At 36.4% G+C, this 142,478-nt stretch overlaps 11 protein-coding genes, 7 non-coding genes and 1 pseudogene across 20 annotated transcripts in view; 6 read left to right on the forward strand and 13 right to left on the reverse strand.

Annotated features, from left to right (window-relative positions):
* Positions 1-500: 500 nt before the first annotated feature.
* Positions 501-3,782, reverse strand: LOC111811879 (calcineurin B-like protein 1). The gene is made up of 9 exons (XM_023698919.2): positions 3,581-3,782; positions 3,021-3,165; positions 1,901-1,983; positions 1,685-1,744; positions 1,482-1,590; positions 1,334-1,386; positions 1,090-1,170; positions 834-946; positions 501-757 (listed from the first exon to the last, which is right to left on the reverse strand). Exons 2-9 carry the CDS (start codon positions 3,097-3,099, stop codon positions 694-696), a joined length of 642 nt encoding a protein of 213 aa, XP_023554687.1. The 5' UTR covers positions 3,100-3,165; positions 3,581-3,782; the 3' UTR covers positions 501-693.
* Positions 3,783-12,494: 8,712 nt separating this feature from the next.
* On the reverse strand, positions 12,495-41,352 carry LOC147789240 (uncharacterized; annotated as a pseudogene).
* An 8,150-nt stretch (positions 41,353-49,502) lies between these two features.
* Positions 49,503-52,306, reverse strand: LOC111776374 (ankyrin repeat-containing protein BDA1-like). Its single transcript, XM_087117816.1, has 4 exons — positions 52,276-52,306; positions 52,016-52,130; positions 50,751-51,230; positions 49,503-50,305 (listed from the first exon to the last, which is right to left on the reverse strand). Exons 2-4 carry the CDS (start codon positions 52,112-52,114, stop codon positions 49,616-49,618), a joined length of 1,269 nt encoding a protein of 422 aa, XP_086973942.1. The 5' UTR covers positions 52,115-52,130; positions 52,276-52,306; the 3' UTR covers positions 49,503-49,615.
* Positions 52,307-66,977: 14,671 nt separating this feature from the next.
* Positions 66,978-70,166, reverse strand: LOC111811165 (ankyrin repeat-containing protein BDA1-like). Its single transcript, XM_087117817.1, has 4 exons — positions 70,041-70,166; positions 69,785-69,899; positions 68,412-68,888; positions 66,978-68,007 (listed from the first exon to the last, which is right to left on the reverse strand). Exons 2-4 carry the CDS (start codon positions 69,881-69,883, stop codon positions 67,327-67,329), a joined length of 1,257 nt encoding a protein of 418 aa, XP_086973943.1. The 5' UTR covers positions 69,884-69,899; positions 70,041-70,166; the 3' UTR covers positions 66,978-67,326.
* Positions 70,167-82,679: 12,513 nt separating this feature from the next.
* Positions 82,680-84,652, forward strand: LOC111811524 (expansin-like B1). The gene is made up of 4 exons (XM_023698416.2): positions 82,680-82,897; positions 83,228-83,334; positions 83,425-83,739; positions 84,323-84,652. The coding sequence occupies exons 1-4, from the start codon at positions 82,762-82,764 to the stop codon at positions 84,521-84,523; spliced, it is 759 nt and encodes a 252-aa protein (XP_023554184.2). The 5' UTR covers positions 82,680-82,761; the 3' UTR covers positions 84,524-84,652.
* Positions 84,653-84,903: 251 nt separating this feature from the next.
* Positions 84,904-90,771, reverse strand: LOC111811515 (GATA transcription factor 26). Its single transcript, XM_023698406.2, has 8 exons — positions 90,301-90,771; positions 88,484-88,855; positions 87,936-88,305; positions 87,769-87,841; positions 87,564-87,667; positions 86,410-86,596; positions 86,212-86,314; positions 84,904-85,449 (listed from the first exon to the last, which is right to left on the reverse strand). The coding sequence occupies exons 1-8, from the start codon at positions 90,338-90,340 to the stop codon at positions 85,148-85,150; spliced, it is 1,551 nt and encodes a 516-aa protein (XP_023554174.2). The 5' UTR covers positions 90,341-90,771; the 3' UTR covers positions 84,904-85,147.
* Positions 90,772-100,904: 10,133 nt separating this feature from the next.
* Positions 100,905-103,838, reverse strand: LOC111811532 (uncharacterized). 3 transcript variants are annotated; one of them, XM_087117838.1, is made up of 4 exons: positions 103,368-103,838; positions 103,185-103,295; positions 102,370-102,565; positions 100,905-101,125 (listed from the first exon to the last, which is right to left on the reverse strand). In XM_087117838.1, the coding sequence occupies exons 1-3, from the start codon at positions 103,389-103,391 to the stop codon at positions 102,371-102,373; spliced, it is 330 nt and encodes a 109-aa protein (XP_086973964.1). In that variant the 5' UTR covers positions 103,392-103,838; the 3' UTR covers positions 100,905-101,125; position 102,370. The 3 variants fall into 3 exon arrangements, with proteins under 3 accessions (XP_086973964.1, XP_023554192.2, XP_023554191.2); XM_023698424.2 differs by having other exon boundaries at positions 102,421-102,565; positions 103,368-103,812; XM_023698423.2 differs by lacking the exon at positions 100,905-101,125 and having other exon boundaries at positions 102,161-102,565; positions 103,368-103,835.
* Positions 103,839-105,420: 1,582 nt separating this feature from the next.
* Positions 105,421-107,606, reverse strand: LOC111811525 (bax inhibitor 1). Its single transcript, XM_023698417.2, has 6 exons — positions 107,422-107,606; positions 106,683-106,826; positions 106,462-106,553; positions 106,008-106,194; positions 105,728-105,883; positions 105,421-105,644 (listed from the first exon to the last, which is right to left on the reverse strand). The coding sequence occupies exons 1-6, from the start codon at positions 107,536-107,538 to the stop codon at positions 105,588-105,590; spliced, it is 753 nt and encodes a 250-aa protein (XP_023554185.2). The 5' UTR covers positions 107,539-107,606; the 3' UTR covers positions 105,421-105,587.
* Positions 107,607-109,800: 2,194 nt separating this feature from the next.
* On the reverse strand, positions 109,801-111,682 carry LOC111811526 (bax inhibitor 1). Its single transcript, XM_023698418.2, has 6 exons — positions 111,503-111,682; positions 110,956-111,099; positions 110,739-110,830; positions 110,373-110,559; positions 110,124-110,279; positions 109,801-110,020 (listed from the first exon to the last, which is right to left on the reverse strand). The coding sequence occupies exons 1-6, from the start codon at positions 111,617-111,619 to the stop codon at positions 109,967-109,969; spliced, it is 750 nt and encodes a 249-aa protein (XP_023554186.1). The 5' UTR covers positions 111,620-111,682; the 3' UTR covers positions 109,801-109,966.
* Positions 111,683-121,158: 9,476 nt separating this feature from the next.
* LOC111811523 (uncharacterized) lies at positions 121,159-124,202 on the reverse strand. Its single transcript, XM_023698415.2, has 7 exons — positions 123,987-124,202; positions 122,996-123,084; positions 122,825-122,900; positions 122,701-122,750; positions 122,358-122,612; positions 122,021-122,059; positions 121,159-121,792 (listed from the first exon to the last, which is right to left on the reverse strand). The coding sequence occupies exons 1-7, from the start codon at positions 124,153-124,155 to the stop codon at positions 121,610-121,612; spliced, it is 861 nt and encodes a 286-aa protein (XP_023554183.2). The 5' UTR covers positions 124,156-124,202; the 3' UTR covers positions 121,159-121,609.
* Positions 124,203-125,139: 937 nt separating this feature from the next.
* Positions 125,140-128,355, forward strand: LOC111811529 (GTP-binding protein YPTM2). Its single transcript, XM_023698421.2, has 8 exons — positions 125,140-125,307; positions 125,836-125,908; positions 126,472-126,519; positions 126,612-126,659; positions 126,942-127,013; positions 127,112-127,267; positions 127,370-127,473; positions 127,976-128,355. Exons 1-8 carry the CDS (start codon positions 125,294-125,296, stop codon positions 128,067-128,069), a joined length of 609 nt encoding a protein of 202 aa, XP_023554189.1. The 5' UTR covers positions 125,140-125,293; the 3' UTR covers positions 128,070-128,355.
* Positions 128,356-129,263: 908 nt separating this feature from the next.
* TRNAE-CUC (transfer RNA glutamic acid (anticodon CUC)) lies at positions 129,264-129,336 on the reverse strand. The gene has a single exon. It is a non-coding gene; the product is annotated as a tRNA-Glu (tRNA).
* Positions 129,337-129,424: 88 nt separating this feature from the next.
* On the reverse strand, positions 129,425-129,497 carry TRNAE-CUC (transfer RNA glutamic acid (anticodon CUC)). The gene has a single exon. It is a non-coding gene; the product is annotated as a tRNA-Glu (tRNA).
* A 1,568-nt stretch (positions 129,498-131,065) lies between these two features.
* On the forward strand, positions 131,066-131,138 carry TRNAE-CUC (transfer RNA glutamic acid (anticodon CUC)). Its single transcript has one exon. It is a non-coding gene; the product is annotated as a tRNA-Glu (tRNA).
* A 90-nt stretch (positions 131,139-131,228) lies between these two features.
* On the forward strand, positions 131,229-131,301 carry TRNAE-CUC (transfer RNA glutamic acid (anticodon CUC)). The gene has a single exon. It is a non-coding gene; the product is annotated as a tRNA-Glu (tRNA).
* Positions 131,302-136,344: 5,043 nt separating this feature from the next.
* Positions 136,345-136,417, forward strand: TRNAE-CUC (transfer RNA glutamic acid (anticodon CUC)). The gene has a single exon. It is a non-coding gene; the product is annotated as a tRNA-Glu (tRNA).
* Positions 136,418-136,505: 88 nt separating this feature from the next.
* TRNAE-CUC (transfer RNA glutamic acid (anticodon CUC)) lies at positions 136,506-136,578 on the forward strand. Its single transcript has one exon. It is a non-coding gene; the product is annotated as a tRNA-Glu (tRNA).
* A 2,449-nt stretch (positions 136,579-139,027) lies between these two features.
* On the reverse strand, positions 139,028-139,100 carry TRNAE-CUC (transfer RNA glutamic acid (anticodon CUC)). Its single transcript has one exon. It is a non-coding gene; the product is annotated as a tRNA-Glu (tRNA).
* A 708-nt stretch (positions 139,101-139,808) lies between these two features.
* The window catches only part of LOC111811520 (RGG repeats nuclear RNA binding protein A), a 2,706-nt gene continuing 36 nt past the window's right edge, over positions 139,809-142,478 (reverse strand). The window contains exons 1-7 of the mRNA XM_023698411.2: positions 142,093-142,478; positions 141,046-141,340; positions 140,879-140,944; positions 140,663-140,798; positions 140,426-140,578; positions 140,288-140,344; positions 139,809-140,200 (exon numbers count right to left, since the gene is read on the reverse strand). The exon at positions 142,093-142,478 is cut by the window's right edge and continues 36 nt beyond it. Of these exons, the coding sequence (XP_023554179.2) occupies positions 139,997-140,200; positions 140,288-140,344; positions 140,426-140,578; positions 140,663-140,798; positions 140,879-140,944; positions 141,046-141,340; positions 142,093-142,267 (1,086 nt within the window). The 5' untranslated portion in view covers positions 142,268-142,478 and the 3' untranslated portion in view covers positions 139,809-139,996. The remainder of the gene's footprint in view (positions 140,201-140,287; positions 140,345-140,425; positions 140,579-140,662; positions 140,799-140,878; positions 140,945-141,045; positions 141,341-142,092) is intronic.

The following is a 142,478-nucleotide window of genomic DNA, read 5'->3' on the forward strand; positions in this document are numbered from 1 at the left end:
GAATTGGGAGCCTAATTTCTCACTCGACTCGGTACATGATCTCTTCACCTCAAGGGGCATGCCATCTCATATATCGATAGCTTGTTTCTCTTCTTATTCCAAATTCGAGAGGAAAATAGGAAACATAGGTCAATATTCTCTGGTTTAACTTAAACACGGTGCATGTACAATAAGCACCATACTAATGTGCAACTCTTTCTCTTTTATAGGTCGCATCACTTTGGTTGCGTGTTCCGAGGCACCTCATCCTATATCACCTTTTATTTGTCAACTTATTCTAGATCGCCTTTTGTTGGTCTCCCCATCCCAAATCAACTCATTCTAACTAGATCACTTCTCGTTGGTTATCTCATTCCCTTAACTTCTCCAACTATACTTGTTCGAAGCAATATATATATATATTATACTCGATAGCTGTTTCAACATTTTTAGAGAACTTTCAAAATTTTCGGAAGTTTAAAAATATTAATAATTTTGGCAAAAATAAAAAAATAAAAAAATAAAAAGAAAAAATGCATATTTTTTAAAATGAAATAATATCTGCAAAATTAGAAGACACGAAAGATGCTTTACAAGTAGCCGAGCCCCCACACTAATTTTTTTTTTGATGCTCGGACAAGGACTTCTCCCAAAGCCTATGGATACAACATTCCAAAAAAATGTCTAAAATTCTTCTGTTTCTATGTACTTTCTTCAAGCAGCAGCCTCATCAACCTCCGAATAGAACACAAAACTTGGGAACGCTGTCGTTATATCCCTGCATTTTCAACAACAAAACCCGTCTCAATTCCTTCGTTCAACACCGGAAACCGTGCACTCGTACGTATCCTTACCTCAAATAAGGAAGTGTCATGATCCTTAATAACGACGGGTTCTTCAAAACAAAAGAATGCCACTCCGACAAGTCGATCTTCCCATCTTGGTTCGTATCAGCTTCCAGAAATGTCTGCCAAGGTATAAACAAGTTTTTCATGATTCTGCTGATTCGTTAGTACTTGAAACCGTGGAGGATTATATCGACATGTCACGTTACGAGATTGATAGTCTAATAATATCGTCTAGTTTTGAAGAGTGGAGGTGGCAACACACCTTATCGAGTATCGCCTCGATCGTTTCATCAGCCAATTTCATTTCAGATTCACCCAGAAGTGCTAACAACATTAGCTTAACCTGTCATTATCGCTTTACACAATGAAACATCCAAGTATATAAACAGGATCGACCACGAACAATCGAATCAGAGATTTAAGACCCGGAGAAAATCTAAATCAATTCATCCGAGTAACTCGCTGTGACACGGTCAAAGAACAAGGGAGTGAAGTTATCTCCATACCTCTTGTCGCTCGATGAAGCCCGTATTATCTAAATCATACAGCTTAAATGAAACTGCGAAAGATTTACGACATATTTAGTTCTAAGGCGCAAGAACTACTGATAAATTCTGGAATATTCAAGTTTTTTACCATATTTTCTGTACTTACAAACTATCTTGTCTTCCAAAGGCGCGCTTGGATGGAATATATGGAGTGCTCGAACAAAGTCGCCGAAATCAAGAACTCCTTTATGCTTCACATCGAATAGATCAAAGATCTACAAGCACAACAGCAGTTCATTCTTATTATTATTATTCGAACGATCACTCGTTTGAATAGCTAAATAAACTAGTTTGCAACGTAAACATTACCCGGCTCGCGAAGAGGTTTTCTTTCTTCCTGTTCTTGAAAAGAGCCAATACAAATTCTTCCTGCAGATAGAAATTTGGATTTTCATAACTCGAGTTCAGCTTATATCACAATTAGCCATAATGTAAGAAGAAGATAAATGTCTCTAACGATATATCATCGTCGTGTGCAGAAAAACATACGAGGTTATCCAGATATGAGGGATCGTGTTAGAATACCTTGTTTATTATCCCCTCATCTACTACTGAACTGCCGATGCTTTTGAAAAGCTCAAATAAAGCTTCAACTTCGCTGACACTAACTGAAAGATGCATGAAAAGGAGAGAAATATGAACGAAATAGTATCATATTCGAATCAAGGTCATGCAACGTAGAAATAACTCTTAGATAAGCCACTCGACCGTCGATGGTAATATATGCAACAGCTCAAAGTATAGTAAAAAGTTGATTCAGTCCTGGCTCTTGGTACTAATGGATATGATACATTTCGACAAAACTTTATTTCTTCGGTGTTGAATCCGAACAACCAATTCTGAGTAAACTGAGCTTGAACCATGATCATACAGGATCATGGTCGAGAATTTCCAACCCATCGTCATGAAAAGGGGATCAAAAAGTTTTTTATAATGGTCCAAGCCCACCGCTAGCAGATATTGTCCTCTTTGGGCTCTCTTAAAACGCGTCTGCTACGAAGAGATTTCCACACGCTTATAAAGAATGCTTCGTTTTCCTCCCCAACCGATGTGGGATCTCACAATCCACCCCCTTCGAGGTCCAGCGCGTTGGCACTCATTCCTTCTCCAATCGATGTGTGACTCCCAATCCACCGTCCTTCAAGGCCCAACATCCTTGATAGCACACCGCCTCATGTCCACCCCCCTTCGGGGCTCAGCCTTCGCTGGCACATCACCCGGTGTCTGACTCTAATACCATTTGTAACAGTCCGCCGCTAGTAAATATTGTTCGATTCGGTCCGTTACGTACCGCCGTTACCCTCACGGTTTTAAAATGCGTCTATTAGGAAGAGGTTTCACACGCCTATAAAGAACGCTTCATTCTCATCCCCAACCGATGTGGGATCTCACCTTTTAACAAGGAGAACAAAATTTTATATTATACCTTTGAATCCTTTAAATTTAGGGAAGTAAAACCTTAGGTTGCTTGCTTTCTTATACATTTTTTTGAATCTAAAGAGAACTAATGGCCAATTGGTCCCTTTGCTCAGCCCCTACTCACAACATCCTAAGAAGATAATCTTATCAAATGTAAAATTTCTGAACAATTATGAAGAACAAACATTGCAGATAATGCAGCAGTTGAATGAAACAGAGAGCTTACAGGTCGTTTGTGCAGCAAGGAAAACAGGATCCTCGTAGCCAGGGAACTGCCTTCTTCCTTTAGACGGAACGCAGCCCATTTACTGACCACGAATGAAACACAAGCACTACCAACAGCTGCCTCCTCTCTTCCACTAAATTTCTTGCTAAAGAAACTCCAAATTCAAAAACAACCATCAAAACATGCTCGGATTATCGACAAAGCATTCAAATCAATACTGGCGTTCATAAATTAGGGAAAAACATATTGACTTCGCCTTTTGTTGACCCTAGAAATTAAAAAATCCGTGTTCAAACACGAAACATCTAAATTTAATCGAAATCAACAAATTCTTTCCCTGTTTTCCTCAAATTCCAGAAAGAATCAGAAGAACACAATCGAACAAACGCAGAAATCCTAAAAACGTAACCAAGACCTATATCGCAAAATCCACAGAAATCGCTTCCCCCAAACAATAAACGGCAATAACCATCAAGCAGTTGTAATAATCAAATCAGCAGCTCAAAAACGCTAAAAAAATCGAAAGAAAAACAAGGAGAAATGGAAAAAGAAAGACTCACCAAGAATGTCCGCGGCGGAGGAAAAAGAGGAATCCAAGTAAGAGAAGAAGACGCGGCGAGATTGTTAAGAGGAGAGATTTGGGGGAGGAGATATGCAATGGGAATCGGAGAGCGCGATTTTCGAGACTCTTAACGAGTTGATTTTATAAGCAGCGGCGGAAGGAAAGCCAACTTGGATGTTCAAATGTGATGTGGCAGTTGGGATTTGTTAACGCGAAATGAAAACGGCAGAACCCTGATTTGGTATTTATTGTTTTTTTTTTTTTTCTTCTTTTTAAAATAAAATTATATTATTTTTATCCTCAGACAACAGTTCATTTCCAAATATGAAAAATAACTGCCCGTGTAATGCACGCGCTTTGGGGGTGAATTAATAATATTTAAATGGTTCAAATATAATTAAAATAATTTTTAGTTTTTATTAATATTCTTTTTATAATTTAAAAAAATATATTTACTTATTTAACCATTTTCCATAAATAAAAAAGTTTTGGTCCTGCAAACTTCAATTATACTAATAATTATCAGACCAATAAAACTAATAATAATAAATGATTTAAATAATTCTTGAAATGACTAAAAATTGAAGAAAGCTCCCGAGGGAGATAATATAAAGATGCAAATAACCACTGAATCAAAGAGAACATACAAGACTGCACGAAACTTGGCCAAATCAAACCCAAATTGCCCTCGGTTATACTAAATCAAGCTAAACTAGCTTCAATTGAGTGGAAAAGTTGTTGAATCGTTGAACTGCCTAAGGATCGAAAATCATTGAGTCTTTACATTAATCCAAAGCATTGGAGTTGAAGACATTGAACAACCCACGATAGCGAACTAAGATAAAATAGGATTACAATGACATGCAAAAACGATGAACAATACACCACCTTAAAAAATGAAACATCTCAAGCACGATAGAATCGAGCAATAGCATTGGGTGGTATGGTATGAAAGAATTGAATGTGAGCTGGATTTCATGAATGAAATTGTTTATAAATTAAAATTTAAAGATTAAATTTTATTTTCTCAAAATTTTTACTTAACATTATTATTATTATTATTATTATTATTATTATTATTGGTTAATTAAAAATAAATACTATTTTAAGTATTTTTTAAAAAATCAAACAAAAAAAAATAAAGCAGTTCCGTATAGCACGTGCAACTTCAATTTCTAGAAGCGCGTGGAAGAGTTTGAAAGAGAGAGAAAAGAATTTATTGTTTATAGTCAAAGTAAGGATGGGACATCAATCATTCAATTTTGTCGTTACACGTGGCACATGCTATTGGCACAACTATATAATTCTCTAGCTGGCCCCGCCTCGATCTTTTTTGTAAAATCACCTTCCACGTGTCAGACACAAACTCCTTGTCGACGATTTTTTGCCCGCTTCTGAATCTTAGGTGTGAGCTGACGTGTCCAAAGGCTTCGATGTGGGACTTCAACGGGTCATGCCAAATTCCAGCTTGTCAAATAATAAAATATAAAATAATAATAATAATAATAAATGATACTACTAAAAAACTAATGTTATCTTCTATATATATATATATTAAACATATGAAACACATTAAAACGACGTCGTTTTGGGTGTTGTAAGTTGCATGGAAATAACATCCGAAGTAAGTGCCAAAAGAAATAATGAATATTTTATTTTTTCCTTATAATAATTATTTCCATTTTTAAAAAGAATTTATAAATAGTAAATACTTGAAATTGATTTTCACATTTTAGATGACTGATCAAATATCTCAAAACAAAAACATGATTGAGATATTTCAATTCATATTAAATAATATTAGTTATTTAAGTTAAAAACTTATTATTTTTTTTTAGAGTTAAGAAAGTAATAAATTTGACCAACAAAAAACGTCAAAGTTATATCTGAAATGATACGTAGTCAATATAAAAAATTAATATATTTGACACGTTATAATTATCAATAATTTTAATATTCTTGACACTAGACATATGTTAAGGAAAGTACGACATGATGCTTGTCCTTGCTAAATAAGAAATTATCTAAAATTTAAAGATACATTAAATAAAATGATTTATTTAAGGTTATTTTTAGAATTCAAACATTTATGTCTTTATAAATTTTTTATTAAATAAAGTGTAGCGAGCATCGGACGGCGATGAAAGCGGGGAGGAAACGAGAATATTGAATCATACGGTGTGGGATTGGCCGACAGGGGTAGGTCGTTGCACCCACCACACCGACACATTTGACGGTTATGTTTACGTTTGAACGTCAAAACCAACGGTTTCTGTCAGCTCATTTGACCAAATAAAGCTGTCAAAACCGTTGGGCCACGTGGCCTCATCTCCATGCCCACGTGTCCAAAGCCACCATCTGGACATTGCTTTCTTTGTCTTTTTCTACAACTACCTACCACATTATCCTTATTTTGATTCCAAAAAGTCATCATTTTGTCGCACCGACCACATATGACACACTAATTCAAAACCGTGTCTAATTGATTTTATTAATTTCGTAAATAAATACAAAGATTTTTAAACTTTTTGGATTGGTTGTGTTAGTGACTTGAGCAACTTGAATAGATTTCATGACTCGACTCAACTTTCTATTTTTACATTGAGTTAGATTGGACTGTCGAGATTTATTCACAATAAATGTTACATTAATAATTAAAACCTCATAAAACTCAATGTTACGCATCACTAACATCTGTTACAAACGTTAAGTATTCTTAATTTTCGTAATTATCTTACAAATGAAGTAGAGTTAGGTTAGGTTATAACCTTATTTTTGGTTGGTCTGATAAAAAAATTGTCAACCCAGCCTAAACCGAAAAAGATATATAAATTGGATTGAATAATCAGGTTTTCAAGTCATGTCACTGTTGGATGATGAAAGTCCCACATCGGTTAATTTAGGGAATGATCTGGATTGAATAATCAGGTTTTCAAGTCATGTCACTGTTGAATGATGAAAGTCCCACATCGGTCCCAACATGACTCTCCACAATGGTATGATATTGTCCACTTTGAGCATAAGCTTTCATGGCTTTGCTTTGGGCTTCCCAAAAAGGTCTCGTACTAATGAAGTTAGTATTCCTCACTTATAAACCCATGATCATTCCCTAAATTAGCCATGTGGGACTTTCATCATCCAACACCTCCTCTCGAACAAAGTGCGCCTCCCCTTAATCGAGGCTCGACTCCTTTGGAGTCTTAGTCATTTTTTACTACCTTCGAGGAGGCTTAACTCCTTTTCGTTTGGAGTTCTTTGTTCGATATTTGAGGATTTACTAATCTATTGGCACGACTAAGTTTAGAGCATGACTCTGATACCATGTTAGACGAACACGACTCTCCACAATGGTATGATATTGTCCACTTTGGGAATAAGCTCTCATGTCTTTGCTTTGAGACCTTTTGGGGAAGCTCAAAGCAAAGCCATGAGAGCTTATGCTCAAAGTGGACAATATCATACCATTGTGGAAAATCGTGTTCGTCTAAGAGTCACCACCCCTAATGCTATCCAATTGTCATGAGAATACATAATTGTTAATAAAATAATTAAATTAATTAAAAAAATAATGCCTCTCAGAGAAAAAAAGTATGAAAATCAAATATACTTATCCGAATTTCATATAAATAAAATATTTTCAACCATTTTATTATCGGATTTAATTTTAGATACTTATTAAAATAAAATTAACTAATTAAATTTTAATTAAGGTATTTGAGTTTTTTTTTTTTTTTTGGTAATAAATCTTAATAATTATAAAAAAAAAAAAAAAACAAAATATTGGAGTCAATTATATTAAATAAACAAATATATTATAAAATTATATAATTAAAAAATATTAAAAGAGTTGTGAGAAAAAGATAAAAGTCCACCCATTATTTTGGTAATATATTTCAACATGCATTTTCCAAATAGCATGCATTACACGTGTACTATATAATTTTATTAATCAATTTATATATTTTATTAGTTACAATAGAAAATTAATATTTTTGTTATATTTATTTTCAATTTTAATTTTAATATTTATAAATAAAGTCATATTTGACCTAAGTTATTTAATAAAATTATTTTAATTTCATATTTATAAATAGAAAATGATAAGATAAAAAGTAAATTTTAGTTTTCAGAGTAATTTCGCAATTTAATGAATTTATGATAGAGTACCTAGGTTGAAAATAATAAAAATTAACTTTATGATTTATTGAATCTTACAATAATTACTTATAATTACAACCCTAATTTATTTAATTTGAAATTTCAACTTTTTAATGAAATTAGGTTTTAAAGGTACCTTTTTAACAACTTTGAATATTGGGCTGAGTTTAACAAAAGCCCATAGCGTCTTACGTGTTGGGCTCTTCAATGAGCCCAATACTACTAACGATGGTCTCTTAGCCTAACGACGTCGTATAATATCACCCCTTCCTCGTCAATCTAGTCAACTAAGAATTTCATTCTCAAACGATCATCAGCATCTTCACTGCACCATACCAATTAAGGCTTTTTCACCATCTCAATTTTCCAACCTCAACACATTTTGTCAACGTGTTTGTTGGAATCTTTGCACCCTTTATCTTCTCCAAAAGCATATCATCTTCTTCCACTAACTTGCGAATGAAATGATATTGCCTTCAGATGTGTTTTGTCTTTGAATGATAGACTGGGTTCTTCACCAATTGTACGACACTCTAACTATCTGTATAAAGAGCCTTCTTGTGCTACTTCTTGCCTAATTCTTCTAGATAGTCTGTCATCCATATCATCTTATAGCCTTAGTAGATGAAAGAGCAACACAATTGTGAAGCTTGGACATCCAACTCACTACTGTTCCATCTATATGTAGATATATCCATATGTGCCCTTGTTAAAGTCTACATCTCCACTCAGATCAGCATAAAAAAAAAAAAAACCTTGCAGAACTAGTTTGCCATTACCATAACAAAGTGAAGTACTGGATATATCTCTTAGATATCTCAAAAGTCACTTTACAACTTCTCAATGTTTTTTCCCTGAGTTTGTCATGTACTTGCTAACAACTTCCACTACATGTGTTATATCAGGTCTAGTGCAGCCATAACATACATCAAACTCCCAACTGTAGAAGTGTACGAAACTGATGCCATGTGCTCACGTTTCTCAATTGTCTTGGGAGATTGCCCTTTTGACCATTTAATATGATTTGCCAAAGGGTTAGTCCTGAGTTTAACATCATTCATCCTAGATTTGGACAATACCTTCTCAATGTATTGCTCTTGGGATAGATTTAATGCCAGCAGATCTATCTCGAGAAATCCTCATCCCAAGAATATTCTTCACTGTACCTGAATCTTTTATCTCAAATAGTGAAGACATGCTTGACTTCAAGTGATTTATCTCCCTCATACTTGATCCAACAATCAGTATATCACCCACTTACAGGAGTAAAAACACATAAGAATTAGTGTATTTCTTGAGATAACAACACTGATCCTTTTCACGCTTGTGGGAACCACTCTTGCACATGAAGAAGTCAAACTTCTAGTATTATTGTCTCAATGCTTGTTTCAGTCCATACAAGCTCTTATTAAGCTTACATACCATGTGTTCCTTGCCTGGAGATGCAAACCATTCTGGTTGTTGCATATAGATCTCCTCATCTACATCTCCATTTAAAAAATGTTGTTCTTACATCCATTTGCTCAAGGTGCAAATTCTCCACTGCAACAAGACTCAGCAAAATTCGAATAGTAGTTAATTTCACAACAGGAGAAAAGATTTCAGCATAATCAATGTCTTTTCTTTGTGAATATCCTTTAACTACTAACCAAGTCTTGAACCTCCTTTTGCCATCTGGTTCAGCCTTGGTTCTGAACACCCATTTGTTAAACATAACTCTCTTTCCCGTAGGTAACTCAGTCAACACCCACGTATTATTCTTTTCAAGTGAGCTCATCTCATCATCCATGACTTGCTCCTACTCTGGTTCTCCTTCGTTAGTCATTAACATATAATGTAATGAAAGTGAATAGCTATATGGTGCTCTGATAGTTTTGGATGATCACCTCAACACCTGCTCGATGTAACTTGCTCCATGTTTGGTTCTTCAGCAACAGTCTCAATAGATTCTTGAGTTTCTGTTGTAACATCACTAGGTGAGTCTTCATGCAACTCAAGCTCAACTCCCACTTGCTTCGTAGTCTCGAAATTTATCTTCTCTTTGTCCTTGTACATGAAATTTTCATCAAAGGTCACGTCACAATGTCTTAGGATTTTCCTATTCTTATCATCCCAAAACCTGTACTCGAACATGCCAGAGCCATTGCCTATGAAGTAGCACTTCATAGCCTTAACATCAAGCTTATCTCTTTTTTCTGGATCAACGTGAACATACACAATACAACCAAAGTTCTTAAGTGAGAGTACTTGAGTTCTTTTTCTGTCCATACTTCTTCTAACAATTTGAACTCCAAGGGTACTAACGACCCTCTATTGATCAAATAGGATGCTTTGTTTACAGCGTCAACCCAGAATGCCTTTGGTAGTCCAAAATGAATCCTCATGCTTCTTGCTCGCTCATTCAATGTTCTGTTCATCCTTTCTGTAACACCATTTTTTCTTGCCTTATCGGGAATTTTCCTCATTAATCTAATTCCCTTAGCTGCACAAAATGTTTTAAACTTTGATTTGTCGTAGTATCCTTTGTCAGACCTCAGACATTTGATCTTCAAGCCAGTCTGATTTTCAACTTCAACTTTTCACCTCTTGAAGGTGGCAAACACATTTGACTTGTGTTTTAGGAAATAAACTCATTCCTTCCTGCTGAAATCATCGATGAAGGTGACATATAACTCTGATCCATCAAGTGATGAAATTGGAGATGGTCCCTCAACATCTGTATGGACCATTTTGAACTATGTTTTTTTCAGTTCTCTGGCAGCCTTTGTGAAGTTGACTCATTTTTGTTTGCCCATAACATAGTTCTTACAAAGACCCATATCAAAAGATTTTAGGCCTTCTAAAACCCCTTTCGCAGTTAACATCTTCATTCTTTTAACGCTCATATGTCCAAATCTATTGTACCATAAACTTGAATTGGAAATACTCTCAACAAAAACAACCATGTTTATACACTCTGCAATAGTGTATAAGGTTCCATATTTTGTGTCACGTGCAACAACCATGACACCTTTACAATCTTCCACGAACTCTTTCCAAACTCTATTGCATAGCCTGTGCTATCCAACTGACCAATAGAGATCAGATTCTTCTTGAGACTTGAAATATATCTGACATCTTGTAATGTTCACTGATCTCTTGCTGGAGTTTGTATGGAGACATCTTCTTTCCCTTCAACCTCCAATGTTTTGTTGTTGGCAAGATGCACCTTCTCGAAATTTCATGATTTGAAATTTTGAAACAATTCTTTACTTGGAAACGAATGAAACGATGACCTTGAATCCAAAATCCAAGATTCAGTCAGTCTATCCACACTAAGGATTAAAGCATCCTCAATATCTTCTGCTGAAAATATTATCATCTCCAGATTTGTGATTTTGCTATTCTTCAGTTTTGTACAATTTGTCTGAAACTAGCCTTTTTCTCTACAGCTCCATGTTACATTTGGTTTGTTTGGAGATTTTCTCTGATTCTTTGATTTTGAGCGCCCAGGTTTGTTTGGGCTTTTTGATTTACTTCTTCCCCTTCGATCAACACTGAGAGCATTACCTGATGAATCTCCAATTTTCCGTTTGTGAATACTTTCGCAAAGAACTACGTCTCGAATTTCATCAAACTTCAGTTTATCAGATCCCCGGGAACTGCTGATTGCTGCAACAAGAGTATTCCACGACTCAGGTAAAGATGACATCAAAATCAATACTTTTAATTTTCTCCTCAAAATTAATTTTCACTGAACTCAATTAACTTATAATCATATAGGATTCATTTATATGATCAACAACAAATCCAGACATTTGTAGATTATATAATCTCTGCATAAAATACACATTGTTCATAGTCTTTTGTACATATTCTGACGTTGTGTTCTCCTTAATGATGTTGAATGTCACATTTTTGGATAACATCAACCAGATCAACCCTAAGGCTTGTCGATCCTTGAGCTTCCACTACTCCGTGGTCATTGTATCTGGCGTCACCCCAACAGGGATTCGTGAAGATCTTTTTGTTACAAGTAATCTTCAATCAGCATCTTTCAGAAACCAAAATCAGATCCATGAAACTTCTCATTTGCAATCTTTGAACTTTCCATCTTCATAGATCGTGGTGAATTTCGCCTAGCTCTGATACTAGTTGTTAGGATTGCACAGCAACGCACACACTCGATCTAGATAAACACAAAGGACATGAGAGAGAAAATTCAATGAGAAATATTGACTAGAGATTTATATTGATGACTTTAAGTATGTACAGTAAGAATACAAAAAAGGTAGAAAGTACATTTTCAAAGTATTGCCTAAGAGATATATATATATGGTTCGGTTTACTATATATAACTTTACCATATATAACCAAACTCTTTACCGTATATAACTTTAGTACATGACTATTTACTTTATGTGTCATTTACCCTATATAAGTTTAGTATTTATAATCGACTAAGCTATAAATAAGCAGTCAAATACTTTTATATTACTCCATGTCCAAAAGAACCAGCACAAGCTCCATACGAGAAGAATACTTCAAATTGTGATTTGATGAGGTATGTATCCAAAGGATTGAAGAAAAGCAATCACACTGCATAATATATATACACAACCAATTGAAGCATACACCCAATTTAAATGCTTAAGTACGAAATCAAACAAGACCCTCAACATATTTTTCTTATCCGATCTCTCCAACATGAGGAAAATCCATATCCACTAGAATTCAAAAACAATATCATGAAACTTTTTTAACATAATTAATCTCTAACCACTGCGGCCAAAGTGCAAGCTTATGTCGGTCAATTCTTTCTCCATGCCGATGCTGAAGGGACCACCAAGTTTGTTAAGTTTCTTCGGCTTAAAATCTCCTTTCACCTTCTGTCTAACCCAGGGAATTTTGGGCAAAACAAGCAAAAAAATGACTACAATTGTGATAACTACATAAGTGTATGGTCTCCAAATAATCGCCAACAATGTATAGCAAATCACCAAAGGGAGAACCAAATGGAGAGCAAGCCAATCCCAGAAGGAAGATGAACACAAATCTCTATCATTGAAGTAATGAATGCCCAAGTATTTAACTGTACGAAGCATTCGTATGGGATCCACTTGTAGTGTTGAATGAAGAAATCCCTGTCTATCTCGGGTGGACTTAGAGCAGCTTGGTAAGTTGCAGTGGCAATGAGCACAGAAACTACTAATATGCCATTCCGATCCTTTTTAGACATGTAAAGGATCTCATGATGGTCCGTAATCACTAATCCCTTCCCAAACAATAATATTGAACACAACAAGTTTGCAACATCTTTGAGAATGTGGGAACCGTGGAGCATCTCTTTTACCTCTTTCTCTTCCACAATGCCATGTTCTTTCATTATGTCTAGTGCTGTCTTGCCTTCCAAATTCTTTGCTTTCATATCCACTTTGTTTATGAGAAGCTTCACCATCTGCACCAAAGACAAGCTTTTCTTTATATGTTCAAACACAAAATGTTAAAAGTTAAATGTGTGGAAAGAATTTATGTTTTAGATAGGTACCTTATTTGCCCTTTTATTATAGGTAAACTATATTCTTTGGCTCTTTCCATTTTCTTTCCATTTTCTTTATAATTTACATGATAATTATAAACAGAGAATTATCTCCACCATCTTGTTAGATAAAAGTTATGGTTTTTTCTTATTTAGTATATTCACACGTTTCAAACTTATTTTGAAACTTATTTAGTTATAGCCAATTTGGTGCAAGATTTGTGCCACTACTTCTAATTTTAATTTTAGGATAGGATAGTTATTTAAATATGTAAACCGGATGAAAATAATAAGGTCTTCAACACATACTTTCTCTCCCTGTTATTTTTCTCTTATTTTTTTTTTCTTCCAACAAATTTCCTTCGGCCGTTTTTTACTTCATCAACGATTTCCTCTCGATTGTCAAAAGTCAACATGTGGTATCAGAGTCTGGTTTAATCCATCGGTGGTATATCATTGCAGAAGAGCCGACTTTATCCAAAGTCAAGTTGATTAGCTCAACTGGTTTGAACATCGACCGCGGAAATACACACATCGTGGGGTCCATCCCAGGCAGGCTCACTCACTCCTCCATGCCGCCGTCGAGTCCGGCATCTCCATCACCGCCGCTAGGAGGGCAGCGCTGCGAAGACAGACATTGAAATGTCGTCGAGCGAGTGATAAGGGAGACGACTGCTTCTATGTAGTACCCGATGCTGACGAGGTCCAACTACAACGAGTGGGCCTTGTTGATGCGTGTTTGTTGAGCCGGGAGGAAGGAGAAACGATTGAATACCGGAAGGATCGGCTGGCGTTCGCTGCCATATTACTACGCTTTGTGCCTCTAGAGATGTTGGCGTCTCTCTCCACCAAGCACACCGCGCAATCGGCCTGTCTCTTCACCAAGCGCACCGCGCAATCTGCCCGTCTCTTCACCTAGCGCACCACGCAATCGGCTTGGGAGGGAATCAGATCCCGTCGGGTTGTGATGTGCAGCGAGTGTGGGAATCAAACATTGAGCAACTGCAGAAGGAGCTCTCAGAGATCCGCTTTAAGGACGCGGCGAATCCGTCGATGACTTTTCAATGCGGATCACGGGGATTACCAACAGCATCACCACTCTCGGTGGCATCAGCGAGACAGAAATCGTGAAGAAGATGCTGCAGGTCGCCCCTGATCACCTCGAGCAAGTCGTGATTTCAATTGAGACATTACTTGAAGTGAACGATCTAACGGTGGAAGAGATGACTGGAAGACTGCGTAACGTCGAGCAGCGGAAGAAGAATGCCGCTTCAGCTGTCGATAATGAGGGTTGTCTACTCCTCACTGAGGAGGAATGACTTGCATGTCTAAAGCTCCGCGACAACACCAGCGAGAGCAACGGGTTCTTCAGCTGCAAAGGCGGTAAGAAGCCATGGAAATCTGGCGCATGCGCGGGAAAGAAGGGGATCAAAAGAAGGAGTCGAACGATGGCGGGCCAATCTAGTGCTCGAACTGCGGGAAGAAGAGTCACCTGAGCAAGAATTGCTGGAGCAAGCTCAGGAACAAAGAGAAGGCCCACGTGGCTCGATCCGAGGAGGAAGGGCCGACTATTTTCATGGTGAGCGCATCGGTCTTATCCGACGTCCCCAATTTCGATTCCAAATCCACGGAGGTAATCGACGATGGCGTAACTGCTCCTCCGGTGAGTGTCGAACCCGAGGAAGAGCTCCAGCTGGGCGTAACAAAGGTGGCATCGGCTGGGAAGCCAATTCAACTGAAGAAGGAGCGAGCGTTCGTTTAGATCGGCGAGAGGGGCGAGTAGCATGAGCACCGGCGATTGGTCCTCGACACAGGGGCAACAAACCATATGACTGGGGCTAGATCCGTGTCTCCAAGCTCGACTCGGAGATTTGCGGGATGATAAAATTTGGCAACGTCTCCATCGTCGAGATCGAAGGGCGTGACACCATCTTGTTCGTTGGCAAGGGAGGCGAGTACCGCAAGCTGACAGGCGTCTACGTCATCCAGAGGCTCAAGGCTAATCTTGTGAGCTTGGGTCTACTCGATAAGGCTGGCTGCTTCATTTTCATCAAGCGTGGGCTACTCAAAATTTGCGATGATCGACGATGGCTGCTTGCGCAAGTTTGGCGCACGACAAACTGTCTTTACATCTTGGAGTTGGAGATAGAGTAACCGGTGAGCTTCTTGGCCAGGATCGAAGAAGTAGCTTGGAGGTGGCACGCAAGGTATGGACACATGTTCATCGGCTACGAACCCGGGAGCAAGGCGTACAGGCTCTATGATCCTGCGAAGGGGTGAGCTCACGTGTCTCACAATGTCATCTTTGACGAAAGCACCTTCTGGCAGTGGAACAACGTGATTGAGGCAGACCAAAGTCTAAATCAATTCATGATGGAGTACCTCGTCACCGAGCCGGGAGAAGGAGGAGTGCAACATCAAGAACTGTTACTAGCAGCTGCGCCCCCTAAACAGTGGAGTTTGCAACACCACGAACTGTGGATTCGACGCTGGATGCCGATCATGATGAGGATCAGGTGGCCAGGTACTGGAGGATGGAAGACCTAATGGAAGAAGGTGAACCACCTGGACTGGCGGCGCACGCACTCGAACAAGAGGTGGCCGAACTGCATGCCATCAGCGCAGATGAACCGAACACCTTTGTCGAAGTAGAAAGGAACCCGTGCTGGCTGAAGGCAATGCAGGAGGGGATGATACCCATCGCTGAGAACAAGACTAGAGTCTAGAGGACATGTCGTTGGGACACCGAGCCATAGGGCTCAAATGGGTCTTCAAACTGAAGCGTAACGAAGAGGGAGAAGTTGTGAAACACAAGGCTCGTCTGGTGGCAAAGTGCTACGTCCAGAAGCAAGGAGTGGACTTCAAGAAGGTATTCGCACCGGTGGTAAGGCTGGAATCTGTCCGCCTATTGCTGGCAATTGCGACACATCATTCCTGGAAGGTCCACCACATGGACGTGAAATCCGCGTTCCTCAAGGAGAGTCGAAGGAGACCGTCTATGTCTGACAACCATCGGGCTTCCTGGACAACGAGAACCCTAACAAGGTATTGCGCCTGCACAAGGCACTCTATGGGCTTCGGCAAGCACCACGAGCCTAGAACGCGAAGCTCGACAGTACCTTGCTGTCGCTGAAGTTCAAGCGCTGTGCCTCTGAGCATGGCATGTACACGCACGACCACGGCGAGCAGCGACTGATCGTGAGAGTGTACGTCGACGACCTCATAATCACTAGAGGCGATATGGAAGTCCTTAGAAGATTCAAGAGGAAGATATCAAAGAACTTTAAGATTAGCAATCTCGGCGTGCTCAACTACTATCTCGGCATCGAAGTGCAACAGAGTACTGCCGACATCACCATCTGTCAAGGTGCGTATGCAAAGAAGCTGTTGGACACAGTTGGGCTAGCGGACAGTAACCCTACAAGGACACCAATGGAAGCCCGACTTCAACTAAGGAAAGTTGGCACTACAATGGCAGTTGACTCCACCAATTACCGCAACATTGTCGGGAGCCTGCGCTATCTGGTAAACACACGCCTTGACCTTGCTTATTTCGTTGGATACGTGAATAGGTTAGGGAGGAGCATTTTGTGGCTGTCAAGCGCATCCTGCGCTATGTGGCCGGAACCAGAGGCTGGGGTGTGAGATACTGCATAGTGAGAGGAAAGGAGAAGCTTGAGCTGGTCGGCTACAGTGATAGTAACATGGCCGGTGACGTTAATGATTGGAAGAGCACTAGCGGGATGATTTACTTCCTCTCAGGCGACGCGATCTGGTGGCAATCAACTAAGCAAAAGGTAGTTGCTTTATCTTCTTGCGAAGTAGAGTACATTGCCGCTTTGACGACAGCAACACAGGGGGTCTGGCTTATGCGACTGATGGAAGAAATCATCGAAAAAGAAGGCGATCCACCAATGCTTTACGTGAACAACAAAGCTACAATCTCTTTGATAAAAAATCCGATTTTGCACAACCTTAGCAAGCACATAGAAATCATATTCCACTACATCCGAAAATGTGCAGACCGGGGGCTCATTAAAATTGATTTCATCCGAACAGAGGAACAGCTTGGAGACATTTTCACCAAGTCCCTGGTGCGGGTAAAATTTGAAGAACTACGCTCAACGATCGAAGTTCAAATCATAAGGTAGATATACCACAACTTTTAGGAGGAGATTGTTAGATAAAAGCTATGGTTTTTCCTTATTTAGTATATTCGCACGTTTCCTTAAACTTAGTTGTTTTTCTGGTTTTTGGATATCTGAATCAATGCTTCACGTATAATGAAAGAGCGTATTTTTTGCTGGCCATTTGGACCAACTTTGGGCGTAAGATTTGTGCCACTACGCTAATTTTAGGATAGGATGATTATTTAAATATGTCAACTAAATGAAAATAACATCCATCAGCGCATACTTTCTCTCTCTGTTATTTTTCTGTTATTTTTTTTTCTTCCAACAAATTTCCTTCGGCCGTTTTTTACTTTGTCGACGATTTCTTCTCGATTATCAGAAGTCAACACATTTATGTGTGGGGTTTTAACAAATATTCTCATGGTATCAAAATCTTTTTGATTTAGCAACCCCAATTTTTTTTTTCAATGGCTTAGGAATCCTCTACTCATCTTCTCCTCTACCACTACTGCTGGCTTTAACGCCGCAGGGGCAGTCGCCATGGTTGCTGCAGGCAGAGCCAATTGATACTCTTCGGCTCCACCCTTTTGACATCCAAAACATCAATCACAAGTTAACCCTGTACATACAACCTCACCTTCTCCAACACAATCGGTTTCCTTTTAGCCAACATAGTCTCTTTCATTTTCTTACCAATAAGCCGTTCATCCTTCATAGAAACCTTAACCTCAGGATCCACATCAACGTTCTCATCAGAAATATATGGAATCTCGACAAGCCCATCGACCTTCCTCAGATATTTACCTTCAAAATTCAGGCCTCGCACTACCCTCTTCGCCAACCAAGTTTCCACCGGCCTCCTTGCCAAAATCGGCTCCTTCTCCCACTATGGCGACTCTTCCAGCTTCAACACCATCTTTGTCCCTTGCTCTGGGGGCGTGACTCTCTCTCCGTCCATTGAAACTGTTGGGTTTTATGTCCTAAAACTCATAGTTTGTAAACAAAAACATATTCTGTTTTCAATAAAGTTATTATTGATGTTTATTCAGTAAAGATTGTTATCGAATAAAGTGAATTTTACGATTATTAATCTAAATCCAATAAACTATGAACACTCTGACTATAGTATGATTACTTGAACTATATGTAGAGACATAAGAGTGGATCAAGTTCAAGTATATAGTCAAAATGATCTATAGTACATGGATAAAGCTGAGTACCTTATCTTGGGGACACTATGGATGTGGCCCACTTTTGTATATGATATAAACAATGTGATCACTAAATTGTGCATGCAGAGGCATGTGAGTGGGGGCGTCCTATGCAATGAGTATTGCATAAGATCGGACCATGAAGAAAATCACTAACTTTATAATGTTGTTTATTGTTGAAACTGATTTTTTTTCATTCGATGACCTAGGTAACTCGATCTTAATCTTGAGCTAACCATGAACTCCTATTTATTCAGAATTATCCTTAGATTTGCATGGGTGAAAGTGGCTCGAGTTCACCGACTCAATAGGCCTCCCATTTTAGGGGTAAGACTGGGTGAATGGCTGGGGACATGGGGTGCAAGATAGAATTCACTCCTACTCACTTTCAGGAATAGAAGAGAGGTAGTTCCCTTGAGTACTTACTCCAGGTCTTGAACAAGGAGCCCCACCCTCTCATTGGCCTGAGAAGGATTCGGTTTACTGGTTGGACCACAAACCAATTGTTCATTAGAGGATCAGTGGGACATAAGGAACAAGAAGTAACTTCAGGGGTAAAACGGTAAATTGACCCAGCTCTAGTTACGAACAACTTGTGAAGGATCGACTTACTAATCATGGTTATATCAAATGGACAGAAATATATCTATAGTGAGGGGAGTGCAATTACTAGGCTCTAGTGGAGTGTCCTAGTAGTTAACGAATGTTGGTTAACAAGGTTAATGAGTTTAGCCGGTTAATCTCGGATCGTTGGAGCCCATGATCTATAGGTACATTAGGTCCCCCTGCTAGCTCATATCGGACTAAACCATAGAATAGTGTGACAAGTGAGTTCGAAGTGTTCGAATTCAAATTAGGGAATATGCGCTAAATATATACGATATATTTAACCATATTTTTGTTTTCTTTATGAATTAAACAAAAAGAGAGAATCGGAGATATTTAAATAAGATTTAAATATTTTAATCAAATATGTGACGGAATTGATTGGGATTGACATTTGAATTAATGTTAAATATTAATTAATAGTTTAATTAATCCTTTAATGTTACTTTAATTTGAAATTAATTATTCAAATTAATTGTTGAATTAAATTGGAGAAAGTCGAAATGTTGACTTCACTCAATGGAAAAATCTATGTTTGATTTAGTAGAATTTTGAGTGTCAAAATTTGGTTAACTTAAACTTGCATGCTTTACTGTAATCCACCCATTTGAGTGGAATTTTGAGCGTCAAAATTTGGTGATCTCAAACTTGCATGAAAATGCAAATATGACTCTATAAATAGATTGATCAAGGTACATGAAACTTCTTGCTTGGAAAAATCTTGAGAAAAACCCTCACAAACTCTCTATTCATATATACTAAATCCCTTCCAAGTTTAGTTACTCACCGGATTCTACAATCCCGTTCTAAGGTCGGAGAATAGTAGAGAAGACACTAGTGGTAGTTCAAAATCGGTTTGTGAGGAAAAATGAATTTGAATTACAAAAGGTTAGTACTCAAACTTCTTGAGTTTTAATACTTATGAATATGCTAGTTAATTTACTATAATTGATGTCTAAGAGTGCCTAAGATCCAAATTGCTTACGCATGTGTTATAACAATACCATCACAAACTTCACCTCCTGCAATGGCGCTGGCTACTTCTCCACTGGCTCCGCCTACTGCTCCGTCGTTGGCCCCCACTCCTGGCAATGGTGGTGCTATGAATAGAATCGTTGTCTCTAGATCTATCATTGTGGTTCTTCACCCACTCCTTGATGGCCTCTTTATTAGTCAGTTAAAATATGCTCGAGATATTCTTACTCGTGCTCATTTTCTTGATAGCAAATCAGTCCACAAGGTGCAGACCCCACTCCGTCTCCGTCCCTCTCTTTCTTTCTTCGTGAAAAATACACCTTAGAGTTTGCATTCTCTTGTTCTAACTGCCACCATGTCCACCTTTTCTTCTTCACAGCCACCATTGAACCCTCTCTCTCTCTGTCTCTTGCCCTTTTTTTTAGAATAGAGCGATCACCCTAATTCTAAAGCCTCTACCTTGCGTCTCTATATTCCACAACCCATAGTTGTTTCTCAACATCTGACAGCTGATGGTTCTCCTTTCTCTAATCCTACTCTCTATCGATCTCCTATTCGCGTCTTCTTTATTGACTTTCTAACCCATCGGTTTCTATTTTTCCAATTTCTTCCTTCTTCGTTATCTGTTTCCATACTCTCTCGTTTAATTCTCGTCCTATTTTTAATTGCAATTTCTATATCTTCCAATGTTAGATGTGCAAGAATTGTGATGGGGACTTTCCATTCTCTCCTATCCTATTTTTAATTGCAATTTCTATATTGGAAGTTGGATTCTCAAGAATTTTGATGGGGATTTTCCGTTTTTTTTTTTTTTTTTGGGGACTTGACGAAGGTCCTTCCAATAGTACTCTCTTTCTATTCTCTCGTTCTTCCTCTTGTTCCCCTTCCTACATTCGGAACCAAGACAGTATTGCCACTGTCGGACGATTCCTCTGCAGTTTTCAATAGCTAAGAAAATACTATGTCGCCCGATCAGACTCCTCCTCCAAACCAGGTTGCTGATATCTTCACAAAAAGTGTTTATCCACCTCTCTTTGAATTTTTCAGATACAAGCTTTACATTCGTTCAAATCCGACGCTCAGCTTGCGCGGGTTGTTAAGAATACTTTGCCTTCCATTATGGTTTATCATGGGTACCATATTTTACCTTTTATTAAATATTTTCTTCAATTACTGTTTACCATAGTATCATATTTGATCTTTTATTTATTATATGCAAATATCTTAAATCTGTTTATTGCTCTTTTTATTTATTGTTGATTCCATTACTTTTGTAATTTATTTGATGATTATAATTAGAGAATTTCCAGGGCTGTTTAAATGTTATGGTTTTAGCAAATATTCTCGTTAAAAAGAACGCTGACCTCAATTTGATTTCCACCTCAATTTGATTTCCAAGGGCCGCAAGATGCATGGCATTGTTTCCTTCGTCATTACACCAATCAAGTATTGAGGCCATGCAAGTTTGTTGGATCCATTCTAGCAAGATTTTAACCGATTCAATATCTTCACTTTTAACAGCAATATGTAGAGCAGACTCATTACGATTGGTCAATTCTTTAATTGATTTTGGGCATGAAGTTAGAAACTTTGCCAATATATCAACCATGCCTCCCGAAGCTGCAATGTGCAATGGAGTTAAGCCCTCTCTCCCTTGTATGCTTACGAGTTCTCGATCGATATCGACGAGCCGCAGCACGGTTTTCGTTTGGTTATTTTGCAATGCCAAGTGGATAGGGGTATAGCCCTCTGGGTTAAGCTTCTTGGCTAAAGATGGTTTCAACCTCATGATCTCCAAGGAAAAAGGGACATGCCCGGCTGATGCTGAGATGTGTAATGGGGTATCCACAAACGGTACCTTTCAAAGAATAGACACAAATCAATCCCAAACCGTAAGAGTGATGCTAAACATATGAACAATAAAAATCTTTAGCTGTTTTGAGTTCATGAATAAGTGGATGAATAAGTGGGGATGATAATTTGACCTTTTAATTTAGAATAGAATGTCTTGAATTTTAAAATGGTGCATAGTATGTTTAATATATTAGTATAATAGTGTACACAAAATAGTTTTCTATCATTTTTTTTAAAAAACATCAATTTTTTATGATCATCCATCTTTGAAAAAAAAACTCATAATTTAAAATGGGTTGAGCACCGTATATTCTTAAGTGATTTTCTATATGTTTATTTTTTAAGAATGGAGGGTGAGGCCTAGCTTACTAAGCACTAGTTTGTTTTGACTACTTTGAGAAACGAAGGTTTGTATGTAAATTTAAAGAAATGCAGCTTTTGCATGGAAAACGTTAACTTTTTTTGATTCGTAGTTTCATCTAATGATGGTGTTGAGGTTGATGAGGAGAAAGGGAAGGCTATAAAAGATTGGCCTACAACTAAAAGTTTAAGTGAGGTAAGAAGTTTTTCTTGTCTTGCAAGTTTTTACCGTAGGTTCATTAAGCATTTTAGTACAATTGCTTTATCCTTGAATGAACTTGTTAAGGAAAATGTATCTTTTGTAAGGGAAAAAGATCAAGAACTTGTTTTTTACGCTTTGAAACAAAAATTGAGTTATGCTCCCTTGCTTGCATTACTAATTTTGAGTCAACTTTTGAAATTGAATGTGATGCTAGTGGAGTAGGGATAGGTGCTGTATTAATACAAAATTAAAGATCTTTAATGTTTTTTAGTGAGAAGTTGACTGGTGCATCTTTGAGGTAACCAACTTATGATAAAGAGATTTATGCTTTGGTCCGTGCATTGCAAACCTGACAACATTATCTTTCGCCTAAGGAGTTCGTTATTCATACGGATCATGAAAGTTTAAAGCATTTGGGAGATCAATAAACTTAGTAGACGATATGACAAGTGGTTGGAATTTAATGAAACATTCTCTTAGTCATAAAATATAAACAAGGTATGGAGAACATTGTTGCAAATGCTTTATCACGAAGGTATGTCCTCCTCAATACCTTGAATGCTAAGTTGTTGGGTTTTGAACACATAAAGGACTTTTATCAACATGACATGTTCTTTGCTCCTTTTGTTGAATCTTGTGAAGAAGGACTCGTTGTGGATAATTACTCGTTGGTAGATGGATTGTTGTTTCCAAAAGACAAACTTTGCATACCATCTTGTTCCATAAGTGAGTTACTTGTGAGGGAAGCTCATGGAGGTGGTTTAATGGCACACCATGGAGTTTCTAAACTTATGATATGCTTTCTAAAATTTTTTTTGGCTTAACATGAGACATGATGTTAATAAAGTTTGTGCTTGTTGCATAGCATTTAAATAAGCTAAGTCTAGGCTTCAACCTCATGCTTTATATTCCCCATTACATGTTTCTAATGGTCCTTGGATTGATATATCAATGGATTTTGTTTTAGGTTTACCTAGGACTAGGAAAGGTTGTGATAGCATCTTTGTTGTGGTTGATCGATTTAGTAAAATAGCTCATTTTACTCCTTGTCACAAAACAAATGATGCAAAACATATTGCCAACTTGTTCTTTAGGGAAGTTATACAATTGCATGGTCTTCCTAAAAGCATCGTTAGTGATCGTGATGTTAAATTTTTAAGCCATTTTTGACGTGTTTTATGGAGTAAGTTGGGAACTAAGCAAGTATATTCAACTACTTGTCATCCTCAAACGGATGAACAAACTGAGGTTGTTAATAGAACCATAACTGCAGGGACAAACTGAGGTTGTTAATAGAACCATGACAACTATGCTTAAGGCTATTATTGAAAAGAATCTTAAGACTTGAGAGGATTGTTTGCCATTTATCAAATTTGCATATAATAGGATTTTTCATAGCACTATTAAATGCACACCTTGTGAAATTGTTTATGACTTTAATCCTTTAACTCCCATTGATTGGTTACCTATGCCGCCAAAAGAGTTTGTTAATTTTGATGCAAATGCCAAGGTTGAGGGTGGTCATAAATTGCACAAGCACGTAAAAGAACAATTGAGAAGTAAAATTCCAACGATGCCTCCACGACACAAGATTTTCATCTTCAAGCCATGAGATTGGGTTTGGGTGCATCTTTTAAAAAGAAAAATTTCTTACTCAAAGAAAATCTAAGCTTTTACCGAGGAGATGGACCTTTCAAAGTTCTTGAGCATATCAACGACAATGTTTATAAAATTGATTTACCTGGTAAGTATGGTGTTAGTGTAACTTTTAATGTTGTTGATTTGAGTCCTTTTGATGTAGATGATGACTGAGATTTGAGGACGAATCCTTCTCAAGAGGCGGAGAATGATATAACCACGACCAAAGAATTTTCTTACTTCAAGGTCTAGTTACAAGGACGAGAGCGAAGAGGTTACAACAAGTTTTAGTCACTTATATTCAAGCTATGAGATTGTCAAAGGAAAATTTAAAAGATGTTGGAGATTTTCCCTATATGTTGTGCAAAGTTGAGATTCAAGATAGAAACACATTCACTTTAATTTGCATTTAATGAACTCATAGTTAAATTTATGGAACTAGTTCAAGGATGGTTAATAAGCACATTTCATTTATTACATTATTTAATTATAATTTAAATATTTGTTTGTCATTTATGTTAATTTTTAATATAGTAGTTAAGGTTATATGGTAAGCCACCTCGGTTACCATATTCCATCATTAACTAGCCATTATAACAGGAGGTTATGTGTCACGTAAGTTAAGGTGGTCAAAGGATATTAAAACTTTCTTTTTTTATTGTAGACCTCACATTTTGGGATTGAAAAGAATAGAGTTTCTATTTTATATTTGTTGAGAGCTAAGCTTTCACTTTGCAAATTCTTGTGTTTAGAGCTTGCATGCTAGAGTTATTCAAGTGGTATTGATCAAACCTCTTGTAGAGTGATTCGAATCACGAGTTTAGAAACGAGTTTTCATTACTCTTAATCTTGATCATCAAGGTAATCATTTCCAAAACTTTCCCTTGAGTTGATTCCATATAAAAAAGGCTAGACTTGAATGCACCTAGAGATTAGATTAACTCGATGGAGCTAGTCCTAAACTTCTTGGAAATGCGCGATGAGATTTAGCCCCTAAAAATCTAATAAATTTCGTTGACAAGGAGGACTAAGAAAGCTTAACAAGCCTAGTAACAATGTAATGGCTCCAACAAAGTTTGCCTTCTATTTCTTCTTATATGCTTTTAGCGCTAGTAGCGCCCCTACCAAGCGGTAGGAATATAGGTACTATCAAGTCATGCTTGGTCCGGTGAAAATGACCACGAGTCTCCTGAAGAGAACTTCTATGTCATAAACCCATCCTAAGAGGGAGTGTGGGACCACGCAGATAACCTAGTAATTGACCGACACATAGGGGTTGCTCTCCCAAATTCAAAGTGACTCTATGGCCCCGTGGAAGGGTTAATAGCTAACCTTCCATGGATGATATTCAGACCAACTAGATGTCATACTATCCTATTAGATTTTGGGAGGTACCACCAACCACAACCCAGAATATCAATCATTCACTACTTTTGCTATGCAATCTGACTAAGTCCAAGAATAGAAAAATAGTTCACCCCATAGATGAGATTTTTAGCCCAGTAGATTCATAGTGCCAGAAATGGGTGAAACTCCTCTAAACCAAGAGTGGATATGAGAGCTGCTTGAAAAAATGAGAATAACTTATTAGAATTAAATGCGATGAGAGCTTATACGTAGGCTAGTTATTGAGTAATTTTATACTCTCTCCTTTCTATATTTTTTTTTTCAAGTGAGTGATACTGCTGATCGAGGTGTCATTATGCTTGGAAACTGCGTTGTTACAAATTGTTGTTAATCCTAGGCATTTGTTGATGCTCATTTGGATACAATGTTCTCCATTTGGAAATAACTTGAACAACATTTATTTTGTAGTATTTTCATTTGGGATTTTGGCTGACATTCATTCACACAAAATTTTACTATATTTTTACTACTATTGTTTTCATTTGTTTACTTTTGCATTGTCTTTTTAGTCACTACTCGTGATTCAAAACTTCAAACTCGTGATTCAAAACTTCAAAAATCGAGTTATGATGAATAGAGATATAGCAACATTACGTTACAAATAGAATCAAATAGATATTCAAGAGTGACTAGGTATTCAAACAATAGCACACTGTTTCATAAAGCTGTACGATTTTTTCAATCTAAATAAAGTAGATTTTACATGAAAAAGATTTGATGAAAAAGATTTGATTAGGCTCGAGAAGAGTGGACTTGCAACATTGCTCAGCAAAAGAACCCGACTTCTGAAACTCTTAGTCTAGTGGGAGATCTAACTTATGGGCTTGGAAAGAATAGGGAAGGGAATAAAACAAAGAGGAGACACATTGTAGGAACATGGTTCATTCACTCAACTACTTATGAACGCACAGTTTTGGCTAACTAGTCACTTTCGTGAATCACGAGCGAAAAATCGTTTCTTTTAATATCAAATTTTTGCACTCATTGCAGATGACTAGGTCATACTCATAATACGAACCAACCCGCCACTAAGAAGGACCTATATTCCAACAACCTAGAAAGGAAGTAGAAGCCACTGACCAAAGCTGTTCATTAAAAGCTCCTTTTAAGTATAAGCATGATCTAATAACAAACAAAAGCGAGGACAACAAAATACTACAAAAGGAACATACATCAATGCATCCCCTTAACAACTCTAGAAGAACCTCCACGGTAGGTAGCAATTTTCTAGTAATGACTATTTGGCCTATCCTCATTGAAAATCGAGTCAAAGGCAAAGTGTAGCACCAAGTTAAGATAAATTGAGTATTTATCACACAATCATAGTGTTTCACGGATCGAAAAAGTGTCAAAGAGCTTTAAAATAAATTCAAATGAGATGTAAAATAGAAATCAAATATTTCCTATCTTAATCTACTTTGTCCTCTATTCGATGCTAAGGTTTTTCTTCCTTGGTCGGTTGGAATCTTGTGAATAAGGTCTCCTTCAAATCTAATGATAGGTTTGAGCGTGGTTATCCCTAAACCGAATGTTATTTCCTCTATTTTTACTTGTGTTTCCTCCGTGATCAAATGATATGAGAGGGTGAGGATGACTATACTTTTTGGAGTGAACTCCAAGTGAATATGAAGTGCTTGGACATAGGTTCTACCTTAGAATGAAAGATAATTCAAAATTAGCTTTGTCCATGAGTAAGAAACAATAGGTAATACAACTACAACTGCGAATCTCATAGAGAGTTTAATTTTGGCTCAGAATGAATGCTGGCAACATGCTTAACACATACAAGTCAGATAGGAAGTGGTGTTTCCAATAACGAATGAGTGACTAACGCATAAGAACCTGCCTTTGATAGGAAAAAAGTAACTCGAAATAACGGCTGATACCATGTGCATTGAGGAGCAAAAGGAGGAATCTTCTTGATGAGGGGATCATATCTGTTTAGCTAGTTGGTGAAGCAATATCTTTCCATGGTGATGATTAGTAGTTGGTCCAAGAGTATGGTCAACCACTCTCTAACTATGACATTGCCTAAACTCCTATAAGAGGTAGAAGTGAAAATTTTGTAGCAACGGGCGAAAGCTTGACAAAGTAAGCTGTGTGGAGGTAGAAAACCTACAAGTCGTAAACTTATTTTCTCAGAGAAGAGGCAATGATGGTATCTCGAGAATAAGCAATGACTAAGAGTGTGCTAGTAGCTACAATAATATAGAGGATACAAATATTATCTAGAATGATTGTGCGTAAAGTTCCTATAGGTGGCTTTTTAAGTTTGTCGTCAAACTCTAATACTCAACCCTCGACAAACGGTGGAACTACTAAGCTGGAATATGGTACGGGCAGATGATATTTTTGGTGGGCAGTGAAATATGTAGTGATCTAAAAGACTATCAATGGTAAAAGTACTCTGTTGGGCAATGACACGAAGAGACGAATGATATGAGAATGAATTAGATTAGATACCTTACTAGTTCTAGCCGAAAACACTGAATACTAGCCACTGTGTGTATCAAACCAAACTGTACAATGTTATAGCTAACGTGTTAAGTATCCTGATTGGGGAGTATTCTAGCAAGATTGATACTCAATAGAATTTACCCAAGGCCACACAAATAGTAGAGCATGTGATTTGATTTGACGCAAAGTGAAGAACTTTACTAGGGCTTGACGTGTACCAACTTCTCTTGAAAGAGATGAGTGCCTTCAGGAACACAGGTGGTGCATGGTTGTTGTCAGCTAGTGTCGTAAGGTGTTGGGTTAAGTCTTGTAATGAACACAACCCTCATGTTTAGTTGTCAACCGTTGAGGTTGAAACATTGAGCAGACTAGCGAAGGAGTAGACTGAGTTTCTTCACAGATTCTCTCCGTTCACGATAACTTATTTGAGACCTTACTTCTACGACTACTCCCTCGAATAGGAAGGGGCATTTTTTTTTCTTCTCATTAGCTCCCGTAACACTTAAACAAAAAGAATTTTCATAAAGGTATCTTATCTATCTAAGAGACAGATAGAGAATTAATCTTGTTACCCTTACCGAATCAATTCGAGCCGGCACACAATGTCCTCCTAATACGCAAGTGAGGGACCCCTATGATGACTAGGGGGCCTAAAAATTACTTTATACACGGGGAGTAAAGCCAAAGACTCCAAGAGAGAATTCCCATGTCAAGGGTTGCGAGGCTTGTTTGAAATTCCAGGTCTCATCTTCATTGATATTATTAAGTTATAAAATTAAACCATTAACCATTGAGATGATAACTAGTGTATTATCCACTTATTTATGCTTGAATAGACAGTCATTTTAGTTCGTTTAAAATAATATATGGTCAAATCATTTAATACTATGAATTCTTTCATTTGAAATGCAAAAACAAATGTGTTCATACCTGATCTATGCATTCTAAAATGTAGGCATCTTCCTGAAGTATCGAATACAAGGAGTCGATATCTCCACAAGATGCAACTTCCTTCGACCTTTGGTTCATTCTTTTTTCAGAAAACTGCAGCATGCACAAAACACGAAATTTGTATCAAACTTAGAGATAGTTGGGCGATATCTAATGTCCCATTTAATAACCTTCAATGATACCTTTTTAATAGTGTTTCAAAATTCACTCTAAGTTTCTATAAATAATAATAAAAAGAGACTAGTTTTTAAAAATTTGTTTTTGTTCGTAGAAAACTCGAACCTCTACAAATCATGTTAACAAAAATATTTAATTTTACTTCAGCTTAAACGAGCTTAAAAATAATCTCTTTGGAACTAAACATATATTTTTCTCAACCAAAACTAAAATAAATTGAAAATCCTAAAACTAAAAACCAAAATAGCCCATGTGTTCGTGGTTGAGTTGGAGAATTTTTTTACAACCACCTCAATATTTTGATCATAAATTTTTCAATCAAAACAATTCTTATTAAACAATAAATCAACTCAATTCCACTATAAATTTTTTGAAATGGGTCTATTGTAAAATATCTATTTATCTATTTTCAAACATTTAATTGAAATTTGCAACTCAATTTTAATATATATTTTGAAAAATTACCCTTCAAATAGTTAAAAATTACCCTCTATTAATTTGTATTTATTTGAACTCAATCTAATCCATTCTGACCCTACCGATTGAGATGGGTTTATCGAATTTTTTGAACACCTCTAATTTTTGGACTCCATAGAAAGGGTTCGAGAATAATATTAAATTTAGAGATGGAAAAAGCATTATCAACTTGAGTACTAACTTAACAAATTAAAATACTGTCGTTCATCCCACCAACCAACAACAAAACAAAGTATATCGAATCCAAGACTAATATTAGACTTACCGATGAGATTGATGAAGAGACGAATGGACTGCCTGGTCGAAAACTTGAAAAACAAATTTCGAGGAATATTCTCGTTGATGTTCTTGGGAGCTAAGGAATCGAAGATTATATATAACGACATGGACGGTGGAAGACATTGATGAACTTGATTATTAAAATGAGCTGATGTTCAATTTCTTGAAACACCCGAGCTCGACACGTGTGAAGCTTTCAATTTCTTTTTAAAAAAATTCCAATGTACTAGAGAATACATACATGCAACAACTCAAAAAAAAAAAAAAAAAAAAAAAAAAGAAAAGAAAAAAAAGAAACCTACTTCCCCACTAATTCTCTACTCTCTTTTAAATAAGAAATAAAAATAAATTATCTATGAATGGCAACTCATTTCAATGGCAACTCATACCATGAACAATTTAGCTGTTCTAGGAAATAACTCTAGGATTTCTAGCCATTGAGAATCTATTAAATTTGGTTAGAAGTAACTAATAAAGAGAATATAATGAAAACACCAAAAGAGAATAGATAGATCGAAAACACATAAATAGAAGAGAATGAAAATATAGACCGGAGTAACATAGATAGAGAAAGAAATGGTTGGTATTTGAGTGAATATAATATTATAACAAACATATATTCTCAACTATATTATGAAATCATAGTATCTAATAAATGGTATGTCAATAGACATTGTACCGTTAGACGTATTAATATCTCAAGAAATTTAAGTCTCAATTGAAAGATTAAGAATTTGTTGAATACTTAATAAAATTTAGGAATTATAATTACAGAAGGAATTAGGTGAACGCCTTTAATAGGGTGAAGCGCCTCGGCATAAGTGAGAATGAATTTGAGGAAAAAACGCAAGCTAATGGAGTTAGATAGAACTTTGGCTAAGGTCATCCAAGTAAGTGGTCTTACTATCGACATGGTTAGAAGTTTGTGTTCTGTATGATGACATGTGCCTTGTGGCTCTGCATGTGCCATATGCTTGATATGTGTGAGATGTTTATGGAATGATATGTCTATGATATGATATAACTATGTTATGATATGTTGATGATATGATACATGTTACGATATGATATGTTTGACATATGATGCATGCTATGATATGATTTATGATATGATAGGTGCATGACCTGATATGGTATGTTGAAGGATATGTTATATGCATGATAAGATATAACACAATGTATGACATGAATGATGCAAAGTAAAATTGTTTTGACACACTACACAACACAAAAATATGTTGTAATGGCTTACTATGTCGTAAAATGATATAATACGAAAGAAAAGGAAAGGGGTTGTCTTACATGATTTTATTAAATGTGAAAATATTGGACCTCATGCTTTATTGTATGTCACATGCATCAAGATATTTTTCTCCTTATGATGAGTACGGACGCGTACGTTATGAAAAGAAAAACGATCGTCATGTTTAACACGATACTACAATGGTCACTACTCTTATCGGGTGTCTGACAATAGCACCAGAGAATGCTAGCTTGACCAGGAAAGGGGCCTAGGAGATGTGCGAATCGACTGGTGGATCCATATTCGCACATACGGGTCGTGTGTAAAATAGTAAATACACATCTATTGATCCGGTTTGGATAGAAACCACCTAAGAGAATACGGTTTTAAATGATAGATATCATTCATGATTGTATGTGTTTGCATCTAACATCAATAGTGAGGTCACTTACCGAGTATTTCTTAAAATAGTCAAGCCACATGCTACTTTTAACAACTCTAAAGGTCATGTCACATGCATAGTATAGTTGTATTTAATTTCGTAGACTATTGTTGATGGTGTTAATATAACACATGCGGAAGCAATTTGAATCTTAGGCACTTTTAGAACATCAATTATTGTAAATAACTAGCATGTTCATAAGTATTAAAACTTGATGAGTTTAAATACTAACCTTTTGTAGTTCAAACTCCTTTTGCTTCACGAACCGATTTCGAACCACCACTAGTGTCTTCTCCACTATCCTCCGGCCTTAGAACGGGATTGTGGAATCCGGTGAGTGACTAAACTTGGGAGGGATTTTGTATATGTGAAAGAGAGTGTTTGTCTCAAGGGTTTTCATCAAGATGAAGAATCCCTTCCAAGTATCATGATCACTCTATTTAAAGAGTCAAGTTTGCATGCTCATGCAAACTTGAGATCACCAAATTTTGACACTTAAAATTCCACTCAAATGTTTGGGATTATGTGGCAAGCATGCATGTTTGAGTTAACCAAATTTTGACACTCAAAATTCCACTCAAACTTGTAGGGTTTATTTGGCAAACATGCAAGTTTGGTTAAACCAAATTTTGACACCTCAAAATTCCACTAACATGGATTTTTCCATTAGATGAGAGTCAACCTTTTGACTTTCTTCATTTTAATTCAACAATTAATTTGAATAATGAATTTCAAATTAAAGTAACATTAAATGATTAATTAAACTATTTAATTAATATTTAATATTAATTCAAATGTCAATCCCAATCAATTCCGACACATAATTGATTAAGATATTTAAATCTTATTTAAATATCTCAGATTCTCTCTTTTCGTTTAATTCGTAAATAAAACAAAATTGCGGTTAAATATATCGTATATATGTAACGCATATTCCCTAATTTGAATTCGAACACTTCGAACTCACTCGTCACACTGTTCTATGGTTTAGTCCGATATGAGCTAGCAGAGGGACCTAATGAACCTATAGATCATGGGCTCCAACGATCCAAGATTAACCGATTAAACTCATTAACCTGGTTAACCAACATTCGATAACTACTAAGACATTCCACTATAGCCTAGTAGTTGCACTCCCCTCACTATAGATATATTTCTGTCCATCTGATATAACCATGATTAGTAAGTCGATCCTTCACAGGTTGTTCGTAACTAGAGCTGGGTCAATTTACCGTTTTACCCCTAAAGTTACTTCTTGTTCCTTATGTCTCACTGATCCTCTAATGAACAATTGGTTTGTGGTCCAACCAGTAAACCGAATCCCTCTCAGGCCAATGAGAGGGTGGGGCCCCTTGTTCAAGACCTGGAGTCAGTGCTTAAGGGAACTACCTTTCTTCTATCCCTAAAAGTGGGTAGGAGTGAATTCCGTCTTGCACCCCACGTCCCCAGCCATTCACCCAGTCTTACCCCTGAAATGGGAGGCCTGTTGAGTCGGCGAACTAGAGCCACTCTCACCCATGCAAATCTAAGGATAATTCCGAATAAACAGGAGTTCATGGTTAGCTCAGGATTAAAACCGAGTTACCTAGGTTATCGAATGAAAAGAAAATCAGTCTCAACAGTAAACGACTTTATAAAGTGAGAGTGGTTTTCTTCATGGTCCGATCTTATGCAATACTCATTGCATAGGACGCCCCCACTCACATGTCTCCACATGCACAATTTAGTGATCACATTGTTTATATCATATACAAAAGTGGGCCGCATCCATAGTGTCCCCAGAATAAGGTACTCAGCCTTATCCTTATACTATAGATCATTTTGACTATATACTTGAACTTGATCCACTCTTATGTCTCTACATATAGTTCAAGTAATCATACTATAGCCAGAGTGTTCTTAGTTTATTGGATTTAGATTAATGATCGTAAAGTTCACTTTATTCAATAACAATTTATTACTGAGTAAACATCAATAATAACTTTATTGAAAATAGAATATATCTTTGTTTACAAACTATGAGTTTTAGGACATAAAACCCAACAATTGTAAGGACCGGGCTGACTCGATGACTCTAAAAAGACGGGTAAATTTTTCAACAAAATAAAATAACCAAAACTTAAAACATATCAAACATTATATCAAAATAAAGTTTATACAAAATATTTTAAAACACAACACAACAGTTAAAACACAAGTTAAGGGACGACACAAAAGGGTTGAAGGATGACGGTTGAGGTTTGTCTATGGCACCTGCTCCAGAGTCCGCTCCCGACCTTGACCAGCTCCTTATTTCCTAAAAAAAATGGAGAATAAGGAATGAGTACAAGACTCAGTAAGCAGCCTACTTGTAGGCTCTTAATCGTGTCCTTGATATGCTAGGGTACCACACTTTTTGTTTTCTTGTTCTTGTTCTTGTTGTAAGTTCTTGTTATGTTTCTTAATTCGTTCTCCAAGACACTCCCCTTAAGATTTACGGTACTAGACATAGGCTTCATACGTTCCAAGCGACACAGTCTTAATACCTACGCTCAAGGCTTCATATGTTTCAAGCAGCGTAGTTTAAGTCATAAACATGATGTACCGTGGGAGGTCTTAGGAGGTTCTTAATTCATGGCTAGGATAACTTACTCTCTTCTTGCTCCATCGTGGCCATAGGTTCTCCCCATGATAGACCATAAAGGTCACGTGATCGATACATGCATGAACATGGCATAGACCATAAAGGTCACATGATCGATGCATGCATGAACATGGCATAGACCATAAAGGTCACATAATCCAACATAGACCATATAGGTCGCGTGATCGGTGCATACATGAACATGGCATCCTGCAAATCATAACATGGCGCAGGGCATCTCATCTAGGTGAGGGGAATGAGGCCAAACATGACATCCTGCAAAGCAAACACGGTGCAGGGCATCCCACCTAGAAGAGAAAAAAGGCCTCCTTAGAAAGCACCGCGTGGTGGGAGTTATGGGCCACAATTGGACATGCTTAGAGTATTACCTAGCATTCTTTAATTTCGAGTCTTGAGGACTTTGGTCACTTACGTTTGAGTGGTACCTAGCATTCTTCTTGTCTTGGTAGTTGTATAGCTTGTTCTTGATTCTTAATCTTATAAGTTTCTAAGATTCTTATTTTTTTGAGGCGTGAGTTGTTATGTACATTCGTGATCAATGAACCCATCGAAATAACTAGCATGAGTTATTCTAGAAGGTCATAAGTTCATAATGAGCTCCTTAATGGGTTCTAGAAGGGTCTTGAATCTTGACATGTTTCCTTTAGGCGTTTCATAAGTTCCATCTTGGCTTATGTTCCAAACTTGCTCCAACCAACTTGAAATCTTGAGCTTATCCTCGTGTCATATAAAATAGACCTTATAGGACATGGTTGGTGATTTGGAGCATATTTAGACCTTGAGCTAGGATATGACTTCTTGTTTCGTTTTCAGGAACTAACCCTTAGAGGTTGTCATGTCATATATCGTGTTTTAGTCCTGAAAACACTTCCAAAGTAACCCTTTAGTTTTCTCCCCATGAATGCATACGTGACATTATCATAATCGTGGCATCTTGCTGGCATATCGTGCTGCAGGACATCTCATTTAGGTGAGGAAAATAATAAGTCCATCATGACAACCTGCTCGTGGTACATACAGCAGGGCATCTCACCTAAAGAGGAATACGGATCTCGTGGTACACTTCGTGATGGGAGATAATGGTTACTCTGGGCATAAATCCTAGCAACTTGTTAAGCATACCATCTACATTAACCTAGGTGTTTCCTTGAATTCTTAGGGATCCTAGGTTTATGCATAACACCTTGGGTCAAGCTTGGAACTTAAAGGTTCTTCTTAGAAATAGTCCAACTTAACCTTGTGCACTTAGAATCTTATTAGCAACCAAGGGTACCTATGGGGAATCTCTTATTTCATGGGTACCTCGTTAGTCATCCTAGGAGGTAAAGTCATGTGGATCGTGATGTACATTTTTTTTCATATCTTAGTTTCGCTATCTAACGTTTCCCAATGACTCCCAAACTTCATTACCTTATACAACATCATGAGATAAGGATTCATACAAGATTTCATAATGTTGGGAGGTCATTTAGGGCTTAACCCGTAAGTAGTCTTCCTTAGGGGCATTATGGTCATTTTAACCCTAATTCTTGGTTTTGCTAAATAACGAGTTCCAGTGGCTTTCAAACTTCACCACCTCATCAATCATCATACAATAAGATCTACTATAGAGTTTCATAGCATTTGGAGGTCCTCTAGGTCATGAACCGTAGGTAGATATCCTTAAGGGCATTATGATCATTTTCCCCCATTTCTTGGTTTACCTACTTAACCTTATCCATTGACCACTAAATTTCACACATAACCTAAACATGCTATAATATGCTCATCATTAAAGTTTCATAGGCATCAGGGCTCATTTAGTGGGTTATTTTAATATTCCTTAAATCCCGAGCAATTTGGTCTGTTCAGGGCCTTAACTTACGGTTCTTTGAGTTTTTTTGTTCTTTCATAGATCCTTGTGTAATACTTGGTTTAGGGTTCATATGAAAATCCAAGCGATTCCTACAAGTATTTTTTAAGAAAAGTCCAAGGTGGTTACTTACCTCATTGTCGACGTTTGGGACGTTCGTCCTTGAGCTTCCGGTACCCGAATTACTTCACATTTCCTTCCATAGACTCCTTATTGTGTCTAGTTTCTGGAACCATAAGTTTTGTCATGAGAACCGGTATGGAAGGGGGTTAAAATTGAGAAACACCGAGGGAAGGTCAGATTTTGGGCTGACTTGGCCAGTTCAACTGAACCGGCCACGTCATCGTCTTCCTCCTCTGGACAGGAAGAAGACGCGCGCATCCTTTGCACCGTCGTCTGAAAGTGGCCTTCCACAGCCTCGATATCTTCGTCTTTCCCCTCAATTTCTTCATTAAACTTAATGATGGTGTTACAAGGAAGAGCTTGGGATTGATTTCATACCTTTTCGTGGATCACAACCTAAGATATTGTGCTCCAAAGTTTGTCCAAAATCATTTCCCATGCCGGAGCTAAAACAGGGGATTTCTTATCGGGTAGCCGATTCTAGGAGTTTTCAAGGCCCGATTTCTTCATGGAACCTCTTCCATATCCTTTTCTCATGCTATAGGAATTGGTTTGGAGGAACGTCTTTGAGTGTGGGTCCTTAATTTCGAGAAATCATTCTCGGTATGCAACTCACCCGAAATGTCGGATTTGTTATCACTTGGGTATCTTGTTATACGACGTTTCAGCTCTCGATTCCTTCATAGAAATTGTGGGTAATCTTGTTTAGAAACTATAAGTTTGAGGAGGAATAGTGGATAATTTCTCTTGAATTTGGAAGAAACCCGAGAGTAGGAGACCCACCATCCAAACGCTCATAACTCTCAAATGGGTGCTCGGCCTTGCTCGAGTCTTGTTCCATATTGTTGCCCCTACTTTAGACTTTATAGGAGGAGCTTAAACCGACATTGAAAGATCCAGATTCGTCGTGATTCGGAGATTAAACGTTCTGGATAATTCGTCGGAAAATCTGCTCCGATCAGGGCTTTACCGACTTTAGCTTTGAATACCAGCCGTTGGATGTGATGATCTGTCCGTTGTCTAGATCTTATTCGAATTTGGGGAAGATCCAATGGCTGAGATTTGAGTTTTGAAAGATATTTCTCAGATGGTCACTATAGATGCTCTAATTCTGATCAGAGGGGCATTTTCGTAATTATCCATTCTTCTAGGGGTATTATGGTAATTTGCCACTTTCCGAATATTTTAATATTATTTTTCTGAAAAATCCATAATTTTTCTAAAAATCCTTTATCTCATGTTGGTCATATTTCCCTTCTTGAGTATCTTGAAATTCCTTCTAGATAAGGAACTAAAAATTTGGAAAGATCCTTCATAATTGGAAAAATGACCTTTTTGCCCTTTTCACTTACTTTTACTTTTCAATCCTTTTTCCATAGGTCTTAAACTCCTTAACATTACTTGTTAGGGTTAAGAATGACTTGCTTGAGGTCATCATCCTTGCTTAATCTTTAATTCCTCCCCTTTTGATCACTTGGGTCTTACATGGACGACTTATTCTTGTTGGATCTAATTTCTTTCATTTTTGGGGTGTTACAACTATAGGTTAGTATATAATAATTTTGTTTCATTTTTACTTAGGTCCATTTTAATTTTTCTGTTGTTTTGTTTTAAAGTATTTTTATTAAACATGTAAGTTTATGAGAATGTATTATGATTATGTTTCTAATGATTATTTCCGCATAAAAATGATTATGTTGTAACAATAAAAATTTAGGAGGGTCAAAAGTACGATTGTCGTAGAATTTCTAAGAATTAAGAAAAATATAAAAGAATTACTCAAAAAGCTTTAATAAATTCAATCTAGACCTTTGGATTATCTAAAACCGTTATGGATTCTAGTTTAGGCTATCTTTAGATCTATAAGTTTCTTAATGATTTAGATTCTCAAATTAGACAAAAATATTTTAGGAAGAAATTTCACACAACTCCTACGAAGAAATTCGAAAGCAAAACTCAATGAAGCCGGAGTTTTGATCGATCCTCAAGAATGGTGAGTTATTATTTAGCCTATTGATGGAGTTTATTTCTTTCCATAGTCATCCAAACTATATGAGGTTAATTTTATTACAAACTTTAGTGAAAGAACTGAGTTGGATTTAGTTACTATAGGAAAATCACAAAAACTAAAATGAATTCTTGAAATATGAAATTAATCGAAAAATCGTAAAATTAACCAGACATGTGTTAGGTTGATGCTAATTGGAGAAAAACGTGCCTCTATTGGATTGTTCTTTTCGTCTAAATTTCATATTGGCTTTAACTTAACTTGAATTTGAATCTACTAGAGAAATTTCAAAAAATTTAGAGTTCCTAGTAAGCTAAAAAGCCAATTTAGGAAGACACGTATTATTCAAGTAATCTTTCAAACTCCCCTCAAGCAATACTTATAGGGAATACTAGGACAATCAAGCATCCTATCATATCCTACCTTAGGTGGATAAAATAAAGATGAATAGGGCATCAAAGAGCATTTTAGTTGAGAATACCATATATATTGTAGAAAATTACATAAATGCCCCTAGAATGGCGTGTGCTTGATAGTATAATATTTACCATTGCACTAGAAAGGAGGAGGATGTATTGTGATATGCGTTTTAGGTGATTGATGAACGAAATCTCCTTGTTGATCGTGCAAAAATGCATAAGAATGTATGTTAGCTCCAGGTGATTGATTGTGTTCTCCTTGTTGAGTGTAGTTGCCTGCATTGAGCTAATATTCGGACACTAAAGTTAGGTCGCCAAATAATGACCTAGGTTAGGATGCCTCTAGTAGACTAAGGTACTACCTTAGGATCGTGAAGGGTGGTTAGGGGTCAGACCCTAATGCTCCTAGACTATAAAAGCTCCAAGGAGCTAGAACGGAGAGTCTGTGGAGTTGAGAGTCCGTGCTTTAAGCTGCCTAGATTGTCAACAACACCCATGCCAAGAGGTAGGTTATATGAGTTGTATTGTTGAACTAGGCTTAAGTGCCATCACCTTGTTGAAATGGCCAAGGGTCTCCTGAACAAGGCTTTTGTGTTGTAAACATATCTGGAGAGAGGGCGCGGATCACATAGGTGGACGTAGTAGCTGGTTAGCACACGAAGTTACTCCCCGAAACTTAGAATGTAACACCCCGGTCCAAATAATGATTAATTTCCTATTTTTTTCCTTTTTAAGTTCAAACTTTCCAAATTTTACTTAAGAGATGTTGAATTTCAAGATAAGGTAGATGAGTAAAAGGCTTAAAAAATCTTAGAAACTCAATAAAAAAATAAAATAAAATTGTGAAAGTTGTTAAAGTCAACTCAAGTGGTAAAATGTCATTTTAACCTCTTGCTTAGTTAGGGGTCTTAGTTGAACCCTAATCAAAATGTTAATGAAGAGGGAAAAGAAGGAAAAGAGAAAAGAGAAGAAAAAGAAAGGTTAGGGGGTGGAAGAGAGGTAGAGATAGAATTTGAAATCTGCTCCAAACAATAGCTTAGAATCAGAATCTCACCAAAACTCCATCACAAAAAATGCGTATGCGTAGTAGCATTGGAAGAATCGATCTGAGCATTTGAGTTACTCAAATTCGTAAAAGATCATGGAAGAACAAGAATAAAGGGTATAAGTCTTTTCAATTTTTATTCTTGGTTTCATACAAATTTGTAATGGAAGCCAAAGTTACTTCGGATCCCAGAACTCTGACAAATCCCAAGAAATAGTAAGAACGTAGTATTTGACTAATTTTGATCACAAAGTACGTATATTTCTCTTTGTAGTTGATTAAAAGCTACATGAAAATTCTCATAGTATAATTGGATTAAAACTCCACCATTGTAGTTAAAAATCTAAGTTGTTTTGCTGTTAGGTGCTAAGAGAATAGTATCACTTGCTGAAGACACACGTCAAGCCTTCTAGATCAATCTAATTTGATCCATCTCCGCCCACCCACCTCCATAGATTTGACACTCAGTCTAACCTATGACTCGCAACCCAATTGATTGTACTAAGAAATTCTCTCCTCAAGTTATTCTTTGTTTTTGGTACATTTCATCGTGGTCAAACCAACAATATTGAATCTAAATTTTAAATGTTGGTCTAAATTTTGAACCTAAAACGTTATAAAATCACAAACAAGTTGATCAACTAAACTCAAATACTAGTCTAGCACATTAATAACCTCATTGACATATTTTCAAGTTAAAATTTTCCATCTTTAATGTTGAATGGTAACAATCTGTCAAATTTAATTGAATTTGGGAAAGTGATTTGAAGTTATTTTCTTAGTAAGTGTAAGTCTCTCTCTTCATTTAGAGTGTAATGTATTTTTGGGGAATTACAATGGGTAGCAAAATAAATAAGAGGAATGGCAGATATGGCAAAAAATTTCAATTTTCTTTTTAGGTTCATTTATTGCATATGAAACTGATTCAAATGGACATTTTAAATATTGTTTCATGGCTATGAGTTCATTGATCCCAATATTCTGTTGATGTGCCTTTTTGGAATTTGTTATATTAACCCAATCATGCTCTCATTAACCCTCATTGATCTAGGCCCTTTTCCAATATCCTACGATATTAAAAGGCCCATTACGGTTCTCGTAGCTATTTTCGAGGTATTCTTAATCCCGAGACTCTATTAGGCATAGTCCCCTCTAACTTATATCCTTGTTTCGTTTGTTGAGTATTATTGAGAGTAGTCAAAAGAAGTAGTCCCATGTTCGTTAATTAAGAAAAAAATCATGGGTTTAAGAATACTATCTCAATTGGTATGACGTGTTTTGAGAAAACCAAAAGTAATGCCATGAGAGCTTAAGTTCACCGTGGACATTATCATACCATTTTGGAGGCTCGTGATTCCTAGCATACTATTAGAGTTATGCCCTTAATTTAGTAATGTCAATAGAATCATCAAGTGTTGAACAAAGAAGTTCTGAGTTTCGAAGATGTAGTTAAAGGTGACTCACAAAAGGTGTACTTTGTTCGAGGACTCCGTAAAAAGAGTCGAGTCTTGATTAAGAGTGAGGGTGAGGCCTCTCAGTTATTCGAACCCCTTGGACATACTATCGTTGTCCCCACTGTCTCAATTACCATGGTTTACCACATTGGCCTACGTTAGGGACTAGCGGATGTGATATTCTTACCATGATGGAAGCTGGGAGGACCTATTTTTTCAAACACGGGTCCTTGGTGTGCCTTTAAACTAGGACTCACAGGTGGGGCCCTACCTCTTCTGACACCTCATGAAGCACTACATAGAGTCTAGGTTACTAGGTATTCCAACCAGTCTCAATCTAATGAGGTTCATAAGCATAATCAACCTAAGCATGAAATTCAATTATGGAGCTAAAACATGCTTATAGTCAAGGTGAGATGTTACTTGAACAGGCGGGATGTGTTGAAATAAAACTCGCTCTTATACCAATTTGTTAGAATAACACTCACTAATCTGTAAATTAATTTTACACTTTTAACAATCGAACGTTCCGACACCGCTTTGCTAAAGTACTACTCGCATACTTGTGAAGGAGATGTCGAGAGGGAAGAGACTAGGAGACAAGAGAATTCTGAAAAACTTTTTTTTTTTCCTATTACACTGGATTTAGAGGAGACCATAAGAATGTGACCATAAACCCATAAACCCACTATGACCATAAACCCACTATGACCATAAACCCATAAATATTATAGGTTTTCTAAAGGCTAAATATGACCATAAGAATGTCACTCTTTTCTAACCCATAAACCCACTATTCTCTAAATAAATGTTGGCCTTTCATTTTTCTTTTGGCCTTTTCCTTTTTCAAAACGAAACTGGAATGAAAGTAATAAACTTAACTAAAAATAAAAACTACCCTTCATCATTTAAATTTATTCCAACAAAACTCCGCCATAAACTTAAATGATATTTTCAACAATTCCACCTGAGTCGTTTTTGTTTTCTCGAGCTCAGTCATGGTTTCTTCAATTTCCTCTCATTGTCCTTGAGCGGCAAACTAAGCTTGTCCTTTTCTGACGAGACTTCATTTGGGGCTTCACGAGAACAACCCGTTTGAGACACCAACTCCTCATTTCTCCTGTTCTCAGCCATGCTTGACTCAGACGTCATGGCTTCGTTCAGTTTACTCAAGTCCACAACGACATTTTCCACTTCCATTTTTGCTTCCTCCATTTCGGCTTTATCACGAGTGATTATCTCAATCGTGTGTCGTAGGTACACTGCCTCCTGTTGGACCCGATTTAGGTTCACGTCGAGTGAGTCTCTCTATTAAGTTAGCATCTCTATATCTTTCTCCTCCCTCACTAGCTCGTCGAGCATCAATCTCCATCAACAGTCCATTCTCTTTCTCCACACCTTCTTCAATTTTCTTCACAAGTTCAAAGATTACCTTCTCATTCTCTTCCTTCTCCTGTTTGACATAGAAAGAACTCTCACTCAGCTCAGCTACTTTCTTCTCTAATCTTTTAACCTTCAATTCTAGTTCTTTCTTTTCTTCTCCCATTTTCTCTTCCATTCTCATCCTCTTCCTTCTTTCTTCCTCAAATTGCCTTTCCCGCCATTGGAGCTCTTTCTCTTCGAGCTCGAGCTCTCTATTATCTGGTTGTTCACCCTTCTTCGATTTTCTTATCTCTACTATCAAGATTTCGCCAAATCCGCTGCGTATCACCTCATTTCCAACAGTTTCTACCACCTCACGACTATCGCCATCATCTTTCGCGCCGCCATGTTCTTTTGTGTTCAGCTCTTCATTTTGGCCCATCAAGAGAATGCCTCCGTTTGTTGCGTCATCCAAGGCTAGGTTGATCATTTCTTCTACCTTTTTCTCGGCTCGACAATATCTTGCAAAATGACCCATTTTGCCACGATTGTAACATTTGTCGGAGTTACAATTTTTTGCATAGTGACCATACTTTTGACATTTATAACACTGGATGTTGGAATTATATCATTGACCGCGTCCTTGAGTGCGTCCTCTTCCACGCAAATTTTCTTGGCTCAATTGTCTCTTCTCCTTATAATGTTCTTCATTACTGCTGCCTTGACCACCTCAACCATTCCCGTGACTTCCTCGACTTCTACCTTGAATATTTTGAGTGTAGAGTACCTTTTCATCTTTTATTGATGCCTTTGTCTAAAGCGCTTGATCGAGTGTCTCCTCCTTCTTCTTCTTACGTTGCTTATATGCCTCGAGAGAACCGGCGAGCTCATCGACCGTGAACGTCGCTAGGTCCTTTGACTCTTTTATCGCACATACAACATTCTCGAAGTTGTTGGTTAACAACCTCAAGATCTTCTCCACAACCCGCGTCTCAGGTAACATTTCTCCGTTTCGATTTAGTTGGTTTTCCACAGTCTGTACGCGCGTAATGTAGTCAGATACATTTTTTGACTCCTTCATCTTCATGCTCTCCAACTCGCCACGCAGAGTTTGGAGAGACACTTGCTTGACTCGGTCGGTTTCTTTGAACACCTTTTCTAAAGTGTCCCACGCTTCTTTTGAAGTAGTTGCCCTTGCAATCGTATATATTTAGCGTATATTCCCTAATTTGAATTCGAACACTTCGAACTCACTTGTCACACTGTTCTAAGGTTTAGTCCGATATGAGCTAGTAGGGGGATCTAATGGACCTACAGATCATGGGCTCCAATGATCCGAATCCCTCTCGAACCAATGAGAGGGTGGGGCCCCTTGTTCAAGATCTAGAGTCAGTACTTAAGGGAACAACCTCTCTACTATCCCTAAAAGTGGGTAGGAGTGAATTCTATCTTCCACCCTATGTCCCCAGCTATTCACCTAGTCTTACCCCAGAAATGGGAGGCTTATTGAATCGGCTCACTCGGGTCACTCTCACCCATGCAAATCTAAGGATAATTTCGAATAAACAGGAGTTCATAGTTAGCTCAGGATTAAGATCGAGTTACCTCAGTCATCTGATGAAAAAATCAGTCTCAACAGTAAACGACATTACAAAGTGAGAGTGGTTTTCTTCATAGTCCGATCTTATACAATACTCATTGCATAGGACGTCCCCACTCACATGTCTCCACATGTACAATTTAGTGATCACATTGTTTATATCATATACAAAAGTGGGCCGCATCCCTGTACTATAGATCATTTTGACTATATACTTGAACTTGATCCACTCTTATGTCTCTACAAATAGTTCAAGTAATCATACTATAGCTAGAGTGTTCTTAGCTTATTGGATTTAGATTAATGATCGTAAAATTTACTTTATTCAATAATAATCTTTACTGAATAAACATCAATAATAAATTTATTGAAAACCAAATATGTTTTTGTTTACAAACTATGAGTTTTAGGACATGATGACAATTTGGGCCATGATGGTCACGTTTGGGACCTACCTCAGGCAAGAAATATCGATGCTAGTTTTTACCATGGTTTTTTTGGTGAGCTTGAGCCGAGTTTGAAGAATGGGCGAAGTTAGGTCCACATAGGGATAACCCACAATAATTTTGCAAATTATGTTTTTTTGTACTTATGTTGCAAGTCTTGAAGACCAAGAGAAGGTCTGATAGTGTGGTAACCCATAAGTGCGCAAGTTTCCGTATTTGTTCTGAAAACATGAACAAGAAAGCTGGTCAAGCGAGCAACTAATCTAGTATTCAGGTCACCTTCAGGATGATGCCAAAATTAAGTGGAGGAGAATATCACAATTCAGGATACAAATGCACCTCTAAAAAATTCATCCAGGACGAAGACTAGGTTTAGTGGGGGAGAGTGCCACAACCTCATTGAGAGAAATTAGGTTGTAATTGTTGGCTTTTTGGCACTTGATCTCACCTTAATTAATTTCAATCAATTAATTGATGTTTTGATTAGGTTGTAATTGTTGGCTTTTTGGCACTTGATCTCACCTTAATTAATTTCAATCAATTAATTGATGTTTTGATGATAACAAACCTACTTTTTAATTATTAATTATTTTTAGTATTTTGAACTGTCCACAGTATAAGGTCGGGAATAACGATTTCAACGACTTTTCAATTACTCAAATCAGAGCTAAAACGAAGAAATTACAGTCGAGACAACATACCCGACGTGATGATGTGGCAGCAAAATCAAAATGATGGACAAATCAAAATATATCAAAGTATGACATTTATAATTTTGGGAAGTAACAAATGGTGGAGTTTTATTATTATTATATTTTTAAATAAAGTTATTTTTACAAATTATAAATTTGAATCTAACCGTTACTCACATCGATTTTTATTATTACTATATTATATTATTATATTATTATATTTTAAAATTTTGGTAGTTACTTACATAGTTTTTATTATTATTATATTATTATATTTATAATAAATTTTAAATTTCATTTGACCGTTACTCACATAACTTTTTATTATTATTATATTATATTACTATTATATTAAAATTTTGAAATAAATGAATTTAGAAAATTTTCTTATTTATTTACTTTTAATCTCCACCTTCCATTATTCTTAACACAATCCAATTGTCAATATTCAATCCTACATTCTGCCACTTTTCTCTTCTATATAAACTCATCTTCCCCACATTTTAAAATACACAACTTACATACATTCTCCAATCCTCATTTGTTCAAAGTCTCCATTGTTTGTTGCTTTCTCCAAGCTTACAAGTTTATTTCTTTTCATCTTATTCTTAAGAGGGATTATTATTGTATTGTGAGAAAATAGTTGTGAGTATCCCAAATTGTAAATCTACTCTTTGAGAGAGTTGTGGTGTGTTATTATTAAACTCAAATACTTGTAACGGTTTGATCCTGCGCCGTGGAAAGGATTGAGTTTGCTCTTGAACTCGTAAAAAGAGCGGTGTAGCGGTTTGGCTCAGATCTGTGAAAAGAGTCGAGAAAGTTCTTTATTCAAATTCCCAAGAGGCGCTTGGGGAGTGGAGTAGGTCGAGTTTGACCGAACCACTATAAAACTACGGTGTCATTTTCTCTAACTCTTTCCTATTTAATTTCAAAATTATTATTGTAATTTATTGCATGTTCTACTTGATTATTGTTTTGACTTGAATTATTTTTTTATAGTAATTATCATCTTCTACTTATTTGTAAAAAGTTTCATCATTAGAAAAATTAATCACATTTAAACACTTTTATCGTTAAAACCCTTTCACCCCCCTCTAGGGTTGCCATACCGATCCAACAGTAATCCCCACATGCAAGACAGACATGAGACAACCCCCAAGTGGCTCCCATCTCACCATGTTTGGGCCAAGGTTAAGAAATGCCATGATGCGACTGAGGAGAAAGATATATCATCCAACACACCAAAAGTGTACATTGAAGCTAAGTCTAGACATGCATAAGATTCGAGAGAACGAGGTGACAGAATGTCAAAGACAAGCTTAGAGAGGGTCGGGTAAGGCCCTAGACCATAACCTCAGAAGTTGAGGTTTCAATATCAGTTTTGGCATGCAGCTCGGGAATTAAGTCTGTCTATATGAAAGACAATATCTCCCAAATTTTAGTATCAATCATTTACCCGATGAACTATGTACGAGATCGTATGTCAGCTCGTCAAAATGACGTCTACTCGAGTAAGATTGGAAAGAACTCAAAATGAACTATAGGGGGAGGAATGGTGTTTGCTCTCCACCACGCCTAGACCCTGTTAGATAAAACCTGAGTTGCAGCTCGGGAATTAAGTCTGTCTATATGAAAGACAATATCTCCCAAATTTTAGTATCAATCATTTACCCGATGAACTATGTACGAGATCGTATGTCAGCTCGTCAAAATGACGTCTACTCGAGTAAGATTGGAAAGAACTCAAAATGAACTATAGGGGGAGGAATGGTGTTTGCTCTCCACCACGCCTAGACCCTGTTAGATAAAACCTGAGTTGCAGCTCGGGAATTAAGTCTGTCTATATGAAAGACAATATCTCCCAAATTTTAGTATCAATCATTTACCCGATGAACTATGTACGAGATCATATGTCAGCTCGTCAAAATGACGTCTACTCAAGTAAGATTGGAAAGAACTCAAAATGAATTATAGGGGGAGGAATGGTGTTTGCTCTCCACCACGCCTAGACCCTGTTAGATAAAACCTGAGTTTTTCCTTATTTAGATTCACACAATTTCATTACAAACACGTCGAATGGATTACCAAAGTTTTAGACGGCTAGTTGGCCACTCTACAGCCATTTTTAGGATAAATTATATTTAAACAGTTAAATCTGTTCAGAAGATTTAACCAATTTTAAGCCTAGTCAAAATTTTAGCAATTCTCTCTCTTTGTTATTTTACGCGTTTTATTTTCTTCCAACAACTTCCCGTCAAAGATTTCCTCTCACGGAAAAGAAAAGGATTTCCCTGACCGATTATAGAAATACAACAAGTGGTATCAGAGCCAAGTTGAAACCATCGGTGGTATATCATTGCAAAGAAGCCAACCTATCAACAATCAAGTTGAATGACTCAAGTGGTTAGAGCGTCGACCTAATAATACATAAGTCTCAGGTTTGAATAGAAGAAAATGCAAAGCATGAAAATAAATGGTTCACGAGATGAGCGTGGGTGAGCGGTGATGTTGCAATCCTAAAGCTCCTCCAATAGTAGTACTCTTTATGACACTCGAACCAAAGGGTTTCGCCTCAAAATTTCTTATGTGGTACTAGTCAACCCAAAATAGTCAATATGGACCTTAGTCATGGCACAAGCACAAAGGAAAAGTAAGACAGTAGCTCACAAACTCATCATACAAATATTCTAGGACGCATATAATCTATCCAAAGCATTCAAATGGGCATACATGAGTTTTTAAACCCTTCTAGGGACAACCAACACATATATCAATATTATCATGCTCATTCATCATAAAAATAATCATACGTATCATGGCAACCTTCAAAAGATAAATAAATAAATTATAGCCATAATCGTCATGGCCGAAGTACTAAATCATATGATTGGACTAAACCATTTCATTATTCAAGTTCCTAGACTTAGCTATCGAGCTTCATGCTCATTTAGGTCATATTATATACTGAATATCCATATTCCCAAATCCTAGTCAACTCTTATATGTATTTTTTTTTTGCAAAACATCCAAATGATTACTTATATGTTTTAGTGTGTTCGGGGTGGCTCGGGCCCCTGGCTTTCCTAGCTTTCAATTCCTTAAAATTTTTGTAGATGTCCTAAAATGAGTCACAATACATTTGAAGTCTAAGATACTTGACTCATACTCGTTCGAACTTTTCGCATGTTGTAGGAATGGTGAGTAGGTACATGAAAAAACCTTGAATGATGCATCATCTAGTGGTTAAGCATATTCTCTCCTATGTGAAGTGAACCACAAACTATAGACTAAAGTATCAAAAAGGGCGAGATCCAGAAGAACTGCCGGTTTTACCGATAGTGATTTAGCTGGAGACATTAACGATAGAAAGGCACCACATGAATGACGTTTTATCCCAACAAAAAAAAAATTTCTCTTGACAATCTTAGGAGCAGCGAATTACAATTTAGCAACTACTAACAATTCTCCTAAATTTGCTTCATAAGTTAGTAATTTCTTTTCCTAAATCAAACTTATTGGCTCCCAATATCCCCTAGCTTGACTTCGAGATTCTTCACTTCCATCAACTCCCACACCTCTGCACACTTCACCTTTAATAGGGTTTTGGTGAGAACATTTGCACGTTGCTCTCTAGTGCATATGAACTCCATAACAACATATCTCTTCTCAAAACACTCACGGATGAAGTGGGAACAAGTGTAATTGTGTTTGTTGTGTCCATGAAATACCGAGTTCTTCATCAATGCAATCACAATTGTTATCGACGTTGATAGTTACCAGTTTTAGTTCCCTTCCAATCACGTTGCTCAACAAATTTCTCAGCCTGCACGATGCTGCAATTGCTACCAGAAACTCGGACTCACAAGAAGATAGTGTCATATGGAGCAAGTTTAGTGATTTTTTTAGGAGAATTGTTTATGGTTCTTAAATTGAAGGAAAAGTTTAAGAAATTTGTTAGCACTCTCTCCAATATAAATACTCCTAAGATGTATGATTACTCACAAAAAAAAAAAAAAAAAAAAAAAAAAAAAAAAAAACAAAAAGAATTGAAAAATACAGTGCTTAAGGTTGTTCGGTCCCAAGAAACTCTCTTCTCACGTTATTCTTTCTGCTTCAGTTATTTGTTTCGATATATTTTGATCGAGAGACACATCCAACAAGGTTAACTATGAAATCGAACAAGACCCACAAGATATTTTTCATATTCAATCCCTCCAATATGAGGAAAATGTATATCCAAATGCAAGCATAGCGTTGCATAAAATAATGAACCAACATCTTAAATTAATCGAATTAAGCTTTAACCAGTGCGACCAAAGTGTAGGCTTATTTCTGTCAATTCTTTCTCCATGCTGATGCTACGCATGAAAAGACCACCAAATTTCCTAAGCTTCTTTGGCTTAAAATCTCCTTTCACCTTCCGTCTAACCAAGGGAATTTTGGACAAAATAAGCACAAAAATGATTGCAATTGTGATAATTGAAGACAAGTATGAGCACCAAACAATCGCCAACAATGCATAGCAAATGACCAAAGGGATAACCAAATGGAGAGCGTAGTCAATCCCAGAAGGAAGATGAAGGCAAATCTCTATAGCTGAAGCAACAAATGCCAAAGTATTGAAGTGAACGAAGAATTGGTATGTGATCCACTTGTACTGTCGAATGAAGAAATCCCCTTCTTTGTTGGGTGGAGTCAGAGCAGCTTGGTAAGTTGCAGTGGCAATGAGCACAGAAACTACTAGTATTGCATTCCGATCCTCTTTAGATATGTAATGAATCTCACGATGGTCCGTAATTACCAATCTCTTTAGAATCAATGATATCGTACGAAAAAAGGTTGCAACATCTTTCAGAATGTGGGAACCATGGAGCATCTCTTTTACCTCTTTGTCTTCCACAAGACCATGTTCTTTCATTATGTCTAGTGCTGTCTTGCCTTCCAAATTCTCTACTTTGATATCAACTTTGTTTATGAGAAGCTTCACCATCTGCACCAAACACAAGCTTTTCTTCACATCATCAAACATTTGTTAGATATTAACTTTTATAGAAGATACTGTCTGCTTTTCATAGAAGATATGGTTTGTTTTGGCTCGTTATATATGGTCGGCTTCACAATTTTAAAATGCATCTAATAAAGAGATTTTAACATTCTAATAAGGAATGTTTAGCTTCCCTCTCTAATCGATATGGGATCCCACGTAAACTTAGACTTATTAAATCATAATATATATATATATATAATTTTATATTGAAGTTGAGTTTATAAAAAAAATAAAAAACTAAAAATTAAATGGTTATTAAACGATTTCTTTTGAGTTTTGATTATTCCCAACCAGTTAGATGATCATTCCGTGAGATTATTGCAAACATAAAAGTCCTAATATATTAACCAATTAAGTTACGTTCTATTTGAAAATTTCCGATACTGACCTCAACTTGATTTCGGAGCGCCGCAAGATGCATGGCATTGTTTCCTTCGTCATCACACCAATTAAGTATTGAGTTCATGCAAGTTTGTTGGATCCATTGTAGCAAGATTTTGACAGATTCAATATCTTCACTTTTAACAGCAATATGTAGAGCAGACTCATTACGATTGGTCAATTGTTTAATAGATTTTGGGCATGAAGTTAGAAACTTGGCCAATATATCATCCATGCCTCCCGAGGCGGCTGCAATGTGCAATGGAGTTAAGCCCTCTCTCCCTTGTATGCTTACGAGATCTCGATGGATATCGATGAGCCGCAACACGGTTTTTGTTTGGTTATTTTGCAATGCCAAGTGGATAGGGCTATAGCCCTCTGGGTTAAGTTTCTTGGCTAAGGATGGTTTCAACCTCATGATCTCCAAGGAAAAAGGGACATGTCCTGCTGATGCTGAGATGTGTAATGGGGTATCCACAAAAGGTACCTTTCAAAAAGAAGACACAAATCAATCCCAAACCTTAATAGTGATGCTAAACATATGAACAATAAAAATCTTTAGCTGTTTTGAGTTCATGGATAAGTGGGATAACAATTTGACCTATAATGTCTTTTAACCATTTGAGTTTTTGTTACTATTTAATATAATAGTGTACACAAAATAGCTTTTAGAAAACTGTTTCATTTTTAAAAAAAAAAAATTAATTTTTTATGATCATGCATCTTTAAATATTTTATTGAGTTTCTTCCCAAGTTCTTCATGTATACTTCATATAAAGGTTTGATAACTTGTTTTACGACTACTCGACTCAAGTATCTTAGTCTATCTCTCGATATTGAAAAGGGCATTTTCTTGCTCATTAGGTCTCCTAACATCTAAACAAAATGGTCTTTCATAAAGGTAGCTTATCTGCCTAAGAGATAGATGAAAAATTAATCGTGATACCCTCACAGGATCAGTTCGGGCAGGCAAACAATGCCCTCCTAATACCCGAGTGAGAGACCCCTATGACAATTGAGGGACCTAAACGTTGCTTTATACACTGGGAGTAAAGCCAAAGACCCCAAGAGAGAATCCTCATGTCAACGGTTGCCCTCTTTAGAGGCTTGTTTGAAATTCCAGGTCACGTCTTCATGGGTATTATAAGGTTGAAAAATTAAAGTATTGACCATTCAGACGATAATTTTTATTTCGTTTAAAATAATATATGGTCCAACCATTCCATGCCATGAATTCTTTTATTTCAAATGCAAGAATAAATATGTTGATACCTGATCTATGCGTTCTAAAATGTAGGCATCTTCCTGAAGTATCGAATACAAGGAGTCGATATCTCCCGAAGATGCAACTTCGTTCAACCTTTGGTTCATTTTTCTTTTGAGAAAACTGCAGCATGAACAAAATAGCGTGATTAAGGATCAATATTGTGGTAGTTCTTTAAGTATGAGCACAATTCAATGATTATATATTATATATAAATATATATGTTGCGCTGAAATGGACCAAAACTGAGACTAAAATTAAGACTTACGAACGAGATGGATAAAGAGCTGTGTGGAGACTGCCCAATAGAAAGCTTGAAGAACAAATTGGAAGAATATAGAAAAGTAGGCCTGAAAATTAATTTGAGTTCATTTCCTGGAGTCTTCTCAGTGATTTTCTTAGCAGCTAAGACAGTCAAGCTTCTGCAGCTCCATTAATGACATGAACGAGGACGTTGACTGACTTGTCAGCTAAGGATAAGGTTATTGGTTGAATGGTTGAGGAGCGTAATTACGAGTCCATTTCTGCGCATGTTCTTGTTAATTTCTCTCTCATTATTCATTACCCAAAACTTGAAAAGTATACCATACCTAGGATCAAAATAACTAGGCAATATATCCATTTCAATCCATAGATCTTCACTAAGTTTAATTTTGCATCAAACTTGATTTTCGTTCAAAATAGTGAATTTTAAGCAATGTTGTTTAAATCAGGAGACCGAGAGCTATTTCTACACTCATTAGGGGCAGAAATCATGAGCCAATTACCTGTGTAGTCCGAAGTCCACTCTCAGGACTATTTTACATATTTTTTGTCTTAGCCTTTGTCCTGTTCCTACACTCAATAGAAACATTCACTCTAAGTCATCTACCTGTGTAATTTTAAACCCTTTCCAAGGCCGGGCATCGCGGCTTCAACTTTGACCCATTTTACATTCAATAGCAGTCCTTGTCTTAAGCTAACTACCCATATAGTCCCAAGTCCCTCCTGCAGACTGGTTTATTGAGTTGCACGTTATCCTTGATCCGACCCTACACTCATTAGTAACTCAAGTAACCTCAAGGTTCTAATGATACCATTCACATTGCTAGTAAGCGTGTTAAACTTTCTTAATCATTCATAGATGTCGTGGAGGTTTACTGGGCTCTTAGGGGCATCTAGATGGTTTAGTCCTCATCTCGCGTTTCTAAAACACTCGAAGTTAGCTACTCAAGGCTAATCCAATTTCTGGGTGCACTTAGGTCTAGACCTCTGATGCCGCTCACAATCCTAGGGTGCTCAATCTACTGAAAACGTACTGACCTAGGTCAATGTGAAAATTACTCTAAATCTAGTGCCCTAATCTTAACTTGATTCACTCATGTATGCTTTGTTATGGAGATATTCCTATCGATCGTTTAAAGCAGGGAAAACATAATCTAAATATTCATGCAAACTCAATGGGGAGATAACATCCCTCAATCACTTTGGAGAAGAGATCACAACATCCCATCCTCTTTTCCAACGTAATCTAAGATTGGTCAATTCTTTAATTGATTTTGGGCATGAAGTTAGAAATTTTGCCAATATATCATCCATGCCTCCCGAAGCTGCAATGTGCAATGGAGTTAAGCCCTCTCTCCCTTGTATGCTTTCGAGATCTCGATCGATATCGACGAGCCGCAGCACGGTTTTCGTTTGGTTATTTTGCAATGCCAAGTGGATAGGGGTATTGCCCTCTGGGTTAAGATTCTTGGCTAAGGATGGTTTCAACCTCATGATCTCCAAGGAAAAAGGGACATGTCCGGCTGATGGTGAGATGTGTAATGGGGTATCCACAAAGGGTACCTTTCAAAAAGTAGACACAAATCAATCCCAAACCCTAAGAGTGATGCTAAACATATGAACAATAAAAAACTTTAGCTGTTTCATGTATAAGTGGGGATGACAATTTGAGCTTTTAATTTAGAATATAATATTGTCTTTTCATTAAAAAATGGTGCATAGTATGTTTAATATATTAGTATAATAGTGTACACAAAATAGCTTTTAGAAATCTGCTTCTTTTTTTAATAAAATCAATCTTTGAGAAAAACTCATAATTTCTATATGTTTTTTTTTTTTTTTTTTTTTTTTTGTTACGAATGGGGTGTTGGCCTAGCTTACTGAGCACTAGTTTGAGCCTGACAATCCCAAAGGTAAGAATAGTAAAAGAAAGATGAGGGATGAGGCACACAAGCAAAAACTAGTATAACAAGGAAATATTGATATGAAACTAGTGTAACATCAGATTCTTGACGAAAATTAATTTCGTGAACTTTTCTTTAAATTTCTATGTTTCCAGATTTTGTTGAGGACTTTGAAAAAGAATTTGAAGATAATATAAAGGAGAAAAATGCTTAATTTTTTTTTTTTTTTAGGAATATAAGAAAAATATAAAAGAAAATAGTGAAAATTTTGAATAAAATGGTCAAAGTCAAAGTCAACTTCAAAAAGGGGAAAAATGGTAATTTGATCCCTCTTTCCTAATAGGGATGGGGGATCTGTAAGAATCCTAAATATATCATCAAGGAGGAAGGAAAAAAAGAAAGAAAAAAAAAAGAACGAGAAAGAAAAAAAAAAGAACGAGAAAGAAAAAAAAAAGGAGAAGAGTTCTTCATAATAAATGCTCAAAGACTATGGGAGAATCAATCTCGACACTCAAATCACTTAATTTTATCGATAATCAAGAAAGAACGGTGGTATAAATTTCAAGATTTCAGTCTCAATTTGTTTCAAATTCAAGAAATTCGAAAAGAGTTAGATTATGAAATTTTAATATGTTATCCTAGGGAAGGTTTCACACAAATTAACTTCAAGTCAATTTAGATCGATAGTTGGAGTTACAACGATCGTCAAGAAACTATAATTTATGTATTTTACACTGTTTTTGAACCATTTATTTTTCTATCTAGCTAACGGATTAAGATGGAAATAATTTTCTTTTAAAAAAAATGGATTAAAACTCTACAATTTTGAACAAGGAACCAAGTTGAATCGAGTTATGTAGAAAAATATACGAAATCCAAATAAATTAGAAAGAAATTGAAAATTGATCGAAGAATCTAGAAAACGCTCAAATGGTAGGTGAAATGTAGGTCAAATGATGGTGGAGGACATGTGTGAAGCTATGGTGGAAGACACACATTGGCTAGCGAAGAGGAAGTATGTCTGGCTTAGACTGCGCCACAGATTGAGACTTTTGACGGTGCCACGAACCAATCGATTTGACCTGAACTGACAACACTTGACCCAAACTGCCTGCCCATTGCTTCGACCCAATTCGATTGCATTAATATGAAGGCTCCACGAGTCGCACCGTGAGTGGGACTGTTCCTCCAAATACGAATATGTACTTGCGTGCAGGCGACCTCTTGCATGTATGAAAGTGTAGGGCGGTTTGAGTTTAGTTCGACTATTTTTTGCTCCGATTTAAAAACTTGCCTTATTATGATTCGAGTTAGGATCTTTCAAAAAATTTGGGGCTCCTAGTAATCGAAAAATCAAGCTTGGGAAGTCACGCTTCATCCATGTAATTAGCAATTTGTAGTAGCTATGTGAATTTTCTTAAGCAATACTTGTACGAATTGCTAGGACGTGCTAGAATGCGAGCTATTTTAGAATAGGTGGTTATAATATACTTGTTTAGGACCTTAGAAGGGAAGTTTTGGATGAAAATGCAATGTATGTCATAAAAAATTACCAAAGCGTCTCTAGGATGGGAATTTAAGATGCATGCCAACTTTTATTGCTTTCCACCGTACTAGAATGAAGGGTGTGATATTGTGATCTGTGCTTCGGGTGATTGATGGATGTTATCTCCTCATTGAGCTGATGCTTGATATAGTTTGCTTATCTCTAGGTGATTGATTGGGTGTTCTCCCTATAGAGCTTATTATTTGTACAAAGATAAGACTAAGGTGTTAGAGTTAAGTTGGCAAGACGATGACTTAGGTCAAGATAGTTATAGTAGATTGAGCACCTTAGGATCGTGAGCATCGATCAAAAGGTCTAGACCCTAGTGTTAAAAAAAAAAAAAAAAAAGACTAGAGGAGTCAAAATAGATTATCTTGGAGTCGAAAGTTTGCATTGAACCATCTAGCTGCTCTAGGAACCCAGTAGATGTCCTCGACACCCAAGGATGACCAATGTGAGTCTATAATATATTTTTTGTGCTTTATGTGATCAATAGAAATATCTCCTTGATAAAGCATGCATGAGTGAATCAAGTTAACATTATGGCGCTAGAGCTAGGGCGGTTTACATATTGACCTAGGTTAGTATGTCTCAATAGAATAAGCATTTTAAGATTGTGAGTGGCAATCGGAGGGCTAGACTTAGTGCACCTAGAGATTGGATTAACCCCATGGAGCTAGTCCTAAACATCTTTGAAATCTAAGATGAGATTTAGCCTTTAAGAACCTAGTAAATCTCCACAACAAGGATGACTAAGAACGCTTAACACGCCTAGTAGCAATGTAACGGTTTCACCAGAGTTTGTACCTTCTATTTCCTCTTATATGCCTTTAGCGTTGGAGTGCCCTTGCCAAGCGGTAGGATGCGATAAGAGCTTGCAAGTAGGCTGCTTACTAAGTAATTTTATACTCACCTCTTCCCACATTTTTTTTTCAAGTGTTGCTAGTCGAGGTGGCATTATGCTTGAAAAGTATGTTGTCACAAATTAGTGTCATCCAGATGTTAGAAGAATTTGATTATGTCAAATACGGTTAAATAAAAATTGTTTCTTTTGGGATAGGTAGAGTATTTTTAGCTATTTAGTTTAACTAATTTGTCATATTTTTGTTAGTTTCTATTATGTTGTTATTTGTAAGGCTATAAAAGAAGTGTAGTACTCAATAATATCGTCACCCGAAGCTCCAATTGTTTATGTTTATGGCTGAGTAATTCTTCTTTCAAAACCTTACAATTAGTATCAAAGCCACCACTAGACTTTTAAGAATAACATTTTTTTAGCGATCAAATACAAAGAGTATAAGTGAAGACAAAACTTTAACGAAAATCCCTCACTTCGATGGTCACTATGATCATTGGAGTGAGCTGATGGAAAATTTGCTCAAAGCAAAGGGTCTATGGAGTTGGGTAGACATTGGTTTCTCAGAACCAGTGGAAGAAATAATGCTGACTGAGGCACAAAAGGGGCCACCTGGATGATGCTAGTCTCAAAGATCACCAAGTAAAGCATTACATCTTCCAGGCAATTGATCATACTGTCTTTGAACAAATCTTGGATTATTGCACAACCAAGATTGTCTCGGACTCAATGCAGCGAAAGTTTGGTGGAAACCAAGAAGGGAAAAAATCTCTTCTTAATGCATTAAGGAGAGAATTTGAGATCCTAGAGATGAAGAGGATGAAAGTATCATAGAACATTTTGTAAGAGTGATGATAATCTCCAACAAGATGAGAAGTATGGAGAAGATATACGAGACAAGAAAATTGTAGAAAAAATTATGCGTACCCTGCTTGGAAAATTTACTTTTGTTGCAGTATCCATTGAGAAATCTAAATATACTGATAACATGTTCATTGATGAATTACAAAGTTCATTAGTGGTCCATGAACAAAAATTTCGAAGATCCAACATTAATGAAGAGGAGCAAGTTCTAAAAGTCGAAGGTCGAATGAAAATAAGTAATAGAGGAAGAGGAACTTACAGGAGCAAAGACGCGAAAGAGAAGATCAACTTTCAACAAAGCAACTGTTGAATGTTATAGGTGTCATGACTTAAGTCATTTTCAATATGAATGTCCAAAAATGAATAAGGAATTGAATTATGCCTTACAGGAAGAAGAGGATGAAATGAGGTTAATGCCTCATATGGAAAGACATGAAGCAAAAAGGAGTGATGCTTAGTTCTTAGGTTCTGGTTGCTCAAATCATGTGTGCAAATGAAGGTATGTTTTCAAGCTTAGACAAGACCTTTTCTCACACTGTAAAGCTTGGAAATAATACAAGTATGAAAGTTACTGGAATGGGTGTAGTGAAATTAATTTTGCATGGGGTTCATTACACTGTTAGTAATGTGTATTGGGTACCTAAACTAAAAAATAATCTCTTGAGCATTGAACAACTACAAGAAGAAAGAGTAGCAGTGTTGTTCAAAGATGGTGTATGTAGCATTTATCATCCACATATAAAAAAAATAGCAGAGTCAATTATGAGTGCAAATCGGTTGTTCATTTTGCTTGCTGAACCATCTACCACAGCAAATGAAGGAAGATGCCTCCAAGTTTCAAATACGGATCAGTCCACTTTGGCACCATCATATGGTCATCTCAACTACAAAGACTTGTGCACCTTAAAACAAACAAACAAACAAAAAAAAAAAAAAAAAAAAAAAAAAAAAAAAAAAAAAGTGAGAAGTCTGCCTCAAATTGTAGCTCCAAACAACACGTGTGAGGCATGTATGAAAGGCAAGTAACATTGGACTCCATTTTCAAAAATGGGTAAATGGAGATCAATGGAAAAATTGAGGCTTGTTCACGTAGATCTATGTGGTCCAATTTCACCAAATTCAAGTAACGAGAAAAAGTATTTGTTGTGCTTTATAGATGATTTTTCAAGGAAGACATGAAGTTATTTTCTTGTAAAAAAATCATAAACATTTTATCATTTCAATTGTTTCAAAATAATGGTAGAAAAGAAAATTGGAATGCCTATAAAATGTTCAAGGACAGATAGAGGAAGATAATTAACTCTGCAGAATTCAATGATTTTTGCAAACATGGAGTAAAGAGACAATTGACCATAACCTATACCCCACAACAAAATGGAGTGGCCGAACACAAAAATTACATCGTGATGAACTTGGTAAGAGCTATGCTAATAGAGAAGAAAGTGCCTAAAAATTTCTGGCCTGAAGTAGTCAGGTGGACGATTCCCATTTTGAATCGATCACCCACTCTTGCAGTAAAGACATGACACCAGAGGAGGCTTGCAGAGGAAAGAAACCATCACTAGATTATTTCAAAGTTTTTAGATGTGTGGGATATGTTCATCTTCCAGATGTCAAGAGAAGCAAACTTGAAGATAAAAGTGTAATATGTGTTTTATTTTGAGTCAGCAGCGTATTTAAAGGTTATAGAATGTTTGATCCACCAACAAATAAAATCATAGTAAGTCGTAATGTAGCTTTCGAGGAAGATCATAAATGAGATCGGAAAAATTTTGAAGGTGAAAAAAAATTGGACTGGGGAAAAATATTGTAATTGATGAGAACACAACCAAAGAAGAAGAAATGCCTAAACCAACTGCTGAAACAATTGAACCAGTTGCTGAAAATGAAGAAGGAGAAATCACGGAGGAAACGACTGGACCGGTTGCTAAAACAATTGAACTAGTTGCTGAAAACAATTTTCCAGTAGATGTTGCACCAAATTTGACAATAAAGTAGGGGAGAAATCGACATTCACCTATATGGTTAACAAATTATGATTCCGATGAAAGCTTATCTAAAGAGGATGAAAAAATATGATATTGTTGATGATTTCATATCCTGTAAATTTTGAGAAAGCTGTCAATAGCCCAAAATGGAGATTGATTATGGATGAAGAAATCAAATCCATTGAAAAAATCAAATATGGAACTTGGTTGTTTTACGGGTTGGAGCAAAGAAAATAGAAGTGAAATGAATTTATAAGACCAAACTAAATGAGTCGGGAGAAGTTGATAAATACAAAGCAAGACCGGTGGTAAAAGGCTACACACAAGAATATGAAATTGATTATATGGAATTGTACACACCTGTGACCAGAATGGATATTGTGAGAATGATCATTGCTTTTGCAGCCCAGAAATGTTGGAAACTCTATCAATAAGATGTCAAATCAGCTTTTCTATATGGCTAGTTAAAAGAAGATATTTTTGTTGAACAACCAAAAGACTATGAGAAAACGGGAAGCGAGGAGATGATGTACAAACTCCTAAAGGCTCTCTACGGATTAAAACAAGCATCTAGAACCTGGTTTAGTCGAATATAATCCTACTTCATCAAAGAAGGATTCGAAAGCAGTTTCAGTGAGCAGACACTCTTCATCAAGAGGAAGAGAGGTAAAATTCTTATTGTAAGCATTTATATTGATGATCTTTTTTTTACTGGAGATGATGAAAAACTATTGGAGGAATTTAAACATTCCAGGAAGAAAGAGTTTGCTTTGACTGACTTAGGTCAGATGAGATTTTTCCTTGGAATAGAGGTAATACAAAGATTAGATGGTATTTTTATATGTCAAAGAAAGTATGCGGCTGAAATTTTAAATCGATTTGACATAGCAAATTGCAATTCTATTTGTAATCCCATTGTTCTAGGACAGAAAATTGGCAAAAATAAAAGTGGTGCAAAAGTAGATGTAATTTTGTATAAACAAATAGTGGGAAGTCTGATGTATCTCATAGCTACTTGTTTTGTTCTTATGTGTGTTGTAAGTTTGATTAGTCGTTTTATGGCATGTTCAACACAACAACATTTTGTAGCAGCTAAAAGAATTTTAGGTACTTGAGGTACAGTATATTATGGTGTATTTTATAGAAAGGGAGAAGTTAGTGATTTAATTGGATTTGCTGATAGTGACTATGCCGGAGACATGGAAGATAGCAAGAGTACTTCAGACTATGTGTTTATGATGAGTGGAGGAGCAGTAGCTTAGTTTTCTCGTAAGCAGCCTATAGTCACCTTATCAACCACAAAAGTTGAGTTTGTTGCTGCTAGTGCCTGTGCATGTCAAGTTGTTTGGATGATGATGATACTCAAAGAGATTGGTCACTCTCAAAGAGAAGGAACAAAGCTAATGTGTGATAATACTTCTACATTTAAGGTATCCAAAAATTCAATTTTACATGTACATCCCAAACAGATAAGAGTAGGATTTCACTTTCTTAGAGATTTTACAAAAGAAGGAACCATTAATTTATTATTTTGTGGTACCCGAAATCAACTTGCTTATTTGTTGACAAAGCCTGTCCAAATTAGAAGTATTTAAGAAGTTGCGTGGACAACATGGTGTTAAGAGTTTTTCTAACTTAACTGATTCTTGACAAAGAAGAATAAGTTGAAGGGAGGGATTGTTAGAAGAATTTGATTATGTCAAATACGGTTAAATAAATCGTTTCTTTTGGGATAGTTGAGTATTTTTAACTATTTAGTTTTAACTAATTTGTGGTTATTTTTTTGAAGGCACAGACACATCTGACTCATGTTCCAAGGAATAAACTCATACATTCAAGCTGAAATCATTGATGAAAGTGATGTAGAACTTTGATTCACCCAGGGATGAAACTGGAGATGGTCCCAAACATTTTTTTGAACCATTTCCAACTGCACTTTCTTCAGTTCTTTGACACCTTTTGTGAAGCTAACTCATTTCTGTTGTCCCATAACACAACTCTCACAAAGACCCATATTAACAGATTTTAGGCATTCTAAAGCTCCTTTCGCAATCAGCATCTTCCTTTCTTTGACGCTCATATGTCCAGGTCTATTCTGCCTTAGACTTGAATTGGAAGCACTCTCAGCACAACGACCATGTTTATACCCTCTACAGTAGTGTATAAGGTTCCAGATTTTGTATCACGTGGCATGACACCCTTCACAATCTTTTACAGACTCTTTCCAAACTCTACTGCATAGTCTGTGCTATCAAACTGACTAATAGAGATCAGGTTCTTTTTTAGACCAAGAATATATTGGACATCTTCTAATGTCCATTGATCTCGTGTTGGAGTTTGTATGGAGATATCTTCCTTCCCTTCAATCCAAGGTTTTGCTGTCGGCAAAATAAACCTTCCCGACATTTTCTAATTTGAAATTTCGAAACAATTCCTTACTTGGAGACAAATGAAACAATGTACCTAAATCCAAAATTCAAGATTCAGCCGGGCTATCCACACTAAGGATTAAAACATCCTCAGTATCTTCTGCTAAATATATAAAATCATCATAACTCCAGATTTGTGATTCTGCTTCTTCTTCAATTTTGTACAATCTGTCTGAAAGTGCCATTTTTCTCCACAACTCCAACACGTTACATTTGATTTGTTGGGAGATTTTTTCCGATTCTTTGATTTTGATCACCCATGTTTGTTTGGGGTCTTTGATTTACTTCTTCCCTTCGATCAAGATTGAGAGTATTGCCTGATGAATCTCCAATTTACAGTTTGCGAATACTTTCGTTCAAAACTATATCTCGAATTTCATCAAACTTCAATTTATCAGATCCTGGGGAACTGCTAATTACGGCAACAATAGTACCCCACGACTCAGGTCATGATGACATCAAAATCAATGCTTTAATTTCATCCTCAAAATTAATTTTCACTGAACTTAGTTGACTTATAGTCATATTGAATTCATTTATATGATTAGCAACATATCCATCTGCAGACATTTGTAGATTGAACAATCTCTACATCAAATGCACATTGTTCATAACCGATGGTTTTTCGTACATATTCATCCACGCCTTCAACAAATCTGACGTTATTTTCTCCTTGATAGCGTCAACCGGATCAACCCTAAGGCTTGTCGATCCTTGAGCTTCCGCAACTTCGTGGTCATGGTATCCGGTTTCACCCCCAACAGGGGTTTGTGAAGATCTTTCTGGTACAAATAATTTTCAATCCGCATCTTCCATAAATTAAAATCGGATCTATCGAACTCTCAATTGCAATCTTTAAATTTTCCATCTTCACTGATCGTGGTGAATTTCGCCTAGCTCTGGTACAAGTTATTAGGATCGCACAACAACGCACACATTCGATCTAGATGAACACAAAGAACAAGAGAGAGAAAATGCAATGAAGAATATTGACTAAAAGTTTAGATTGATGACTTCATGTATTTACATTAGGAGAGGATAGAGAAAATGTAGAAAGTACATTTTCAAAGCATTGCCTAAGAGTAGGTATATAGTTCAATTTACTATATATAACTTTTTACCAGATATAACTATATATTATATGTAACTTTACGAGATATATCTTTTTACTCTACATAGCTATTTATTATTTATGACAATTTACTTTATATATCGTTTACCATATATAGCTTTACTACGTATAATGTTGACTAAGCTATAAATACTTCATTACCAAACAAAGACTACATATTACTCCATGTGCATTTAGCTAGCACAAGCTCCATGTGAGAAGACTACTTCAAAGTGTGACTTGATACTCTATGTATCCAAAGGCTTGAAGAAAGGCAATCGCACGACAGAATATATATACAAAACAAAAACAAGCTAATTGAAGGATACACTGTTGACTTCTGGCAATTGAGAGGAAAACGTCGACGAGTAAAAAACGGCCGAAGGAAAACTTCTTTGAAGAAGAAAATAACGGAAAACAAGGGAGAGAAAAATATTTGCGCTAAAGACCCGATTTATTATTTCTCATTCACTTGAATATTTAAATAACAAATTTAATCCTATAAATGGAAAGTAGTAGGCAAATTATTTAAAGGGCTTCCACTCAAGTGGACTTCCCACTTATCTAATTGTGTGGGTTTAACAGAAAAGATAGTTACCTAAAAACTAGGAACAAATTTCAACTTAGGGATTTACCTAACAATTTGCTCCAAAAGCATTATGATATATGTCTACCATGTTGTTTTAACTCCGATTTGAGTCCTATGGCTCGGTGTCATGGCGGCATGTCCTTCAGACAACACGTTCGAGCTTCCGCGCCGCCAGTCCAGGTGGTTCACCTCCTACCAGTAGGTCTTCCATCCTCTGGTACCTAGCCACCATATCATCATCGTGATCGGCATCTAGCGTCAAATCCGCAGTTCGTGGTGTTGCAAACTCCATTAGTTTAGGGGGTGTAGCCGGAGTTGTGATTGGGGTTAGCGTAGGCGTGCCCGGTGCAGCTGCTGGCGGCGGTGACGATTCCTAATGCTGCACTCCTCCTTCTTCCAACTCAGTGACGAGGTACTCCACCGTGAATTGATTTGTGTTTCAGTCTGCCTCAGTCACATTGTTCCACTGTCAGAAGGTGCTCTCGTCAAAGATGACGTCGGGCGACAAGTGAGCTCGCCCCTCCACAGGATCATAGATTCTGTACGCCTTGCTCCCAAGTTCGTAGCCGATGAAGATGACCTTTAGCCCCCCGGGATCGAGCTTGGTGAGGTGGGGACGCACTACCTTCATGCATGCGACGCAGCCGAACACTCAGAGATGAAGTACTGCTGGCTTCTTGTTGTACCAGGCCTCATGTGGCGCCTTCCCATCGAGGCTTCGCATTGGCGACCGATTGAGGAGATAGACAGTCGTTATTACGGCCTCTCTCCAGAATCTCTCAGGCATCCCGGCCGTCATCAGCAATGACCTCGCTGTCCTGATGATGGTCTGATTTCGGCGCCATTAGGTGTCGTTGTATGCCAACTCATTGCAGTACTTACTAAAACTTGTCGAGGTGAATTCTCCACCTCGGTCCATCCGCAGCACTCGCATCTTCTTCCCGCATTCGGCCTCCGCTCGCGCTTGTATGCACTTAACCACCTCTACCGCCTCACTTTTCGCTTGCAGCAGGATCAGCCACATGAAGCGGCTTTTGTCATCGACTAGCAGGAGGAAGAGGGTCTTGCTGCCTGGGGTCACCGGCTTGATGGGCCTATAGATATCGCCGTGCATGAGCTCTAATGGCTCAGTGGCGCGGTAGGATGACTGAGACGGAAAGGGTGCGCCTCTGTTTGCCGATCAGGCACCCATCGCACAGCTTGTTCAAGCCTTTGATTGCCGGCAAACTGTGCACCATCTCCTCCCTGTGTAATTTTTGTAGAGCAGGAAAGTTTAGGTGCCCGTATCCTTGCGTGCCACCTCCAAGATACCTCTTCGGTTCTGGCCGAGAGGCCGACTGGTTGCTCTATCTCCAACTCCAGGATGTAAAGGCAGTTTGCCACGCACCGAACTTGCATGAGCAGCCGTCGTTGATCATCACGGATTCTAAGTATCCCGCGCTCGATGGAAATGTGACAGCCGGCCTTATCGTGTTGACCCAGGCTCACAAGGTTAGTGATATGTAAATCAACCCAAGGGAAAGTATGTAACGAATTACCTTGATGATCAAGATCAAGAGTAAAGAAAACTCGTTTCTAAACTCGTGATTCGAATCACTCCACAAGAGGTTTGATCAATACCACTTGAATGACTCTACATGCAAGTTCTAAACACAAGAATTTACAAAGAAAGTTTAGCTCTCAACAAAGCTAAAATAGAAATTCTATTCTTAATTCCAAAATCTGATGTCTAATTAAAGAAAGAAGGCTTTATATAGCCTTTACAACCTTAGCCTATGTCATACATAACTCCCAAATTAAATGGGCTAGTAAATGAGAAATACCCCTAACTTCCATATTAAAATGGCTAGTTAAGGGTGGAATATAGTAACCTATGTGGGTTACAATATAACCTTAACTCCTATATTTAAAACTAGCTTAAATATGGCAAACAAATAGTTAAACTATAATTAAATAATGCAATTAATAAAATGTGCTTATTAGTCATCCTTGGACTAGTTTCATAAATTCAGCGGAGTTCATTAAGTGCAACTTAAAGTGCATTTAATTCATCTCTTTCTTGAACCTCAACTTTGCACAACATACAAGGGAGGTCTCCAACGTCTTCTAGAATTTCTTTTGATGAGTTCATCATAGCTTGAATATAACTGTATAAGGTTTGTTGTAGCTTCTTGGCTCTCGTCCTTGTAATTGAACCTTGAGGTATGGAAATTCCTTGGTCGTGGTTCATATCAGTTAGCCTTGAGCCTCGGGATGAAGTAGACGTCGGTCAGCTTGTGGTGCTCGCCTCCATTGCCAATGAACAGGATGGTGCCGCGCCCTTCGATCTCGACGATGGAGCCATCGTCGAACTTAACCATCCCGTGAATCCCCAAGGAGAACGCAGACTTGGCCCCGGTCATATGGTTTGTCACCCCCGTGTCGAGGACCCATCGTCGGTGCTCTTGCTGCTCGCCTCTTTCACCGATTTGAGCGAACACTCGCTTCTCCTTCAGCTGAATTGGCTCCCCAGCTGGTGCCTTCGTTACGCCCGCCGTTGTCGATTACCTCCGTGGACTTGGAATCGAAAGTGGGGACGTTGGGTAGGACCGATACGCTCACCATGAAAAGAGTCGGCTCGTCCTCCTCGGATTGGACCACATGGACTTTTTCCTTGAGCTTTGCTCCAGCAATTCTTGCTCAAGTGGCCTTTTTTCCCGCAATTCTAGCACTGGATCAACCCGCCATCAGTCGCCTCTTTCTTTTGATCCCCTTCTTTCCCGCGCGTGTGCCTGCGAGATTTCCATGGCCGTCCTCCTCGGATTGGACCACATGGACTTTTTCCTTGAGCTTTGCTCTAGCAATTCTTGCTCAAGTGGTATTTTTTCCCGCAATTCGAGCACTGGATCGACCCGCCATCAGTCGTCTCCTTCTTTTGATCCCCTTCTTTTCCGCGCGTGTGCCCGTGAGATTTTCATGGCTTCTTACCGCCTTTGCGGCTGGAGGACCCGTTGCTCTCGCCGGTGTTGTCGCGGAGTTTTAGGTGTGCAAGTCATTCTTCCTCAGTGAAAAGTAGACGACCCTCCTTATCGACAGCTGAAGCGGCATTCCTCTAGTGGCAAATGCCAGCCAATCCTCCAGAGTGAGCGAGCCTACCTGGGATGGACCCCACGATGTGTGTATTTTCACACTTTGCATTTTCTTCTACAAACCTAAGACCTGTGTGTTATTAAGTCGACGCTCTAACCACTTGAGCTATTCAACTTGGCTGTTGATAAAGTCGGCTCCTCTGCAATGATATACCAGCAGTGGATTAAACCAGGTTCTGATACCCCTTGTTGACTTCTGGCAATTGAGAGGAAAACGTCGACGGAGTAAAAAACGGTCGAAGGAAAACTTCTTTGAAGAAGAAAATAACGAAAAACAAAGGGAGTGAGAAATATTTCCGTTGAAGACCCGATTTATTATTTCTCATTCCGTTCGAATATTTAAATAACAAATTTAATCTTCAAAATGGAAGTAGTGGGCAACTTAATGAAAGGGTTTTCACCTGACTCTACTCCCCACTCATCTAATTGTGTGGGTTTACATAGTTACATAAAAACTAGGAATGAATTTGAACCTAGGGATTTGCCTAACCTACACCCAATTTAAATGCTACCAAATGCTTTAAGTACCAAATGAAACAAGACCCTCAACATATTTTTGTTATCCAATCTCTCCAACACGAGGAAAATCCATATTCAAATGCAAACAATATCATGAATTTTTTTTTTATCTAATTAAGCTCTAACCATTGCGACCAAAGTGCACGCTTATTTCAGTCAATTCTTTCTCCATGTTGATGCTACGCATGAAGAGACCATCGAGTTTCCTAAGCTTCTTTGGCTTAAGATCTCCATTCACTTTCTGCCGAACCAAGGGAGTTTTGGACAAAATAAGCACAAAAATGATTCCAGCTGTGATAATTACAGAAAAGTATGGCCATAAAGAAATTGTCAATAATCCATAGCAAATGACCAAAGGAAGAACCAAATGGAGAGCGTAGCCAATCCCAGAAGGAAGATGAACACAAATCTCTATCATTGAAGCAATGAATGCCCAATTATTTAACTGTACAAAGCATTCGTTGATCCACTGGTCAAAGAAGAAATCCATGTCTTTCATGGGTGGACTTAGAGCAGCTTGGTAAGTTGCAGTGGCAATGAGCACAGAAACTACTAATATGGCATTCCGATCCTTTTTAGACATGTAAAGAATCTCACGATAGTCCGTAATCACTAACCTCTTCACAAACAATAATATTGAATGCAAACATTTTGCAACATTTTTGAGAATGTGGGAACCATGGAGCATCTCTTTTACCTCTTTGTCTTCCACATGACCATGTTCTTTCATTATGTCTAGTGCTGTCTTGCCTTCCAAATTCTTTGCTTTCATATCCACTTTGTTTATGAGAAGCTTCACCATCTGCACCAAAGACAAGCGTTCAAACATTTGTTACATAATATTGTCTGCTTTAACCCGTTATATACGGTCAGTCTCACTCCTTTAAAACACATAGAAATTTTTACATTCTTACAAGGAATGTCTAGCTTCCCTCTCTAACTCACCCGAGATCCCACAAAAACTTAAGACTTATTAAATCATAAAATATATTTTTTTTTTTATATTGAAGTTGAGTTTATAAAAAAATCAAAAACTAAAAATTAAATAGTTATTAAACAGGATTCTTTTGAGTTTTGATTATTCCCAACAAGTTAGATGATCATTCCATGAGATTATTGCAAACATAAAACTCCTACCCTTTTAATAACAAATATAATATATTAACCAATTAAGCTACGCTCTATTTGAAAATTTCCGATACTGACCTCAACTTGATTTCCGAGCGCCGCCAGATGCATGGCATTGTTTCCTTCGTCATCACACCAATTAAGTATTGAGGTCATGCAAGTTTGTTGGATCCATTGTAGCAAGATTTTAACCGATTCAATATCTTCATTTTTAACAGCAATATGTAGAGCAGACTCATTACGATTGGTCAATTCTTTAATAGATTTTGGGCATGAAGTTAGAAACTTGGCCAATATATCATCCATGCCTCCCGAGGCTGCAATGTGCAATGGAGTTAAGCCCTCTCTCCCTTGTATGCTTATGAGATCTCGATCGATATCGATGAGCCGCAACACGGTTTTTGTTTGGTTATTTTGCAATGCCAAGTGGATAGGGCTATAGCCGTCTGGGTTAAGTTTCTTGGCTAAGGATGGTTTCAACCTCATGATCTCCAAAGAAAAAGGGGCATGTCCTGCTGATGCTGAGATGTGTAATGGGGTATCTACAAAAGGTACCTTTCAAAAAGTAGACATAAATCAATCCCAATTTGGCCTTTTAGTTAAGAACTAAATGTTTTTGAAGTTATTTTGAGTTAGACAAGAACCAAATTGAAAATAAGTTGTATGAGGATTAAGAAAAAAAAAAAAATTTAAAATATAAATGAATAAATAAAATAATGATAATAATAATAACTTGCACGATCGATGGAAAACGCGCGAGCGCAGGAGAACCTGCACCTCCAACAAACCCACGACCATACCTGTAATCCTACACTTCAGTAAACACTTAATCTCACCCGTAAGAAAAGGAAACACAAAATGTCAAGAGAAAAAGATGGATGACTAACGGTTTTGTCTCGTCGAACATAAACGCCGACGAAACAGAGACATTCGATTAAGTAAACGAAAGATGAGCAAACACGCATGGAAAGATATGGAAAGATGAGGGGAGCTCAAAGTGATTAGAGGAGAGGAAAAAGAAAGGAGATAATAGAAAAGAGAAGAGAGAGAAAAGAAAAAAAAAAGGATTTAGGATTTTTTTAGAGAGAGAAAATGAAATTCACTCAAACTCCGTGTTTGGACTCACAATTTCTCCTTTAACTCCAAATGGAGCTTTCAAATCCATCATTAATCGAAGAACAGAAAGTCAGCGTTTTGGGTTCTTGATTTTGGTTATCCTTTAGGTTCGAGAGCTCTTCTATTAATTAAGTTATAAGTTTCATGAAGGAAGGCGGAGTTGATTCAAAACGAAAGATGGTGTTTCGACAATCATTAAGATGATAATTAGTGTATTATCCATTTAGCTATGCTTGAATGGACCGACATTTTATTTCGTTTAAAATAATATACGGTCGAATCATTCAATACCATGAATTCTTTTATTTGAAATGCAAAAAAAAATATGTTCATACCTGATCTATGCGTTCTAAAATGTAGGCATCTTTCTGAAGTATCAAATACAAGGAGTCGATATCTCCCGAAGATGCAACTTCGTTCAACCTTTGGTTCATTTTTGTTTTGAGAAAACTGCAGCAAAATGAACAAAATAGTGTGATTAAGGATCAATATTGTGGTAGTTCTTAAGTTTGAGCACAATTCAATGATTATATATATAAATATATGTGTTGCGCTGAAATGGACCAAAACTGAGACTGAAATTAGACTTACAAATGAGATTGATAAGGATGGTCGAGATGGATGAAGAGCTGTGTGGAGACTGCCCAATACAAAACTTGAACAACAAATTGGAACAATATACAAAAGTAGGCCTGAAATGCTTTTCTTAGCAGCTAAGATAGTCAAGTTTATGTAGCTCCACTGCTGACATGAACAGTAGCGGCCATTGACTGACTTGTCAGCTAAGGACAAGGTACTTTTTGAATGGTTGAATGTTTGAATGATTGAGCGTAACTACGAGCCCATTTCATCACATGTTCTTGGTAATTTCTCTCTCATTGGGGACGAGTCAATTACGTGTAGTCCCAAATCCACTTTATTTCATTCCTACACTCAATAGGAACACTCATTTAAGTAATTTACCTATGTAATTGTTAAAAATAACGTATTTGTTTAGATTGCTGTCATTTAGTATCTAATTAAATCTCCTCCTAGTTAGGAGTTGATTTAGTTTTGATTTTATTTACGGTTTGTTACCAGATTTAGAGCTTTCCTGCTTTTCAAAATATAATTTTTTTTATCAAACATTCAATCACTCACTCTTTCACTAACAAGTTGGTATCAGAGCATGCTTCTTAAGGGATTTGTGAGATAAAATGGAATGAGAATCAAGTTTTTTAGCTGTTGCACCACCCGTCTTCTATGGAGACAATTATCAAATGTGGGCTGTTTGTATGAAGACTTATCTGGAGGCTTTGGATCTTTGGGAAGCAATAGAGGAGGATTACAAGGTCCCTCTACTTCCAGCAAATTCTACTGTAGCACAAATCAAAGCACAGAAGGAAAAGAATACAAGAAAATCAAAGACAAAGCTTGCCTATTTGTAGCTATGTCTCAAATGATCGTCATTCGAATAATGTCCCTCAAAACAGCAAAGGAAATCTTGGATTGCCTCAAGGTTGAATATGAAGAAGATGAGAGGATTCGGGGAATGAAAGTCCTGAATTTGATTAGGGATTTCGAGTTGCAGAAGATGAAGGACTCTGAGTCGGTGAAAGAGTACAATGACAGACTTCTCAGCATTGCCAATAAGGTGAGATTGCTTGATTTTGTGTTAAATGATTCCAGGATCGTTGAAAAGCTGCTGGTCATTGTTCCATAGAAGTTTGAAGTCACCATTACTACTCTGGAGAATACCAAAGACTTGTCAAATATTTCTCTTATAGAGCTCTTGAATGCTTTACAAGCACAAGAGTAAAGGAGGTCTATGAGGTTCCAAAAAATCCTATCCACCTTGCCGCCATTGTGAGAAGAAAGGTCATCCACCATACAAGTATTGGAGAAGACTTGACGCCTTCTGCTCCAAATGCAATCAACTTGGACATGAAGTTGTGATCTGCAAAGTCAAAGATCAGGTGAAAGAAGTAGATGCACAGGTACCTGATCAAGAAGAAAAAGATCAATTGTTTGTGGTCACTTGTTCCTCAAGCAAAGAATCAAGCGAGAGCTGGTTGATTGATAGTGAGTGCACAAATCACATGACATATGACAAAGAGTTTTTTGAGGAATTAAGAGACACGGAAGTCAAGAGGGTGAAGATTGGCAATGGTGAACACTTGAAAGTCAAGGGAAAAGGCACAATAGCTATAACAAGCTATGAAGGTACAAAATTTATTCCAGATGTTTTATTTGTACCTAAAATTGATCAAAATCTCTTAAGCGTTGGTCAGTTACTTGATAAAGGCTATAAAGTGTTGTTTGAGAATAAGTAGTGCTTGATCAGAGATGCTAGTGACAAAGACTTGTTCAATGTCAAAATGAAAGGAAAAAGCTTTGCTAAATCCGACGGCCTTTATATTGAGAGCTAGTGCCACTGAGATTTGGCACAAAAGACTTGGGCACTTTCATCATCGAGGTTTTCTTCAAATGCAGTCAAAGAAGCTGGTAGAAAAAGACTCACTGACATTTATGATGACATGCATATTTGCCGTGCTTGTAATTTTGGGAAGCAACATAGGCAACCCTTTCCTGAAAAGGCATGGAGAGCCTCGAAAAAGCTGCAACTGGTTCATACTGATATTTGTGGTCCTCAGCGAACACCATCACTAAGTGGTAATATTTATTACATTGTTTGTATTGATGATCTAATAAGAATGTGTTGGATCTTCTTGCTGAAGCAAAAGGCAGAAGTTGCGGGTGTATTTTGGAAATCCAAAGCCAGAGTTGAGAATGAAAGTGCATGCTTGATTCAGACTATAAGATCAGATAATCGCAAGGAGTACACTTCAGAAAATTTTAACAAGTTTTGTAAAGAGGTTGTAGTTGAACGGAATGACGAGATGACGTCAGTGAAAGGAGGAATAGATTCATAATGGAGATGACGAGATACATGTTTCATGAGAAAGATCTTCCAAAACGTTTTTGGGGAAAAGCAGTAAACACTGTTGTGTGCTTGCAAAATCGAATTTCAACAAAAGCTGTGAAGGACCTGACAGCATTTGAAGTTTGGTATGGTTACAAACTTCTTTAAAGTTCATTAGAGTTTTTGGGTGTCTTTGCTTCACTTACATTCCACAGGTCAAGCGTGATAAGCTTGACAAAAAGGCAAAAGCTGGCATCTTTGTTGGGTATAGCACTATATCCAAAGCTTATAGAATTTTTCAACCACACACTAGTCGTATTATTGTGAGCCGAGATGTTCATTTTGCTGGAAATGAGCAATGGAATTGGGAAGAACTCACGAAGGTGAATCAGATTTCTAATGCACCAAACAATTTAATCTTTAGTAGCATGTTAGAAGAGTCTGAAGATGAACGACAAGATGCTTTGTTTGATGATACACCTGTTAGAGGAGGAGCTTTAAGTGATCGAGCAAGACAAAACCTAGGAGTTGGTTGATCAACCTCTAAATAGAAAGATAACTGGAGTAAGATGGGTGTTCAAGAAAAAGCTTGGAGTTCGCAGCATCTCAACAAGGAGGGTTAAAAATAACGTGTTTGGTTAGATTGTTGTCATTTAGTTTCTGATTAAATCTCCTTAAAGTTAGGAGTTGATTTAGTTTTGATTTGATTTACTGGTTTGTTACCATATTTTCGGCATATTAGATTTTATAGATATAGCCTTCCTCTTCAAAATATAATCTTCTTATCAACCATTCAATCACCCACTCTTTCACTCATAGTAATTTATGGAAATGCGGCTACAACTTTAATCCATTTTACATTCCATAGAATTTCTCGTCTTAAGCTAACTATCCATGTAGTCTCAAGTCCCTCCTCTAGACTGGTTTATTGAATTGCACGTTATTCTTGATCTGACCCTACACACATTAGTAATTCAAGTAACCTCAGGTTCTGATGATATCATTCACACTGCTAGTAAACATGTTAAACTTTCTTAATCATTCATAGAAGTCGGGGAGATTTACTATGTTCTTAGGGGCATCTTGATGGTTTAGTCCTCATCTCACGTTTCTAGAACACTTGAGGTTAGCTCCTCAGGGCTAATATAATTTCTGGGTGCACTCAGGTCTAGACCACTGATCACTACTCACGATCCTAGGGTGTTCGGTCTACTGAAAACGTACTGTCCTAGATCAATGTGAAAATCGCTCTAATTCTAGTGCCCTAATCTTAACTTGGTTCACTCATGCATGCTTTGTTAGGGAGATATTTCTATCGATCGTTTAAAGCACAGAAAACATAATCTAAACATTCATACAAACTCAATAGGGAGATAACATCCATCAATCACTTGGAGAATAGATCACAACATCACATCCTCTTTTCTTACATAGTGAAAATAATTAAAATAGGCATGCAACTTAAATTCTCATCCTAGTGTAATTTAAGTAATTTTCTATAACATACGTAACATCTCATCCAAATTTAATTTTGAGGTCTAATCATGCATATTCATACCACCTAAGGCAAATTATGCTCGCATGCTAGCATAGCATGCATGGATGACGCTTGTCTTCCTGAGCTAGCTTTTTCGCGTGTTAGGGGCTCTAATTTTTTAAAAATTTATTTGGTAGGTCCATGCACCTCTCATGCGTAGAAGAAGTAACCCACGCGCATTGCTCATGCGCTAGTACAAACGCGTGCCTCGGAGGAAACTCGCTTTACGCTCATGACACATGGCATGTTCTCATTAGTGCAACAAGGATCAAGTTGGGTCACAGCTCCTAGATCTGACGTAGAGTTTTAGATCACGAATGGGTTGGATTCAAACGGTCGGGTTGAGTTAGAACGAATTGTAGTCTTGGGTCCCCCTCTACAACGGTGGCACGTGTCCTCGTAAGTGCTGATGTGCATCTCCTCTCCTTGCCTGACACATATCCTCCACTAGGCCTGGCACATATCCTCCACTAGGCCTGACGCATTGTGCAACACTTGTTCTAACCCCGTTATTAAAGTATTTATGTGTATTCTTATGTAGCTTTAGTGATTAGTTTGGGAATATTTTGTGCTTATCATAAGAAAAATGTCCCAATCCTAGTACAATTGTATTTATGAGAAAAATATCTAGAATTACAAAAATGGATATCATATTATAGTTTTACTAGTTTAGCAAAATCAACAACACCCATTATTGACGTTAACCATGCTTGACTTATTGTAATGACCCTAGATTCTACTTACCTGAGTCGCTATCATTATTGTAACGTAATTATTTTGTGCAAAAATAAGCATTATGAATTGCTGTGATTGATTAAAAATTATGAAAAAAAATACCTTAGTAAAGATGGATTCAAAGTCTACAATTATTGTAAGAAACCAAGTTAAGTCGAGTCGAGTTGATAGAGAAAGTTACGAAAATTCAAAAAAAAATTGAAAAGAATAGTAAATTGATTTGAAAGTCTATAAATTTTGACGAAGGAGTCAAATGTGCTGGTGACAACACGTGAGAGAGAGATTATAGAAATTTTGGAGCTTCTAACATGAATTTTAGGCAAGTAAGTAATACGTGTAGAGATCGGTAGGACAAGCTAGCATTGATATGACACGTGTATTATAAAATTACAAATGTAGGAACGAGTCGAGTCAAGAACCAAGGTTCTTATGTGTTGGTGATCTCCTATTGGTGCTCAGGAGCTAATTCTTATTTGTATTTGTGATGAACGACCACACGTTCTAACCAACTGAGCTATTTCAACCTATTTATTTAAATAATTTTCTTCGTAAAACTATAGGAGATAAAAAAAAGGGTAAGCATGAGTGATGTGTATTTTTTCATTAGTCAATTACTACTAACTAAGTTCACGTTGACATTACATGTCTCCCATATACAATATTCAAGACAAAAAATAGTTTTAAAGTAATTATTTTTATTTTGGAGTTCAATTATTTATTTAAAAAAGTATATATTATAATAAACAAATTGTAAGAAAGAGAGCATAAACTTTAAAAAAGAAAACTTTGATGATTATAAAATGAGATCTTAATTTTTATTGTGAAACAAAATTGTTAAATTTGTAATGAAAATTCTTACACATCTAAATGGATAAATTAATTAGGAACAAACATTGCTTAAAATTGCATATAAATTATATAACTAACCTATCATACCTTGTTGATGTTCATATTGACTATTTACCTTGTTGATGTTCGTGTCTTCAACTTTTGAGCTTCGAGTATCTGAATTACTCAAAATTGTCTTTGTAGATCCATCTTTGAGTCTAATTTCTAGAACTATCAATAAGCTCATAAGATTTGGTCTAGAAGGGGTCCAATATTGAGAAAAATCGAGGGAGAGTCTAAAATTAGACTTTGAACCGACCCACATTATCATCTTCTTCGTCTACATAGGGGAAGAAGACACGACCCATGTTCTATCACCCTCTTAAACTCAACTCTCCAGCCTAGTGTAGTAGTTTTCTCCCCTTGATTTCTTCATCAAACTTAAAGGTCAAGTTATCTGGAAGAGTTAGAAATTGAATTAATACATTTTCGTAGACTATAGTATAAGATATAAACAATTGAATGTCGTCGAAATACATTGTCCTCATTGGAGAAAAATTCTTAGTTGGGACGTTTCATACATCTTTAGGCCTTGATTCCTTCATGAAACATCTTCTTTATCTTTACCTCAAACATTAGAATAAGCTTTGGAAGAACGACTTTGTATTCTCGGCTTCGTACCCATTTTCCATGCGATTTTGAGTTTCTTTTGGTAACCCAATTTAGAGCACCTCAACTCTCGACTTCTTTATCAAATCTTCTCCTTTCAATGCCACGAAACTAAAAGATTTGTCAAAGGGACGAGAGGGATTGTAGAGAAGGAATTTGGAGTTACCCCAAATTCCTTTGAATTTTACTCGTATTCAAAAACTTAAATTCTCTTCACTCTCGACCTCTTTACTATTGAGGTCTTCATGAAACTATATCTTTGAGTGTCCAACAGTACATTGGGACTTGTCTGGAGGGTGACATTGCTCGTAGGCTCTGGTTGGATTTCAAAAATAAAAATAAAAATCTGTCTTATGGCTTTGCTACACAAATTGGGGGGAAATATCTTTGGGTCACTTTTAACTCTCAAATTCTTTATGAAACATGTTGGGGAGCTCAATTAGGACAGGTAGGAATCTCGATTGATATTTATAAATGAACGTTTTACAAACCTTATTTGTTCTAGAATCAAACTGACTTAACTTGAAGCTTATGAACCGTCTATCGAAAATATCTACTCTGATAAGAGTGTTACTGACCTTAGGTTTGAACATCAACAATTGGATCTAAAGAACCTCGAGTCTTCTTGAACACACTCAATTTTCAGCTTGATCCAATGGTTAGATTTCAAGATTCTATCGATTTTATGTAACTAACACGTTCTAAAATAAAATCTCCATTTAAATTCTATGCAGTGGTATTCTTGTAAATAACTTAAAGTTTAGGGTCATTTTTGTAATTTTCTATTATTAAGGGCATTTTTGTAAACTTTTTTTTCCTTCTTTTTTGTCAAGTACTGACGCTCTGAAACGACACTCCTCTATGACAGTGCAGCTCCGGAACACCTCCCTACCTCGATCAATACCTGAAATAGAAAGGAAAAAATTGGGCGAGTATAAAAATATACTCACTAAGCAACCTACTTGTAGGCTCTCATCGCTTCCTTCTCATAATAGATTCTCACGACTTTCCTTTGGTCTATAGCTTTGTGTAGGTCTCGAAGTTTCAATTGATTCCTTATTGATCGTCTACCTGTATAGTCCCTAATCTCTCTTCAACACTCGTTTACGGCGTCATGACCTTGGCCTTGACCTGTTCCTACACTCAATATATGTGTTCATACTAAACAACCTACCTGCGTAAGCCTTGATCTCTTCCAAGATCGGTTTACAAAGTTGCAACATCAATCTTGACTCGTTTCAACACTCAATAGGGGTTCTAATCCTGGCACCTACCCATGTAGACCCTAGTCGAACCAGGATTGGTACATGTTTGCGTGTTTCTACACTCAATAGGGGTCCATGTCTTGAGTTAACTACCCATGTAGTCCCTAGTTCTTCTCAAAAACAGATTTAACGGGATTAGAGTGTTGACCCTGTCTCGACTCTACATTCAATAATAACTTAACTAGTTTCGTGATTTTGTAGGCTACTTAAATCATGTTAATATACCATGGAGGTCTATTAGGTTCATAGGGACGTTAATGCAGTTAAAATTCCATCTTCTCAATTCCAAGATGTTATTTAAAAAGGCATTCCTACCAACCTTGAATTATCTGGAGCACAGAACAGAATATACCTTCCTCCATCATATCAGCAATCAAGAAAGTTCAACGAGGAAGTAACATCCATCAATTACCTGGAGCACAGAACAGAATATACCTTCCTCCATCATATCACATTGGAAGCATTAAACTAGACATGCTTGTCCAATAGGTTATATCGATATTCTTACAATCAATTTTATAATCACTCTAAATATCATGTTAATAAAATTCAGGTAACCTATCAGAGAATCAGTGAATCCAAAAACATCATTGCAACCACAAAAAAACCATCAACTTCTAACAATCACATCTCTACATGAACCGATCAATCTTCCTAATGAACATAGCCCGTGCTCCCTATGAAAAACACTAGGCATATAAATCCTTCGCCTTGTCACAATGAAACGATATCTTGGAACTAAATCAACTTGCCTAAAGCTATTATATCCGGTGCTCCAATATCAATGATCAACATGAAAGCTCACCATTTTCGTATTTTTTTAGTTGCGCGGTCACAAAAGGGGTCGTTCTAAAATGTCTACAATTGTATGATATTGTCCACTTTGAGTATAAGCTCTCGTGGCTTTGATTTGGGCTTTTCCAAAAGTTTTCATACCAATGGAGATAGTATTCTTTGGTTATAAACCCATGATTATTCCCTAAATTAGCAGATGTGGAACTTTCATCCAACAATTCTATATAAATCATCGAAAAAACAACTATGGATAAGATACGATGGATTAACATTAATGTTTACAAAACTCAATCTTAATTAATTCTAATAACATAGAATCTATTAGAGGTCGTAGGTTTGTGAATGTAATTATTGGTGGTTGTTTTCATGGATCCACCATATCTCATCAACCCTATAAGCCCACTTTTCCTCCACATAATAATCCATATGACACTTGTAAAAGGCCTATGAACCTCACTTTTCAATATCGATGTGCCCCTTCCATCATCTCACTTTCTTGCTTTTGCATTTAATATGACCTTTTTTAATGCAAAATATCTTCTTCCCATTCAAATCTCAATCTCTTCAAATTATTTAAAAGTGTGTTAAAGATCTTCATTATCATTATATTTTTAAGATTAATTCCAATTTTGATATAACTTCATTAACTTTCCAAATCACAAAATAACTCTATGTTTTAATTTTAGTGAGATTAATATTTTGAAGTATTAGAGATTTGAACGTCTAACATTTTAATTGAGGTCACGGTACTTTAGTTAATATAAATAATTGTTGGTTGTCAACGGTTCATTTTTTATGTACCAACTAATGTTATCAAATTTTACCTTTTCTACATAAAGCCTCCGTGATCTTTTTTTTCTTTTCATCCTAGATATTGATTTACGGGTAATTTTAGTTAATCTAGTATTTATATGAAATGTGTACGTACTATCATATGAACTAAAAGTGAGAAGAATCATAAGTATATAAATAAGGGCAATATTTTGATTTGTAAGATGTCGTTTGGCAGACCGATTCATGCCCAAAATTCAGATCAAGATTTGGAATTTAAATTCGACATCGAATGGCATTAGCATTCCCATGTGACATGCTTCCTTCGAAAATCCCTAAGAGGTTACCCATCGTAAAACTATTCTATGCAAAACACACTTCAACTTTAAAGTTCCTATGATTAAACTACTGAAAAAGCACCGTCTTTCTTAGCCATCCAATCCTAAGGATGGTTCTCATTCGGACATAGTCTCAGTTAATTCATGTACTCATCTTTTACTCGAGTATCACAGCTGGTCAAAACCCGGATCATCTTTCCTTCCCCTTTTTTTCTTAATCACTTCACCCATATGTTATCCCTTTTCCCCATTTGGGTTTGGTGTCCCAACAAATATAACCTTTTTTCTTTTGAATAATGGTTCAAAGTAATCTAGTAGCTTCCAACCCAATACACTACATAAAGGGCAAAATAAATAAGTATCAATATCCCCATTGTGAAGGTCATTAACTAATATGGAGAGGCATTGTTTGTTGGTTGGTGGGTATGCAATTCTTTTGGCTTATCACCAACTAGATAGGCCTTCTTCTTTACATGTGTACAAGAATGATACAAAGAAACCCTAGCCAATTATGAACCCTACACTTGTAAAACCCTACCCATTTTATTTTTCTCGTAGTGGTAAAGAGAGTGAGCCATTTATGGAAGTCGATATGTCTTTGTCAAGTTCCCTTTATTCATCCATCTATGTATAGTGACCATCATTTATGATTGTTCTTCATTTCTCTCTTAACCTAAAGTTATAATTAATTTGCTTTGCTTCTAGATGTTATCTTATGTTAATTACTTTGTAAATGTAAATGATAAAACCCAAAACATTTAATAATATCTTTGAAATTTAGGCTTGGTTCCTTCATTGATACTCTGAATATGTTAAATAAGTTTTTACACTATCAATTTTGTGTCGGAAACTTTTAGTTTTATCCACATATTCGTAATTAAAAGAAAAATGTCTGGTCAACGACTTGTTAGACATAAAATTGAAAATTTATGGCCTTTTTAAACATGTTTTTAAAGTCGTGGGATATATTCGACACAATTCTAAAAGTACAACGACTAAATTTATAATTTAATAAAAATCATTTAACCATGTAGTGTATGTTTCAAACTTTTTTTCCCTTTTAATTCAATTGAGGAAGGTCTATAAATGTCACATTAAAGACCTACTTGGGTGGTTTGACATGAAATAATTTTGTTGAAAAAAAAATTAACATGATTAATAATGTAGGAAAATCTATGTGTTTAGAGCTTTTTGAAAGACATTGATGCAACCACTCATACCCAGAATTTGAATCAATATTTAAAATTTTGAAAGACATTGATGCAACCACTCATACCCAAAATTTGAATCAATATTTAAAATTTAGATATAGTAGTCGATGATTCTGACATCTAAGATCAAGTCCTTCCAACATATTTTTGTCTATATTAACATGCATCTTACTAGATGACTCAACATAGAATTACTCCAAATAAAACACTTTTAACCATGAAGTTTTTATAATTAACCCACTGAAAATGAAAGTGCATCTTATTAGCATAAATAACGAGTTATGAAATAGAGTTATAACCGTTCTTAAGTCTTTCTTAGTCATCCTATCACGATTCATTTATATACTCTTCTTTTTTCGGAATGTCAAGTTATGAAAGAGAGTTATAACCCCGTTATGTATTTCCACCATCGTTGCAGTGTTTGATTTGATTTTTTCCACAAATTTCAAGAGGCAGCCATTAAGATCGCAAGATGATGAAATGTTGAAGAAAGGAAACAGGCCTATAATATTGATATATAATTCTATATACACAAATGGATGTGATGATTACATGTTTTTCAATGAAAGTTTATCATATTTTAGGTTAGTGCGTTGGAGAGTCACTTGAGGACGGCAGGATTAAAAAAAAGCTCACCTAACCCCATTTTATAGAATCTACAATGAAGTTTCTTTTATGTGTAAATTATCTCTATAAATATGTTTGTCTACTATTCAACTAATCAATGGTATTTAATCTTTGAAGTATTTGATAAAAAACAACCAACTCTTAATGACTTATAGTAAGATCCCACATCGGTTGGAGGGGAGAACTAAACACCCTTTATAAAGGTGTGGAAACCTCTCTCTAGCACGCGTTTTAAAAACCTTAAGGGTAAACTTGAAAGGAAAAGCCTAAAGAGGACAATATTTGTTAGCGGTGGACCTAGGCTATTACAAATGGTATAAGAGTCAGACACCAGGTGATGAGCAAGCGAGGAGGCTCTTCCCCGAAGGAGGTAGACACGAGGTGGTGTGCCAGTAAGGACGCTGGGCTCTGAAGGGGAGTGGATTTGGTGGGGGTCGCATATCGATTGGAAAAATGAACGAGTGTCAGTGAGGAAGCTAGGTCCTGAAGGGGGTGGATTGTAAGATCCCATGTCCCCGTAGGGTGGTAGACACGAGGCGGTGTGCAATTAAGAACGCTGGGACCTAAAGGGGTGGATTTGGTGGGGGTCCCATATCGACTGGAGAAAGAAACGAGTGTCAGCGAGGCTGGGCCCTTTGGTAGGGTCCCATGTTGATTGGAAAAATAAACGAGTGTCAGTGAGGCCGGGGTACACATACTTGGACTCGAAAGTGTATTTTGCCAAAAAAAAAAATTGATTGGAAGAATAGGCAGGCTAACCAACACTCTAGTTCGAGGATTTTTTTTTTTTTGTCGGAATCTTATTAATATCCATTTGGGAATCTTTTTTCATCTCGAAAAACTTGACTAAAACTATGTTAGAAGTCACATATTTCGTATAATGGTACGATATTGTTCATTTTAAGCATAAGTTCTCATGGTTTTACTTTTGGTTCCTTTTGGTTCCTCTGTTGTAAGGTGTCTAACTCTCATTTAGTTTATAACCCTGGTTCATATTCTCATCTATTTTGGTTATTAACTTTCGTTTAGTTCATAACCATTTTGGCTCATATTCTCATTTTGATACCGTATGAGCATTAATGTTGTTACGTCTATCTAAAGACTTGTCTAGCATTGTTTTGAAGTGTGGAGTCATTGTCATTTTGTGTTTGCCTAAAGGCAACTGAGAGTAACTTTGTTGAGAGACTTTGTAATGTGATATAAGAGATACACTTGTAAATACTTTGATTATAGTAATTGACTACCACACGTGGATATGGGAAAATTTCTTCTTTCCAAACCAATGTAAATCTGTGTCTATTTATTTAATTTCTTTTTGAGTATGTGAGTGCAATCGATCTTGCTTCCATTTCCACTTCCACTTCCACTACAACAATTGGGTATCGTAACTTTTTTTTGTTGCGGTATTTGGGGTACGACACCCTCAAATGGGTTAGCAAGTTCCTTCCCTTTTCTCTTAAAAAATAAAAATAAAATCAAATAAAAAAGTTGGCCTCAAAGTCTCACACTTATAAATAAAGGCTCTCTCAAACCAAATGTTCCCAAGAATCTCATCTTTTCCAAAATTCTTTCAACTCCTAAACCATTTTCTTTGAGGATTTTCACAAACACTTTGCTTTTGAGGCCTATACTTAATGGAGATCTCAGTTAAATGTGCCATTTTTGGCTGCCTCTTGCTCGTGCTCTTGCCTATGCTATGCTCCTCTCAAGGCAACTTTGTATACTCTAGAGCCACTTATTATGGCAGCCCTGATTGCTATGGGACACCATGTATGCCCCTTTCAATTCTACCTTTTTCGGTTTCTATTTTGAAATTTGTGCACGTTTTCTCACAATTCTCCATAGTTTTCACATCTTTTTAAAGAACGATTTGAATTCTCTACTTAATTCCATAAACGAAAATGAGTTATAAGATTCCACATCGGTTGGGGAGGAGAACGAAACACCCTTTATAAGGTTGTGGAAACCTTTCCTTAACAAAAGCATTTTAAAAATCTTGAGCCGTGGACCTGAGCCGTTACATGAATAATTTTAGAACGCTAACGTGCAATTTTTTAAAACATGAATGAGGTATGATTAAGGTACTAAACATTCTTTCAGCTGGGGCTTGTGGATTTGGCGACTTTGGAAGGACTGTGAATGATGGCAATGTTGCTGCCGTTTCTTATCTCTATAGGAATGGTTCTGGTTGTGGTGCATGCTACCAGGTATCATTCATTATTATGTTAGCTTACTTTCTAATAAACTATTAGCATAAGTTTAATTTAAGATGTAATTTAATGTTAATGGTGGTTCAGGTTAGGTGCACTAATCCAACATATTGCAGTGATAGTGGAGCCTATGTAGTGGTGACTGACCATGGTGAAGGGGATTACACTGACTTTATCATGAGCCCACGAGCCTTTGCAAAATTGGCTCATCCAAACACAGCCTTTGAATTGTTCTCTTATGGTGTGGTTGATGTACAATTCAGAAGGGTTTCATGCCAATACCCTAATTACAACACGGTCAAGTTCAAGGTTCATGAGCATAGTAGGTACCCGGACTACTTGGCGATTGTCATCATTTATGTCGGTGGCCAAAACGATATCACCGTCGTTGAATTGTGGCAGGTTCGTTTATTCGTTTCACTAAACCCTAAATATCTCGCGATTGTTTTAGTATATATAATTTACTCCTGTTAGAACATATACTTCTCTTGTAATGCAACGAACTTTTGGTTTAGGATTATTGCTGGTAGTAGAGATATCTATTTATGTGAGATCTCATTTGATTGGGGAGGAGAATGAAACATTCTTTATAAGGGTGTGGAAACTTTTCCCTAATAGACACGTTTTAAAAATCTTGAAGGGAAGTTCGAAAGAGAAAGTCCAAAAGGACAATTTTTACAAACGGTGGGCTTGATCGTTACAATTTAACTTGTGGAACTCCGTAAGAACTCACCTCAACACGACAGAGAATAAGAGAGGGAGTAGGGAGAGATTTCTCTGTATTAGTTAAATTGAGTAAAGGACATCCGATCTCTGTGAATACTCTGCCTCTAGGCTGACCCCTACAAAAATAAAAGGAGAATCTCGTAGATTTAAGAACATAAAGGTTTCCCAGTCTCTGTTTCAAGAACTTCTGATGTTATAAGATGTCGTACTTGTTATTGGTCGTTTCTCTAACTAGGGTTTGTGATATGGTTTGATGTAGGAGGATTGCAATGAGTGGAAGGGGATGAGGAGATCCCATGGAGCTGTTTGGGACATGGCAAACCCACCTAAAGGAGACATAAAATTGAGGTTTCAAGTGAGTGGAAGTGTGGGATATGGAAGATGGGTGATGGTAACCAATGCTCTCCCAAGCTATTGGAAGGCAGGAATTGCTTATGATACTAACATTCACCTCTATTAACCCTTTAATTAAACATACCCATTAGCACTATATGTTGTATTATGCATATCATAGTATATGTTATTCATGTGAACGTTTTTATGAAAATTGGAATGTTGGTATCAGTGTAAGAGATAACGTTGTATGAAATATGTGGTTTTAATGATGTTCTTATCAGTGAGACCTCGAGCATATGTATGATCATGAAAGAGATTAGTGTAAACTTGTCGATATGAACATGAGGAAGAGCAATAATATGATCCCTATGTTTCGTGGTGATATGGTTACTACTATGCTTTTGAAAACTTGTCAATACGGTCACGAGGGAAAGTGACGATACGGTCACATTTAGTGATGATATGACCGATAAAGGAAATATTAAGAAAGATGGACTCGACATCTAGCATACAAAGATCTAGGAACTATCAATTCTTCAATACATAAAATTCAAGTATATATATTACAAATCTAGTGTTAACCCTATACAAAATTTTCCACCCAAATTCATGTTTCCATCGTTCAAACTTCATCGAAGGGGTGAAGTGAAAAGAAAACTGATATTCGACCTCGTTTACCAACTACCCAAGCATGTGAGTCCGAGCCATAGTTATTAAGCGCGCATGTTATGAACAGAAAATACAGTTGTTAGTGATGAACAAGATGTGGGTGAACTGAGCTACTACATGTGCTGGCCTGCCTACCACCAGAACGAGAGGTCGGGTGAAGGAGCTCGGCTTGTGGGAACGAACTATTCGACCGTACCTCTAACAATAGACCGTGATCCGAACGTTCTTCAACGAAATGCAAGCAGTCAAACATGTCGTAGCTTCCATCAGGTGGCAAGGCAAATAAGCTTGTAGGACTGAAGCAAGACCCATCATACTCTCCAGGATCCTTATTTTCCTTCATCACCAATCTTTTGGGACTCTTCATGATAGTCTTTACCTCTGATGATGGAAAATATTTACTGAGTATGGTTGAAACCGACCGAACAAAAATTTAAACACGATAGTATTCACGTAATAAAGTCTGCAGCAGATCATAATGCGAGTTTGTATCGGTAAAATCTTCGTTTCGTGCTCATTCTTAAAGAAAGAAATCCACGAGTGTAAATGATCCACCCTACTACTGGTGGGGTACCTGTCCTTAAACTAAAGGAATTTTGGACACAATACTTCGTATCGATAAGGCACATCTCCTTAAACTAAAGGAAATTTGGACAAAACACATGCATCTTAGTTTTACTATGCAGACTACCCTTCAATAAGGCAGCTCTCCTTAAACTATAGGAAATTCGGACAAAATACGTGCATCTTAGTTTTACTATGCAGACTAGTCATCGATAAGGCACCTCTCCTTAAACTAAAGAAAATTCGGACAGAACACGTGCATCTTAGTTTTACTATGCAGACTAGCCATCGATAAGGCACGTCTCCTTAAACTAAAGGAAATTCAGACAAAACACGTGCATCTTAGATTTACTATGCAGACTAGTCATAGATAAGGCACCTCTCCTTATACTAAAGGACATTCAGACAAAACAAGTGCATCTTAGTTTAACTATGCAGATTAGCCATCGCTAAGATGGTGTGTCAAAGTTCGCACTACATGCCATTTAAAGCTAAGTTAGGAAGATACAAGTATATCATCCTGCAAACTGAGAAGAATAAGCATTTTAATCAGATTCAGCAGACAATTTGCTTTCTTACCTGGAATAGTTTGATTGTAGCTCTCATCAGCATTCATGTAGTTACTCGACACCGACGTGTTGGCACGGGAAAGAAAAGGTTCTTTGCTACCATTTTCACATTTCTGCACGTTCACAATACTCGATTAAAATGCATCTTAGAAGTTTTCTTCCTATCGTTCCCATCAAAAAAACCTAATCACTGTAAAATCGGCCTAACCTTCAGTTGTTGATAGAGCTCGACCCATTTGGATTTTGATGAATTAGATAATACGAGCCTTCTCAGAGTCTTGCAGTCTTCGATCTTCGTTCCAAGGAAGGAGGCATCGAAAACGCCCTCGCTAAGCAGTTGTTGGAAGGACATTAAATTCTCCTTGAAATAGGGGCTATCAAACATTCTCTTGAGACTGCAAATAAAACAACAAGAATCTCTAACATGTGATTTTCTTGGACTATCTAGTGTGAGTAAACTAATAGTGTACTTTATTATACTCGAATTATATATGTGAGATCCCACGTCGGTTGAAGAGGGGAATGAAGTATTCCTTATAAGGCTGTGGAAACCTCTCCCTAGCAGACGCATTTTACAAACCTTAAGGGGAAACCCAAAGAGGACAATATCGGCTAGCGGTGGACTTGGACTGTTACAAATGGTATTAGAGCCAGACATCGGGCAGTGTGTCAGCGAGGACACTGGGCCCTCAAAGAGGGTGGATTGTGAGATCCCACGTCGGTTGGAGGGGAGAATGAAGTATTCCTTCTAAGGGTGGAAATCTCTCCCTAGTAGACGCATTTTAAAAACCTTGAGGGGAAGAACAAAGAAGACAATATTTACTAGCGGTAAGCTTGGGCTATTACAAATGGTATCAGAGCCAGACATCGGGCGGTGTGCCAGCGAGGACGTTGGGCTCTCAAAGGGGTGGATTGCGAGATCCCACATCGGTTGGAGAGAGGGGAACAAAGCATTACTTACAAGGGTGTGGAAACCTCTCCCTAACAGACGCGTTTTAAAAACCTTGAGTTGAAGCCCAATAAAGACAATATCTACTAGTAGTAGGCTTGGGCTGTTATAAATAACATCAAAGCTAGACACCGGGCGATGTGGCAACAAGGACATTGGGTCCTCCAGCGGATGGATTGTGAGAACCCACATCGGTTGGAAAGGGGAACGAAGCATTCCTTATAAGGGTGTAGAAACCTCTCCCTAGTAGACACATTTTAAAAACCTTGAGAGGAAGCCCAAATAGGACAATGGGCACCATGTGCAGTTAAATAATGTTGCCCTCTTGAGCTAACTATTTTCCTTTCCCTATTTGGCGTTAGGTAGGGAGGAACAGAAAAGAATCGATAAACACGAACGAAAAAGATTCTTACGTCTCGGGAAATTCAGCGATATCAACCTGTGGTAGGTACTTCATTAGTTGCTGTTGTTCTTCATTTGTTAACCATCTCGCAAACTCTCCGAAGTTCACGACGTCCTAGACATAGAAACAAAGCACATTTGCACTAAGATACATAAATATCTATCAGAATTCACAAAACAAGTTATGGATCCAGCGAACTAAAAGATGCAACTTACATTTATATCTACATCACATAAGGGCGAGTCGTGGTTTCCAAGAACTTGTAAGCATTCGTGACGAGACTCGTCCCTGAAATTTGAAGAGAAAAAGAATAGTGATTGTTCATATAATTGTGTTATGCATTTCCCTTTGTTTTCAATTTTGTGAAGTAGATTGGAGCTACCTGTTAAATCGTTCTTGTTGCTCACTACATACAAGAACAGTTGCAGAATGAGGGGAATAGATATCATTTATCAAGTATTGCTTGTTATCAACTGAAACTGAGCTAGCTTCAGATTCCTCGTCTCGAGCTATCGAGCTTGGATGCCTAATGAGAATGCTTCCATGGCCTATCTCAACAGAGACCATAGGTTTTTCGCTCTCAAAAAGCAGATCGTCCTCGGAAGCTTCGGAGAAATAGGAGGATCTCTGCTCTCGTAAAATACTACATAGATCTTTAGTCAGTTTTTCGACCGGGGATTGCTTTGGACGAGTCACACACGTCCTCTTCCTCGAAGGCACCGTCGTCTCCCACACTACTGACTGAGCTGGACCTTAAGATTGCCAAATGGAAGATAATTACAGTCAGCATTGCATACCTCATTCACTAAGATGAATAATAGAACAAAACCAATTGAGCTATAATAATCAAATATTAAACATAAGATTCGGGCGGAGGGTTTCGAAGACGTTCGTTCTATCGATCATCAAGAATTGTTTTCAGTGTTTAACCTGTCAAATCACTTGCATCTGCACTGCTGAAATGGGCACAACTCTCAGGATTAGATATGGCCGATCCAGAACTCGACCTATTGCTTGTGTCTTCATCCACTACTCTATGGTAATCCTGACCTTGATCGGGAAGCGTCCACGCAATCGATCCATCGGCTTGTTGTAGCTTTCGTTTCAGCAGTTTTACTTCTTTGTTTTTATTTATTGAAATGCTCTTCACCCTGGAAGCCCTGTGATCTTCATATTCATCAGGAACAGTCCGAGCATGCAACGGGGTATAGTTTGTGAGTGTTCCTTTCGTCCTCCATCGGGATCCACACGCATTGCATAACACCGGTTTGTCGGGAGGTCCATTACGCCAAAGAGGAGTGCCTGTCCCAGCATTTGGGCATTAGATACTCAGAAGTAAAGATTCTTAAACTAACAATCAATGAAACTGTAGAATTTTCAATACAACAAAGCAAAGAACAAGAGTTGTTCCAACTTTTATCCATTGTTTCATAAGAACTCAATAAGTTTCTGGTAGAATAATGCATGGAGATGGTATAACATGTTGCCCGACTTATAAAAAGTCGATATCTAACTACCCGAGCTCACGTTACATAGAGCCGTTGTGTGACATGAGGTAAGCCATGGTAGTGGTCAATGTGATGAATAACACTTCCTTATGAAACTTTTAAACAAAAATATAGAATCTTCTCCATCGACGCGCCCGGGTCGTTTTAGAACCATAAATATTGGCTAGCATAGTTTACCTGATTTCAGTAAAACTGTAATCCTAGAGCTCTACTAATACTAAATGAACTAACAAAGAAACCAGCACAAAACCATTGAACCTTTTGCTATGTCAGGAGAGTTCAGAAACCTAAATGTTGAATCACTCAGGGTGTAAATGGTGATTAAACTCAACATCAAGGTCAATTACAACTCATGAGAAATGATGATGCAAATTCAGAAAGCACACAACTCAATATAAAGGTTAAGCTCACGGCATGAAAGCTGTTAGGAATCCCGACCCTTGGCAATGGTATGATCTTGTCCACTTTGAGCATAAACTCCCATGGCTTTACTTTTGGTTTCCCAAAAAGGCCTCATATCAATGGAGGTGTATTCCTTACTTATAAACCCATGACTCCCTCCCAACAATCCTCAACAATCCTCAACAATCCTCTCCTTGAACAAAGTACACCATAGAGCCTTCCCTGAGGCCTATGGATCCCTCGAAAAGCCTCCCCTTAATCAAGACTCGACTCCTTCTCTAGAGCCCTCAAACAAAGTACACTCTTTGTTCGACACCTTCGAGACTCACAATTCCTTGTTCAACATTTGAGGATTCTATTGACATAGCTAAGTTCAAGGCATGACTCTGATACTATGTTAGGAATCCCGACCTTCCACAATGGTATGATATTGTCCACTTTGAGTATAAACTCCCATGGCTTTACTTTTGGTTTCCCCAAAAGACCTCATACCAATGAAAATATATTCCTTACGTATAAACTCATGATCATTCCTAAACTAGCCAACGTGGGACTCCCTCCTAACAATCCTCAACAAAAGCATTCACTCCTTAAGGAACTCAGCTCAAAAAAGAGAAAGTGAAACATTCAAACACTATAATTCAATCTTTCTTTCATAAAATCCTCTCCTAATTCACAAACCCAATGAAGAATTTACAGCATCAAACAAACAAGAGCATTGTGAGAACAAATGTTTAACAAAACCAAGCTGAAAAATCAACACTCATTTACAAAAATTACAGAGAAACCAAACAAGAAAGTAAAACAAACACACAAAATAAAGGAACAAGAACTCACTTATAACTCCACAGTGACAGCAAGGTCCATGCTTCCCCATATCACTCTGTTTTTTCCCTATTTATTTAAAATATTTGGTTGAAGAGTGAAAAAGAAAATTGGAACAAACTTTGACTTAAATAACTTATTCATACACACCCAACAAAAAAAAGAAGAAAAATATGAAACATGATTGTTTTGTTAAAAAACTGTAAGAAAACAGTCATGGATTACAAAAACAGGCATCTGTACAACAAACCCAGAAGGGGAAATTCGGAGAAAGAAAGCAAAAACAGAAAAACAGAAAAACAGAAAAACCCAGAAGATTTGTATGTCCAAAAGTGCAAAAAATGAAGAAGAAATGAAGAAATTGAAATGGGTTTTTGGGTTAAGAATCGGCGAATTCCAATGGAGAAGAAAGGAGCATTGAAGGAATCTAATAAATGGGTGTGGAAAAAGAATGGTGAAATGGTTGGGGGAAGAAGGGGGTGGGGGTGGGGGTGGGTTGAAAGAGAGGCCCTTGTGACTATGTGCTATTATAAAAAATTCTTTTATTGTTTAAAAAATAATAATAATAATTAATTATAATAATTATTATTCAGCTTTTCTTTATGTTTTGGTAATTAAAACAATTTTATTTCCAATTATACATTTATTTATTTTATAAAAAAAAAAAATAGAGTTTTAAATATCCAATTGACTGTGGACTTTTCAGCTTTCAACCCTCTGAAGTCTTTGCTAATTTTCTTTTGGTCAAAAATACCCCCAGAATATATATAAAAATATATTTAAAAGATTATATCAAAATAAAATATTTGAGATATTAAATATTAAAAACATAATGTTAAAAGATATTTTATCGGTTGAATTTATTGATTAGTTACCATGAACGGAAATTTGATGTAAAATACTAAAAAAAAAAATCTCTTATAAATGTAAAAATAACTCGTCAGAGTTATAAGGACTTAAATGTAAATTTACTTAAAACGTCATTTTCTATGGTAACTTTTTAAAGGGGTCCAAACTAAATTTCGATAGGCGTTGGTCCTACATGTCATATAAAAGTCATTAAACGATGGTTGATGGGAAGATCTTGACCGTTTATTATTTTAAAAGGGAATTGATTGGGAAATGAAGAGGGTTAGGCATATATATATATATATATACACCTAAAGTAAAGTCACCAACTTAATTGCTAAGAAATTAAAGAAATTAAATGATGTTTTTGAAAAAATTAAAAAAAAAATAATAATAAATCCAAATGAAGTATTATAAAAACATAATTTTATGAGATAGAATTCACTCCTTTTTCTGTATAGGGTAAGTTGATAAGTACGTTCAGTATATTGATGATTTTTGAACTTGAACAATGGGCTTCATCCTTTCACTGGCTCGAGAGAAACTTAGCTTATGATTGAATCATAAATTAATCGTTTATTAGAGGTACTTAAGGGGAAAAATGTAATAACAAGATTGATTTGATTTTTAGTAAAACTTTTAACAAATGAAGTTCAACTTTTGGTTTGAAGTGGGTAATCTATAGTTAATGAATGAAAATTGATTAATTAAATAGTTTAATTGATTTTTTATCCATTTTTCTATTAAATATATTAAAGGTAAAAGTAGAAAAATATATTTAATTGGTAAGTGTTTAAATTAATATTTAATACGATATATTTTTATTGCATTTGATATATTTGATATTAAAAATATATATTTAAAATTGGATTGAAATTGAAATGGGTTGAATATGTATTGGAATATTTTATGATATTTAAATATAAATTAAATAAAGTATATATTTTAATACATTAGATATTAATATATTGTTTCAAATCGTGAAAGATGGTCTCAAAGTTAAGAATCTCACTCATCTCTCGAGAATAGAGAATTCTCTCTAAAGATCTCTAAACAGCTCATTCTACATGGTTTTTGTTTCAAGAGGTTCTCACCAGTTTTGATTTTGTGTTCGAGTTGCAACGATTTATGACAAGAGATTCAACGTTGGAGGAATTAGAGTAAGAAAATTAAGATCTGTTCATTCCCTACACAAGATGTGTTGAAGATAGTAGTGAACGCACTACGCTGATATTAGAGATTCTCTAATATAAGCAAATGAATCAAATCGTTAACCAAATTGAATGGAAAAAGCATACGAAAATAGACGAGGAATGAAAACTTACCACAAGTTGTGTGGTGGTCGTTGGATGAAGAAATGCCTACAAACTACACAATGAAAAATGAATGGTCAATCAAAAGAGCGATCATGATCGAAGTCGAAAAGGCTAACCATCGACACGTTGAGGTTGTTATCAAAGTTGAAGAATGACGAAACAAAAAATCAAATGGACATCAAGCTCCACATTTCAGATGATGTCACTTATATAGGTTTTTCATCTCATCCCGTGTGCACAACTATAGATTTAGAGATCTAGAGTCGCACTCTTATATACTATAGGATAAGTTGTGTCCATCGATATAACTACTCCACGTAAGTCGATCTTTCACAAGATACTTGTAACTATAGCTGAATCAAAAGTTCGTTTTACCCCTTATGAATACATCTTACACCTCAAGTATTATTCATCCTAAAATGAACACTTTCTTTATAGTCCAATCATAAACAAATTCCATCTTGAAGGAGTAAAAGTGTGAGGCTCAATTGTTCAAGTCCCGAAAATCAGATTTAAGAGAACTAATCATCTATTATCTTATATGGGAATGAGTAAATTTCATCTCATCAAACTTAAGTTCTTGCCTTTTTATTTGGTCAACCCTCCAAAATGGGAAACTTACTACATTAGGGGTAAAAGTCACTCTTACGCTACAAATCAAAGGATAAGCCCTCACACGCTAGAGTTCATGACTCGCTCAAAATTAAAATAATCCTTTTGTAAAATATTGATATTCTCAATTAATAGATTTATAAAGAGAGATTAAATATTTTGTGGTATGGTCATATAGAAACTTATTGTGTATGATACCTCTATTCACAGATCTCTAGATAAATGATTTGGATCAAACTATTTGTAACTATTACATTTGATCATGATAATATAGGACGTCATCCGAAATAACATAGGTCTTCATGCATACAAAGTCAAAATGACGAAAATCTCAAAAAATTTCCCCAACGCTTTTCATTTTAATGGGAGTGAGAATATTGGCTAAAATCACTGTATCTAAATAGTGGTAAAAGTTCTCCATTTATAATCATTTATCGAATCAAATAAATTACAAATTATATGAAAAGAGCATAATGGGGAGAGTAATAAATGAATACAATATATTTTACTGTAATAAAAGGGAAAATATGATAACTATGGTAAGTCATAATGGAAGGAAAATATATAGATATTTGTTTATAATAAATAGTCAAATATAATACCTATCGTGAATCATAATGAAAGGCTAAATATCATACAAGATATTTGCTTATAATAAACGGTCAAATATGATACATATGGTAAATCATAATTCAAGGCTAAATATTCTTAACACCACCCCGAAAGTGAAGCTTGGATTTAAAAAATTCAAATTGAGATCGAAAAATACTTTTTGTGAAGATATCAGCAACTTGGAGATGGGAAGGTACATATTGTGTGAGAAGTTTGCTAGTGATAACAAGTTCCCGAAGGAAATGATAATCTAGTTCAACATGTTTGCCCGCTTGTGAGAAACGGGATTAGAGCAAAAAAAAAAAAAATAACACTTTTGTTGTCACATAAGAGTAAGGGCCGCTGTGAGATAGGGATCTTAAGATCATGCAAAAGATTAGTAACCCAAAAAAGTTCAGCAGCTGTCATGGCAAGTGCACGATACTCAGATTTATAGCTGGAGCGTGAGACAGTAGGTTGCTTTTTGGCACTCTAAGAAACGAGATTGTTACCAAGATAAATAGCTAGTTGGATGTAGAACGACGAGTATCGAGACAACTAGCCCAGTTAGCATAAGAATAAGCCACCTAGCGCACTAGGAACAATGGATGGACGAAAGGTAAGACCAAAGTGGAGTGACGAAAGGTAAGACCAAAGTGGAGTGTTCCCTTGACATGGTGAAGAATGTGTTTCACAGCAAGAAAGTGATCTACTGTAGGGGCATGCAAAAATTGAATGACAGAACTGACAGCATGAGCAATATCTGGACACGTAATGGTCAAGTACTGAAGGGCGCTAACCAAAGATTGGTAGAGAGTAGGATCAGTGAAAGGAGAATCATCAGCAGTTAAGTGATGAGAAACAACCATGCGGTGTGGACTAGTTTGCTATCGAGCAACTGAACATGAGTAAAAATATCTCGAGCATATTTTAACTGACTAATAAAGAGACCATCAGGAGTGGGTGAATCTTCATGACCAAGAAAGTAATTAAGAGAACCTGAATCCTTGATAGCAAACTTAGAATGAAGCTTGCAGTAAAGCTGACAATAAGAGATGAGTTGTTTCCGGTAACAATAATGACATCAACATAAAGAAGCAGACAAATAAGATTAGATTGCTGATGAAAGACAAAAAGGGACGTATCAGCGCAACTACAAGAAAAATCAAGTGAGAATAAATTAGCTAAAACGCTGAAAATAGGCACAATGAGCTTGCTTTATAGAGGGTTTTCTTTAATAGACAGACATGAATTGGAAGTCGATGATCAATATATCCAAGAGTTTGTTCCATATGAACATTTTCAATAAGAGTGTCATTGAGGAAAACATTTTTTACATCAAGTTGCCGAAGAGGTCATTTATTTGTTAGGGCAATAGAAAGCACAACACGGACAGTGGTAACTTTGACAACCGAATTGAAAATGTGAGTGTAGTCGAGATCAGGTACCTGAGCATAACCTTTGGCAACAAGATGAGTCTTGAAACACTCGACGGATCCATCAAGCAAATATTTAATATGAAATACTCATTTAGAGCCTCTCGATGTTGGTGTTGGCAAGGTGAGGAACCAAAGTCACAGTGTCATTTTGTTGTAAAGCTTGAATTTCTTCATCCATGGCAGCAACCCAAGCAGGATTCTAAACTGTAGATTTGAATCCTTTTGGCTCAGTGGATGCAAGAAGAGCATAAAGAAGTCTAGATGAGCCCAAAATACCAAGATGTGCTAAATGACGAGTCTTGAAGATACCATCTTTGGCTCTTGTGATCATAGGTTGAGAGCCAAAAGAAGAGGAATCAACAATAGGTTCAATAGAGGTCAGATTAGAAGTCGAGGGTGTCAAAGAGGAACCTACAAGAGAAGTATCAACCTGCAAAGACTCATCCACAAAATCAGAACAAATATCACACGAAAATGAGCTCGATCGAGGAATGAGCAGTGAAGAAGTGGTGGGGGGATGAATCTATATAGTAAAGACGTGGTTCCAAGCAATTTGAAATATGAAGAGAGGAGAGAGGTTGGGCGTAGGAGCTAGGGACAGCAGGGAAGTGAGTTTCGTCAAATTAAGCGTGGCGGGTGATGTATAGCTTAGTGGTGGTGGGATCAAGACAATAAAACCCTTTATGAGAGGGACTATAACCCAAAAAAATGCCAAGAATGTTGCAGGGAGAATCGGCATATAATCACACAAGTAAGAATAAACACGACAATCAAAGGGATGCAAATTGTCATAATGCGGAGAGTAGTCATAGAGGAGTTCAAAAGGTGACTTACCTCCAAGAAGTGAAGTAGGCAACCGGTTAATAATATAAGTTGTAGTGCAGAAGGAGTCCACCCATAAACGAGGAGAAAGATGGGAGTGAAGGAGAAGGGTCAAGCCTGTCTTAGTCACATGAAGACGTTTTCTCTCAACATAACCATTTTGAGCAAGTGTATATGGACAAGAGATTTGATGGTGGATGTCAAAAGTATATAAGTGAGTTTTGAAACAAGTGCTAGTAAATTCAGCACCTCCATCACTTTGAAAACCTTGATACGAGCAAAATATTGATTTTTCCCAAATTTTTTAAATTGAAAAAAAATATCAAAGAAATCATATTTAAATTTTAAAGGGTAAATGCAAGTGAATGGAGAATAATCATTAATAAAAATAACATAGTAAAGAAAATCGAAATTGGATTTGATGAGACTACCTACGTTCACTACGAAAATAAGGGAATCGATGACTTTTTGTAAGCTGACAAGTACTACATAGTGATGGAGAGAATAAAGACATAAAAGAGAAAGATGACCTTTTTTAGTTAAAAAATAAATAATATAATAATTCACATGACTCAGGCGAGCATGCCATAAATCATATGAAGCACGTAAAGATTTGTTTCTAAGTATAGAAATAAAGGCAGAGTTGTGAGAGAGGAAAATCATACATTAATTTACTAATTGAAATAAGTTTTTTAGTGAGACGAGGAACAACCAAGGCAGTGAATATATGAAATAGGAGAAAGAGTACTAGGATAATGGGTAGGAATGCACTATTTCCTACGATCACAGAGTCCTTACCCATGTAATTTTTAGACTGACCCAAAATAGATGGGTTGACAGTCATATGGGCCGTAGCCCTAGAGTCCAAAAACCAATCAGCAGCTTCGAGTCCAGCAATAGAACAAGACGTGTTGAAGGCTTCAGCAAGGTGAGCATGAGCAGAATCAGGCCAAACGTACCATGGTTGCAGCGGTCAGCATAATGGCCCTCCGTGCGGCATATTTGGTAGCGAGGTGGTCGACGACCCTGATCTGAGCAGGTTCTTTCTCAGTCGGAATAGTTGTTATTATGGGAATGAGAACGACTAGGAAGCAAGGTGACTTCCATGGGTGCGACCACGATTAGTGACTATGAATGTCGTAGGAGTGGAGTCAGAAGACTCAAGGGAGCGCTGGAACAACTCAAAACTTTCATCTTTAGAGACTAAATCTGCAAAACAGGGGAGAGGAGTGAGAGCCATCTGAGCAGTAGAAAAAGTTTAAAAATCGGTGTCAAGGCCAGTAAGGAACTAGTGCACTTTATCAATGTCCTCGACAAGTTTGCCAATGACATGAAGTTGGTCACCGATTGTTTGAAGGTACGGGCATACTCAGCAACAAGTTTGGTGTTGCGTTTCATCAGCTACAAGTCATTCTTGAGCCTCAGTTCACGAGCTTTTCGAATGATGGTTGAACATAGTTTCCAACGCAAGCTAAACGTCACGTGCAGTAGAGAGACCAACGAAGACAACAATAACTTCCTTGGTGAGAGAGGAGTAGGAGTCAGAGAAGCCATTGATCGACTTCTTTTCATGCCAAATATTTGGTGTTAAGTGTTCAGGAGGTTTCTAGTTAAAAGTGAGGTGCTGGAACCATAGTTCCATCAACATAGCTCACTCAAGGAGAGTGAGAAGTTGGCTTTTCCAAAGAAGATAATTGGAGAAAGAAAGTTTGAGGGTGATAATATAGATTAGAGTGTTGAAAGTAAGAATATGAACAAGAATTCGAAAGTCACCGAGAAAAAAAGGATCAAGCTGTTAAACCAAAAGTGATTTGATACCATGAGAATATTTGCTAAAACCATCCCATTTAAATGGTGATAAGAGTTCTCTATTTATGATTGTTGACATAATCAAGTAATAAATTGATAAAATATATATACCTATAATAAAATTACAAATATGATATTTATGGTAAACCGTAATGGAAGGCTAAATATCATACAAGATAGGAAGGTCCTGTATCTTGCAACTTTGCGGGAAAAAAAAAATCTCAATCCCACTCCCTAAAAATCTCTAGCTCTCCCCCAACTATCAAGTTCTTCACATTTTCCTCAATTTCTTTGGTTTAGAACGAAATTTTGCATTAGTATTCCAAATTCTAGGTTATCGAGAAAATACAATCAAAACAGCTAAGAATCGATTAAAAATGGCTAAAAATTCGAAGGAAAAAGGGGAAATAGGGTCATTACACCCTTGGGGAGTCTCAACTCTATTTTTACGACTTCCTCGGTTATTTTGTGCATTTTGAACATCGAGATATGTTTAGTATCATCTCAACGCTAACCTCTCGAGTCTTGTGGCTTAATTTCGTATTCTTTCACTTGAAATCATCCACTTTTGTGTAATTAGCTCTATTATCTCTATTATTGCCTTCAATTCTAGAGAGAGGAGAATGTGTAATGCAAAGTTTAGTGGGCACATGGAGGAAGATTAAACTCCATAACGAAGGTAATATAACATATTCTTTAATTATATTTAAATATAATATCAAAAACTTATAATATAAATTCATTTTCCTACCTCATTAAAATAAATATAATTATTAGGAACAAAATCATTTAATTAAAATATCAATTTTATAAGTTTTCACTCCTTCTTTAGTTCAACACGTCAGATAAGAGAATTCAAATCTCTGACTTTTAATTAGTCAAATGCATATGCTTAACTATAGTGATGTTCAAAAAAATAGATGATCCGAATAACTCGATCCGATCCAACCGGTATGATTTGGGTTGGATTATTAATTTATTTGTGAAAACTTTATGAATTGAATTTAGGTTTTTGTTTATGATACAATAATCTATGCATTTATTTATTTTATTTTTATTATTATTTATTCTCCGACTATTCTTAAAAATAATTTTTAACTATTTGTAAAGTAATTTTTCAAAATATATATTGAAATTGAGTTGTAAATTGCAACGACTATAATTTTCTATTAAAATCAAGTTAGGACGGCATGAATAACATTATAATGTGTGAAAATTTTATTTAAAGGAAATATTTAATAGCTCGATCATGGATTCACACATTTATTATAAAATCATTAAAATAATGTAGCAAAAAATAAATAATACTAATTTAAATAAACTAAAGAAAATAAAGTATTTGCTCGGATCTAAATTAAGATCTATGAAAGAAAAACAACGTGGATGCATCTACCCTAATTTTAGTCTCATGATCGTCACTACAACGTTGTCATTCGTGCAGAGGGGCGTGAGGTGAGAGCCATTTGAGCCGTAGAAATGGAAATAATAATAACAGGGGAGAGGGGTGAGAGTCATTTGAGTGGTAGAAAAAGTTAAAAAAAATTAGTGCAGAGTCTACGAAAGAACCAGTGCACTTTATCAATGTCCTCGACGGGTCTGCCAATGGCATGAAATTGGTCACAAATTATTTTGAAGGTACGTGTATAACTGAGACTGATGGTTGAACATAGTTTCTAACACAAGCCAAACGTCACGTGCGGTGGAGAGACCAACGACAACAATGGCTTCCTCGATGAGAGAGGAGAGTAGGAGATAGAGAAGCTGTTGGTTGGCTGCTTTCCACGCCAAATATTTGGTATTGAATGTTGAGGAGGTTTCTAGTTCAAAGCAAGGTGGTGGAACCACAGTTCCATTAACATAGCTCAGCATGTCTTAACCCTCGAGGAGAGGAAAAAGTTGACTTTTTCAAAGGAGATTATTGGAGGAAGAAAGCTGGATGATGATCATATGGATTAGAGTGTTGAAAGGAAGAAGATAATTCGAGAATTCAGAAGCCATAGAGAAGAAAGGATGAGGGTTGTCAAACCGAATGAGCTCTAATACCATGAGAATATTTGCTAAAACCACCACACTTTTAGGTGGTGAAATTTCTCTAGTTATAATCATTTACAGAATAGAGAAATATTTGTCTATAATAAACGGTCAAATATGATACATATGGTAAACCATAATTCAAAGCTAAATATCCCTAACAAATTGAATATGCAGTATTTCTCTACACACTACACCACGTATGCACATATGGATCCACAAACGAGCTCATATACGTACCCTTGAACATGACCTTCAACTAGTGTACATTCACGTTGTCGGTATACTATAGAGGGAAGGGAGCGCGCATACCATTGTAGTATACACAATACCTATACACATCCATACCAACCCTAGCAAATATATTAATTTAAATGAGGTTGCCATGTCATCTTTTCTATAATTCAAAAAAAAAAAAAAGATTTTTTGAATAATTAAAATCAATAATTTAGGGATATTAATTGAAAATGACGTATGGTGAAAAGAGTTTTTTTTTTTTCACAAAGAGAATCAATTAATTTAATGAAATTTAAATTCATATTTGATGTAATTGGTTGTTTTATTATTTTTATATGGAATATTAAATCAAATTCATTTTCCTTTTATTTTGGACTACTTATCTCTTATAATGTCTTATCCTCCACACTTTACTATAATTTATTTATTTATTTATTTATTGTTTCTCTTTGATATTTTCTAAGATTAATCCATCCAAAATAGCTTACATACCCTTCAATAAATTTCTAGTTTAAATATTTTCAATTTAGTCCTTGTATTTTTAAAATATTCATTTTGGTACTGGTGCATTTTAATTTTTATTTACAAAATTTTAATATAAAATTTAGAGAAAAAAATAGTTAAAATGAAAATTAACGGACCAAAATGAATATTTTGAAAGTATATATACCAAATACTAAAAATATATCGAGACTAAAATAGTATTTAATTAAATTATTAATTATTTTTTCGCAAAATTTAACTATAAATTTGTGAGGATCAATTTTGAAATGAATGATTTTTATGGTCCCACTTGATCCACGAAATAGTTTGATCGGTGGATAATATTCGAATTGTCAACCAACGCATAGGCGTGGTGGTCATAAGTCTACATCATTCAATTAATTTTCGGTCGATTGAAAAAAAGACGAGATAAAATCATAAACATAATATACGACCCAAGTAGAAATGTATACACGTGTCTCTTTCATTGAAAGACAAAATATGCCAAGAACTAAGGATTCGGCTAGTCGAGATTTGTAAGTTGAAATGTCACCTCGACCATCATTTGATTTAACAAATTATTTATATACATAGCCTAAAGAAGCCTCGCTTTCACGTATATGCACAATTTTTCACTGTTTCATCAACCTGTATAAAGCTCAATTGATAAAGACATTGGTAATCTCAAAAGCATCACGAACAAATCGACGGTGATTTTCAAGTAAACATCAATCTTTCCAAAAAAAAAAATGGCATGTAAACCTTAATTTGATGAATCATGTGTTCATATTTAAATGTTGAAGAGGAAGAAGGGGGCATCAATGTTCTTACAAGAAAAGTCAAGAACTTGAATTTAAAGATTCAAATTGGTCCACCTTCCAAAATTCAAGATGTGGTCATTAACAACAAACAAAAAACATTAATGAATGGGTCAAGTCCTTGGGAAACCTCGTTCTCGTCACGGATTTTTAGGATAAAGTTGTGAGATCTCACATCGGTTGGAGATGTGATGTGAATTAAGCATTTCTTATAAAGATGTGGAAACCTTCCCCTACTAATCGTGAGGCTGACAGTAATACATAACGGGCTAGAATGGATAATATCAGCTAACCGTGGGTTTGGGTTGTTACAAAAGATGAACAATTCAAGGATAAGAGTTCGGCTGGCGGTGGGTCTGAGCTGAGCTGTTACAAAAGATGAACAATTCAAGGATAAAAGTTCTTGGGTGTAGTTCGAGTGATTCTAGCATTTAATCTGAATCTAGATGGATTTGATGGTGAGGCGAGGGTTTAGAATATTTGAAGACATCCTCCATCGGTTGGAGAGGAAACGAGCGGAATATTAAGAAAACTGTGAGATCCCACATCGGTTGGAGAGGAAACGAAACAATTTTTACAAGGGTGTGGAAACCTCTCTCTAGCAAACGCGTTTTAAAAACTTGAGAAGTCCAGATGGGGAAGCCCAAAGAGAACAATATCTACTAGTTGTTACAAATGGTATCAGAGCCAAAACATAAGGCGACGTTGAACCCCAAAGGAGGGTGGATGGTAAGATCCCACATCAATTGGAGAGAGGAACGAGTGCCAAGGGATGGATTGTGAGATCTCACATCGGTTGGAGAGGGTCGAAACATTCTTTATAAGGGTGTAGAAACCTCTCCCTAGCAAACGCGTTTTAAAAACCTTAAGTGGGAATTCTAGAAGAAAAAGCCCAAAGAGGACAATATCTTCTAGCGGTGGGCTCGTGTTATTACAAAAACCAACCTCCAAAATGAGCCCAACAAGGGTTTCAGTCAAGCAAACTAAGAGTAATCAAATCAGTAGCACCAAAATTGCACAAAAACAGACATCATTAATCTAATCAAATCATCAGTAAAGTTCTCACAGTATCACCTCATTGATTGTGTTGATTTTTGTCAGTTTGAAGGGTATTGGTAAATGTACCTGCCTCAGCTTTTTCAAACAAAGCCTGCTGCTGCATCACTTTAACCATGTTCTTCATAGTTCTTTCTTCTCCTTCGAGTTGTAGTTTCATTAATGCCTCTGCTTCTTTGTCAATTGGCTTGAAGTATTCTTCAATGGCAGACTCCTGCATTGTACAAAGTTCTCCCCATGTCTTATAACTTAAGTGAGTATGCTAATTCAGTTGAATACATTAATCCCCATGTCTTATAGAAAGTAAAGGTCGATCTCCCAATCTGCATTTCTTGTATATGTGTAAGTTCCTTCTTTTTGTGTGTGCTTTTGTGTGACGAGAAATATTAGGACCATACTATTGCACATCGATTGGAGAGAAGAACGGAACATTCTTTATATGGGTGTAGAAACATCTCTCTCTCTCTAACAAACGCGTTTTAAAAACATTGAGGGGAAACTTGAAAGAAAGGAAAGCCCAAAGAGGACAACATTTGCTAGTGGTGGGCTTGGGCTGTTATAAATGGTATCAGAGCCAGACACCGAGCGATGAGTTAGCGAGGAGGTTGAACCCCGAAGGGGGATGGACACCATGCGGTGTGCAAGCGAGGATGCTAGGCCCTAATGGGGGGTGGATGGGGGTCCCACATCGATTGGAGAGGGAAACGAGTACGAGCGAGGACGCTGGGCTCTGAAGGGGGGTGAATTGTGAGATCCTACATCGATTGGAGAGGAGAACGAAACATTCTTTAAAAAGAACATCTATGAAATTGAAGTAACAGAATAAAACTTACTGTTTCCTCTAACTTTTTATTTAGAGTTTGCATCTCCTCAACCATGCGACGAACTTCTCCTAAGATAGCCTGTTCTGGTACCTTTCTCATGGCAACTTTTCTTTCCTCCGCCTGGCAAAGGGTAAAACAGCATTACAACATATAACATTTGTTCGCAAACAAGTTAGAAACATAGCCCCTTACACATGAACACTTGAATATCCACATAATGACAATGAAATTCTGATCAAAATGAAGGTTTGAATCTTCAATGATGGTTTTAGAGCTCCTCCATTGCTCTCAAGATTCCAAGAAACCGAGCTCAATCCATCTCGCTTTTTCGATACAAACCATACAAGTTAAGTTGTCCCTAAACTCGACCATAAGTAATTTGTCTCGTCCTCGGAACAAAAGAAGGATGAAGAAAAGGAAATACCAAGCAAAGTAGGAAACCATTACTTCCAAATGGATGCTGATTCATTTTTAAGTGGGTAATGATAATGAAGTTGCATTTAGAAAGAAACTCATATTCGTAACTTCATTATAAAGACAGGACAAGTTAACCCAATGACCAAGAAAGTAACCTTCAGAAATATATTGATCAAACCAACAAAAGTATATCCTGAGAATGGTTAAGAAGATACTGATAAGGGAGGTATGGAATCTCGAGAAGAGAGGAGATGAGGTGGTCCCCCGAAGCGCTCAGATCCCACGAGTGAATAGAAGGTTGGATCTACATTGGATCTCCCCTGAATCGACCCATCTATCCTCCTAAGGAGAAGTTTGGTTTCAGTACACCATATATAGCTAATCGCTAGGTATTATATTTTCGACCAAAAGGTCATGTTAATGGATTCAATATTTTCACAGCTGAAGAACAGCTGACTACATTTCACTCATCTCTGTTCCTCAATCATTCAAATTGAAAGTTGTTCAAACAGGAATAATTTCTCATTTCTCAGCACAAAATGGCAGAGAACTGTGCATTTTCCCTCATTGGGTTCTAATTTCAGTGTACATGATAACCAACTCGATCATTTCAAAGCCAAGAACACCATGATAGAACAAGAACCCAGGAATATAAACAGCATGATCAGAAGAAAACGGAAGCAAAATCGAAAGATCCAACACCAAGTACCTGTTAGCGTCTCAAACCTGAAGGATCGAATCCGGCGCTGTTCATAGCCGGAGAGGACCCTAACGTAGAAGAGGGATCTTCGACCAAACTCTAAAAGCTTGTCCATCCAAATCCCTCCCTGCAAACTCAAGTAGGATCCAATCTGTAACTCAGGTGGGTCAAATCGAAGGGAAATTCACAACCCATTTACAAACTGAATTTCGCAAATGGGTTAAAACCATCAATCCATTTGGAACCAACACAGTGGTGCCGAGACTCTCATTCTTTCCCTTCTCTTCGCGATTTGCTTCCAAGCTTATATACAGCTTCATCGAGCTGGGGTTTAAGAATTAAGATGATTTTGCTTTCGTTTACATCATAATTCTGCTTTTTGTTTATGAATTTGAAATTCATTAGTTTTATATCTAATGAATTTATTGATTTAAAAAAGGAGTCTACGTTGATTTTGAAATTGAAACAAAATTGAAATTTAACCTTATAGTCATATTTTATATTAGTTAAATTATGATCCTATTGACCGATTTAGAGACTAACACAAACTTAAAAATTAAAAAGATTTATTATATACTTTTTAAAATTTAAAAATTTATTATACACGAAACAAACATGTAAATTACCAATTTTTTTTTATCTTAATAGGCATGTTTAGTTGTGAGCAACAGAAAAAGGAAACGATCAATCACATTGAAATGATCAAAAAAATAGCTTTAAAAGATGTAATCTTAGTTCAAATTATACAAGAAGCCGAACATTGTGAGAAAAATCATACACCGATATAAACCAATAAACACATAAAGACAACCAAGAACATAGTCCAAATGTGTCATAAAATGGTACATATATGACAAAAATTCCCTTTAGAGTGTTTGACTTTAAATTAAAAGTAAAAAACAATCTCTAAACAAAAAAGTAAAAAGTGATTCAATTTTTTAAAGAAACTTTTGGGAGAAGGTGTTATGTTAATCAAATGGGATTGGTTCTGAACGAAATCACCTAAGACACCTGAGAACCCACAACATAAGGAATGACAAAGATTAAGATTAAGAGATATCCCTCTCTCTCTCTCTCTCTGACATCCCTTTTACAGCATGGGAGAGAGAAAAACATACAAAACAGATGTGAAATTTAAGCACCTTCCATTGTCCATTGTCCATTGTCCAATCAGAAACACACATCAATCAGTTCAGTTATCACAAAATCCATTACAATCTACAAACAACATCCAAACACATTGGGGTTAACTATACTATAACAGAGACAGAGAGTTCCTTGAGTCCCATGCTTGTTCAGTCCCTCCTCTTCTTCTTCCTCTCCCTCTCGTTCTTCTCAGCTGAGTTCTTAAGCTGCACACCATAGTAAACAAACATTTACAACAATTCCCATTTCAGCTAATCAACCAATTTCAACACAAACACAGCTTGCTTACCATTATAATCAGAATTCGGACAAAAACAGCGACGAAATCGGTGAAGAGAGTCAATGCGTGCTTCACGTAATCCATATCACCCAGATGTGCCTTCTCAATTATCTCCTGAGTATCAACTACCATGTACCCCACGAACACCAACAGCCCGAAGTACAACTACAGATGCAACAAACAAGCGAACAAACAAGACAGTATCAAGTCAGACCAGACCTACTGCAATTTGCTGATTGCTTCCACTACTTCCAAGCCATGGAAAAGATATAAACAGGAGTATCCATACCTCAAACTTGAAAAGGGCAGTAGAACCACCGAATATAGAGGAGGCGAAATGTAGCCAGAGTAACATTGATACGCCCGAAGAAAGTAAGCCACCGAGATAAAGGAATTCTCTTCGTCTTGCCAACAAAGCTGCTGCTGAGAAACAACCGAAGGCAACCGCAGTTCCCACAAAAGCGCTCACAAGAACACTGGGAACAACCAAATTTGTGAGTCAATACAAAAATAATCAGAAGCAAATATCGATTCCCAAAATCAAGTGAACATTGTATGTGAGCTCCCACGTCGATGGGGGAGGAGAACGAAGCATTCTTTATAAGAGTGTGGAAAGCCTAAAGAGAACAATATCTACTAGCAGTAGACTTGGGCCGTTACATGGTTAATGCCCACTGCTGATATATCAATGGTGTACCTACATATAGGAATTCAAATAAATAACCAGCCAGATTTGATTTTACCTCGGGTCAATCTCGACAGCCAGATGAATCAAAGGACCAATCGAAGCCCCCTCAAGAAGGGCAGCCCCCAATAAAATAGAGGCCCTCTTTTTCTGAATACAAAAAATGCGTGACACAATACAAAAATTAGAATGTTAGCAACAAAAACAAACAGAGAGAGAATGCATATATACAAAGAAGACAAATATACAAGGGAGAAAAGAGGTTATAAAACAGCTTACCTCTTCATAAGGAGGGGTGGCCATTAACCATGTGATACATCCAATAGATGCAAGTGTTGTGAGAATACCGCCAATGTTCCAAAGTATATGTAGATAAGCTCCAGCAGCAGATGCCACTAAAGCACAACCAAGAGTGAGGTAAACCTGCAGATTTGACGTACTTAGCATCATTAGTCCATTTGATAATAACACATATCGATATAGGTGCATATGTAAACAGGAAAAGAAAATTAAAACTAGAAAGAATCCAATGAACTAATTGGTTACGTTCAGCCAAGAAGAACCAGAAGTTTCAACTCTGAGGTAAAAACTGAAAGCCGAAAAGTATATACCATAGGGAGTGTTTTTTTATCAATTCAACCCAAATCCAATCGAGAATTTCTTCACCCAAACACAATTAAATCCTCTGTTCTGAGGATCAAATTCAGCCGTAGTCCCATGTTCAATAATTCATGTACCATTTAGATTTCCTCTACCAAAAATACCATTTAGCTAATTTAAAAAACAAGATAGTGAATCATCCAATATTGTGGAAAACCCTAGACCAAAATTGAAAGATAATTCATCAAATTCTTGTCTAAACCCATTCAAAATTAACCACCACGCCCATGAAAAGCATAAAACAAGAGCCGAAAATATCAATTAGAAACATCGATTCTGTAAAACTGTATAAATCAAGATCCACGCTGAAATATATATAGAAAAAAGGCAAACAAAACGAATTTGTACAGAAACTGACCCGCTGCAGATGAGATTGAACGGCCGGTGAAATCTGCCGGAAGTTCTTGAGGGAATCATAGCTCCAACGGCTTCTGGATCCGGATTGAGAATCGAAGAAAGACGAGAATGCGTCCATGGCGTTGAAAAAATTTCTTAGAGAGTACGTCAAACAAACTGTGCGTAAAACAATCCCTTCACGAACGAGAGATATATAGAAATGAAGTCAAGTTTCTAGATTATTCGGATTCTCTATTTTGCCCCTGTTATTTTAACTTAATTACAAAAATGGGTTTTTCTTTTTTATTTTATATATTATACGTAATATAGAAATTAAAAAAATGGTTTTTTATTGAAAATGTCTCTATATTTTGTATAAAAAATATTCATTAATTTTTATCATTTTATTAATATTTTTAAACTTTCAAAAAAAAAAATTGAAAAATCTATTAGGACATCACATACATACATAACATGACATCGTACATCATCGCATATCGTATATAAACACAACGTAACATCATGGCGCATGCTGAAGCTACAAGGCATGCGCCATCATCATACAATTCTTCCAACTCCAACAATAGGATTACTTACCGAGTATTTCTTAAAATACTCAAGCAGTGTGCTACTCTTATATTTTAGGTAAAGGTAAAGCACCATTACATGGACGATAGTGATAGGATCGTAGTGCGCCCTGTGTCACGGCGATGCTCGTCCAAGGCGGTTGCACATGGCCGCATGCCTAGGACAAGCCAAACCCTTTATGTCTTTCCATATTCTAGTGTTTTACTTTTGTATTTCTAGGAAGTATGACGTTTCAGAAATATCATGTCTAGGCCTGCCAGACATGAAATGCCTCATAATGTACTATATGGGGATACGATTAGTTGTCAACTTCTTCCTACCTAAGGTTATATATTTGTAAGTCATTGTTATTTCTCTCTTGCTTGCTTATATAACGTCTCTTCCAAAAATCTCTCTTTCGAAAATCTTAAAATCGAGGCCAGAGGCTCGAGCATACGTCGCTTGGCCGTAAGCGACGCAAGAACGAATTGGCTTAACTCACTTGTCGTTGGAAAGTGAGTGCCGCACAATCGCAAGTCTGCTGCAATCAAAAGTGCGATTGTGACACCCTAAACCCTTGCATGGATGAGAGTAAGATAGTAGTATGCATTATTTTCTGTTAATAGTTTTATAGAGTAATTTAATTAAAACATCCAAATTAATATTTAATATATTATAACTTGAAAAAAGAAGAAAATAAATTTATTAAATTTGATGCATTAAGTATTAAAATAACTAAATGATATGAGACACGCTAAATAAATATATTTTTTAAATGAGTTGAATATAGTGTGATATTTTGTTATATTTATAAATGTTTTAAATAAAACGTAATAGCTAATATATTATATTAAATATTGAAATATATTTAAATTTGGGGAAAATAGATAATATTATTCGAAATAAATAGAGAATTGTCTAGACTTTTCCCTCGAAATTTATGGGAGATTTTATTATTATTTATTATTTGAAGAAAATTTAATGCTAAGTGATAAGCAGGAAGATATTAGGGAGAAAATTCCAGATGTTGGAGAGAAAGTTCCAAATCTTGGAGACCAAGTTTTAAATAAACTTCTATATGGTTAAAATAGAGGCCATCACCTTTGGTTCGATTTACATATTTTATTTTAATTTTTAATAAAATAAGATATGAATTCAACTACTTACCACTTTACATGTACTGAAATGACCGATTACAAAAAGCTTGGCTAAGAAGATACAAGAGACTTATACATTGCATCTTCAAAGCCTAACCAGTGTACAAGTTAAAACAAAGACTTTCGAGTCCAAAAATCTTTATAGAATTAGATTAGCATATCAGTTAATATTCACGCAATTATGAATATTAATAAAACTTTTTTTAAAAAAAATAAGAGCATTTTTAAATTATTAAGTTAAAATTTTACTAATTTGTCCTACATTGTTTACAAAAAGAACAGTAGACATAAAAATATTAGTTTTAATAAAATGAAGATTTTAACAAAAATAACACATCATAACAAAAATGGAAATAATAAATAAATAAAACAAAAACACAGGTTAATTCTTAATCTCACCGACTGTGAGGGAATGAAATTATCTCAATCAAACCGACTTAGACGACTGACTTGTTTCACACGCAAACCTTGACTTACTTAGAAGGCTTCAAATGGGGATGCCCACCAAATTAAGATTAAATTAAATTTACCAAAATTTCACACACAAATATGTAATTTGTTTTTTTAGATTGAAAATAAAAAATATTCGTAGCTTCATGACATATATATGACTCACTTTGCCCATAATTCTCGAATAAAAAAAGCACAAATTAAAAGTCGACAATGAACCGGAGAAGGAAGCAAGAACATTACATTTCACAGCGGTGGAAAAGTAAGAAACAAAAATTAAGTCCCTATCTTATTTCTCTGCTTAAACAAGCAAAATTACAAGAACAGCCTACCACAATTTACAATATATCCACCACAAAGCGTAGCATTTAGCATTTAGCATTTAGCATTTAGTCAGTCCCTCCTCTTCTTCTTCTTCTTCTCATTCTTCTCTGCAGTGTTCCTTAGCTGCACAATGGTAACCCAATTGGTAATGGAAAAGAAACACCCATTTCATATTAATCAGCCGAAGTAATGTTTATAAGCTTAAGCATTTAGCACCACAACTCACCATTATAATGAGAATTCGGACAAAAACACCGATGAAATCGGTGAACAGGGTCAGTGCATGCTTCACGTAGTCCATATCACCAAGATGTGCCCTCTCAATTATCTCTTGAGTATCAACTACCATGTAGCCCACGAACAGCAAAAGCCCGAAGTACAACTACAAGTAAATGCAGCAAACCAAGTGAAATTGAGGTCAAGTCTTCTACAAGGGGATTATTTCTAACTCCAAATTCAACGGTGATATACGTACCTCAAATTTGAAAACGGCAGTAGAGCCACCGAAAATGGAGGAAGCGAAATGCAACCAGAGTAACATTGATATACCAGAAGAAAGTAGGCCACCCAGATAGAGGAATTCCCTGCGTCTTGCCAACATGGCTGCAGCTGAGAAACAACCAAAGGCCACCGCAGTTCCCACAAAGGCACTGACCAGAACACTGGAAACAACACCATTTACAAAATCATCACTCCTTTAGAACCAAGAATGTAAAAACAACCCCAGCAAATTACAGAGACCGAATAACCAGATGAGCAAATCACAATACTACGGTCAAAGGAATAATAAGAACTATTCACTACTCCAAAAGATGGAATAAACAAAGAATTCATAGCGTACCTCGAGTCAATCTCAATAGCTAAACCAATCAAAGGACCAATTGAAGCTCCTTCAAGAAGAGCAGCCGCCATTAGAATAGAAATCCTCTTTTTCTGATGACAGATAACAAGACAAACAAAAACATAGATATTAAGAACATAAAATCAACAAACAGAGAAAGCATAAACATAAATTACACATACAACAGTGAGGTAACAAAATGGTTAAAGATACCTACCTCTTCATAAGGAGGAGTGGCCATTAGCCATGCGATGCTTCCAACACCTGCAAGCGTTGTGAGAATACCGCCAATGTTCCAAAGGATATGCAGATAAGCTCCAGCAGCCGATGCAACTAGAGCACAACCTAGAGTAAGGTAAACCTGTAGATTCGAAATACTTTACAAAATTGATTCTATAGAAAGAGAGAACTCACAGATCAATTGCATGTAACATCCAACAGCTCAAAAGAAAATGGAACAAACGGAAAAAAAAAAACCTATCGAATATAAGAATCCAAGAGACAACACTACGAACCATCAAAAACCGACCGATAAAATACATTCTTACAGAAATCTTCGAACCTAAATCGAAAATCTATTAAATTCATTTCGTTTAAACTCATTCACACAACAACAACCACGTGCACGAGAAACGTAAATCGAGAAATCCAAAATCCTAATTTAGAACCATCGTTTCTGGATGAAATCACGACAGATATGGGAATACATCGAAAGAAAAAAAAAAGAAAAAAAAAAAAAAAAGAAGAAGAATAGAGGAACGGACCATCTGGAGATGAGATTGAACGACCGGAGAAATCTGCCGGAAGTTCTTGAGAGAATCATAGCTCCAACGGTTTCTGGATTCTGCTTGAGAATCAAAGAAAGATGAAAATGCTTCCATTTGATTGTTTCGAGAACTTACAGAGCAAATACGAACGACGACGAACCGAAATTAAGGAAATCGGGTGTCCATTGAAGAGTTATATATGGATGCAGGCAAGTTTCTAGATTATTCGGACTCCCCGTTTTGCCCCTGTTCTTTACAGCTATTTACCAGAAATGGTTTTTTTTAGTATTTTAATTTTAAAATATATAACATCTATTAATATTGAATATAGTTCAAAGAAACTTATAGATTCATCTAGATTTCCAAAAAAAAAAAAAAAAAAAAACTGAATTTTTCCACAAAATAAAAATTACTAATATTGGTTAGGAAGGTCAATATTTTTAATTTTAATATTAATTTTAAGAGTAGATGAGGTTTTATAAATTTAATAAAAATAAATTTGCCAAGGAAAATTCGGTTTTATTATGTAAAAAATGACTATATTTATAGCTAGAACCGCGATAAAAATAAAATCGTAAGCAGAATATCATGTCAAAACAAACAATTTGTCATAAAATCATATATATGATTAAATATTGGCATAAGATCATATCAGTGTAACTAAAACAAACATTCCCTCCCTTACACTGATAAGGCACAACTAAATCTTTTTCAACATTCCCTCACTTAGACTCATGATGGAGTCTTCAGATCAAACGTTCGGATCTTGACAGACACCAAGCAACATGCGTAGCTTCTCTAACACAACTGAGTCAAAGGTTTTGTCATGATATCAGCCACTTGCTTAGTATGACAATTTTGTAACATCATAGTTCCATCTTTACTTAAATTACGGAGGAGTAGAAACGATCATTAATGTGTTTGCTTCGAAATTTACAGTGTAATAGCCCAAAAATAAATAAAGAAATAAAGAAATAAAAATAATTATAAAGAAAGAGCTAAAATAATAATAATAAATAAATAAATAAAAAACAACCTTCCACTAACCTCATCCCTTCCTACACTCCTTGATTCCCCCTCGTTCCTGCAATAAAAAAAAACATGTCACATTAATAATATTATATTAAATGTATATCAGGATTAAATGTATATCAGTAGCCAAATTAATAAATAATATTAAATATATATCAATAGCCAAATTTATAGATAATATTAAATGTACATCAGTAGCCAAATGAATAGATTAAAAATAGAATGACTAAGAAAATTTGTGAATAGAAACCCTGAGATAAGAAAAGATTTGGAACTAGAAATTTGGAATACATTAGAACATAATTAAAAGGCAACCTATAAAATAAAAAAAGACTAAAGAATTAAAAACCACAAACTAATAGAGGGAGAAAGATAAATACAGAGGGTAAATAAGAGGGTAAATAGGAGAGCAGTAAAGCCGAGAATAACTTGTAATAGTTGTATCTACTTTTTAAAATATTTAATAAAAATATAATTATAGATATATAACATTTCAAGACTTTTAACCATTGACCCGTGTAAATTAGAGAAATAATTTTGTAGAGTTCAAACTTGAAACTGATGTCATGGGCTCGCATAGGTTGATTCGGATTTCAAAGGACGGAATCGAACTTTCATTAAAGATATATTCGTGACAACGACTTAAGCTAGCCAGGTAAGTGGCCTTACTATCGGCATTGTTATATTTGATTTTGACACGTGCCTGTGGTTCTGTACGTGTCATATATACTGATATGTGTGAATTATCTGTTAATCGGTATGCTTATATTATGTTTATGTTATGTTATAATATGTGAATTGTATGATAATAATTATGGTACGATGTGTTCAAGGATAGGTTTGAGATAAGATACAAGAAGGATACACAAAACGAAATGTAACGATAGGAGTAAGATACGTTCATGAAACGTTAAGGTTAGGTTACATACCGGAGTGCTATGGATAGGGGAGATTGATGAAAGAATATGGTTAGGGTATGAGTAGAAAGGAATAGGTTTGTGATAGATTGATAGAACGATAACGTTAGAATACGTTCCTGTGATGATATGACTAATGTACGTTCACATAACGATATGACTGTGATAGGTATAAGAACGTTAAGGCTATGATAAGTTAGGGAACGATATGACCACGAAGTGTTTACGATACTCAATGTTTATGATACAATATATTGTGATGTGATGTGTCATGTTTAAATTGTTTTGTGTGACCATTGAGGTAATTGTTGTATGAACTGCATGTTATGAAATGACATGTTAAAAGCATGGAGCATTATGTTATGTTTTCTAAATTGTATGTATACAACATGTTATGAATGACATGATATCACGACAAATGAAACGAAATGTAACCCCATTAGGATTATGTATGATACGTAGACTAAAAATGAGAAATAACATGTTAAGCATGAAAGATGATAACGGGGTTATATTCATTAATGATAAAAGTAGAAATAATGAGGACCTCATGCATTATGTGTTCATGCATTTGGGGGATACCCCTATTCCGTCACGAGGGTACGGATGCGTACCTCCAATGGCAGGACAACGATTGTTACGTTTGCATAGCGCTGCCGTGACGGTGACTAGTTCTAATGGGTGTTCGGCCTAAGGAGCTTCTAGAGTATGCTCGCTGGACAAGGAAAGTGGCCCAGCGGTGTGCGAACTGACTAGTGAGCCCATACTCGCATGTATGGGCTGTGTGTAGAGTATATGGTACACGTCCAAATTACCCGTTAGAACAGCACCGTAGGAAGACAGATTAAAAGATAGGTCACATCATCTCGTTTGCATGTGATTGTTGCATTTAACCCCAATAGTGGATCACTTACTGAGTATTTCTTTAAATATTCAAGCCATGTGTTGCTACATTTTTCAGGTTAAGGCAAGGCATTCCTGTATGGCTGATGACGACATCGCAACTCGGGACCATGGTACATGCATAGGATAGTGGTTATTTATTTTCTTAGACTTAGGCTAGAATAGAATGTTTTTAACTTAAACGCTTATTTATTTTACTTTCGAGTCTTTTGATGTGTCGTTTTAAAGATGTTTTCGAAACACGTAAGTCCATGACTGTGTTTTAAGATAAAGGATATGTTTTATGGAATTTAAATGAAGTCTTAAGCATCCAATGTTTAGGATATATATACAGTAGCGACCTTAAATTAAGTAGAAAATTTCGGGTCGTTACATCTAGTCAGCTTAATAGTGGAACATGGATAGTGGGAAAATCGCATTCGTCCAAGATCAGTCATATCAAATGTCTTCATCATGGTTTCCTTAAAAGAACTCAATAAAGCTTCATGGTTTCTAGTAAATATGAAGTCATCTACATAAAGACTTAGTAATAGTAATGGCTTCTTGAAAAACAAAGTATGTCATAAGAACACTTTTCAAAACGGTTGTGCCACGCACGAGGTGGCGTTGAAGGAACTATCACTGGTGGGATCTCGAAAGATCCAATTGGCGGGGGTGGGTATCTCCACGTAGGGTGTGGTCTGGCGACAAGCAGAGTTTGAAGCAGAGGGCCTGCTTTCATCACTGCTTCCAAGAGCTTGCCTTTTTCAAGCAATGGCTTCTTTGGAACCAATTCTACTTTGCCCTTTGCCCTGTGACTCTGATTGGATCAATGGCAGGAGACGATACAATACTTTTTTCGCAATCCGACGAGGAGAAGCCATTGTTGGAATCAATTCCTTTCCTTGGTTCATCTTCAATACTGAAAATTCCTGAATGGGGACCTGTTTGGTGCTCAAGGAAAAGCTTCTCAATGAGTAACTTTTGGATCTTTTCATTTGCTTCTACTACAACCACTCTGTTGGCTGGCACCTTTGCACGAGCCAACTCTCTGTCCAGAGTTTTTCTTTCCTCATTCATCTCTTGAATTTTGCACTGATAATCTCTCACAGCATCCCAGCAGCCACACCACTCAGCGTGGATAGCCTCCTCCAGCTCCCTCTTTCTGTCGGTGCATCTTGTCCAAGATTTTGTTTTCTTCTTGACAAATCTCTATCTGTTTCATTAACTCTTGATTTTTGTTCTGTAAGTCATCCACCATAGAGGCTTGGCCAGGGCACTTTGAACACTTTGAACAGTCCTCTCAGCATCAACCAAAGCCGCTTCCTTTGATTTGGTTAGACGATCAGTGCTTTGTTGTCATCTTGAAGTTTTGCAATCTCCTGTTGTGCAAGCTTGAGCTCAGCATCCAAAGGTGCAAGAATGTCTTCGATTGGAGGCATGTCATCATCCTTTTGAGTTTGAGTGGCCAATTGAGCCGCCATAGAAGCCTTCTTCTCATCATTGATTTTCTTTATTTCAAGATTCTTACTTTCAAGAAGAGATTCTGACAACTTTAATTTCTCCTCGGCCTTTGATAGTTCTTCAGTTAGCTCTTCAGCTGCCTTCACTCTAAGCCGCTCAGACAACTTCAAAGCCTTGATCTTCGCTTGAGCTTCTCTGAGCTCTCTATCCTTATCTCGTACTTCATTCTTAAGGCAATTGAGCTCCACTTGCACTGGATCCGAGCCATGAGACAACTTCAAGAAGTCATCGACGTCCATACTGTTGTGCGCCAAAAATGGAACAAATGTACTCACAACACCAATGAACGAAATTACACAAAGAGACACCAAGATATTTACGTGGTTTGGAGAGAAGAAGTTCCCCTACATCCACAGGTAGCAACCAATCACTAATAAACAAAGTGTTACAAGTGAATACCTCACTATCACACACTACAAAGACTTTCACCAATATGTCACTCAAGAAATACAATGTGACACACAAAACTTGATGTTTTCAACCGTAGAAAGAATGACATTATATAGCCTTTTGTTGAACCTAAAAATATCAGCCAAACTAACCAAACCTAAAAATATCAGCTGAAACTAACCAAACCTAAAATAGCTAAACTTATCCGAGATAATAGGACTAATCAATCCTAAAGAATAGGACCTTATGACAATTTACAACCATGTCTCATAAGATCTCCAAGTTGATAACTGATTTGGTTGCTACCACGTCAACACACTATTCCTTTCTTCCGATGTTGATGAAATCCAAACAATGCTAAAACTTTTCACGAGCGATCACCTTTGTCAACATATCAGCAGGGTTATCAGCAGTTCCAAGTTTTAATAAACGAATGTCCCCTTTGCTAATAATTTCTCGAATAAAGTGAAAACGAACATCAATATGTTTAGTACGAGCATGATGGACTTGATTTTTTTACAAACAAATAGCGCTCTGGCTCTCACAAAACACATCTATATGTTCCTGCAAAATACTCAAGTCATTGATCAAACCATGCATTCAAATAGCTTCTTTAAAAGCTTCCGTTACTGCCATATACTCTGCTTCGGTGGTAGACAATGCAACAGTAGACTGCAATGTTGAACGCCAACAAACAGGTCCACCAGCCATAGTAAATAAATAACCCGTAGTAGATCGTCGCTTATCCAAATCACCAGCATAATTAGAATCCACATAACCAACTACAAGATTGTCAAGATTAAGCATTTCTTGTTTTTTAAACTTAATACCAACATCAATAGTACCAAGAATGTACCTAAGAATCCATTTGACAGCCTGCCAATGCTCTTTACCAGGATTATGCATATAACGACTCACCATGCTTACTGCGTGTGAAAGATCAGATCGAGTACACACCATAGCATACATCAAAGCACCAACAACATTTGTATAAGAAATATTCTCCATGTACCTTTTGTCATCGTTAGAACTTGGACACATGGAAGCACTAAGCTTGAAATGAGGAGCAAGTGGAGTACCAACGGGTTTGGTTGAATTATTCAAACTAAATCTTGTCAATACCTTGCGTAGATATTGAGACTGAGTCAATCAGACTATACCTTTTTCCCGATCTCGCTCTATCTCCATTTTAAGTATTTTCTTTGCATTGCCCAAGTCTTTCATTTCAAATGTTTTAGAAGGCTGATCTTTGAGCTTATCAATCTCCACCTGTCTCTTTGAAGCAATTAAGATATCATCAACATATAAGAGCAAATAGATAAATGATCCATCATCGAGACACCGATAATACAGTATACATGTGCTCTACCATGAAATGATCAAACCTTTTATACCATTGGCGAGGAGATTGCTTCAGCCCATACAAAGATTTCTTCAATCTGCATACCAAATGTTGCTGTCCAACTACTCGAAAACCAACCGGTTGCGCCATATATATTTCTTCTTCCAAATATCCATGCAAAAAAGCAGTTTTTACATTGAGTTGTACAAGCACAATATTAAATTGAGCAACCAAAGCCAACAAAATTCGAATGGAAGAATGTTTTACCGCAGGTGAGAAAATTTCATTGTAATCAATGTTTTACCGCAGGTGAGAAAATTTCATTGTAATCAATGTTTTACCGCAGGTGAGAAAATTTCATTGTAATCAATGTTTTACCGCAGGTGAGAAAATTTCATTGTAATCAATACCTTCTCTTTGTGCATAGCCTTTAGCCACAAGTTGAGCCTTTTATAACGTATACCAGAAGAATCTTTTTTTTTTTTTTTTTTTTTTTTTTGCAAAAACCCATTTCCAACCAATTTCATTCTTACTTTTGGGAAGTTGTACCAAATCCCAAGTTTGATTTATCTCCAATGATGCTATCTCCTAATTCACAGCCTCTTGCTAGTGTAAGCTATTCGGGCTCTGAATAGCATCTTTGTAACTGTTAGGAACTCCATCAATCAAAGAGAAAGCATATGCTATCGTATCATCAAACCTTGCAGGTTTTCGAATTACCCTTCGTGGTCTATTCTTGGCGATAGACTAAGGTTCCTCCACTCTTTCATTTACAAGGCTTTGCTCCTCCTGTTCTAAGACATCAAAGTTATTATCTACTTGATCAATAGGTTCTTCTGCAGGAGCAACCATATCAGGAGAGAACATCACTTTCTTCACCTGCTTCAATGTCTCGTCATTATTTTCAATTTTCTGCAAAAACATTCTAGACTCATCGAATGTCACATCTCGACTATTAACAATCTTACTTGTTTCTGGATACCATAACTTATAGCCCTTCACGCTTTTGCTAAAGCCCATAAACTTGGCTTTTTTTGCTCTAGGATCCAACAAAAGGCTCTGATACCACTTGTTGTGTGCCGAAAACGGAACAAATGTACTCACAACACCAATGAACGGAATTACACAAAGAGACACCAAGATATTTACGTGGTTCGGAAAGAAGAAGTTTCCTACATCCACGGGTAGCAACCAATCACTAATAAACAAGGTGTTGGAAACTTATCCCAGAGAATAGGACTAATCAGTCCTAAAGAATAGGACCTTATGACAATTTACAACATACTTGGCCTGACCAACGTTCGCCGCTGCGACGAGCTTTTCCCCTCCCTAAAATACTCCGAGATCGTCAACGGCGTCGGATTCGATCCCAGAATCAACGTCGACATAGCTTGGAAATCCACCACCCGTCTGTTACTAACCTCCGGCAAAAACCCATCTCCATCTCTAGTTATCTCTGCCATAACCTGATGTATCTGAATCTCTCATTTTTTCTTTCTGCCACTTCGTTTTGCTGTGGTATAGAGGCTACAGTAAGTTGTCGATGTGATGTGCCACATAACCGCATGATTTCTTATGTTGCCTTTTCAACATGTGTCATAAGAAGCAATTCTTTTATTGTTACACTTCTGGAGCTTCAATTTCAGATAAACAACCTGTTGAGTCCTCCTTTTGTTCTACCATCTCTTCAACATATGTCATGAGAAGCAACGGTTTAGAAGTTTCAGCAAAATGAGCTTGTGATTCTTTTTTCTTATTCTTCTTAGGACATTCATACTGAAAATGACCAAGGTCATGACAATAAAAACACTCAACAAGAGTTTTGTTAAAACCTAGTCTCCCATGTCCTCGTCTTCTACCTCGAATTGTGCCACCTTCACGATTTGTTCTCTATATACTACTGTCAAGAGTGATCTTCAATGCCTGCTCTTCCACAGTATGTCTTTGCATACGTTGTTCATGAACCAGTAGACTACTCTACAATTCATCAATGGTCATGATGTTCAAATCGTTGGATTCTTCAATGGAGCAAGCCACGTAATCAAAATTTGAAGCAAGCCACGTAATCAAAATTTGAAGTCATGGAGCGCAAAATTTTCTCAATAATGCTAACATCACTCATCTTTTCACCATGGAAATAGAGTACGAGAAAAGAAATCAGAAACAGTCTCACCTTCTTTCATATGAAGGGTCTCAAAGTCCTTGCATAGAGCCTGTAGTTGTGCTCATTTCACCCTTGTATTTTCTTGAAATTTTTTCGTTCATTGAATCCCAAATTCCTTTCGAAGTTTCTTTATCCAAAATAGTCTCCAAAATTGAGCGATCGATGGCCTGGAAAAGGTAGCTCTTAAGTCTTTCGATTTCTGATCTCCCACCTCCTTCTTTTGTTCATCTGAGTAATCAACATCATCTGCTAGAGCAGAAATCCTAGACTCAACTACTTGCGAATATTCTCTAGAGCGAAGAAAGTTCTCCATTAACATGCTCCAATGATCGTAGTGACCAACAAATTTTGGTATTGCTGGTTGAACAAAACTGTCTTCAGTAGTCAAAACTGTCTGATACCAAATGATAAATTTAATAAAGATAAGTTTGTCGCACGCACGAAGAAAATTCAGTGCTTTATTATGTGAAAAATGACTATATTTATAGCCAATACAATGCTTAACAGGAGATAAAAATAAAATTGTAACAAAAGCAAAATATCATGCCAAAACAAAGAATCTGGCGTCGGCATAAGATCATATAAGTGATCTGATATTCAAGAACTAAAACAAACATTCCCTCCCTTAAAACGTACAACTAAATCTTTTTCAACCAGATTAGGATAAGAAAATAAATGTCAACCTCCAAATCAACCGAATTTTTAGTTTTTCAGATATTCAATCATCCAAATCATAAAACAAAAAATATATATATTAACCCAACCCAACCTTTATGGTTTGGGTTGGGTAGTCGAGATTGATCTAGCTTTTGGGTCATATGAACACCTCTAATTTCTATAGAGTTAAAATGACATTTTTGACTTAAGTTCAATTTTTTATACTCTTAATAAATATTAATTTTATCTTTTTAAATTAATTTTGCAGAGAGGCAGGAGGAGGAACATGCTGGTGCGTGTGTACATGCTAGTGCGTTTTGTACACGCAAGCACTTGAGAATCTGCAAGTGGAAACCGTGGGTGCGAGGGAGAAGCTTATAGAGCACGTGAGATCTTATCTCGTCTCTCGATATGTTTCGTTCAACTCTTCTTGACTCGTTCTATTAAGATTAGCCTATACTTTGAAAATTTTGTTTGATAGGTGACTTGGGTACTGATCTGAGGGGCAACTCCTCTTAGCCAAACTCAGTATTGGGTACTGATCAGAGGGGCAACTCTCGTCGTGGTCTTCTATGGTCGTGACGTCGGCGGAGGAGCAATTGTCGTAGCAATTTATGGCGCCGAAAGTCACGACTCTTCGTCTTCCAAAATAGTACTTGCGACTCTTCATCTTCCCCACATTGGCACGGTGCCAAAAGTCGCAACTCTTCGCCTTCCAAAATAATACTCGCAACAGTCTTGTAGATGTCTAAAATAAATGAAAATTTCACATAAATGAGAAATGAAATAAGTGGTGGAGATGGAGACCGAGACGGAAAAGTCCCAACATCTTTCTCCATCCCCGCCCGGCTATTTGCTTTTACTTGCACCACAAGAACCACTTCTAGAAACATCTTTACATCTAAAACACACAAAATCTTGCAGTTTCAACGACACATCAAGAACCATCAAAATTTCCAACAAAACTGGAAGTTGTCTTGTTCAAACAAACTCACCTCCACTGGTTGTTTTGGTCGGGAGTTTGTGTGAAAACATGAAGCCATTTGTTAGAACTCGAGCGTGATATGACCTCAATACCTCGGACTTCTTTTGTTCAAATCGTGTTCGAGTGCTTTCGAAACTTCACAACAACAACAGATGATATTTACGAAGAATCAATCGAATGCAACGTTATCTCAACCATTGACGGAGATTGATTAGCTTCTCCTTCTCCTTTGCTTTCTTCGACATTCCAAACAATCCGAACACGGAGCAATTTTTCGACCTACATTACTTGCTTGGAGCTTGCTGGAAGGTACTTTCAGGTCCTCCAATAGTATTCGGCGAAGCTTGTTATTGTCCTCTCTTAGCTCTTGAATAAGTTTCTGATGCATCATTACCTGCACGTACACGAAACCGAACAAGTCGAATCGATTTTACGAACCAAAAGATGTAAAAAGAAGTGATAGGGAAAACATATTCTTGAAAGCGAGCGAAGATTCAATGATCCAAACGCTTTGTTTCTGAAGTAATAACGTTTAAATGCGAATCGTCGGTTGCTTAGGAACAAACAAGTTCAGATTTTCACTCATTAGATAACAGTCCTTTCCATGATGCATCTAACGTACCATTTCGAAGAGTTGGTTCTCGAGCCGTTGGCGTCCGACCTACAGTGCAAGAAATATCAAGTAGTCCATAACGAATTATTAATCAGCTCGACTAAATCCATAACGTAGTGAGATTTATAGAACATCAAAATGACGGGCCAGTACGAAATGAATGATAAGATCCGCACTGCTGGTACCACACTCAAGCTCGGATCATTGTCGTGCCAAAACGAGAACAATGTATGTGCAAGAAGTGTGTTTCATGAGCAAATCACACCAAACATTCACTGTTCTTATCCGAAAATAAATTTTTCTTGAATCCACGTAAGAACCTTAAACCAAACATGTATTATCGTACCTCATCCTGCAGTACCGTATCCCCTCCTTTAAAAACAGGATTTTGCAAGAAACTGTCGATGACCTTTTCGGTTCGAGTTCCAAAAGATCTGCTCGACGGAGACTTTCCAGACTGGTTTTCTGGGACTATAGGATGTTCATCCGTTGAAACGTTCCTTATGATCGTGGCAGATCGTAGTGATGCTGGTACAGCATCTTGACTAATCGGAAGACTAGGATTGTTTCCGAATTTTGTCATCACCTTCTCCATTGCTTGCTACCAGATTTGGGTATCAAGCTTCAAACACATGTAAATAAGAAGTCACAACGGGAAAAATACGATGGATAAGAGGCCGAGCACCTACCGTGACAGAAGATTGCGCTTGTTGTAGAAATGAGGGCTTGATAGCAAGGCCTGATATTCAAGAAACGACGTGTCGGTTAAGCAACAGATGAACGTGTCGGTTTAAGAGATATTGTGGGACATACCAACACCAAAACCATGGCCAAAACCAACTCCACACCCAATTCCAGCTTGGATGTTCTTAGCTCCCAATTTCCTGAGCTAACATGTTGTATTTGAGAGATTTTCAATGGTCCAACATTTTAGATGGCAAATAAATAATGCAAGATCCATAATGTTTTAAGGATAACACTCACAGAGTTATTTAAATGCCTCGATATACCCGAAAATGCATCGGTTGCGCCTCTCGTGGCACTCATAACATCGTTCACGACAGGAATTGCACCTGAAAAAATGAGTATCGATTTCATATGTGTTCATATAGTAGCAGCACTGCCCACCAGACATGTTCATCAACCAAGGACCAAACATATATCACCAATTCACACATATTCAACATGATAAGAAAAGAAAAGACAATAAAAGAAGAAGAAATTGAAAGATCTTAATGTAACGGTCCAAGCCGGTCCAAGCCGGTCCAAGCCCACGGCTAGCAGATATTGTCCGCTTTGACCTGTTACGTATTGCTGTCAATCTCACGATTTTAAAACGCGTCTTCTAGGGAGAGGTTTCCACACCCTTATAAGGAATACTTTGTTCCCCTCTCCAACCAATGTGGGATCTCACAATCCACCCCCTTGGGAGTCAACGTCCTCGCTAGCACATCCTCGGGTTCTGATACCATTTGTAACAGCCCAAGCCCACTAATAGCAGATATTATCCGCTTTGGCCCGTTACGTATAGCTGTCAGTCTCACAGTTGTAAAACGCATCTGCTAGAAAAAGATTTCACACCTTTATAAGAAATACTTCCTTCCCCCTCCAACCAATGTGGGATCTCACAATCCACCCATTAGGGGCCAGCGTCCTCGTTAGCACACCATCCGGGCAAATATTGTCCGCTTTGGTCCGTTACATATCACTATCAGCCTCACGATTTTAAAACGTATCTGCTAGGGACAAATTTCAACACTACTATAAAGAATACTTTGTTTCTATCTCCAACCACATAGAGTTCCTATCCCACTGCCCTCCCTAGAAAATTAAGTATAAGAACAATCTTCATATCAGAACAGAACCCTTTAATGAAAAATCTATATGAAATGAAATGAACTCTTCTCGGTAGGTTATACTTAATCCGTTAGTGCAAAAGAGAAAGCTAAGGAAGAAAGAGGTAGGGAAAATTTACCCATGTTTATGGGGCGGCCAACGCCGATACCGACGCCACAGCCGACGCCGAACCCTGTAAATATTTGACCCACTTTCAAAGTAAAGGGATTCTCTATTCGGATTCCTCCAAATTGCCCTTTCTCAGAGGTCACCCTACCCTTAATTTCTGATACATTTCTTGCTTCCATTCTTCAACCACCCTCCAATTTTGGGATTCTGTGTTCTCAAAGGTCGCTCGGGTAGTAGAAAATGAAAGCGAACATGATGCTTCTCGCAATCTTTAATGGGCTTCTTCATGTGGGCCTTCCGTACCCTACTTTTTCGACGTGAAATCGCTTGGCCCATCATTCTTTTTGAATTGAATAGCTTGGCCAGCCATGGGTTTATAATCCTCGAATACTCGCCTTCTCGGAAGCTAAAATAAAGCCATGAGAGCTTTTTGGGAAGCCCAAAGCAAAGCCACGAGGACTTATGCTTACAGTGGACAATATCATACTATTGTGGAGAGTCGTGTTCGTCTAACATAATATCAGAGTCATGCCCTAAACTTAGTCGTGCCAATAGATCGATAAATCCTCAAATGTCGAACTAAGGACTCCAAAAGAAAAAAGAGTCGAGCTTTGATTAAGGGGAGACCCACATTGACTAATTTAGATCATGGGTTTATAATCAAGGAACTATTCCATTGGTTTGACATTGTAATTTAGGGAATGTTCGTGGGTTTATAATCAAAGAATGCTATCTCCATTGGTTTGAGGCCTTTTTGGGAAGCCCAAAACAAAGTCATAGGGTGTAGTTTGTTCGAGAGCTCTAGAGAAGAGTCGAGTCGAGCCCCGATTAAGGGGAGACTTTTCCTTGACTCAAGAGAACAACCGTAAGTATATTTTTATAATAATATTATTAAAACTTAAAAAAAAATGAAGTATTTTCAATATTTTTATTAATTTAGAATAAAATTAAAAAAAAAAAAGAAAAAAAAAAAGAAGTGCCCTTTTTCAACGAGGCGTGTTACAATTCTCCCAAACAATAGAAAGAAACAAAGGATAATAATAATAAATTTGACAAAAACACGTGGCGATTACTTGGCGTTGCCATGTCATCAAGCGTATTGGCCACCTGGGTTCACATACTTCACGGCATTTTCGGGCCTTTTATAAACCACGCGCCCCTCTCCCCTTCTCTTCATTTCTTCAATTTCTTCGTCTCTCTACCCCTCTTTTTCTCTCTTCTCCGGCGACCGATCTTCCTCCGGTCAAGTTTTCGCCGGCAGGTCCTCTCATCGCATCGACCTCTTCTCATATACTTAACTCCGCTATCTTATTAGCCATGAATCCGGAATAGTAAGCTCGATTTTTTCTTCTTCTTGTTTTTTCATTCAATTTGTCGATTGGAAGCCCTTGTTTTGTTGTCGTTTTTTGCTGAATTGGGTTAGATCTGGTCGATGAGGAAGATGGAACTTCTTTTAGAAATATGTTTTGTGTTGGATGGTTTAGCTAATTGGGGAATTTTCGATGGTGGTTCTGTTTTTTTATGATTTGGTTGAAATATAGGTGATCGATTTGAGATCTCAATTTATCTACCGCTTGTGAAAATGACCCTTTGAATTTCTTGTTTCTTCTCGGAATGAAGGTGTTTGATTGTCAATTTGGTTGGCGATTTTGATAATCAACTTGTAATTTGTTTGATTCTTATTTTGTTTGGAGTTATTTCGGTAATTTCTTAAATTTAATCGTTTGGTTATATGTAATCTTTGAATCCTCGAGGAATTTATTCCTCTCTCGCTGTAGGAGTTGTGATATTAAGTAGTAGGGTCTTTTTAACAGTGGCGAATTTGGTGCAATTTTCTTACTCCGTTCTTGTATTTGCAGCGACTATTTGTTTAAGCTTCTGCTTATCGGAGACTCGGGAGTTGGAAAATCTTGTCTTCTACTGAGGTTTGCTGTAAGTTGTCTCTACAAAACTTTCTTCCAACTGTTTCTTTTTATTTTCTGTTTCCTGTTGAGTTGGTAGCTACTGCGTTAGGTAATACATATGGCTTTGCTGGACGAAATTCGCAACGATACAATGAAACGATGTGTTCTTTGTTGGGTTCCACACAGTTTGGCTTTTACTCAAATATGGAATCATTTCCCAGTAGTTAACACCTAATCCATTTGTTTCCTCCCCTTTTCCATTGTTCCTTTCCTTTCGAGTTGGTCATAAATACTGTTCATGCAGGACGATGCATATATAAGTTATCGTCGCCAAACGATCTCCTAAACAATTGCTTTCTGTTATCACAACTAAATAAGTTGTTCACAGTGATTAATTATCTTTATATTTTATAGAAATCCTCGCTTTATGTAATAGCAACTCCCATGACTTCTGCATTGGTTGAGAGTTTCGAGTTTCGAGTTGCTCACGATTGACATTTTTGTGTTAGTTAGAAGGTAGTTGTTGATTAGGTTAGGTATATTATATATTCTCTTGTTCCTTAATTAATTCCTTCTCTTTTTTCAAATCAGGATGACTCATATCTCGATAGCTACATTAGCACCATTGGAGTTGACTTTGTAAGCTTCTATCACATATTTGGTCTTCTATTCTGATAATTACTACATGAATTTTTTCAGCTCTAATACTTGAAATAAATTATTACTTGTAGAAAATCCGTACTGTGGAACAGGATGGAAAGACCATTAAACTTCAAATTGTAAGTTTGAAATTTTCAATTGTTCTTGCTTTAATCGAAGCTTAGAGGACTATTTACTTGAGTGACTGTTTTATTTGTTCAAAAATCCTTTCTAGTCTGTAATTATACTGTTCTTCTGTTGGTAAAATCAAATTTAACCGTAGATCTTTAGGAGGGGAGAAAGAAAGAGAGTGAGAGTGAGAGAGAAGAGGGTTGGGGATGCATATTAATACTGCTTAAGAAGATTTCAATGCTGTTTTTTGGTCTTTGCTGTTAATTGGTAATTTTAACCCTGAACTGTAGTGGGACACTGCCGGTCAAGAACGTTTTAGAACGATTACTAGCAGCTACTACCGTGGAGCTCATGGAATAATCGTAATTGCTACACTCTTCATTTTTCAGTTTCTTCTCCTGCCTTTTTTCATCTTCTTATTATAATGAAGTCTGTTTGCATATAATGTGCTGCCGTGTAGGTCGTGTATGACGTTACAGATCAGGATAGCTTCAATAATGTTAAGCAATGGTTGAACGAAATAGACCGATATGCTAGTGAAAATGTGAACAAGCTTCTGGTTGGTAATAAATGTGATCTCACTGCAAATAAGGTCGTCTCTTATGAGACAGCGAAGGTAGTAATTTTACTTGGGCGTCTTTCATAAAAGTATGAATTTAGATCTTGAATATGAAAATCAAGACTAAATTTCGATTGTGACATCAATTATTTTCTGAAGGCCTTTGCGGATGAAATTGGGATTCCATTCATGGAAACAAGTGCTAAAAGCGCCACGAATGTGGAAGACGCTTTCATGGCCATGGCTGCTGAAATAAAGAACAGGTATGAACACTGGCAACAGAGACAGCCTACTAGCTTACCCTTTTCCTTTTTTCTGTTTTCGTTTTTGTTTTCGTTTTCGTTTTCTTCAATTATTATTAGAATATTCATGAGTGTCTTAACTAGTTTAAACATAATTATGCATACCCACGATGCTTTTGGCCTATTCCTTCTAAGCCTTTTCAATTTTTCATGGGCTTCTATGATCATTAGTCTATCCCAAGCCGAGTAGTTCTCGAGCTTACGAAGTTAATCCAAGCTTGGAACTTGTGCTGAACCTACCTTTTAGCACTATGATCTCTTACTAGTTATCACGGAGAGGTAGGAATTGGGGAGTGATTAACCACCCCTAAAGGCTCCTAACGACTTCTAAGTTCTACCTTCATTCTTTACTCCACCGGCAGTAGCTCCATTCCTGACACAATGGCGCAACGCGTTCCATCTATACGAAGCAGCAACCACCCTTCTTTACTTGATTTCGTTGTTTCGGGGTTCATTTTTGTAGGATGGCGACACAGCCGATGAACAATGCAAGGCCACCGACAGTGAACATTCGAGGACAACCTGTGAATCAGAAAACTGGTTGCTGCTCTTCTTAAAGATGAATGACTCTTATTGAATGGTTGACAGATGGTGATGGTGATGTTTATGTATGGACGGTGACATGTAAGACTAGTTGTCTCTCTCTCTCTCTCTCTCTCTCTATGCTTTTCGTATAAAAAGATTCGTCGGTCGTGAAATGATTTGCCTTTGCCTTTTATTTTCTCGTCTTTTGAAGTCGAACTATGTTAACACCTCCATTCTTTCGAATATATTTGTTTCTGGATCAAACATTATTCAGGTGTAAAATTTAGATATCAATGAACAGTAGTAGTATTTGCTTCATTGTCTATATCATTCCTTCATTCATAATAATAATATATCTCATTAACATGAGTTTAGTTCTTTTTAGTATTGTTGTGCTGCAAATTGAGCTCTTTTTCACATGTATGGAGGTTTAGTCCTTACTTTCAGACTTCCGTTGGACGATGTTACCTTTTTCTTTCCCTTCTTCAATTAGTGGAAGCATTAAGATTGGGCTCTTTGTATCGTCTCATCATCTAGCTCAAGTGCTACTCGTGCAAGTGTAACTTGTTGTCATTTTTAGGCTTTCCCTTTTGACCTTACTCAAGGTTTTTTAAAATGTGTATGTTCGGGAGAACTTTTCTCACCTTTATAAAGAATGCTTCGTTCTCCTCCTCAACTGTTGTGAAATCTCGTAAAGCTTATAATTTTAATTTTTTTTTTCTAGGGGTGCAAGCTCTAATAAAATCTCTAAAAAAAAATTATTTGAATAAATAGGACCTTTTATATTTATAAATATGTTTAAATATTTACTCCAACATTATTTTTCTTTTGAAAATATTAATTTGCTCTTTTTATTATTTTTCTAATGTTATGATGTAGGGTGAAATTTCACATAAAAAAATTTGGATATACTAAACGGATAAAAATTGGAAACAATTTTCAAAACATCCTGAAAACGATTAAACCAATTTTAGAAAAAGAAAATTAAAATAAAAAAGCATCATAACCAACTTACTACAACAGTCATTCATTAAATTAAATTAAATTAAATACATTCATTAATTTCATTAGTAGAGACGTAATGAAAATTAAAAAAAGAAAGAAAAAAAAAATCAGTAGGGACTTAAACGCGGGTGACCAATTAGACTACAACTGATTTTCTATCTAAATAATAAAAGAAAAGAAAAGACAAAAAATGAAAAATGAAAATAAAAAAAGGAAGGAATTTCCGTTGCCGGGACTTGAACCCGGGTCTTTCGGGTGAGAGCCGAATATCCTGACCAACTAGACTACAACGGATTTGTTGACTCTCCTTACACATTAATTTTAAATTTAATAGAAAATAAAAGGCAAAAAATAAAAAATGAAAATAAAAAAAAGAAAGAGTTTCCGTTGCCGGGACTTGAACCCGGGTCTTTCGGGTGAGAGCCGAATATCCTAACCAACTAGACTACAACGGATTTGTTGGCCATCTTTACCAATTAAAATTGAAATTAAATAAAAAGATCGAATAGGAAAAAAAATTAATTCATTAATTTATGAAATATATTTTTTTTTGTATAATAATTATTTTACAATAATTTAAGATATAGTATATTATATATCTTTGATTTTTACTAAAAATGAATTGAGTTTATAATTTAGAATATTATTTTTAATAAATATTTTATCTTGTTCAATATAACGATGCATTTTAAAATTGCACATTTTCAAATTTTGGAATATTCAGATCATCATTAAAAAAAAAACAACTTTCAAAACATCAAAGAAAAACCAAAACACTAAAATTTGAAAATAAATAAAAGAAAAGAAAATTTAAAAGTTAATAAAAGAAAATAAAAAGAAATAAAAGAAAAGAAAAGGCAACAAAATGAAAAAATGAAATAAATAAATAAAGGCAGTTAGATAGAAATTTTAATAGCTTCTAACTTCTAATATATTTAGAGGCAATTGCGACTCTCGAATATATAGCGAAATTGAGAAGATATAGTGATTGATTTTATTATGGTCGAAGACAAGGAAGGGTTACATAATGATATGGGTAGTTATCAGTTGACTGACTAAAACACCGAATGTGTCAAAAAAAAAAAAAAAAAAAAAACTTAGAGTAATGTGGATTCATAGTTGTTGTAGTAGATTAACCAAGGTCATGCCCTTAGCACAGTACGTGTCAAAGAAAACTCGTAGGGACGATCAAGAGATCTTTAAGTATTTGTTGGTCGTGAACTTGCCCACATAGGTCCGTCCATAGGAGTATAGTTGCTTGGCAAACACAAGGGTCGCTCTCCCTCTGATTATGACTGACCTTATGTGGCCTATTAGAAAATCACCAACTATAATCTCTTTTAGTTGACCCGTATCAATTAATATATTGATAAGGTCTTAGGTTCTGCCTCACAGATACATAACACTAAGATGTGTGACACGGATCAATTCAAAATGACTAATCTAACTTGAAATATTAAAATTATTAAAAAAATTTAATCCTTTTAATGTAATGATACCTTTTAAAACTTCACATTCAAATATATATTTTTTTTTTCATGGTTGAACTTAGTCGTTCGGGTGAGAGCCAAATATGCTGACGGATTAAACTACAACTGAGTTGTTGCTTTAAAATGCGAATATATTTATGTATTATTTAAATAAAAAAATTGCTTTAAAACTATAAGTATCTATTCAAGGTTGAAAACTTAAAATGATTTGTCATTTATCTTTCATTTTATATTGATACTTTCAACGCTAATTTGGCAAGTGTTTCCTGACGTACTAATTCCACAAAAAGTAATATCACAAGTATATTCTTTACGACAATAATTATACTTACAACTCTTATTATTGTTCTCTTATCTTGTGAAATAATCTCACGATATTTACTAGGTTTATTCTTTCAAAGATTTAAATTGGGTAAGTAAATTTCATATTTGTTTATTTAGTAATTTCTTCCAGCAATGGAAACCATTTTATTTTATTCTTTTCAATTTTCATCTTTTTTTAATCCATATTTAATTGGTAAAAAATTAAACAATCCGTTGTAGTCTAGTTGGTCAGGATATTCGGCTCTCACCCGAAAGACCCGGGTTCAAATCCCGGCAACGGAAGTTCTTTCCTTTTTTTATTTTCATTTTTTCATTTTTGGCCTTTTCTTTGCTATTTAAATTCAAAATTAATTTGTAAGGACGCTCGTCAAATCCGTTGTAGTCTAGTTGGTCAGGATATTCGGCTCTCACCCGAAAGACCCGGGTTCAAATCCCGGCAACGGAATCCAATTTATTTATTTTCTTTTTCAGTTTGTTGCCTTTATTGTTTTTTTTATTTAATTTCAATTTTTTTATTTAGTTATTTTCATTTCTCATTTTCTTGTCTTTACCTTTTATTTATTTTCATTTTTCATTTTTCATTTTATTGCATTTTTTTTCTTTTATTTATTTTCATGACATAATATCTATCGATTTGAAAAAAATATAAATTAACTAAATCTTGATAATAAAATAAAATATACTACTAATAGAAAAAAAAAATATTAACTGATTACAAATAAGATATATTCCATAACTAATATATTCTCCAAATATTAATAGATGACAAATATCTTGACTTGACTAATTCAAATTAGCAATACGTTGTACTAAATTCTGACCAGTTTCGTTAGTGCAAACTAATTTTCAATAACTACCAGAGCCTTACTAAAAACTTCAAACTTTACTCTGGCAAGTGTCTTAGTAAATATGTCTGCAACTTGCTCATTAGTATGTGTTTTATGCAATTCAACATCCAGCGATAACACTTTTTCTCGAACAAAATAATAATGAGTAATATGTTTCGAACAAGCATGAAATACCGAATTTCTTACAAGTTTTATTCCACCTTCATTATCACAATTAATTTGAATTGGCTGATTGAGAGTAGTCACCATTTCTTGAATAAGTCTCCTAAGCAACGAACAATCTTGAGTAGCTATTATAGCAGCTACATATTCTGCTTCACACCTTGACAAAGCAGTAGTGCTTTACTTTTTACTACACTATGAAACTGCAGCAGAGCCTGCTGTAAAACAAAAACTTCTCATGGAGCCCAATCAGCAACCACAAAACCACTAGGATTTTTATCCGGTTAAGCACCCTGCCCCACTGGTCCAGAGTTATTGAAACTCGGCCTAGCTACACCCGAAGAAATGCTTGTTCCAGAGCCTGGAGAAACTGGTGGGCCTGGACCAGGTGACATGCCAGGATTGAGTGGCTGCATTGGTCCTAGAGGTCCAAAAGGAGATCCTATCATTGATACAGGTGACATGCCAGGTTTGAGTAGCTCGATTGAAGGATCTCGGCTCTTGGTTGCCATAAAGTTGTTGTGAACCACTGCTACAACTTTGACGACCACTAACACGATCAGAATTTAAACCTTTCTGACCTCTTCCCTTCCCTCCATGAAAATCAAAGTCGTCCCTCCATGAGTTCTAATCTTTTGATTGCTCCAATTCTAATGACAAAGAGTTGTACGCTACTTTGGCGGTTTTGAATTGATTTTGGCTTTTCCTTGCAATTGTTGAGGGCTTCAGCTTCAGATTCTCTACAGTAATTAGGCTCATTTTTCAGTTTTTCAACAAGGGAGAGTGTCTCTGAGAGCTGTGTTCTTAAATAATCTATCTCTTGTGCAAACTCAGCGAGGTTACTTCGAGTTTGGTCGGATTCAGACACCATGTTCAGTTGGACCTTGAGCCTTTGAACTTCATTCATGGCGGAGGCCAATGCAGCAACATCCATTGCATGCTGCTTCTGAATAGCTTCGAGTTCGGGCTCGCATGCTCAATTGCAATCTTGAGAAAGTTTGTGCAGTTCTTGAACACGATCTTCCTCAGAAGTTGAGAGCTCAAGCACCTGTTGTTGGGATTCTACAAGCTTTGCAGACATATCTGATAGTTGTTTCTTTGCTTCTTCTGCTTCCTGTTGGCTTGCTTTTTGTGTAATTCAGATGTGCTCAGTTGATTAATTGTTTTCTTCAGTTCCTCCTGGAGTTGATAAAGTCGTGATTCCAATTCAGCCACTATGTTGGGCCCTTTACTCTTCTCTTGACAATATGGATGAACATCTGATAGAAGAGTTTCGTTTTCAGTTGCATGATGAGAACAACCAGATTCGACAATCCATTCTTCATTGTAGTCTATAAATGCATGAGCATCTATAGAGACATCATCTTGATGTACAACTGAAGTCACGTTTGTTGGCTGGTCAAGAACCTCAATAGTTAAACAGTGTTCCCAAAATAGGTCTGAAGAATTTTTACTTTCATGTACAACATTTGCTTCTGATTCCTGCATTTTGACTCGACAATTTCGCTTAATATGACCTGACTTTCCGCAACGATCACACACCACTTTCACCAGACAATCTCGTTTGAAATGGCCAAGTTTTCCACACTTGTAACAAACTTTAAATGGCTTCTTTGACGACTTCTCGCTTCTGAATTGATTCTCATTGCTTGATAAAGGCTTCAGACTTTGGGGAAAGCTCGTTGCTGCTAGTCATTTGCTTAATCAAAACTTCTTGATTAGAAAGCAAATTCTCTAATTCAATAACTGTAGGCTGATTTGCCCACCATTGAGGAAACAAAGGGCATAAAGTATTTTCATAATCCACGAATACGATAACGCTGTAATCGAGCATCACTCATTGACTCCTCAGTATCTAATTCTGAAATTTCATAACACATAATTTTTCACTTTCAAGAAATAACCACAGCTAGTTCATTCTCTGTATTTTTTCTTAGTGAAAAACTTTTGAAGTGTTTCCCACACTTGTTTTGGTGACTTTAAATCACATCTGATCTTCCATTTTCGACGTAATTCAACATTATGTGGAGTATCGGTTTGAATTTCTGTGTCATCACCTTCAATTAAATCTCATAAATCTTACCCTTGTAGATAAGTTTCCTTACTTAACTCTTCCTTACTTCACTTCCAATAATTATAATTATTGCCAACAAGCTTTTCCATAACAATACCCATTGAAGCACTTCCACCATTCATTAATAATATCAAACGCTTGGTTACCAACTTATCTATGATACCAACTGACACAATATCTATCACTCAAAAGTGTGAATAGATCTGAAAATATTATTACCCAAGAAAACAACACAGAGTTAAAAATTGGAAATAGAATTGAGATCGAACGTTCAATCTTCATTGATATTCACAACTCTTACCTGAGATACAAGCTACCAACTAATACCTACAAATAAAGAAAATATAAACTAACTGAATCTTTAGAATAAAATAAAATACACTACTAATAAAATGAAAAATTAGTGAAGATATTCGTAATATTTTGAGAATATATTAATTTATCCCTAATCATCTTAAAAATTAGTCTAATGATTTTAATGATTAATATCCTATTGAATTCACCTTTGATGAGTTTTACAATTTTGGTGAAGAGTCCAGAGCAATAAGAATGAATATTATGTATTTTTAGTTCATGTTTTTTTTTTTTTTAGATTTTTCAGAAAAATAAGAATAGAATATTCAAAAAAAAAAATTACAAAAATACCCCAGAAGTTTGAGTTAGGTAGGAACGCTGTGACGAATAAGAAAATTCAGTGGTCTACTCCTACGAGGAAAGAAGATCTTACCCAACTTTGACGAGCTATAAATTAAGTTTCATGAAGAAATTAAGGGGATAAATGTTCTAAAATCAGTTGAAAATAGATTTTCAGGGGTCGGAAATAAGTGGTATCCATCTTTTTCCGTTTTAGAAAGAAGACGATGATGTGGCTTTTTTTTTTTTTAATCAAATTAAACCTCATTTAGACGGGTTCTCATAAAGTTCTCGATAGTTCTAAAAACTAGACTCCTTATGAAAGGTATGAAAAAAAAATGTTGGATTAAATCAAATACTGGGAGCTCGAGAACCGAGACCCCAAACTTGAACTAAGAGTTAAGTAGTCAGTTTTAGACTTTTCTTACGAAATACGTGTAAGAATTGTTTGAAATTCAATATGAACCTTAATTTTCGAGCATTTGTCTCGAAAATCAAGTAACGAAAAAAATCACTAAACGAACTTTTTACCCATGAAATTTTAATGCTATGCATAATATGACATGTTAAAATTTATATAAAATTTGGTGGATATTGGAAACCGATAAGTAGCTAAACCAAGTAATGATGCAAAATGACCATAATGCCCCTACATTAAACTCCCTCCCGTTCATGACACAAACGACCTCCAAATATGATGAAACTTTATAAAAGGCCTTATTGTAAGATTTTTAAGGATCATGTAAAATCTTAGAAACGTTGGACAATGTTTGAAGTTCGAACCAAGTTTACAGTGGTAAATGATCAGAATGCTCATAAGTACCCTTTACGATATTTCAAGGTCCAAACACCCTCCAAATAACTCAAAATTTTAAGCAAGACTTCTATATAGAGACGGAAGGTTTAATCAAGATTTCAAGAAGTTTTTATTAAGTTTAGAACTTATGATACTTCGAATGACTTATACATATTATTATGAAAGATTGATGAAACGAGGAAAAGGGATGAAATTCCCCTATGTAATAACCTCAAGAATTATGCACTTAAATGAGTTCCTTTTAAGGACGTGAAGGTTATCAAGTAACATGACCTCGGTGTGTAATAAGTTAGCACTTGATTTTTAGGTAATAAGGATGTTATCCCGTGTTAAGTTTTAGGACAGTCCTTGTGTATTAAGCAACCAAGAGACTATCCTAGCCTAAAAGGAGCTTAAAGTTCGCACCTGATTTTTAAGCGATATGTTGCTATCTCGTACTAAGCTTTAGGCTAGCTCTTGACCTTTAAGTAATCTAGATGCTACCCTGAACTAAGATGAGCCCTTGATTTTTAAGCAATCACGAGGCTACCTCAAGAACATGTATTAAGTTCTCATGCTTAAGTATGAATCAAGAATAAAACTAAAACTTAAACTAAAGACAAAAACGAGAAAAATAATATGCATAATATCCTAGCATACCTTACGGACACGATTAAGAACCTACTTTCTACTTACTCCATAACTTCCATTTTTTTTTTTAATCAACTAAAGAGCTTGTCAAGGTCGGAACTGTTTTGTTTTAAATATTTTTTCTACTCACTCCTAAAAGACTCGGGTTCGCAACCGAAAACTCAACCCTTTTTACTTTCATTTTTTGCTTTATATTTAATGTCATTTTTATTTGGTAAGGAGAGTCAACAAATCCGTTGTATTGAAGGCAACGAAAAACCCTTGCTCTTTTTATTTTTATTTTTCTGTTAATTTTTAACTTAATTGGTAAGTAGAGCCAGCAAATCCGTTGTAGTCTAGTTGGTCAGGATATTCGGCTCTCACCCGAAAGACCCGGGTACCAATCCCGGCAACGGAAACTCCTTCTTCTTTTACTTCCATTTTTCATTTTTTGCCTTTTCTTTTTTATTTTAATTCAAATTTAATTTGTAAGGACATTCAACAAATCCGTTGTAGTCTAGTTGGTCAGGATATTCGGCTCTCACCCGAAAGACCCGGGTTCAAGTCCCGGCAACGGAAACCATTTTATTTTATTTTCATGTTTCATTTTGTTGCCTTTTCTTTTCTTCTATTTATTTTCAAATTTAATTTTGGTGGTTTTATATTTGCTTTAAATTTTGATTTTTTTGGGTTTCTTTTTAATTTCAAAATATTATTTATATTTATTTTCATTTTGTTGCCTTTTCTTTTACTTTTTTTTATTTATTTCAAATTTATTTTTGTTTTCTTTTATTTATTTTCATTTTGTTGACTAAATAATATTTGCTAAAACCAACCCATCTAAATGATTTATAATCATTTACATAATCAAATAAATTACAAATGACATGGAAAGAGTGATAAATCGATACAAGATATTTGCATTTAATAAAATGGCAAACATGGTACGTATGATAAATCGCAATAGAAGGTTAAATATTCTCAATCATACAAGATATTTGTGCATAATGAACGATTAAATATGATACAATTGGTAAACCATAATTCAAGATTAAATATTTTCAACACCGTCTCGCAAGCTAAGCATCGGATTTGGACGAACGTGAAGTAAGTCTAAAAAATTCAAAGAGAGATCGAGAAACACTTTTTGTGAAGATGTCAGCAAATTGGAGATGAGAATGTACATATTGTGCGCAAAGTTTGCCAACGATAATAAGTTCCCGAAGGAAATGATAATCTAATTCAACATGTTTGGCTCGTTTGTGTGAAACAGGATTAGAGCTAAAAAAAAATATCACTTTTGTTGTCACGTAAGAGTAAGGGCTGCTCTAAAATAGGGACCTTAAGGTCATGCAAAAGACGTGTAAGTCAAAGAAGTTCAGCAGCAGTCATGGCAAGAGCACGATACCCAGATTCATAGCTGGAGCGTGAGACAGTAGGTTGCTTTTTGGCACTTCAAGAAACGAGATTGTTACCAAGATAAATAGAATAGTCTAATGTAAAACGACGAGTATCAAGACAAACAGCCCAGTCAGCATCCAAATAAGCCACTAGCGCACTAGGAACAGTAAATACACGAAAGGTAAGACCAAAGGTAGTATTCCCTTAACATAGCAAAGAATATGTTTGACACCAAGAAAGTGATCTGCAACAGGGGCATGCAAAAATTGACATCATGGACAATATATGGACGCATAATGGTCAAGTACGGAAGGGCGCAAACAAGAGATTGATAGAGAGTAGGATCAAAGAAAGGAGAACCATCAACAGTTAGGTGTTGAGAAACAACCATGGGGTGTGGACTTGTTTGCTATCGAGTAACTGAACACGAGTAAGAATATCTCGAGCATGTTTTAACTGACTAATAAATAAACCATCCGGAGTGGGTGAAGCTTAAAGTATATGCATATTGGTTTCTGCCCATATATGAAGAGCATTTTTTAAAACTATTTTAATGGAATCATTGTTGTATTAAAAAGTTTCAGGGTATTATCGATATAAGTATAAAAGTTTAGAGGTATTTTTAAAGTTGAGGGGTTTCCGAACTCCCTATATGGTCCATAGTCTCGAGATAACGTACTACTAGAGATTAGTTGACTAATCTTCGATAGTCACGAATATAGTCACTATAATATATCGTACAACTCTCGTGCCCAACAACTATCTCAATAACTTAATACCACAATATGTCATTATGCCCCAATACCAAGGCTCACAAACACGGATCATAGACAAGATAATACAAATTGCTAACTAAATCGCTTTCTCCGTCCAAAAAATCATAATATATACTATAAATTCACTGTACTCGAGCATCTTCTCACTTTCCATCAAGAGCATGCTTAATCAAACTAATGCCAACTAATTCACTCTATATATTAAATATCGTTAAATATCATATCATACGTACACTCATGTTATAACTTAGTTCAAATTGGAATTCCTAACTATTATTTATCCAACCATTACAAATTGACGAGTTTTATTACCTCCAATTCAATCATATATCAACAATAAACTTAATAACAATTTCTATCATACTTACAATCATTTAATATACCTCAAAAAACTCAATTCAATCATATTTCAATAAAAATATTAGATATAAACGGTAATAATTCATAAATATGTTTATCCTAGGACCAATGCTTAAATGGGTCGATTCAAATGATTACTTATCTCGATTGAGCTTGGTTTTATACATTTTTCTCTTTCAAATGGTTAGCTCAATTGATATAGGTTAAATAATTGGATATTAACCTAGACTTAATCAATAAAATAAAATAAAATAAAAATATAAGGATTTTTGTTTGTTATAATTACAAATTAATATAAAATATAAATAAATAAAGGAAAAAAAAGGCAAAAAATGAAAATAAAAAGAGGAAGGACATGCGGAGAGGAGATTTGAACCCAGGCCTTTAATATGAGAAATAGCGTGACCAACTAGACTACAAATTTATTGGCAGGTGAATTATATATAAATAAAATAAAGGAGAAAAGGCAAAAATAAAAAAAAAGAAAGCATTTCCGTTGCCGGGACTTGAACCCGGGTCTTTCGGGTGAGAGCCGAATATCCTAACCAACTAGACTACAACGGATTGACTGATTGTTTATGTCAAAGAATTTAATTATAAAGTTTTATTATATTTTAAATTACCCTATTTAATTTTCGTTTCTATTTTAACATTTTATTTGAAATTTAATGAAATCTCAGTCTAATAAACATTTACTTCAGTTTAATAGAACAAAGTCAATCCACTCAAATAATAGAAATTTATGACATTATGACATTTACGTATATTTGACACATTTTTTATAATAGAAGAACAGAATTGAAATACTAAATATCTCGTCATTATTTGAACTTTATACTCTTTTCTTTTGGTCATCGTATTTTTAAAAATATATATTTCAATAAATTTAGCGAAGAAAATATAAATACTAAAACAAAAGTCGAAAATACAAGACAGAAAATAAGCACCGCAAACACAGGAAAAGTGATCGAGGATTCAAAAGTTATAGTAAAAAGAAATATAGTTTCGTAAAGTATTTACAAGTATAAACGTTCCCATGTTGGAATAATAACCTTAAACTTTCAAAAATAGTTTCTCAAAACAATGGTTTGAAATGCAAATAGCAACTAGAAGTCTGTTTATTTTGCAGAAAAACTTCCTTTTCTTTTTAAAAAAAGGAAACAGATAATTGGAAAGTAAAGAGACAAAACAAAGAAAACACAACATTTTGAAGAACAGGAGAAAAATTTAAAATCTAAACTAAATAATAATAAAAACAACAATAAACAATCCTTCAACAAAAATCAAAATTGATGCATAACTTAAAAGAGCGTTCAAGACACAACATCCATGATTTACACTACATATAGCAGAATATCCTGTTCATACCAGTTTAGTTGTAACTCAAAAATCCTGATCTCATATAATATATATAATCTCATCAATAAACTTTTTTAAAATGTAGTTACCAAAATAACTTCTCACTTGGCACTCATCAATGAAGGGAACTGCCCCTGATCTTCAATTGATGGGGCCGCCGCCGCCGCCGCCGCCACATTCATTCTGTTGCTTCCGTTGTTGAATCCACCTCTAGATCCTCCTCGCCCACGTCCTCGACCTCGACCACCCGGGTTGTAGTACCTCTCGCCTTCAGCGGGCTTCAGGAACTCGGTTATAGTCACAGACTACCAACACCAAAAATAGTAACTTCAGTAAGAACAATCACATAAGAACTTAATTACACAGGTTGTTAGTATCTAATATGTTCATACTTTCTTAGCTTTTTCCTCCTTGTCCGCAATGTCCTTGCGCTTATCCTTATCAGAACCCTGACCATAAATTCTATATGATTAAACAAAAGCAGAGCTGAAATGGAGGAATTGTAATAGTAACAGGAAATAAGATGTCACCAGTTTGGCGAAGATTTCGTCGTTGCTCTTTTTGCAGGAAAGCTGCTGCATGTTCTCTAGTTCCTCATCGACCTCGGCCTTTCTCAACTCGGTTTTTGCCAGCAGTTTCCTACTCTCTTCACGGAGCTTCTCATACTCTTTCAGGGTCATCTCCTGTAAGAAGATGGTCGAATCAATTTTATAGCCGATCGACTTGCCATACGAACGATATTGATGATAAAAACTAAGAGTTGTTACCTTATCCTCAGGCTCCTTCTCCTCTGCTTCCTTCGCGGCCTCCTCTTTGTTGTTATCATCAACGGCACCATCCTCTCCCAATTGTTGCTCTGGTGCAACATTCTTCTCGTTCTCAGCGACAGGATCTTCCACGTCCCTAACATTCATAAGTCGAGAATATTTCAGAGGTACGTCATCAAATCAGTTAATGTCTCACAGTTCGATAAGTGAACTTACGGGGCGATTTCATCACCAGGAGCTCCCCAGTTCCTACGACCAGCCCCATCACGCTTAAACTCATTGCTGAAATCAAAACAATCAGTAAGGGTAAGATAACTACAAAAGAAATTGCCAGGAAATTGATCAAACAGGAAACTAGCTATCATGGTAAAGAATATACTAACCCACGTCCAGTTCCACTGCGACGTTCATACACTCTTCGGGGCTGTTCACCTTCCGTTTCCCCATTGCTGAAGCCACCACGACGAGGACCACGGAAGGAACCACGGGGACCACCATAACCACGCCTTTCAGTTGCCTTTTCACCATCCTCAGGAGCCTGGTAACGATCAGAGAATCCATTCTTGCCACCGTTTTCATTGTTGGCTGAGTCTCTATTGAATCCTCCACCACCACGCCCTCGTCCAAAGCCACGTCCACCTCCACGACCACGGCTATTCTCATTCTTTGATTCCCTTACTGGTCATAAATAAACATGAAAATAATGCCCAAAAATAGATTACATTAAACAAAACCATGGCCATATTAAAAACAAAAAATAAAAAGAGTTCAACAAGATAACATTCATGCATTTCCAACTTCCTAAGCTTTTTAGCACTCATAAAAACAGTACCATAACTTTCAACTTTTCACCAACAAAAAGGAACATCAATTATCTATCGCATTCGATCATATAAAATATTCTAATAAAATAATTGATTGACAATTCTCAAGCTAACTGTTTTTTCAAATTTCAATCCCTTGTTAAAACTTGCTCAGTTTAAGGATGTATAATAAGAAATACTGATTTTTTTTTTTTTTTTTTTGAATCATTGACAATATAGACAATGTCATATACTCGAAAAAATCATTATCAATACACTTACCTTCAAGTTACAATTACTAGAACAAAACTCAGCCATGTCAATCAATCGAAGAGCATGAAAAGTACCATGACATATACAATCAGTTCAATTAAAAAAAGAACAAATAACAAGCAACAAAACTACAGAGGATCTTCACAATACATCCAGCCAAGCAGTAATACAGCATTGCAAAATAAACCAACCGGCAAGAACTCGTTACAGAAAGTCCATAAAACAGCAAATATCATTTCAATTGAAAAACAATAGGCGAACGGATTGAAAAGTTCATCGTTTCCACTTCACATCCAAACAAATTACAAAACAGGAAAACCAGACAAACAATCAAGAGTAAGAAACAAAACCCACCAGCCTGAGCAGGAGGGAGCGGCTTGGAAGGAAGGTTAGCCGGTTTTGCAGGTTGAGCCAGAGCAGGAGCCTTCTTGGACGGGACAGCCGGAGCGGACCGCTGTGCAGAAACGAGCTGATTAGGGTCCTCGTTGTCATCGTCGACGAGGAGATCAAAAGGATTCATGGTTGCCATATCCGTTCAATCTAGAACTGCAACTCACACGCAGACGACCAACTGCAAAGTGAAAATCAACTCACTGAACGAAAATTCTTCAGAAATTATTACAATCCATAAAGAACAGCCGATTGAAGATAGCAATACAAATTTGGAAAGTAATTTGAGGTATGGAAACGGAGTGAGAGGAAATGAGTGTGAAAATCAGAAATTGAAGAATTGGGTAAAA

This window comes from Cucurbita pepo, chromosome 15 (assembly GCF_057944985.1).
Source record: "Cucurbita pepo subsp. pepo isolate OVF chromosome 15, ASM5794498v1, whole genome shotgun sequence".
NCBI classification, from domain to species: Eukaryota; Viridiplantae; Streptophyta; class Magnoliopsida; order Cucurbitales; family Cucurbitaceae; genus Cucurbita; species Cucurbita pepo.

What these genes read in the sequence shown, in the direction of transcription:
- LOC111811879 (XM_023698919.2), bottom strand. Translation starts at nt 3,099, where the DNA reads ATGGGCTGCGTTCCGTCTAAAGGAAGAAGGCAGTTCCCTGGCTACGAG. An exon ending in TTTGGAAGACAAGATAGTTT is followed by an intron (nt 1,387 to 1,481) that starts GTAAGTACAGAA and finishes AATCTTTCGCAG; the next exon opens with TTTCATTTAAGCTGTATGAT. An exon ending in GCTTCATCGAGCGACAAGAG is followed by an intron (nt 1,171 to 1,333) that starts GTATGGAGATAA and finishes CGATAATGACAG; the next exon opens with GTTAAGCTAATGTTGTTAGC.
- LOC111776374 (XM_087117816.1), bottom strand. Translation starts at nt 52,114, where the DNA reads ATGAACCAAAGGTTGAACGAAGTTGCATCTTCGGGAGATATCGACTCC. An exon ending in TTTTAGAACGCATAGATCAG is followed by an intron (nt 51,231 to 52,015) that starts GTATCAACATAT and finishes TCTTTTTGAAAG; the next exon opens with GTACCTTTTGTGGATACCCC. An exon ending in CGCTCCGAAATCAAGTTGAG is followed by an intron (nt 50,306 to 50,750) that starts GTCAGTATCGGA and finishes TGTTTGGTGCAG; the next exon opens with ATGGTGAAGCTTCTCATAAA.
- LOC111811165 (XM_087117817.1), bottom strand. Translation starts at nt 69,883, where the DNA reads ATGAACCAAAGGTTGAACGAAGTTGCATCTTCGGGAGATATCGACTCC. An exon ending in TTTTAGAACGCATAGATCAG is followed by an intron (nt 68,889 to 69,784) that starts GTATGAACATAT and finishes ACTTTTTGAAAG; the next exon opens with GTACCTTTTGTAGATACCCC. An exon ending in CGCTCGGAAATCAAGTTGAG is followed by an intron (nt 68,008 to 68,411) that starts GTCAGTATCGGA and finishes TCTTTGGTGCAG; the next exon opens with ATGGTGAAGCTTCTCATAAA.
- LOC111811524 (XM_023698416.2), top strand. Translation starts at nt 82,762, where the DNA reads ATGGAGATCTCAGTTAAATGTGCCATTTTTGGCTGCCTCTTGCTCGTG. An exon ending in TGATTGCTATGGGACACCAT is followed by an intron (nt 82,898 to 83,227) that starts GTATGCCCCTTT and finishes ACATTCTTTCAG; the next exon opens with CTGGGGCTTGTGGATTTGGC. An exon ending in CCGTCGTTGAATTGTGGCAG is followed by an intron (nt 83,740 to 84,322) that starts GTTCGTTTATTC and finishes GGTTTGATGTAG; the next exon opens with GAGGATTGCAATGAGTGGAA.
- LOC111811515 (XM_023698406.2), bottom strand. Translation starts at nt 90,340, where the DNA reads ATGGGGAAGCATGGACCTTGCTGTCACTGTGGAGTTATAA. An exon ending in AGATGCAAGTGATTTGACAG is followed by an intron (nt 88,306 to 88,483) that starts GTTAAACACTGA and finishes GGCAATCTTAAG; the next exon opens with GTCCAGCTCAGTCAGTAGTG. An exon ending in TATGTGATGTAGATATAAAT is followed by an intron (nt 87,668 to 87,768) that starts GTAAGTTGCATC and finishes TTCTATGTCTAG; the next exon opens with GACGTCGTGAACTTCGGAGA.
- LOC111811532 (XM_087117838.1), bottom strand. Translation starts at nt 103,391, where the DNA reads ATGTGGATATTCAAGTGTTCATGT. An exon ending in GGATATTCAAGTGTTCATGT is followed by an intron (nt 103,296 to 103,367) that starts GTAAGGGGCTAT and finishes ACCCTTTGCCAG; the next exon opens with GCGGAGGAAAGAAAAGTTGC. An exon ending in ATAAAAAGTTAGAGGAAACA is followed by an intron (nt 102,566 to 103,184) that starts GTAAGTTTTATT and finishes TGTACAATGCAG; the next exon opens with GAGTCTGCCATTGAAGAATA.
- LOC111811525 (XM_023698417.2), bottom strand. Translation starts at nt 107,538, where the DNA reads ATGGACGCATTCTCGTCTTTCTTCGATTCTCAATCCGGATCCAGAAGC. An exon ending in TTCAATCTCATCTGCAGCGG is followed by an intron (nt 106,827 to 107,421) that starts GTCAGTTTCTGT and finishes TCAAATCTGCAG; the next exon opens with GTTTACCTCACTCTTGGTTG. An exon ending in GCTGTCGAGATTGACCCGAG is followed by an intron (nt 106,195 to 106,461) that starts GTAAAATCAAAT and finishes GGTTGTTCCCAG; the next exon opens with TGTTCTTGTGAGCGCTTTTG.
- LOC111811526 (XM_023698418.2), bottom strand. Translation starts at nt 111,619, where the DNA reads ATGGAAGCATTTTCATCTTTCTTTGATTCTCAAGCAGAATCCAGAAAC. An exon ending in TTCAATCTCATCTCCAGATG is followed by an intron (nt 111,100 to 111,502) that starts GTCCGTTCCTCT and finishes TCGAATCTACAG; the next exon opens with GTTTACCTTACTCTAGGTTG. An exon ending in CTGCCGTTTTCAAATTTGAG is followed by an intron (nt 110,280 to 110,372) that starts GTACGTATATCA and finishes ATTTACTTGTAG; the next exon opens with TTGTACTTCGGGCTTTTGCT.
- LOC111811523 (XM_023698415.2), bottom strand. Translation starts at nt 124,155, where the DNA reads ATGGAAGCAAGAAATGTATCAGAAATTAAGGGTAGGGTGACCTCTGAG. An exon ending in CGAGGCATTTAAATAACTCT is followed by an intron (nt 122,901 to 122,995) that starts GTGAGTGTTATC and finishes ACAACATGTTAG; the next exon opens with CTCAGGAAATTGGGAGCTAA. An exon ending in ATACGGTACTGCAGGATGAG is followed by an intron (nt 122,060 to 122,357) that starts GTACGATAATAC and finishes CTTGCACTGTAG; the next exon opens with GTCGGACGCCAACGGCTCGA.
- LOC111811529 (XM_023698421.2), top strand. An exon ending in GTGGAGCTCATGGAATAATC is followed by an intron (nt 127,014 to 127,111) that starts GTAATTGCTACA and finishes GCTGCCGTGTAG; the next exon opens with GTCGTGTATGACGTTACAGA. An exon ending in TCTCTTATGAGACAGCGAAG is followed by an intron (nt 127,268 to 127,369) that starts GTAGTAATTTTA and finishes TATTTTCTGAAG; the next exon opens with GCCTTTGCGGATGAAATTGG.